General features: G+C 39.0%; 5 protein-coding genes and 1 long non-coding RNA gene across 8 annotated transcripts in view; 4 read left to right on the top strand and 2 right to left on the bottom strand.

Annotated features, from left to right (window-relative positions):
• Positions 1-6,348: 6,348 nt before the first annotated feature.
• LOC137298246 (uncharacterized) lies at positions 6,349-33,519 on the top strand. The gene is made up of 5 exons (XR_010957730.1): positions 6,349-6,410; positions 18,487-18,683; positions 31,011-31,150; positions 31,670-31,713; positions 32,375-33,519. It is a non-coding gene; the product is annotated as an uncharacterized lncRNA (long non-coding RNA).
• A 3,152-nt stretch (positions 33,520-36,671) lies between these two features.
• LOC137299045 (metallophosphoesterase MPPED2-like) lies at positions 36,672-46,352 on the bottom strand. The gene is made up of 6 exons (XM_067831521.1): positions 46,024-46,352; positions 43,235-43,543; positions 42,524-42,764; positions 42,101-42,216; positions 40,163-40,273; positions 36,672-39,269 (listed from the first exon to the last, which is right to left on the bottom strand). The coding sequence occupies exons 1-6, from the start codon at positions 46,031-46,033 to the stop codon at positions 39,103-39,105; spliced, it is 954 nt and encodes a 317-aa protein (XP_067687622.1). The 5' UTR covers positions 46,034-46,352; the 3' UTR covers positions 36,672-39,102.
• Positions 46,353-54,604: 8,252 nt separating this feature from the next.
• LOC137298416 (metallophosphoesterase MPPED2-like) lies at positions 54,605-59,685 on the top strand. Its single transcript, XM_067830678.1, has 6 exons — positions 54,605-55,007; positions 56,344-56,652; positions 57,117-57,357; positions 57,990-58,105; positions 58,511-58,621; positions 59,165-59,685. The coding sequence occupies exons 1-6, from the start codon at positions 54,998-55,000 to the stop codon at positions 59,329-59,331; spliced, it is 954 nt and encodes a 317-aa protein (XP_067686779.1). The 5' UTR covers positions 54,605-54,997; the 3' UTR covers positions 59,332-59,685.
• A 3,130-nt stretch (positions 59,686-62,815) lies between these two features.
• Positions 62,816-98,941, bottom strand: LOC137298825 (protein lifeguard 1-like). Of its 2 annotated transcripts, XM_067831107.1 has the most exons (11): positions 98,826-98,941; positions 97,044-97,132; positions 92,309-92,387; positions 91,090-91,143; positions 87,174-87,264; positions 85,446-85,483; positions 84,732-84,777; positions 73,620-73,661; positions 73,245-73,334; positions 72,371-72,418; positions 62,816-68,289 (listed from the first exon to the last, which is right to left on the bottom strand). In XM_067831107.1, the coding sequence occupies exons 2-11, from the start codon at positions 97,123-97,125 to the stop codon at positions 68,134-68,136; spliced, it is 726 nt and encodes a 241-aa protein (XP_067687208.1). In that variant the 5' UTR covers positions 97,126-97,132; positions 98,826-98,941; the 3' UTR covers positions 62,816-68,133. The 2 variants fall into 2 exon arrangements, with proteins under 2 accessions (XP_067687208.1, XP_067687209.1); XM_067831108.1 differs by lacking the exon at positions 98,826-98,941 and having other exon boundaries at positions 97,044-97,135.
• A 229-nt stretch (positions 98,942-99,170) lies between these two features.
• Positions 99,171-109,812, top strand: LOC137298310 (ubiquitin carboxyl-terminal hydrolase 1-like). 2 transcript variants are annotated; one of them, XM_067830509.1, is made up of 9 exons: positions 99,171-99,388; positions 101,347-101,534; positions 102,607-102,734; positions 103,223-103,413; positions 104,194-104,297; positions 104,682-106,237; positions 107,110-107,293; positions 108,020-108,124; positions 108,220-109,812. In XM_067830509.1, exons 2-9 carry the CDS (start codon positions 101,383-101,385, stop codon positions 108,539-108,541), a joined length of 2,742 nt encoding a protein of 913 aa, XP_067686610.1. In that variant the 5' UTR covers positions 99,171-99,388; positions 101,347-101,382; the 3' UTR covers positions 108,542-109,812. The 2 variants fall into 2 exon arrangements, with proteins under 2 accessions (XP_067686610.1, XP_067686611.1); XM_067830510.1 differs by having other exon boundaries at positions 99,328-99,388; positions 101,354-101,534.
• An 11,896-nt stretch (positions 109,813-121,708) lies between these two features.
• Positions 121,709-124,833, top strand: part of LOC137298273 (coiled-coil domain-containing protein 13-like) — a 17,608-nt gene continuing 14,483 nt past the window's right edge. Inside the window, exons 1-4 of the mRNA XM_067830454.1 lie at positions 121,709-121,747; positions 123,189-123,358; positions 124,238-124,309; positions 124,562-124,667. Of these exons, the coding sequence (XP_067686555.1) occupies positions 123,197-123,358; positions 124,238-124,309; positions 124,562-124,667 (340 nt within the window). The 5' untranslated portion in view covers positions 121,709-121,747; positions 123,189-123,196. The remainder of the gene's footprint in view (positions 121,748-123,188; positions 123,359-124,237; positions 124,310-124,561; positions 124,668-124,833) is intronic.

Here is a 124,833-nt window from a genome sequence, read left to right as displayed (position 1 = left end):
AGGGATCCCATTTCGGATGCATAGATGTATCATCAGGGAAAAGTTACTGATTATTTTTAAAAATTACATTTTGTGAACGTTCTTTCTTGACTGAGTATATTATACCCCTAAACTCCTCTAAGATTCCACTCCATGTTTAACAGTATGCACATATGAGCTCTGGATAGTTAATGGAGACTTGTTATTGTCAGACGTCGTCATTCTGTATTGCCGAGACTGGTAGCAATATGTCCGTTTCTGCACGTTCTAACCAGGAATCTACAGAACTCGCATGTCGGTCTTTTGAGAGAATATACTTTGCAGAATCCTCACAACCTTAATATTATAAAAATAAACAAGATCTATTGTTTGCCACCTACTTTTCCGCAGGGTGACTGAAGAGAATAAAAATGTAAAGGGGTCATGGAACCACGCACCCTAAGTCCACAATAATCGGTAGGTCCACACTGCCTCAACTCTGAGGTCTGTCCATATGTGCAGAGTTCACAGGCTAGAGTCCGGCTTGTGTTCTTCTCGTTCTGTCCCGTGCACGGGTTTTACCGATTGTTTACCCTTCTCTTCCTCTTCCTCTCTAATTTGTGGATGTCAGCTGTGAGAGTTTTAGGAAGTGACAATATGTTATGAAGTCAAAGTCAAATCAGAATGCAGGACAACCAGAGGCGACATCTATGTTATAGTCTGTAGTACAACGTTATCTGTCTGCGTCTCAGTGAACAGAAAAGGTGTTTACCAAATGGAAATGAAATATCTCCAGATCTGGAATCATCTCATGTTTATATAAAGAACATGAAAACAACATTCCTGTTTGTGCCACAGTGGGGAAGAGTGAGTGAGTTTTACGCCGCTTTAGCATTATTCCGTGCAGCAACATCACGGCATGGGGATACCAGGCATAGGCTACTCCACTGACCCCGGAGGAAAAACAGGTACAATGGTTTGTTTTGTTTGATATTTGACAGCGCTCCAAGCGGTAAGTAATTAAGCCTGGACCAGACAACCCAATGACTAACACCACAACCATTGATCTTTCAAGGTGTTTACTGGACAGTGGCAGATAAGAAAGAGTGGCAGGCAGTAAAGAAAACAGGGCTATATGAGGTTAACACCGTTTACGTTTTGTACACATATTATTCATAAAGCTTCACGGACGCGTGATATTTTTCCAGTGGTTATTGATGAAAGAGTAATATATACTGAACATCATTGAAAACGCACCACCCCTAAAATTGTGGATTTCTAAGAGCAGAAGTGAGCAATCTATGTAAATTTTACATATTTGTGTAGACCAATGTTTGATAAAGAAAAGAAGCAAAAAACAATCAAGCAAAACAGTGAAGATTTAATGCAGCTGACAATGAAATAAAGATGGGGTCAAAATGGAAAGTCAGTAGCGTGTATGACCCCCGTTAGCAGCAACACAAGCTGTGCAACGTCTCCTCATTGAACGGATAAGTCTCTGAATAAAGTCCTGAGGCACTGCATTCCACTCTTGCTGCAAGGCATTGTCGAGTTCCCCAAGGTTGTTGATCTGCGGACGACGTGCGAGGCGTTGGCCGATGTAATCCCACAAGTGTTCGATGGGTGACAAATCTGGTGACAATGCAGGCCAATGAAGTAGAGGAATGTTGTTGTTAGCCAGATACTGTATCGAAACACGTGCAGTGTGGGCTCGTGCATTGTCATGTTGAAATGTGTGCAGATCTTGATGCTGGTGAAAGAAGGGAACGACGTTGTTCTGAAGAATGTTGTCACGGTAGTAAACGGCATTCACTCTGCCACGACAAACAATCAGAGCGGTTCTGTGGTGATAACTTATCCCTCCCCACACCATAATGCTGTCTCCACCCCACCGATCGGTTTGCACAACACAATCCTGATGATAACGTTCACCCCGTCGACGCCATACCCGTAGACGCCCGTCAGCATTTCGCAAGTGAAAACGCGACTCGTCGGAGAACACCACACCATGCCAACGTCGTAACAACCACACACGATGCTGTTCAGCCCATTGTCGGCGTTCACGGCGATGCCTGTCAGTCAGGAGGGGTCCAACGTAAGGGCGTCGACAACGTAACCCTGCCGCACGGAGACGGCGTCGGACGGTGGAAGCGCTGATCAAACCACGTCGACCCTGGACAGCGTTGGCGGTTCTGGCAGCGGGCAAGGTTCGATCCCGAATATGGCGCCGTACAATGTCTCGATCTTGACGAGGGGTGGTAACACGTGCCTGACCTGGGCGTTGCCGGTCCCTGCTGGTTCCTGTTTGTTGGTATCTGTTAGCAAGCCTCAGAATGGTCGAATGATGACACCCAAATCGTCGTGCAATGTTTCTGCTTGAAGCGCCGACCTGCAACATACCCAAGGCCTGTTCTCGTTCCTCTGGTGACAATCTTGGCATGGCGAAAAAACTTTACTTACGAAAGTACTGCGAAAATGAGAACGGTTTTGTGCCGAAGGTCATTTATACCCCTGAACAGCATGCTTTCTGCATGCAATTTGTGCCCTTCGTGTGTGATGTGCATGAATTTTGTTGTTTTCATGTGATGTGTTCGATGATGTGTTCGAACGATCCGTTTTTTACTGTTATTTACGATCTAGTGTGTTAGTATCGAAATTCCCACCATTAATTTTCCATTTCCAAAAGATTCTATTGCCTTATTTCAAAATTTACAGGTGGTGCGTTTTCAATGATGTTCAGTATAGTAATATGTAACAAAACTCGAAATTATATACTGACATATAGTAGCTTTTTGATGGACAGACCAAATAACATAAATCGAAGCCAATCAGACATTGCATCTGGCCACTCATTGTTTCTGTTGATGCAGTTTTTGTAAACTCTATAGTCGCATTTATAGTGAGCGAGAGATTTTAGTTTTACGCCGCGCTCAGCAATATTCCAGCTATATGGCGGCGGTCTATAGGTAATGGAGTCTGGACCAGACAATCCAGTCATCAACGGCATCGATCGGCGCAATTGGGAACCGATGACATGTGTCAACCATGTTATCATGCCTTAACACCTGATTCGGTTAGTGGTGTTTTTGAGTAACTTTATAAGCCACTGTAATTGTGATACATGGTTATTGCAATGTATTTTTTCAAATAACATCTCGTTCACGTTTTGTGCACATTTTATCCAAAAGGTTCGCGAACGCTTCATATTTTTTTTCATATATCTGTGGTTATTGATGACTTAGTAGCATGAAAGACCCTTATTATCTTTTGGGTAATGTTCTTTATGCGATTTTCAGGTGTGGAAATTGTTCCGGACAGAGTTCCTTTCGTTCCCCGATATTCTCTTATATTCTCTTATCATTGTTGTTTTCGGTTGGGGGCTCGGCACTATACATAATTCATTTCTTTATCGATTGAGTGAGATTTGTTTTACGCCTCATTTACCAGCATTCCAACAATATCACGTTTGGGGACACGACACCAGAAATGGGCTTTACTTATTGTATTCATGCGGGGAATCGAACCCAGGTCTTCGGCGTTTAATATGCAAACGCTTTAAGCACAAGGTTAACCCACCGATTCATTTTTGAGTAACTGTTTAACAACTTCTAAAACATGAAGTGAGAAAGATATGTAGCGTAGCACTGCCACTGTATAGCAGCATTTACATATATGTATTGTGTGAGTGAGTTAAGTTTTACGCAGCTTTTGCCAACATTCAGTCAATATCACAGCAGTCCAGCGTTCTTGGGTACATGAAGCCTGTTTATATGAAAAGACATAAGTACTATTTCGTGTCAACGAAATATGTGATTACGCTTTTTATTATCCATACAGTGAAACATAACCGAGTACTTACAAATCATGTTGCACACGTGTAATAAACCCTAACACGAATTTCATTGGTCAGTTATCCGACCATGACCTCGATGACCCCATTGGAATGTGGAACTACTTTTTTCATTCAAAACTTTTTACTACGAACGTTCAGTCTCGGTACTACGAGAACAGACCAATGAAAAGTTATCAAATACAAAACTTTATAAACAAACAATTTTTCACACACCGTGTTTATTGATATGAGATTTCAAGAAATGGTAAAAATAATCTGGGCTCGATGAAGACAAGTGGAGCACACGTCACACGTCACTGGCGACAAACGTCTAACTAATCACAGTGCCGCAAATTTGATTCAGAAGTTGCAAGACAATAACGTCGATTCAACGCAAATCATGCAAGTGTCTGGACATAAAAATGTACAGAGTTGGAACAATTATTCACGCCTTTCTGATGCACAACACTCGGGAAGTAGGAAATCTGTTGTCTTCGACCGGAAATCAGCCTGTCTGTTTCCATGCTCGCGTCGCGCCTCTTCAATCGTTGCGTCATCGGCAGTCTGTCCGAAATAAATCGAACATCCCAAAGCATGTCGTACACAAACACAAGCAAAGCTTTGTCTAGTGATGTTGTTCACACTATCTTCAGAGGTCCAATATACGGGGGAACATTCCACATCAAAACTGACAAGTCTTTTATGGCTGTGAGACCCTGCCGTTAGAAACCGTCGCCGTGTTGCTGGCTCTCCTCTCAGTGACTCCTCTGACGACGAAAAATTTTCCCATTAACAATCTTTCCAGTTACACAATTCTTACACTTACTTACGTTGATAAAGATTAAATTTCAATCCAAAATGTGTCTGTATTTTTTGTCTTCGTGCAGGAGTAGCTGTCAATATGTCGCGCTCTTTTCTTAGTAGCATTACACGGGAGTTTACGTCCATTGTACTGATCACTGTATTCTTACGCGACCTTGACCTGCAGCTGATTTCATTTTACGTGGGGTTGTTTTAAAAAAAAAGTTAGATACAAATGGATAATAAAGAAATTAACACACACGCGAGTGTGTCATATTGTTTTTACGAAACTCGTGTCGGGAAATATGTATTTTTTTCTAACACTCGCTCGTGTATTAATCTCTATGCCTGCACTAATTAGTATAACTTAAAAACAGGTGTCGGTTCTCTCCTAACAATGCAATATGGCAGTTCAAATTCCATCTATGCATTTGAGAACGCACAGTGCTAAAAAGTTTTGCTTCAGTTAAACTATGCTCAAATCTCTCGAAGAAGGCACGAATCCCCGCCTGGTGTTCAACCTCCTGCGCGAGCTCGATCGGAGCTTGCTGCACGTGCTAGCACGTTTTCTACCCAGGTTGTGTTCGGGCGACCATTTTTTGTTCTTCATAATTATTTGTGAGTGGGTGAGTTGGGTTTTACGCCACATTTACCAATATTCCATCAATATCACGGCGATGGACACCGGAAATGGGCTTCACATATTGTACCTATGTGGGTCTTCGAATTCGACGTGACTAGCATACGCTTTAAACACTCACTGTCGCTCTTGGTGAGTGAGCTACGTTTTGCGCCTTTTTTCAATATTCCAGCAGTATATCACCGCTGGTTCATAATCTTAAGGCGAACACGTACTGGTCTATTAAATCGCTCATTGCCTTCACAGATTACGGATGCGACTCCGTGATCGAACCTGATCATGGCCCATCTAGACGGCCTGCGGTTGAAGGCATGAATACCATCTGAAGGTCACGCTGACACAAACTGATCCAGGGCACACGGTAAAACCGCCCGATCCTTATTTTAGACAACCCATATACCAGAAGCATGGCCTGTTTTCGTAATCCTGTGGATGACACACCAGCTAGGTGTGGTCAGAATACAGGGAGGAAAAATCCTATACCGACTTATAGTCCTTATGATCGACAGACCAAATAACATTACTCGAGGCTGATCAGACATGGCACCTGTGGCACTCATAATTTCAGATGATGCAGGTTTTGTGAACCCCAGTAGTGTTTATAGTGAGTGAGTTTAGTTTTACGCCGCACTAAGCAATTGTCCAGCTATATCGTGGTGTGTAAATAATCGATTCTGGACCAGACAGTCCAGTGATCAACAGCAGGAGCATCGATCAGCGCAATTGGGAACCGATGACGTGTCAACCACTTAGCGATTCCATTACTCAGTCATGTTTTAAGTAAGCTGTCACGTACTTACCACCAGAGACCATATAATATGTTCTGTGATACTTCACGAACATGAATACATGGTGATTGCAATGTATTTTCGCTAAACAAGATCTCGTTTTGTTAATTCCTCCATTTTTTATCTATTTATTTTTTTATATTTTTATTTTGCGCATTTAAGAGGCTGTGTAACACGTGTAATAAGATGTTCGCCTATCAGTGACTGAATGTTGGCGTTTTCGGGACTGTTTCTAAAAAATGTCTTGCTCGAACGCACCACAAGCAAAGCAGAACTGGCATCCGGCTGTCACTCGCTTATATAAAGTCGGCGGTCGCCGACTAGAGGACCATACAAGCCTCGAAGAACCCAACGGTTTTTACATCTCGAGTCCACGCAGCTGGAATTCAAGGTTAGATAATTATGCCTTTACATCATGTCGTCATATTGTCATGTCTATTATTAAGGATGTTAGTTCTCAAGCACACAATGATTGTTCTCTTTCAGTTGATAGACACGATAATGTTTGTACGTATGTCTTAAGTGTAATTAAGTCAAAATGGCAACCTGTAGATGTAGTATATGTACTGGGTTGTCGCCTACAACCTTTACAGTCAGCTTTTTAGTGGAGCGTCCAGTAGATATGCGATGGCTGTTGCCTTCGCCTGGAAGGTTAAAAAAACAAACAATTTCGATAAGCACAGATAAAGAGCAATCAGATCATTTACGGTTTAATTAGTTAATAAGGCACTTCTGGATTGAAATCTGAAACAAATGCTGATTAGCAATTAATGAGTGAATTAAAGGGTTAGTTGTTTGAGGTTTTTTTCCATTTGCATCTACTACCCTCATCCTCCTGAAGTTAGGCAATAGTTAGTAAAGGTGCGTGGTCCTTGATTACAGTTGTTGTGATAAAGTAAATGTACATTGCTTGTCAACTTGTGGGCAAGCAATGATATTATGATTACGTTTCTTATAAGTGGCTACCCAGAATGTGCTGCTCAGATTGATTTTGATATCTGGTTCAAAATAAATTTGAAAAATATTAAATAACAACCTCGAGGTATCATTTGAGAAATGTGTAGTCCCTTCGCCAAGTGAGTTGCAGGCAGCTGCTGTTGTATGCACCACAAACAATTTTCGATTAGGTTCGTGCAAGCACTGGAGAGATCTGAAATTAGTACAAAAAATATTAATTTCCACATACCAATTAAAATATGTAAATATCAGCACCAACAATATCAGATCACTTTGAAATTTTCAGAATGTTTGTCACTGATATGAACATAACCCAGTCCAAAAGGTCTGTCATATCCCGTCCAACAGTCTGTAATGACTATCCCTACCTAGTAGTTATTCCTTTAAGCATTTGTCAAACACATTTGTCCACTTGCATAAAAAAACTTCCCTACTCTCAATAACCCACCCTATAACACACTGGCCCTCCACTACTCTGCCCAGTGATACTGAAGTTTTACTAAACTGTCATTTTCTACCATCGTGCCAGGACCCAATGTCGTGTTCAAACTGGCTCTTGCCACGACTGAAGAGCATACCTCCCTACATTACATGAAACGGTCCGATACAGTTTCCCTATATGTTTCAAGACATCTCATCCTTGTCACAATCAATAGCAGGAAACATTTATTAGTGAGACAAACCAAGCTGGAAACGGAACTTGCAGAAGATGACTGGCCATCGATCCTTTAGTCATGTCAGGACTAAACTGGGGGCGGGGGGGAACATGTGCAAATGATCATCATCATGCTTGATCATCTATGTCTATCATTTTGAGTTCAAAAATGAACACCAATGAAACATAAATAAGCATCCTGAATGTGGGTTGGAATCCTGAATGGAACTCAACCCCCCCCCCCAAACCACCAGAACTCTACAGGTTGTAATCCCAAATGTGAAATGTTACCTTGAACTTCTTTGAACATTACATAATCATAATAAAAACAAGTGTCACAATTTATACTTTCTTGGAATCATAACTACATTACCTCTCATATGTTGATTCAGTCATCTTTCTTGTAGGAAAAAAAAAAAAAAAACACTATCAGAAAAGTGAGCTTTTCAAGAGCTATCAAAGTGTCATGCTTAAACTCAAACTGACTTGTGAGAAAGTTAGATGTAATGGTATCTTAAAGAAACACAACTTTGCAATTAAGGACTGAACTTAGTGCATGATATGTCCTTTCAATGTGATAGTCATCAAACAAATGTCACATGGCATACATCAATTTGATTGGTGTTACACAAGAGGAAAGTTTTGCAAGGACTCTTGCTACATTGATTTTCAGTCTTGAAATGACAAACATTGTAGGGTTTGGGTTTTTCATATTTTTTTTTTTATTTATTTATTTTTTTATACAACTTGTGCGTTTGAAATTTGGTACCCTCTGAGTATTAGGTGGAGCAATTGTTGCTATTTTGTGCTATAGTGGCTTATGTGCTGTCTTGTTACAGCAATCATTTATCCATCTCCCAGTTTTAGGTAGATCTCGTCTGTTGGCATTATTCTTAAAGGTCACATGCAACCAAAAAATCAAACATAATTAAAACACAATATCTCTTATTCATGCAATCTAATATACATTGCTGCTTGTTAAAAAAACAAACAAAATTACAATTGCAATTCAAACGTGCAATATTTTGTATTTGGGCTTACTTCCCTCAAAATGAAGCCCTCGGGAGACCGAACCCAGTCATAGCAGGTGGCTGTGCACTCAAGGGTAACGACTTCCGATTGGCTGATACGCTGAGGGCTCATTGTGTATAGACAAAGATGATCTGTTTCATGGGCCTTTTAGAAGTATGGCTAGTCACAAGAAGGTAAGATTATTTATGGATAACAACTTTCATTGTACTTGATGCATCGTTTCAGTATGGATTCATATACCGTTGTCAAACAAAATCATTTACACTAGAAGTTATCCCTAGAGAATGTATAGAGATGTTAAGTTTTGTAAATACACATTCACTGAATTTGAGTTCACTCAAATCAAAAATCATCTCGGCAGAGATGGTGAACTACTGCGTAACTGGAAAGCGTCATTCGTCCAAGTACAAAGCAGGAGTTTGCACCTGTTTCCGTCAAATCCAGTCATCCGAAAAAAGGGATGTAGTTTGTTTGCAACCCAGACGTAAAAACTTGTCATGTGTACAAGTATCACACCTGCCTGATTACATAATGTGGCAGAGACTGGACTCAGGTGCACGAGTCATAAATCAATTTATTTTGTTTATGGCGTATGGCCTGATAGGTGTTAAGTTCAAATTGCATGTGGTCAATGATTGAAGCTGTGTATTGTATATTGTCTTTAGCTAGCAGGCAGACATACAGGTGTCAATAAACCAAACATTGAGGTTTCTCTGACTGCTTACTTAGTAACAATCAACAAGCTTGATTTGTTTAGGTAAGTGCATACCTAAAGGCATCAGACTCTGCAAAGTTGTGTTTTACATTGCATGTGACCTTTAATCAAGTTTGAATAATCCAGTCTGTCTTGAAACCATCCCATTAGGACTTGTCAGTGCTGCTTGGTTTCCTAAAAGGAAACTGCAGATGTTTCAGTTCTCGATTTCTTTGTATGGCTTTGCCAAAAGATGCCAGAACAAAGATCTTGCTCTCTACTAGTGCCTTCCGATCTGAAAATTTAACTACATGATCAAATTTTGGTTGGTATACACATTTGACAGTATCTAGGAATAGCAAGTACTTGTCAGGAACCCCAGGTAAACCAACTTTCCTCCTGAATCGATACCTACTGCCCACTTGTCTTCCCTCAGCATCTCCAAACTACTGCTGCTGTAACTAGAATCCTGTTTTGTTAACTGGCCACAGCCACAATGGGAAAGGCCTCATGCAAAATTATTTCAATTTGTTGGTCTTGGAAGACATCGCTGATCCCATGGCTTCCTGCTAACAAATAAATGCTTGGTGGGTTAGGTGACTGTGCTGGCAGTTACATACCCGACTTGGGGCGTGGGTCCAAATCCTAATGTGACTTGACCCAACAGAAGTAGTAGGCTGTACTCTATGGAGGTATTGTGATCACAAATGTTATTTTATTGCCATTGAATTTTGTTCCACCATTTTCTCGTTTTGGGGTTATGTTTGATTATTATTTAATTCAATCAGATCTGAATTGTGTATTGGCACAGATTACATTATGGCACTATTAAATTTTATGTACAGTGCAGTGGGCATGGCCATTGTTTTTATTTGTAGTGATTAGTTTGTCAATACTGAAATGATCTGCCCATGCATGTCGTAGGAAGCAACTGACAGAATTGGGGTATCAAGCTTGCCTACTTGCCCTAAAAGGAATGTGACAGTTAATAACCAGGTTGCTTACAATATCATTTTGGTCACGCGTCCTGGGAAGGGAGCTGTTTAGAGGAAATATTTAACAATTTCAGTCTTTCAAATTCATATCAAACACTGAGTTTGCCACGCGATTACTTGACATCCATTTTCTTCAGTATATGTCGAGTTGTCATAGCAAATAAACACATCCATGCCTTTTACCTTTCATCAGTGTTGCATCCACATACTTTCCTTGGTGATGTAAACTTCTGCCAAAATATAAGAAACAGAGCTACATATCTCAAAATGATGATTGTGAAAAGTCAATGTGGGAATTGATAAAAATGCAAAATGTTAAGCCGTCACGTTGAAATAAGTTGTAACATTTTTTTTTGTGTGGAAAAATACTGACCAGCAAAAGAAATGCACCTTGGGCTTCGTCATGTTTTTTTAAATAAGACATAAACATGAATGCTTAGTCGTATGAGATTTCGTTTTTAAAAATTGCATTTCTTTTGCTGTTCAGTATGGATTGAACTAACTTTGTAATCAAAGTGTATGTTGTCAAATGCTATGTTTAGGTTTTAATTTGAATTGTCATTTGTGGACATATCTGTAATTGCTTTGAGGGGCAAGGCAAATTATTCATGGCATAATTTTTTTTTTATACACTTTTTTACTGACGTTTGTCGTACAGTTCAGGAAAGTAGCTGTTGGTTTCTTGTGATACCAGTTGAAGTGATCACCTGATCTTAAAGTAACAGATCACACTTCTTGTGGCATAAGTGATGCAATGAAAGTGTACACAAAGCTTGTGTGGAAACTGGTCCAGGAGAAATATTTAGCCACAAGTTCATTAATTTGGATGGACAATAGCAATTGTGCCAAAGACTGAACTAGTTATATGGCATGATTTGTGTCATGTGCTGCAATACAGGAACACACACTGCCTTTTGTCACTAGTGGTCTTCTAAGTTGTCATATGGATCAGCAGAGGAATGGAGTATTCGCTGAAGTTATTGAACAGTGGAAGATAGTGTGAGCAAACATGAATGTTTTCTTTGTCAAAGTGGAAACAGCTGTAGAAAAGCCTGTATGGCAAGACAGTGACAAAAACATGAACAGTCAAACCCACTTTCTTTGAAAGATTTGATGTCACTTTATTGAAGCAAGTTTTGGTAAAATGGATCACTTGCAACAAAGTCATTGACTTTGGCTCAGATAACCTGTCATAATGGACCAAAACAAATAATTGCCACCAGGATGAAAGAACTCTATCCACATTGTTCCAGTTCATTATACAGGGCTGGCAGATAAAACCTGTATCAACAAAGGCAAGTGGACTTGCCTTTCAAAAGATGTGGACAGACTTGTCTTGATGAAAATCAACAGCAGTGACAGAAGAAACAAGACATTCTTGATCTGCCACAAGTCAAAGTGAAATGCATGAAATAGGACATCAGTTCATTGTATACCTGGACTCTGCAAACCTAGGAATATCTGAAGTACTTCACTGGCCACAAAAACAGCATTGGAACATCACTGTTTACTGAACTCCTTCACTGCCCCTTCGTCTCTGCCATGTACCTGATGATGGGTGTAATCTTTGCCACAGTTGGCAATGCTGAACATGATTCTCCAGAAACAGAACTGATCTCTCACCACTAAGTCCAGCTATTTATACCTATTTAGCCAAAACATGAAAGAGAATAACCGTGTAATGACATGGAGGCCAAGGTGACTATGCAAAGTGTTCAAGCGAGTCCAACAGCTAGGTCATGGCAGTGGTGCTCAACTGTTTGCCAAGACCTGAAATCAGTTATCTGAAAGAATAAATAGAAACAGGATTTCCATCAGTTGTGCAACTCCATTTAAAGTGTTTGAAATGATTTAGGATGTCAAGACTTGCTAAGGTATGGCATTCATTATGTCTTATAACCCATTTTAGACCTCAACACTGTACCTAGCGTATCAGCAAGACCATAGTTGATCATGATACAATGAACAAATACTCACTAAGAACAAAGTCAACTTTCCCAACCTACTGAAGCTAACCAAATTGTCTTTGCATGTATCACTTCATAGTTTATTGTGAGCAGTTTTACATGTCAGAATAGTATTCACACTAGAAACATGCAATTGAATCAGCTGGTTAATATGCAATTCCTCATCCAGGAACTTATCACAAGATAAAGCAGTTATAGAGTAGAGACTTCATTTGAGTATAAAGAATACTCCTGGTTTAAAACTGGTTTAGTTTGTGGATGTAACACTGCAGCCAGGTCGTTGTTACTGGTCAGTTAATCTCTACGTGATTTTCCTTGAAGAAAAAAAAAAAATGCTGAACTTATTTTTGGTTTGCCTACAACTTTTCAGTCTGACAAATGCTTTATTTTAATGTCAGGTGTTTTTTCCCCAACAGGCTGGGCATCAATGTCTAGGGCATATTGATGATGAGCTGTTTTGATACTGAGGATTGGGATTATTGCATTTATTTGCATGATGGAGTTTTAATCTTTTTGACTTTGTTGCCATGCCTTTAAAGAACATACGAGTCTGAAATGAGTTTCATTTTAAAGGTCACATGCAACATAAACAACTTTGCACATTCTGATAACTTTTGGTATGCACTTCCTGAAACAAATCAAAAATGCCAATTCAACCTATAAAGTTAGGAAAAAACCCACAATGAAAAAAGGCCTGTTTGAAATGAAACGATTCACTAATTTCCCCCCAGCGCTGGGTGAGGGAAAGAAGTGGTTTCAGCAGCTAGGCTGCACTGCGCTCATAACGCATATGCAGTGAGTAGGCTCATGGAGCTTGAAACTGTATGCATGCCTACAGTATGAGGTCATGAGCAGTAGTCTATTTACTTGTTTGTGTATACAACCAACATAATCTACTTTTTATATTGAAAAAACCCAAACATGTTACTCATAAGCAGACTGTCGGAAGAAACTCAATGACTGGTTTATAGATGCCTATGTGTGCCTGCCTGTTTGCTTATGACAATATGCAATGCACAACTTGAATCATTTACCACATGCAATTTGAAATTAACACATATCAGGCTTTTAAGCCATAAGCAAAGAGCTGTCTAAGTGTCTGCAAATGAACCAGTGGCCAATAGTAAGGCGTCATTACACTTGATTGCACTCACCAGCTCTGGGTTGGGCATCATGGAGGTAAACCCCAAGTACAAAATACTGCACTTTTGATTGCAATTGTACGCTTATAATTTTGTTTCTTAATCACCGGTGCATTTTATATATCATAAACCACTGATAAGTATTTTAATTGGGGTGCTTTTTTTTGTGTGTGTTGGGGGTGGGGGGGTGGGGGTGTTGCATGTGGTCCAAAGGCTTTTGGGGCTTGCTGAAGTGTTCAGGAACACTTGCAAGAATTCAAAGAAACGTCAAGAAACTGACAGTGAAATTTCAGTACTGGCAGTAAATTTCAAATTGTGAATTTCTGGTTAATGACGTTGCATGCAAGGTACCATAATCTGTTCATACTTTTAGGCAAACATCGGGCAACTTAAAATGGCTGAGTTGTCAAGATTTAAAATAATAGGAATGAGATGTGATCAGCTTCTTGCCTCCTTTAGATATTGTATTAACTTGAAAGAAATTATGTTCAGTGAAATAATCTCGTGAAGCTTGATTCTTAAGCCTTAGCCAACCCAGATATGTCAAGTAGTTTCATGCTGACAGATTAAGTTTACAGGGAGATGAAGGCAGTACCTCACAATGTAGACCTTCCTCACCATGGTATGAGTTCCGACAAATCTCCACTCTACTCTGGATACGTCTGTGGGTCAGCTTGATTAGTTACCTCCCTTTCCTGGCATTACATTCTCACAGTAGCCAATCAACTAAGACCCCCATTACAACCGACCTTGTCAGTGTCAACAAAGGTTATTTGCAGGGACTCAAATTTTGGGGTGAAATAATACAAAATGACAGTTGTGAAAGTTCACAAAAATAAGTACAAGAACTATGTCTTTCAGAGTACCTCTGCATCATTTATATTGCAAAGTTAAATCAGTTAAGTAATCATAGAAGCAAAGGTTATGATTGGTATGCTCAACTTCAGTGTAGAAGCCTGATTTGGAAAAAGCCAGCCAAGTGAAATAAAATCGATAGACGCATCCAGGATATAAAGATTTATTGGGAATATGCCCTGTAGGTATTGAAGATGGTAGACCTTGTCATTTTGATATTACACAATAACTTCATGGGACTGTCAGTGAATGGGCAGTCTTGTACCAGAGCCTGATAGTTATGAATCATGTAGAAACATGAAGTACAGGAATAACATTCCGAACAGGCAACTCTTTAACAGGTAACGGCAATAGGTTAGCCAGGTGCAGTGTATGTCAAGTTTGACCAGTTGAAGCCTGTCAGCAACATTTTTTTACACATGTAAAATGACTGTCCATTTAGCACAAAGAAAGTAAAGCCTTTTGCATCTCATAAGAGGGCCGATACAGGCAAGTTTTTCTATGTAATAATTCCCCCAGACAAGGGAACTTCTGATCTAAATAGTTGATCACAAGTGAATTGTAATGGCCTTGCTGAAATTTTGGCAATGATAGGTTTGTTCTGTTTGCCATGCTGCATTTGAAAACTTGAAGCCTCTCAATTTATTTCTGTCCCAGTAAGACTGAATGTAATCAACCTCAACTAAATGGTAACATTGCAGTACAATTGCAACCTTTTTCAGCTAATTACACTGCCATTTAACATTGCCTCCAAACGCTGGTTTTAAAACCATGAATTGACAAAGTTCATCCAGAAAAATCTTTGATCAAAAACTTTATTGAAAATCTTTGTAGTAGTTTCCAGTACATTAAACTGTAGCTACATGTTTTAGACTCTAAACAAAACCACAATGACCTTGAAGTTTTGGGGGACACGATCAGTGACTGATTTCACTCTGACGCCTGTATATTTAGACAGGTGCCCATTGTTTAGGAACAAATCCTGACTTTACTTGAATACTTAACTTAAGACTACTCACATGGAGTGGATGAACTTGTCAAATTTCACATACTGACATGTGCTTGGTGACCTATTGCCTGTTTCACACCAGATTTGGAAAGTGAAAATTAAAAAACCTCAAGGGTTGGATTCATTTCTGGACTAAAAACATGATAAATGTTGCATTAGTAAGTTTAGCTGGCAGTGTTTTGGTTGGTAGATTATGGCTTTATAGCAGGTTAGTGAATGCAACAAAACTATAGAAGCAATGGGTGTAAGCTATTGCCCAGATGAGCATTTAATGAATAATTCACCCAGAAACATTTATAGAAATGATAGACTAATAGTACATACAGTATGGTCAAAGCTGCAATAGTCTTGTTGCAACCAGCTATACTTTTTGGCCTTAACCACACTCCTACATGTGGCAAGAGTCAAATGTAAGGGAAATGACAGACAATGCAATTGTCGCCTGCAACCAGTGATGCCATGCACCATTCCCACAAGCAGGTTTGGACAGCAAGCCCTTTTGCTACTGCTAAAGAAACACAATGGGGCAAAAACAAGTTTTAATTTCACAACTCAGTTATCTACTGGAAAGGGCATTTATGCTTCACATAACATTGCACATAGTTTTAACAAAGTAATGGGGACCTCCCTGTAGGTAGGTCACCCAATGACAGTAAGGTTCCTGTAAGTGTCAACGTTTGATTAACGATCTATTGTAGGCTTAGCATTGTGTATATTTAGTGGATGTCAGCTTACCTTTTCATGAGCCCTATTTAAGGTCCGTGGTAATTATCATGGCTAAAGCTTCTAACAAAATAACAGTTCAATTTCACCAAATAAAGAATTCATTGTCAAAAAAAACAAAAACAACTGACCCAAACATAGCAGAATAAATATAAACCTCACTCATTCAGGACTATTTTTTTGTTAAATACATGCTAATTAATTGCCACAAAATGCAGCCTACTGTAATCTTATTTCACCTACTCTGCTAATAATTCTTCTATTCCACATTAACAAAACCATGGGAAGGCCTCTGAACTTAAATACGGTCAGGGTATTCTGATTAACCCAACTTCTGAGTGTTACTGGCCCTTATGTTTTGTGCACTAACCTTTAACCCTGTAGCTGCCTTAAAACCCATTGGCTCGCTAAGAGTCAGTCAAATCATTGCATCTCTACCATATGCACTTGGAATGCACAACAGCGAAAAAAACCTTGTGCTACAGCAGACTGATCACAGCATGGCAGCGCATACTGCGACAATAAACTAACAGGTAAAAGGATAATTCAAACAATTTTAGTGCCAAAACGGCACTAACAAGTAAAAGTTTATAGACTACAATCAACCTCTTTAAGAAATTCATATTTCCAGTAATTGACACAAAATTTCCCATGAAATTGAAGTTATGAACCCAATAGCATGAAATAGAACACTGTCCTACAGTAGTATATCAAAGAATATTTAGTTTAACAAAATTAGAATTTCACCACTTATGTGACATAACACTATTTTACTTATTAAGCCCGAGAACCACTTCACTGCTCAACACCTGGAACCCTGTGCTGATTGGCTGGCTGTGGCGAGACTAATTAGGGCTATTCACACCCACTATCCCTGGCAAGTTTCGGAGATTACGGGAAACTCTCTCGTCATACAAACAAGTCCTGATTGTTTAATTGTTGTAAAAATATGTTGAAAGAAAGCAGGTGTAAATACATATGTCATATATGTAAGGTTTTACGTAATTTTATTCTACTCTTGGAGACTTTTGGTGGCATGTACATATGTATTTTTCTTAACATGTATTTGTATGCAAGACAAATTTAAACAAATTGTCCCCCTCATATCATTGTGAGGTTAAATTGTTCAAAACATGTGTCAATGGCAGTAAAGAATTTATTAATTTATTAGTTTAATAATCTCTGAAAGAAGCATTTTTGCTCGCACATTCCTAGTGTATACTGAATATTTTGAAGAAAGTACAAATAAGCTAGTCTGTGACTTACATGGAGCAGATTCAGTTTGTCAGTTCGGTTCATCAAGATTTAGCGCAGAAAATATAAATGTATATATATTGTATAATAATATTCCTTGCACATATATAAGACAAGGGTCATGGGATGGGCTGTTAAAGTTCCCAAATAGGAAGTTTTGTATCTAAACTGTTCAATAGTCACTGATTTGTTATGACCAATTGTATCATGAGATACCTGTCACATAGGAAATGACAGGTGATTGAGTGTGGGCTAAATTTCTGAAGAGCTCATTTGCTCACTAGACAGCTTGGATACAGATTGGTCAACGATCTAGCCAATAATCAATCAATATGCTGGATTTCGGCTTTATGAGGGTATGAGTCATTTTTGTAGGACATTATTTCAGGGGAGGAGCCTAAATTGTCACGACTTCTATTTTGTTGGTTGTCCGGTGAGTGGTGCACGATTCTGGGCCCCACTGTTGACTTGAGAGGTTCTCTCTGTATATTGAGAGTGGCTCAATCAGAAGTTGTACAAGAAACCAAGTTCTTCCAGGACATTGTAAACTAATGTTGTGTTTAGACCAGAGTCTAGGAATTATTTGAGAACCTTCGTTTGTGAAAAACTATTCCAAAAATAAAAGGACTTGAACGCCAAACTGGACTTATCCTTGAGTATACCGTCTAGCTACATCATCCCCAGACAGAGTGGAGAAAATAGAGATTGCCAAGGGAGAAAGGTATATCACCCTGACACCCTCAGGTAACGGTACTTTTCTGGCAAAGGACTCTGACGAGAAACTAGCAACCCATTGTGTCCCTGTTGTATAGGAAGCATTTGCCCATATTTCATCCAAATATACAGGCTCGTAACCCTCTGTACATTTCTTTAAAATTGTGCATAAGTAATAATTTCTTACTCGAACAATATTGGACCTCTCACACAGTGCACGTCTATTTTCTGAGCCTTTTTTGTAACAAAAACCAAATTTGTGAAGCAACTTCCATAACTGATATTTTGAAATGACTAAAGAATGATTTGTTTCCATATGCTTTTTCAGAATAAACATGTTTGCATAGCCATGGCATATTCTTTCATATTCTGTCTATACTCGCAAGTTTTGTACTTGGCAGTTCTGTGGGATGGACAGTTCCAGTGTTGGGCATCTTTGGCATATTTCTCAGTGCTATATCTTTTGACAGCTTCCTTGTAGACTGCATCTCGGGCCTACTTCTCTCTACTGTAGGACTTCAAAGTTTATCTGTGGTTTGGATTTTTCATGTCTTGTCTTCACAACCTCCTGTGTTACATCTTTGTGTTTGAGACTATGATCCAGGGTAAAGTCAGGATCTCTGGACAATGCCACAAGGAGGGATCAAGAAAATGATTATATATGAAGGTGAGTTTTGGTGTACCTGAACAAAAGCTTTCAGTGAAAACATGCATGCTCTTCGACACAATCACATTTAACAGCATTGACTAACATAAAAATATAAAGTAACAATATTTTAATATCGGACATGAAATCAATTAACGGTACACAACTATAACAAGTACATATGCCAAATTAGAGACACTTTTTCTGACACCAGTAAGCAAGCACTTAACCATAGCTAAGTTTGTTTCATTAATAACAAGATAATTTAATTTATGATTATGCCAGTTTATAATTAATAAATTTAACAAACATGTGTTTATAGTTAATAAGTTTTACAAACCTCTGCCTAAAATGTTAATAACATATTGAAAAGGTTGTCTCGCCTGAACAAAGATGTCTGTGTAAGAACACAGGTACAGACTGAGACAATGTTCAGGTGGACAAAACAACTATGGAGAACCAATAGAGCCAATCACAGCCAAGAAAGGAATTGTTTGGCACAAGCCAATCAGTGACAGGTAAGTGATACAGGAGATCTGTATACTGATAACAAAAGAGCCAAAATGAATGGTGAGAATTCCTAATTCAGAAAAAGGTGAGATTTAGAAGAATTAATATGGTGGCCAGTGTTAGTAAACAAACAGGACCAGACAGTGACTCACATGTGTGCTAGTACGGAAGCAAATTGTCACTAAGGCAATTTTTAATCTTTATTTAAAACTTGCATTGTTATTAGTTTTTCTATATATACTCATGGAAAAATTTAAGGGAACGCATGAAATAGCCGTGACTTTTAATCTTTGAAACAGTAAGAGAAAAGTTCATACAGATAAAAAGGCTTATGTCAAGTGATGAAAATCAATATCGAGTGTGTCCCCCATGTCTCTGGAGAACTGCTTGGCATCGTCGTGGCATGCTGCGAATGAGTGTACGGATGGTACCATTCGGAATTCTACGCCATTCTTCCTGGAGAGCCACGAAAAGTTCATCCAAATTGTTGGGTTGAACAGGTCTGTCCCGAACATTGCGGCCAAGAACATCCCAAAGATATTCGATGGGGTTAAGATCAGGACTTTTACCCGGCCATTGCAACACCCGGACACCTGCAGCCCTCAGTCTGTCCCGACAAACATGAGCGATGTGAGGGCGGGCATTGTCGTGCTGGAACTTGAACATTCGACCTGCTGTACGCGCAAAAGGGATCACAGTCAGGTTCAAGATCTCATCACGATATCGTACACCTGTTATCCTGCCATCAAGACGCACAAGATCTGTTTTGTGGTTCTAGGGAAACCCGCCCCACACCATAACAGAGCCCCTCCAAAATGATCATGCTGTTTAATGGTGCAGGCACTGTGACGTTCCCCAACGCGTCTCCAAACTCAAATTCGACCATCATTATGGTCAAGTGTGTACCTGCTCTCATTACTAAACATGGTGTTTCTCCATTGACGTACGGTTCTTCCTCCACGGTTCCGTGCCCACTGCAGTCTCAAGCGCTTGTGTTGCTCAGTCATGTTGATTCTAGCCAATGGACTGCGGCTTTTTAGATCAGCCGATTTAAGACGATTACGCACTGTACGTGAACAAATTCTGACGTTTGTTCTTCGCCTGAATTCCGTATTGATTTTGGAGGAGGATTTGAACCTGTCTCGCAGAGCAATAAGGAGTAGGGTCCTGTCATCCCGTGGGGTGGTTTTCTTTTTCCGTCCCCGACCACGCTTCATTTTGACGTCACCAGTCGCTCTATAGAGATTCCAAAGTCTGGATATCACGCTAACAGACTTGTGAAAAGTTGTTGCAACCTGTCCTAATGAGCTTCCACCATTAACCATGCCAGCTGCCTCCCATTTCTGTGCCAAAGTTAAGTATTGTCTCACCATGTTAACAATGTTTTTAACCGTTGTTTGACAGTGCACATACACGTCACATGTAAATCTAAGTGCATGTAACTTTAGGAGCATGTAGTGCACATGCATGGAAAGCATTATGGTGAGTTTGAGGGAACTACTCTTCACGAAAACGATAATACACGACGCTGAAGTTAGTAAACAGAAATATTGAATTGCCCAAAGAAACATGCGTTCCCTTAAATTTTTCCATGAGTATATAATATGTATGAACTAAGATGCCAAACATGTATACCACTTTTTCTCGGTATTATGACGGCTACCACATGGCTACATATTGTTTGTAACTTGCATTTGGCCTATATCAGGGGACAAGACATGTTGGGTGCCATCATTTAACGGCCACATGAGCGCTGAATACGTCCAGTCCATTCACATGTTGCACATCGACATAAAGCTGGTTTCCAGCTAGGGCTGTCTGGTGGTGTTATCAGAAATGACCCCTCAACAGCTTCGATGTCAGGATGCTTTCAAGTCAGGTTTAAATAGATTTCCGGCCTTTCATGCTGCGGGTACTTGTCATAATTCATACATCGACACACACCCCCCCCCGTCATGTGCAACATGTGCAGCGGTCGTCATGTTTCCCACCCTTAAAACCACCCAAAGCCAAGCCCAGTGCACGTGGCAGGGTCCAAAACAGCTCAGATTTGATATCACAAGGAGTAAGTTTAAACATGCCTACACATACACTTACGAATTGAAAGCCAGAATTGCCCATTGGCTTTTGATGTCAAGTGGGCGCCATCCTTTGCTAGCTGTGGTCCCATCCAAATAGCATTGTAACATCTTCAAGCTCCAGTTGGCCTCATCCACCTTCCACTTGTAGACAGAGGCCGTCACGTGCCTTGGTTTTACCCTCGGAAGCTGACTCACTATCACTGCCCTGGAGCCTAGCAATTTCCACTGAGGATAATCCAGATGATCCAGCAAGTCATCAACCAGGCTGCTATCAGATGACAGACACATCCTTCTTTCTTGAAAGAAAACTATGCCCTAAAAAGCTGCATCAAGGGCATCCACCTCTGCTTTTATCCGAGCGACAGTCGCCCCTCCAATCCCACGCACAGAAGTGAGGAAACCATGTGGAGGGGGACAGACTTGAGAAACTCCCAGCTGGCAGCTATGCCCCAGCATGGCAAAGTGGTCTGGCTTTGAAATAGGAGCTTCCAAAAGTGCGCAGGCCATGACTTCAGTGAAGTAAGTCTTCAAGAATGATTTCTAACAATGAGTTCTGTCAGAGAGCATGGTCCAGGGTGTGGAGTCAGGTCACTGAACGACGCCATAAAAATGGACAAGTCTGACGAACAATTCAAATTGTTCAAATTGTTTATTTCAATGGTGATGAAGTGTGGGGGACCTGTATAAAGAGAAGGTCTCTCAGTAATGGAGCAGACACCCACTCATGAGAAAAATATTACATTTAAAAAACGGAAAGACAATATGGCCAAAATATATATATATACCTGGAAATTAATCAAGCAACACCCCAATTTTTTCTATTGGAGCAACTTTGAAGTGTTCTGACAATCAAAATATGCCGGGTTGATATAGTTTGACACTTTTTTATTCAACAGACGATCTCTGACAAACAACTTAAAGGGAAAAAGTATCAAGACTTTGCTTTATTGCAACGAAATCCAAATTCTTAAAACTGTCTTAAATTCATGAAAAAATGGACACAATTTACTATTCATCCAGACGTTGTTGTCAGGTGTATTAACACAAATGTCACATGGAAAGAAAGAACAGTCATCTGAGTCTGCACACCGACTTTCATCAATATCTAGTGTGTCCTCCCTGCGCACGCACCACCGATTCCAGACGCCTCCTCATTCCTTGGATGAGTCTCCGGATCTGATTCTGGGGGATCCTGTTCCACTCCTCATGCAGGGCAGCCGTCAATTCGTTGAGATTATGGACTGGTGGGTCTCTCTGCCTCACACGACGGCCAATAAAGTCCCACAAATGTTCAATGGGGTTGAGGTCAGGGCTCATGGCAGGCCATGGAATTCTGTCAATTGCATTTTGCCGCAAAAAATCATTTACAGCATGCGCCCTGTGAGGTCTAGCATTGTCGTCCATAAATATGGGTCTCGTTGCCAGAGGATGGTTCTCAAAATGAGGTACCACAGCCCTGTCAAGAACCTCCTGTTGGTAACGAACACCGTTAAGGTTGCCACGGATGGTAATGATATCCAACTTGCAGTTCATGGAAATGCACCCCCATACCATAACGGAACCTCCCCCAAAGGCCAGTCTCCTGGATGTTCCGTGGAGCCATTGCTGTGTTCCTCTGCCTCCAGACCCGAGTACGACCGTCCACCATGTGCAGCAAGAACCGGCTCTCATCTGAGAAATGGACCTTCCTCCAAGAGGCAATGTTCCAGTGCAAACGGTCATTACACCAGGCCAGTCGGGCTGCCTTATGGGCTGGAGACAGTCTGGGTCGCTTGATTGGCCTCCTTGCCCGGTATCCTGCAGCTTTCAGACGATTCCGAACAGTCCTGTTCGAGATGGGTCTCCCTGGAAGCCACTCCTGTCTCAACCGAGAGCTCGAGTCGAAGGACCTGCGCCGTACAAGTCTCAGTAAAGCTCTGTCCTCCCGGACTGTGGTCTTCCTGGGTCTTCCTGGTCTAGGCAGGTCTTTCACTTCATTAGTGACCCGGTATTTTTTCAAAAGTTTTGAAATTATGGAATGATGTCGTCCGATTTGAGTCCCGATTTGTCTTAGAGACATACCAGCATTCCTCATGCCGATTATTTGCCAACGAGTGGCCTCTGATAATTTCCTACGTGCCATGACATTGAAATGAATGAAAAACCGAATGCAATCGACAACCTGCGCTTGTAAACACCCCAGGGAAAAAGTGCATTTTTCGAAAGTTGAGGTTAAAGCAATGCACGTGCGCTGTGCAAGCTTCACGCGCGTCATATCAACCCATGAAAAGCTCATGCTGTATGTCAATACATCAAAATTGAATAATCAATCATCAAAATTACTTCGTTAAACTTTGTTAAGTTTTTATGTGTCTTTGAATTTGGTGTTGCTTAATTAATTTCCATATGTATAATATAATCTCATGATTAAATATCGCATGACATTATATCAATATCACAGACATTTAATTCATTAACAGTCACTGTACTAAGTAATGGGATAACTGTCATGGCCGACACCAAAATAAGCACATGGCCATGGTCAGATTCAAAATTTATACAGCCTGTATTTAGAATAACCAGATAGTTGTATTAAGTTAATGTTTTTATATGTTGTAATCAATAGTTAATAAATTTGAATGTTTAATGTTTACTCTATAATGCTATTTAATTTAACCCATGCCTAACCTAATTTATGATGAATTATTGAAGATTGACTCACCTGTATAAAGAGAAGGTCTCAGTAAAGGAGCAGGCACCCACTGACAGGCAACACACAAGTGAGCAAATATAAAGGACCACCAGGGCCAATGAAAAAATTTGGCATAAGAAGCCAATCAAAGACGGTTAAATACTAAAAAGGAAGTAAGGATATGGATGGAAAAGAATGGAAGTGACTTGGGATGATTTCCAATTCAGAAACTGGGTTTTTTAGAAAATTCAAGATGGTGACCAGTGTTAGTAAACATGAAAATTAAATGGATGACGTGGGTGTTATTACAGCACCCAATTGACACTTAAGGTAATTTTAACTTTCTTTTTGTTTTTAAATATATAAAATATGTATGACCAAACATGCCAACTTTATGCCAAATTTATTTACAAAATATGCCACACTGCTACATGTCGAATAACTTTAGCACAAGTGCCGTGGTGCTCATATCTGAATAATTATATATAGCCTGGGTCATTGACATGTGTTTGTACTAAGCTCTGCATTGAACTCGCAGGATCATTCATGGATTAAGACATGTTGGTAGCTTAAGCCTGACACGACTCGCTCATCTCGTTAAGTTATGGGATAAAACAACCAATCAATGATTGGTGCTTTCAGTTGTAATTGCCGCCACTTTGGTTGGTTTCCATGTCTCACTCAGCAATGCCTACTCCGTGAGTTTCTATCAAAACATCAAAGCCAAGCTTGTGTGTCCACCCCAACAAGTGCCTCTCCAAACACCAATCATGGCACAATTCCAGACAATGTAGTAAGAAGCTATTTTAGGTATGTGATTGTGTTTGTCTTGTATGAGGATAAGAATCACAAAGGCAGTGTCTTTGCTTTCTCTCCAACTGGAATTCAAGACGATACCAAGGCTAAACGCAGCAATAAAACGTTTTATTTCATCCTTCCATACAACATCAACGAAGTACACATCACACAAGCTGGAATTAAAGCCAATTTTTCCGGGCCAGTTTGTAGGCATTGAAAATGTCACCTTCACCTGGTGACATAGTGTCAATGCCTCGGCCGACTGACTTTGTACACCTTGATGCAAGTATTTCACTTGTGTCAAGGGTTACATCACCTACCCAATTTGCAGCTATTTTCTTTATTTTACGCTTTTAGTTTTTATTAGTAGTGTTAGGTGTTTTTGTTTTGAGTTGGTACTGTTTGAGTTTCGTAGTCACCTTCTCTGTTGGTATATTTTTCACGTTAATTTGATGTTTTTGGTTTGGGGTTAGTGTTTTAGGCGAGTTACTTTTGTCCATTTAGTTTGCCATTTATCTCCAGCTTTACGTTCTGTTAGTTTGTTTAATTCAGTTATATGCACCACGCTATTCATGGTTTTTAGCTTTTAAATTCGTCATTTAGGTTTGGGTATGCGGTTTAGTTTTAACATTCTCAGTATTGATGCTTTTAGCTTTAAGGTTATGTCATTTAGGTTATTTTGGTTTGGGTTAGTGATTTAGTGTAGAGAGGACGTAGACTTCTCATTTCAATTTTATGTTATTTTGATTGGAGGTTAATGGTTTAGATTAGAGGGAAACGGTGTTAGCTTTTAATTTCACATTCACCATGATAACCATAGCTCATAAATTCAATATCCAAACAATTGCCATACAGATAACGGACAGATAACTCAAATATGTACTACAAATCATGAAACCTGGAAGGATACAACTTTCATGCCAAAGTCTGATTGTTGTGAAGGCACACTGGAGACAACCTACAGTTTGGGCTTTATCTACTTTCCGCTCTACTTTCCCCCCCCATTGCCCCCTACTTTCCATGATATACTTGTTTCTTACCTTTTGGACTTTGTGAGCTTGCCTTTACCTTTGCTTTTCCCTTTTCCCTTCCCTTCTCCCCCACCACCCCCTACCTTCAGGATGTTGGGGCTGGGGCTGAGGCTGCAGCTTGGGCTGGGTGGAAGAATCTGTTGCAACTGACGCCGATGCACATTCCTCAGCATTTGCTGTACCTGCTGCTTGTTGGATAACACCATGCACAAAAGCTCTCACTAGCAGCCTGTAAGGGAGTCTTCTTAGCGTAGTACCTATTGACAGTCTTTTGGCCATGTGCAACATAGTCACTGGCCATCTTAGGTTTTGCAGCATCACTGGGATGCTGCCTTGAAACTTCAGTCTCCAAAACTTTCCGAACATCCATGGCCATAAATGTCCTACGTTCCTTTTCCAAATTGGTTTTAAGGAAACCTCTTGTCTGATAGCAGGCAAACTCAAGACACATGTTTTCCACTTCAGTGCTGTTCACTCTCCTGAAGAAAGGCAATTTGTCCGGTAGAGCATCTTCAGGCATGTCACCACGTACATATTGGCGGTAATCCCTGAACATGTAGTAATCCTCTTTGGACAAGCTTAGGATGACCAGGAAGCTCGTTGACGTCTTGTGGTCCATGAAAGAAAGTTGGTACCTCCCGGCAACACACCGTGCCTTATTGAAATCTGCCAACTTCATACACGACGCCACTGAAGGTCTTTGGGCATGTCCAAGTTGAATTATCCCACAAGACAAGTACAGCATCACCAGGCGCTGATCGTCCTCAGATGGAAGTTGATCTGCCTTGGCTCGGTCCAGGATGTCCCTCACCTTTTGTCTGGTTGCAGGATCCGTGTACCACTTGAACAACAGAAATGAGTGGCGGTTGTTTGGTTTCATCTCTGAATTCTGTAACAGATTTACGGACCTCTTCGCGTTTATACTGGCTACAGACACCTGTATATGAACAATGCGTAGCACTTGTAAACCTACGCAAATTATCGAAAACCCTTGGGGACATTTGAACATAAGTTTGACAGTAACTGAGAAAGTATTTGACAGCTGACATGTAATATTTAATGCTGTCTGCAGAAACCCCATTTTGTGAAAGGACCGTGTTAAAAATAATGAATTTCATCTATGTGCTCAAATATATCAAAGTTGATACAAGCCATATTACTATTTGGGAAAACATGTTTTTGGATATAATAGAAAAACTAAATATTGGCTCACTTTCAGGGAACCTATCGTATAAGCCAGTGTTTGTAAGATTAGCCCTGACTGTTTTGTTGGTAATTATACAATTACCACTTTTGGTAGACCCAGTTAAACCAGCACTGGTACTCTGCATTGGATTACTAGTTGAAGGAGAGGCTGCAAATGCGTCCTCTCCTTGAATTGTGTTTAAGTACCCTGATGTAATCAGGGATTTGATTTTTGTTGACACTGTATGTGCCACAAAATGTTAATAGAGCCGACATTGTCACAAGCTGTGTAGCAGTATATGACATGCTACGGCGGCGATTTTGGGCGTGTATGGCATGTAGACCAGGAGTAGAACTACCAGGATAACATTGCTTTAAATGCGCGAGGCCTTTGTAATATGTTTTACACTTTTGACAAACGACCGAAATGTTTGTGGAAGGCATACTTTATTATATTGCTGGGACACTTACTTTCTGGGAATGATTGGGCACTACAGAAGGGGGTCTGAATGTCACGCTTGGACAAATTAAGAAATAAACTGCTTATACAATATGTCTATTTAGGGAATAAACCTAGTAATGTTGAGTATCAGTTTGATAAAGTGAGCAACGTAAATGACTGAAAAATGCAGAAATTAAGAACAAACGAGAAGAAATAAAAGTAAAGTTCACTTGCCAATGGTGATTGCCAACGCTGACTGGTAGTGATCCACTAAGAGACTTAGTCTGTGATGATGAAATTGCAATGAAATGCATTCCCTTATATTACCACGTCGTGGTCAGACAACCAGTGGAATGGTTTAGATGAAATTCACGTGGCCAAGCCAGATATTTCTACGGGGGGAGGAAACTGGAAATTGTCCATCTCCATTCCATGCGTGATGTCCATTTGGAGGGCATGAGCATGCCAAAAGGTGTGAATTGCCCATGCCAAAGAAATTTTATACACAAAGTTGAAGTCAGTGGGGCGACAAGGTTTAAAATCACAAAGTAGCGGCATGTCAAAAGGAAGTGACACAAGCTGAGTGATTTATAACAATAAGAGAGCAAGGCAGGTGACGAAATTACATTTGCTGACAAGTAGCATCTCCACAGTACGGAAATGTGAACAGACGAATCATATGCAGCTAATCGGGTAATAATAAGTTTACAGGAAGGTAGAGAAGTACACATATATATGATCAGTCCATGCGGACAGATCTGAAAATAATAAGGGGTGCGGCCACAACAGAGTAATTAAGTGGCCAGCGGCCTTTGTGATAAGTTACAGTTGTCAGAGCATGGCGCCAGCTTGTCTATTTGATGCGCATCATTCTATAATGGAATGTTTATTCGAATGCACAGTATACCTTGGCACATCCACATTTTCAAGGTATTACCGACCCCTTTTACACCTTAGATTTCTGATGGCGGATATTGAAGTAACAGCTGAGGTAAGATGCACACCAGATCCCCCATTTCTATCAGACACATGCACAAGAACAGTTACATAATAATGCGCATTGCCTGATTATATCGCATTCCTCGAATGTCCAGTATAATTTGACAGAGCTGCACATTCAAGGGCTTTCAGATGCGTGTTAAACATTAAATTTTGGATGGTGGATCGTGAAATTATAGCTGCCGCAACACTGACGGGAGACACGTGCCAGATCCCCAACTACTTTACCCGCCATTAGCGCAAATGCATTTGCATAATGGCGCGCATTGCTTGACTCTCAGACGCGACTCGAATGCACATTACACCTTGGCAGAACAGCACTTTCAAGGGCTTTCCACCACAGTAAAAGTTTATATATTAAGACTGCAGGCATTGCTTTTATGGCTTTATTCCAATTCCTTGTAACTTTAGCTCTGTCATGTATATTGATTGCTGTGTCGCACAAATGTCTAATGTTGCACACCAGCATGTTACATATTTCCAGAATCCCACATGAATTACCTTGCAAATGCTACATAGTTGTAAATATTAACAACGCCGGTATAGCCGGTGAACAGATTCATCTAAATTCCGCCAATCTATATCACCTGCAGTATTTGTTGCATTTCGCACATTAATACCCATATAGTTCCACCACTAAATGCGCAACGTGTGCGTTTTATACACTCTCTGACACGCGCTTTAAATAGCTTTCAAACGCAGTATAGAAATGCATTTTCTGAGGTGAATCATAACAGTGGTTGCCATGACATCATGACCGGACTATGGTGGCATGATGACTGCTGTGATATAGAAGAATTAAAGTTCAGCAAAATTACACAAACCATCATGTCGGAGATTCAATCTGGACTGGTTACCAGGGGCAGCATTAGAATCATGGTTTGCAGTTTTGGAGAGAGCGTTGGATCGGGTTTCCAACCATGTATAACATGCATAGATATCACAAAGTAAAAGGCTTCCAAAATACAATGGCACGAGCAACTTCCACCTGAGGCTGGGTGGAAGAAAAGTCTTCCACTGAGACTTCAATGGAAGAAATTCAGACCGCCTAAAATCGCAGAAACCTTGATTGCTCAGCTATAAATTTACGAAAAAAGAAACAGAAAAATTCTATGTGACACGCAAGGGTCCCGCTATCCAACAATGTGCAGGATGCGTGTGCAAGGGAGCCGTGCTGAAATAGGTCATACAATCTGGGTGGTTTCTTTCTGAATTCAGGTACTGTTTTCTTTTTGGCCAGTTTTTTCTGTTGCAGACCCGTGAAGGTCCCGGGGTAAAATAGGCCTTCAGCAGCCCATGCTTGCCATAAAAGGCAACTCGGCTTGTCGTAAGAGGCGACCAACAAGATCAGGTGGGTAGGCTCACTGACTTGGTTGAAACATGTCATCAGATCCCAATTGCGCAGATCGATGCTCATGTTGTTGGTCACTGGACTATCTGGTCCAGACTTGATTATTTACGGACCGCTGCCATATAGCTGGAATATTGCTGAGTGCAGCGTAAAACTAAACTCACTTTCTATTGCAGACTTTCAAATCTTTCTCCTTTTCTTTTTGCCTGAATGTTTTCTTAGCTAATGTCTTTGCATGCCTCCCTTAACATGGAATTTTTTTATTTTCTCATGTTCCTCTTTATCAGTATCATTGCAATGTGTCCTATCAGATTTGTGGGTTTGGGTGGTTGTTTTTAAGACTGATTTTCACCATATCTACAGCTTTTCTCTTCCTCTTGGTACTGGTATGAGCGCTGATATTCAAATCTCTCGCAATATTTATCTGTATATATTTTATCTGGGTATAACCTGTGTTCGCACAAGCAAATGTGATCCACATGATTTGGGGTGTATGAATTTGTGATTGCATGAGTATCTCGGCCATCTGTGAATGTGCAAATATCAGTGTCAGTTAGATTTGCAGCTGCACGTAGTTTAAGTTCCATGGCCTATGTTCCAAAGTACCACTTGATTGCAGGATGTGTTCAGTGGATTTATAAAATGGTCTTAAGAGCTCATGGGAACTTTCAGCATGTTATTATGACCACACAATTTCACAAATCCTAGAAAGATTAAAGCTACTTAGACTTAGAATAGGATAAAAAGATTAAGTACTCTCCCTGTCTGGTCATTGAAGTTTCTCTGGTAGGACACTCCCCATTTTGTTTCTCCTGCATTTCATTGGCTATTGTAGGTTACACCCATTTTTGTCTCAGTCACCAAATGATAATCTTTGTATTGTTTTAGTTAATCTCCAATTCCATTTGTCCATCACTAGGATTTAGACTCCCAACTCACGTTGGCTCTAGCCCTCAGCCCAGAGGGTTATACTGACTGTAGCCACCCCAGTTATTCTTTTTCTTTTCAGGAAAATTGTAATTGGCTTCTTGAGACTTTGGACTCTTTGCTGAGTTAATTCCCCCGAGCACACCAGTTAGATAAGGGATTTCACCACAACCCTAACTTAGACCAACGCCCTTACAACAGTGCACTGCCCCTTGAAATTTGCACTCGAAAACTAAAACATAAAATACTCTATGCAACGGTAATCAAATATCAGACCAACTTTGAGCTTATTTCATAGTTTAGAAAGTTGTGTAACAATCATTAAAAATATTGACACGATTAACTGTTATGAGGGAGAGGTGCAAAGGAAGGAACAGCCAGGTGTTTCTTCCCCAAGTTGTGCCAGTCCTGGATCCTGATATTGAAGGAAGATCCTACTGGAGCTTTACTGGAGGAACGAACTTGCTACAGCTGGAAACCTGGAGTAGCACAGGTCAGGCCTGAGCTTGAGCCATCAGTTGGTTCTTTTAAATGAAATTCTTGAGGTACACATGCATCAATGCTGAAAAACAACAACATGGTAAGAAGTTAGCGCCTAGTTTTTGGGCGGAAGAGTCAATTCTGGGTTACATAGTGGTCAAACAAGACAAGTGTTTTGTTTTTTGTAAATATTTTATTAAATCCCTGACACTTTTAACTATTTTGAATATGTACATTTAAGGCTAAACTGTACCTCAAGGATGTCTCACCAAATACAAAGAACGATGAGCCTCCAAAGGTTTATTCAAACTGATGACAAACAAATTTTAACACTGTTAAAACTCATTTACAGTCGGATGGGTTTGTGTAAAGGATAAGGTATTTTGAAAGATGTCAAATCTTTATTGTGACCACTTGCAAGTCATGCACATTTTTAAATTTCATTTAAGTTTTCTTTCAGTGTCCTTGGTCCCAAATTCACCTTTCCATATGTTTTCCATAATGCAAGTCTTACTCCAAATCATACTTGCAGTGCCTCTAGACACATGAAGACGGCAGATGGTGAAGACAGCAATGGTAAGAATAATCCCTTATCTCCTCTCAAAAAGGGTGTGGTGAAGTAGCTTTGTACTTGAAAAATTGGATTATCACTAAAGATCCCAATTCCCCACTTGGGTTACAATGTGTGAAAACCATATCTGATGTCAGTTGTATTGGATTTTTTTACACTTTGAGCAGTCTGTCATTTTATATTTTCCATGTTACATTAGAAAATATCTACATATCCAGAGGTTCAAAACCCCAATGCCTGGCACAAGTCAGTTTTCATTTTGGGCAATCAAATAATGGTATCTTGCTTTTCCATGAGCTACTGGATAATTTCTGCTTACTTTCAAAATGCATATAAATTTTCATTTCATATCTGCTCAAAATATAGCTATTTAATTTCACAATAATAAAGTTGGGTTATCTTTCTTTGCTATTTCTTTATTTTCAATAAAACGTCAAACATTCATAGCAAGTACCATGTTGATTTATTCTTAATTACATGATAATCATTGTTATAAAAAAACAATTGGGACAATTAAAAAATTTGAACACCTGCATATTGTCTACAACATTCTAGTAGATTATTTGGAAAGCTTATTTCCTACTAAAAATAAATTTGAATTGCTAATTCCGTCACCTGCAAAGTTTGTCAATCAACCCTAAAAGTTTTGCCCCATTTATCTTCTAGATTATCAAAGCCAAGGACATGAAGAAAGCTGTGATCGCATGATGTCTCCCCTACTACTGGATCCATCAGTTTTACAGCCTTCTGGACTTTGCCTGCTTGAAGCTCAACCCATTCCTTGTTTTTTCTTTTCTTTTTTTTTTCCTTCTTGAAGGTAGACAAAGGTGCATGTCAAATTACAAATCACTTTCTTGAAGTTCAAGGGCCAAGAATCTAAACACCCTCGCTTTGAAAGATCAACGTGACATTTTGGGGAAACTACTTGAAATTCGTCAGTGAAGACATTCAAGTGTTCAGTGCCTCTTGTCAAAGTACAGTTGTGCCCCATTTATCAGAACACTTGTTTTTATTGAAATTGTCTGGATAAGCAAATTTTCAGATATTTGAACCACGGGCCATATGTACAAAGAAACATTCAAAGAAACGAACATAGCAGACGTCACACAATCTTTCTTGATTACACATAAATAAATATCAGTGCATACAATGTCTCATACCTGTTCATGCAGTTCTGCTCACTTGCAGAAATCAATCATAGCCTTTTGCACTGGCTGTGTAGAAAAGCAAGAGGACTTTCACCAGTCAGTTTGTCACTGTCAGCATTCACAAGATCACCAGTCATTTGCAACTTGTGCATAGGATCATAATGCATCAGAGTTCCAACAACGTAATCATTTGATTGGACAAAATCCAATCAATTGTCTCTTCACTCACAGCTGTCCAGGCTTGCTTGATCATCCAGATTGATTATAATAACCCACAAATTGACATGCCTCAAAATTAACTTGATGTCACCTTGCTACAAAGAGGTAGGTAATCTTGGTAATTGCGTGTGTAAACACAGGTGCTCAACCATCCGGATATACGAGACAAAAAATGCACATAATTTAGTGTCTTGGTATGTGAAAATGACCATACAATTACGAAAAGCGGATTTCCAGATAGGTCAGTAATTTTACGTGAATTCATTTTCAGGAATTTTCATTCAGAAGGCAAATTTTCACGGATATCTAAGGTTCGCATAAATGGGCATGACTGTATTGATATACCTACTCCCTGTTACTGTGATACAGGCGTTAAGCTTATATGCTTGTGTATCATCTTTTTGTACTGTTAGATACAATTAAAGCTGATGGTAAAAACAAAAATTTAGCCATGTTTTCAGATACTTTTTGTTTAATGAGACCCTGGTCTCGAGGGCATTTTCATGTTTGGCCATGTAATGGCCATAATGAGTTCATTCCAAACTTTGACAGCTGGACAAACAGTATAGTTGATTAAATAGAAGGGAAGTTACCAAAGCAGTTTTGACCAAAACTCAGAATTCATCGCGTTTCCATAGACGTTTTCATGTATTTTCATTAATACATGAAAATGGATTACAGAACATTTGGCTGTGCGGGACTGAGGCAACTGCATACTCGGCGACATACTTAGTATAGACTGTATTGGTTTGCCACATTAGACGGAACAGACTCAGATCATTATCATTAAATGATAATTCGTACCAAAATTCGTTATTAATTGTAACCAGTACAAGCAATACATTAGCATTCAAATATTAGTAAAATATAAATATGGAATAGTTCATGTATCAGTAATAACTTCGACAAAGACCCGTGTCAAAAAGTAGTAAAACTTCTCAGACCTATTGAGAAAAGGTACAACTTATGAGTAAAAATCCTAGCCCGAGTTAATCAGAACTCCACTGTAAGACAAACCATCCACTGAGAAGAGGGTTGTCTTGTCAGGTTAATTAACTACTTTGATGAGGTAAACATGCCATCACCTACATTAAAATAACATTATGCAATCACCAATTAAGGGTCGTTAAAGATTGGCATGAAATTCATATGGACCCATTTTTAGTAAATAACTCTTCATCCAAGTGATTCCATCGATCTCAAAATTTGCAGCAACACATGCCTGCCATAAAGAAGCGGCTATGCTTGTGGTAAGAGGCAACTAACGGGATCGGGTGGTCAGGCTTGCTGACTAGGTTAACACATGTCGGTTCCCAGTTGATCTGGGCCCACTTGCACAAAGCGATCTTAGCGCTACAATGATTGTAATTCCCATTCTCCAACATAGGCTTAAGATAGTCGTAGCGCTAAGATCACTTTGTGCAAGTGGGCCCAGATCAATACTCATGTTGTTGATCACTGGCTTGTCTGGTCCAGACTTGATTATTTACATACCTCCACCATATAGTTGGAATATTGCTGAGTTCAGTATAAAACTAAACTCGCTCACTGAAACTTTGCAAGTGGATGTTTTGTCAGACAACCTAATCACATTGTAAATCACTTTTTTTCCTTTTTTCTTTTTTTTAATGCATTTGTATGAAAGAATCTGGGTAACTGTGTCAACAAAATAAACAGAAACAGAAACCACCCTGCCTGCAGAGGGATGCAGCCAATGTCCTGTACCAGCAGCAGTGTTCTGTCAAAGGTCAACATTTGTCAGTGTAGGTCAGCACTGCACTGACAGGGATGGAGAGGTCACAGGTCATGACCAAGTGGCCTGTCTCAGACAACTAAGTTTGACAGTACTTGATAACATTGTAGACCACTCCAAGAGTCTCAGAATGTATTATGTGACAATGCTTACCTAACTTTGACGTGTTAAAATTTAAAAACATAAATCTTTATCTTTGACTATCTTTACTGATTGCTATACCAACCACATCAGTCACATGACCAAGGCATGTCCACCTACGCATGGCATAAATTTCATAATGCAGTACACATGCACTGCTCTCCCTTTCACAAACCAGATGGGTATGCACATAGCTGTGCACCACCAACTTCTAATCAACATGTTCTGTGCCAGTCCAACTTAGCCTTGTTGTCCACTAGGTAGGACACCTGGTGTTTTGTCGACATGGTCCTGTTTGTGAAGACCCAATCTAAATACTTTACAAACAAACCTTTCATTGTTTACAAAATTCCCAAACTCGGTGTGTACTTTCTTTTGTATGTCAGTTATTTAGCAGTAAACATACACTGAAGTTTCCATCCAAGAAATTTTCTGATCAGTCATTACATCTGTGTGCAGAATAAACTAATACAAGAATTAATCTCCAGCAGCTGTTGAAAGATGCAAGTCTCGTTAAAAATCAAAACTTTAGACTCAAAGCAGCGTCTGTTATAAGTATATGGTTACATTGAAGCTAACTTTATCCACTAACTTGGGGAACCAACTGCATTATCTAATGCAGATAAACTGCATTTTATACCATGCATGAAATTGCTGAGCATCCTTGATACCTCCAGGGTGCAAGTGTAAGTTCCGATAAGTCTCCACGAAACCCTGAACGTTTCTACAGGTCAACCAGATAATTTTATTACCTCCCTTTGCTGGCTCCACATTCTCACATTAGCCAATCAGCTAAGTCTCCGTTATAAGCTTACCGGTGTCAACAAAGGTAGCTGTCGCAACTGCAAAGGTTTGCTTGCAGTACAACTCGTATTTTGGGGAAATCCTAGATGCATCCAGGGTATAGTAGACTTATCGGAACGTTTACCCTGGAGATATCGAGGATTGCTGAGAAGCATATGCAAATATAACATTGAGTGAGAAATGTCGATAGCAATATTGGTGCGTTGCATGGCCCATTTGATCCTGTATTCCCAGGCTACATTCCGATGAGTCCATTTGGGTTCAAATGAAAAATGAATGATTAAATAACTTAAAATGGGGATAAATGCACACATGCCACATGGTCTTGAAACCTGCACCCACCAGGAGCTGAAATCAATTGCTTTATGATCAATAACAGAAAAAAAATTGTTTCTTAAACTCATACCATTGTTCTATTTTCATGTGTCGCACCGTTGGGTGACAAACAGCTGGAACAGCACCCCCTGAGTTTCCTAACTGTTGCACATGCTGGCGCTTTTCCATCAGCTCTTTGTCTAAAAGGATCGGGTGCTCAGGTTCAGTGAATTGGTTGACACATGCGTAAACTGATGTTAATGATGATCTTTGAATTGACTGGTCCAGACCGGATTATTTACAGACTCCTGCCACATACCGGGAAGATTGCTAAGTGTGGTATTAAAGGTTGGTATGTTATTACATTCTGTAGCTTATCCCAACAGACTATTTGACAACTGACTTCGGAGTGACGTTTATCACAGAGATGGTGCTCCAGTTATTTCTTGCTACGTCAGCTTGATGAAAGGCAGAAGTCAGGCTAATCTCAAATATTTACCATGGAGATCATAGCAGCCGTGGGTGATCTTGGATTAAAACCAGTTACATGTTCCTTGAACACTCCATACAATATACTCATGACTTGAATAAAAATAAACTTTATTCAAACAAATCAGAGACAAACACTGGGTAATGACTCATGTTTGTCTGCATGTAGAAATGAGATTCAAATGGCATGTATGTATAATGGAGGATAAGGTTGTAATGTACAAAACATTAAGGGTAGATCTTGGCAAATACTAGTATATATTTAATATTACAGAATATAATTAGTAAATTTGGCCATGCCAATACGCAGTCAATTTGTCTGGACACAGCTAAATAGCAATACATCTGATAAATTGCTGATTCAACAAAAATGCTATCAATTTAATGAGGTACACAGTGGTTATGAAATGTCTGCAGTACAACTGCTCGACAGAATGTCTGTGGAAAGACCAAGGCTGGGTTGATAATGCATTTAGAGCCATTTAACTTATGAGTAAACTGTCATGCATTAAACCTTGATAACCATGGTTAACTAACTTCAGACAGTAAAGCCTAATGTCCAGTGACCGATCGTTGACATTTGCCACTTTCTTACCATATTAGCATTTTTCTACAACCAAATTCCCAAATGAGATTTCGCATCGCCATCCTGACCGCTGTTGCACACAATTCTGTAAAGCAACACTTCTGCGGATACATGCATGTTGTCGACAAAACCAGGACCATGTAATGGCAGCCAATGACCCCAATATGGATGACAAATAACTGCCTCCATGGTGTAGTGGTTCCAGCGCCCATCCAGAGAGTGAAAGGTCATGGGTTTGAGCCCTGTCCACATCGTGCCAAAGGACGCTAAAATATGGTACTTATTGGTCCCTGTCTGGCACTAGGCATTAATGGGTAAATCAAGGATTGATTGGTTCTGAGTCAGGCTTCAATATTCAAGATACATACTAACTGCAGCATGGCATCTCGGTAAAACTAGCTGAGTCTGGGCTAGAGGCAGCCACATATACATGCATGCAGATAATCTTTTGAGGTATTAATCTTAAGGACATTTTAAAACACCTTCAATGTAAAGGTCATATGTACTTGTTATCATCTAGTATGGTTTTTATGTTAAAGGTTGTAGAGGTCAAGGCATATGAAACATTTGGTCTTCAAACTTCCAATGGGGTAGGGTAAATTTCAAGCTACCACCAAATATTCAACTAGAGATAAACTTCATATCAGCTTGCGAAAGGTCGTCATTCAACAAAGCTACCACAATACAGTATGTGCCTTCCCTCAAAGTTTTGTGTTGCATATGCAGCAAATGAGGTATTCACTGACAAGCATAACATCTTCAAACTATCACAATGACCTTGAAACAGATCACCAAAACTGACTGGGCCCTGTGGCTTCCCTACAGAAAACGTTATCAACTGTTCACAGAATTTTCTTCATATTTAAGATATCTCACTGACAAGGGTACAAGTTAGGTGGGACCTGGGAGCTCAGCTGGGGCTTTTATTATACCATGATGAACCAAGGTACCAAAATTAATAAGAAAAGTATCTAGTTAACAGTTTTTAAGATATTCCACATGAATGGACAAAAATAAGTAAAAGATAGATTCTTGAAAACAGAAGCCAAACGGGCAAGCCTGAGTTCAGTATTTTTTCAATAAATACATGGAATGTGCATGGAACTGTAAAATATTACACTGAAAAATCTGTACAAAACATCCAATGACCCTGTATAGAAAGTTCAGGTCTGAAACTGTGGCACGCATCTGAAAGGTCACATGCAACCTAAATATCAAACTCCATTAAAACAGTTATTACATATTCAAGATATGTAAAATGCACTGCTGATTAAGAAAGACCATACACAATTATAAGCATATAATGGCAAATCAAAAGTACATAAAGCAGCTGTGATTCTGAAGCCAGTCAGAGCTGGTGGGTGTGCACTTGAGAGTAACAAAGCCTTTTTCATTGGCCACAGAATCATCTGCTGATACGCTTAGCCGACTCTTTGTTTATGGCACATAAGCCTGATAGGTGTTCATTTCAAATTGCATTTGGTCATTGATAGAAGTTGTGCATTGTATATTATCAGCAGACAGGTAGGCAGACTTATAGGTGTCAATAAACAGCTGTTGAAACCACTTTCCCCCAGCGCTGGGGAAAGTTAGTGAATCATATGAACTCATATTTTGCAGGCTTTATTCATCACGTTTTTGGGGGTTTTTTTTGTTTTTTTCCCAACATTATAGGTTTTTAGGCACTTAAATATGATTTGTTTCAGTAAGCGCTTACCAAAAGGTATCAGAATCTACAAAGTTGTGTTTTACATTGCATGTGACCCTTACCAAGTACAACACGCTGCCACTGATACAAGTACGCACTTCACAGGTATTTGTAATATACTCTTCTTTGGATTCATCTACGCAACTTGATTACAAATGGAGGTAGGTCAGTGCATGTCAGACCATGATCTGCAGAGAAAATGTCAGCAATCATTGGTTTACATGGTTAACATCATGGCACATGTGAGGTCGGAGCGAACACTGCAGACAGCTCCTCCTTTGTGTGGCCCTCAGGAAGAGGAAAGTCAATGACGACAGCAGGGTTCTTAGGCTTGTAACGCAGTGTACACATTGAAGCGTTGATGAACGTTGTTGTCCCGTCGGTACTCATGCCATAACCTGGGGACAGATGGTAATACTGGAAAGATGTCTGATTATTTATATTGCAAGTATGAAACTTTTTTCAACCAAAATAATAAAGGTGTGTGCGCTTCGTATTTCACAAGGTGCACTTTTCATATAAACTTTTCAACCTAGTCACATTGTAATTACTAACTGGAATTGCTTTTCCCCAAAGAAAACACAACAAATGTTTATACATTGCAAGAAAGGGAGACATTGCAGACACAGTGAAAGCATTCTAGCCAAGGGCTGATCAAACTGCTTTTCTAGAGTGAGTGAGTTTACTTTTACGCCGCACTCAGCAATATTCCAGCTATATGGCGGCGGTCTGTAAATAATCGAGTCTGGACCAGACAATCCAGTGATCAACAACATGAGCATCGATCTGTGCAATTGGGAACCGATGACATGTGTTAACCAAGTCAGCGAGTCTGACCACCCGATCCCGTTAGTCGCCTCTTACGACAAGCATAGTCGCCTTTTGTGGCAAGCATGGGTTGCTGAAGGCCTATTCTACCCCGGGACCTTCACGGGTCGCTTTTCTTGAGCCTGCAGCTGAAACACCAAAAATGGTGGTAGGCAGGATAAACAAGAATCAAGTTTTCCATCTGTATACATGTTGATACGTTATTTTCATGTTTTTATTTTTGCAGGACAAATTCACAGGGGCTTGTATTGCTGAAAATAATGTCCTGGGTCCAACTATATATGTGTATGGGTTTCAGTGTAGGCTTGTTGGACCCAGGACATATTACTTTCAGCAATACAAGCCCTTGTGGACAAATTTCTTTTGTGTAAAAGGTGTGAAGGGTCCTTCAGCCAAATCAGTCTTGGTCTGTGCCCCTGACAAAAACCACGATGAGTACAATTCTCAAACAAACAGTTTGTACCTTCATGAATGTGGCCATAGAGATGATACTTGGGCTTCACTCGCTGTTGGATGGTGTTCAACAACTCCAAGCATCCCGCTCTCTGCTGGGTGAAACAAAGGTCACCACGACCTACAGAAAATAGAATAAGTACTTAGTAATCACGTTAACGATACATAAGTAATGGTTCATTCAAAGATAGGTAATTTGGTTGGTTGGTTTATTAGCATCACACTCAGCAATATTCCAGCTATATGGATGCATTCTGTAATTAATCAAGTCTGAATCAGGTGATCAGCAGTATGAACACTGACCAACACAACTGGGATACAATCACAGGAATCCATTAGTAGCCTCTTATGACAAGCACTGGTTGAACAATTCAAAGCTGAATCTTTATGGGTTAGGCTCATGAGTAACCATGGTACATTCAGAGAGGGGCATATGGGTAATCAGGCTATATCTCAAGCACACACAAGTTATCGTGATACATACTTTGATGGGTACAAGAAAAATTATGTGTGGGACAAAGCAGTTGGTTAACAGTTATTGTTGGGAAAGTAAGTCCTCCACCATTGGTCTTGCTTCTTTCTCCCCAACACTCGAGAGCTTCCTTTCCCAACCATAACCAAGGAAGAGTGCTATATTATACATATAAACAATCAATGATGGATCATGTAATGAATCTATATAACAGCAACTTGATGACAGTAGACCAAACTACAAATAGATAATTCAAGCCTGACATCTGTGTTGGCCTGGTGGCGGAGAGTTACTTGATAGATGCAGTTCTGTTCCTGCTAGGGAATACATTTACACTTAAAGGTTGATCTTTGACAATATTTTTCAACTCTCATATCATCTAAATTTGAATGTTGATGTTAATATACTCTTCAAAAAAGTAGGGGATAATGAACTTTCAATTTGGATAGGAAGTGTAAACATGAACGTTTCAAGGATAGACACCTCATGAATGCACCACCATTTCCCACTGTTACAACCCCTAAAAACAACACATGATATGCACAAGCACAACGCAGAATTCCCATACACGTGCATGGGGTCCCATTCATGATTTTGACTGTTTTCAAGAAGGTCAAGAAATCACTTAGAACATTAACTTTGACTCTCATCATGCATAACACATTTGTTCGTGTTTCTAGTTTGTTTTCAAATGAAAATCGTACACTTGCAAACTACATGCCATAAACCAATCATCTTTCAAACGAAACCACATTCCAAACATCTATGGTTGTAATTAAGTGCAAATGGTGATGCACTCTCAAAACATTCAATATTATCGTATCAACACTGATTGACTCCGACAAATCTCCTACATATTTTTAATTGTAAATAAAAAGATAAAAAGTTCCCTACTTTTTTAAAGAGTATATAAGGATAAAAAACGTAAAACCTGGGAAGAGGTCCCGTTTACAAAAAGTAAACCGGGAAATTGGTAATACTTACACAAAGTAAAACCTCAAAGGTGGTTACTCCGGGAAAAGTAGCCACTTGTTATATGACCAGATGGTGGCCACATGAATATGTGCAAACACCTAGTTGCCAGTACAACAACTTGCAATAACCTTAGACAAAATACTATGTGTCCCAGTCCAACCACAATAAAACTCGGTGCACCTCGTGGCAGAGTTGTATACTCTGAGCTGAGATTGATAATATGATGTGACATGAGACTGACATTCAAAGATTGAGGGTAATAAATACCAGTGCCTTGCGCAAGCACTAGTTGCATGGATATGTGCACTACATAAATATCCTATGATAAATGTCTAATATAGGGAGAAGCACACTTCAGATTTATATGACACATTCAAAGAGAGCTACATGAGCAATCAGGCTACATCTCAAGTATACATGAGTTATGATACATACATTGAGTGGTACAAGAGTAACTATGGCACATTAAAAGAATGGTACATGAGGAATCAAGGCACATACCTAGAGGCGGGCCATGTGTGATGAGAATGTCTGTGTCCGAGGGAATCAAGTTCCACTTGTCAAGGATTGGCTGCCCCCGAGGGATGTTAAATCCCATGAAGCAAAACTCAGGTACCCTGTGAACATCGCAAACATTTCTAATGATACATTATTGAATCATATATTGTATTTTTCTTGTATTTGCATACCTCCTGTAAATGGTAGACCTTATATAAAGATGTCTACAGACATCAAGAGTGCAAGCAGGTCTAGTTCTTTCATTCACATCCATATGTATGGAAAGTTCACAAGCAGACAGCATTAAAGTGCTGATGTTTTGTTGAGAAGCTTTGAGATAGAGTTTGTAAGTTTTATGAGACAGACAAAAGCCTCATGACATTTTCTCACACTGACAATGTGAAGGTGAACTGATATTTCACCTACCATGGAGCTCCGTATATCTTGATGCCACAGATGTCTACGCTGCTGTCTTCTAGGTAGATGCAATTTGTCAGCAGCTCCTTGCAAGAACTCACATTGTGGTCCTCCATATATTTCTCAAATTTTAAGCAGGTAATGTTGAACTTTTCAAGGAGATCTTCCCTTCTATTCTGGACTGAGATTTCATCTAGGGTCATGTCATGGTTTCCTGCTATGACCACTTTCACCTTATGTGGCAATGTTCCTGCAACCATGGCTATCATGATTGAAAACTTTGATATCAACTTTTTCTCTTAAGTAAAGATGGGATCCAAAAAGAAATTGCTTCTTAAACAAATGAAATTCAAACCTGACTAAGGACATTAATTAGCTCATGTTTATATACCTAGAGCATAGATTTGATTCTTGTGACCATTTTGCTGAAACACAACAAAAGAAGGATCCACAAAGTTTTCACAAATATTTCCCTGAATTTTGGTTGTGAAACTAAATGTAGTTGTCAAACTCAGCGACCTGGTTGAATCCCTGTGTTAACAGCCAAACAATGTGGCTCAGTGCTCGTTATATCCATCACTGGATAGTCTAAATCAGACACATGTTCTAACAGGTCACTGTCACAAAGCTAGAATATTGTTGAGTGTAGAAGAAAACAATGAACACAACACAAGCCTAAAGCAAGATCTCTATTTGTCATATTAGGTACAATGTGCCTACCCAGGAAGTGATTGAACTTGTCAATCTCAGCGGGTGTCCCTATCTTTGTGAAGTCCCCTGCGTGCAGCAGGACATCTCCCTGTGGTATTATATCTGGGATGTTCTCCACTGTGTTGTGGGTGTCCGAGATGCACACAAATCTGACACAGTCTGTTGGCACTGGGGTGGTGGGGTCGAGGGGTGGCACTTTCTCCACTTTCTGCTTTACACTCAGTCTCTTCCAGGCCAAAATAGGGTTGTGGGACAACTTTGGCTGCACTATAATGTGGCGGCCATCGTCTGCTGCCAAATGACAGGATCCCATTTCATCTGTAGTGATGATCACATAGAAGACAAGGTGACAAATCAGGAGCAGTAGTGAAAATTGAGGTCTTAATTTCCAGGTGGTTTCTTAAAATGGATTTTAAGAGTCTCACCAAACGTTGATTTTTTAACATTCACGTTAAGATAAGGTTTAAGATAAAATTTCATTTCCGATTTGAATTCAACTATTGTGCACATAATTCAACACATCTACTGATTGTTCTGAATATGACATACCAATGGCTGACACAGTCTGTTTGTACTGTAAATTAGATAATATGAACTGTATTGAAGATGAAACACATGTCCTTTTTGATTGTAAATTATATAATGATGCTAGAAATATGTTTATTACTCCATTTTTGTATGGTAATGATAGCAAACAAATTTAGTACACATACTTAAGGACAAAAATACTATCAGAAATGTTTGTAAATTTTTGAAATATATACTTGAAACTAGAGCTGCAATTCAGAAACCAAATCATGTCACTTTTAAGTGTACTTCAACTAATTTACTTTGTATTAAGGGCCTTTATACTGAGTAAAATGTCTGTCTGTCTCTCTGTTCTGAATAGATTCTTAGAAAAGCAGGGTAAGAATATAATTCCATTTCCAATTCGAGTTAAACTTTTATGCAAGTTTAAGGAAATGCTCTATTTTTTTAAACTTTGAATCTACTCATGTTGTGATATGTCAAGAATATGATCAAAGTGTGGAAGACATGTTTGTATGTTATGAAGTGTTTTATGAATTCATACTTGTAGGAATAAATACTTCCTGCTCAAGAAATGATCTGACAAAAAGTGTATGTGCTTGTGTATTGTGTATGTATATTTACATGCTATCACAACAACTTGGAGTAACAGACTGTACAGTCCCGTAATTAACAATGGTACATTTCATAAAGGCTTAGCAGTATATAATATTTTCGTCTTTCACACAAGGAAGTGAATGGCTTGTTCCATGAACAGCACAACATATTGTTCTTAGATCATCTAGATGTAGTTTGCCGACCTGTACAGTTATCCCAGATATGAAAGCAGTAGTTGCCCAGTTGGATATTTTTTTCAAGATTGTCAGTTTAGCAGTTAGCTGCTACAAATGGATCGTCTACATTAACATAAATCTGATGTTTCTGTTAATCCCATCAACTGTGTCACTTATGTACTATGATAAAATGTAGTGATGCTAAAGACAAACCTTTTGAACACCTACCATTATGGGTCATAATTTGCAACTGAAAACGTTAATAACAACCTTTATTTTGGAAATAACTTTGGGCACGTTTCTTCACTTCCATTTGCCAAAAGCTTTCGGGAATTCCCTTGTGCCACACTTTGTCAAATGCCTAACTAATGTCGCACAATATACGCATAAATATACTCTTCTAATGAAATGATGAAATGATATGACCAGAGTATTGAAGAAATGTTTTTTACATGTGACAGATATCCACTAGTTTCCAACATCATTTCCTCATGCAAGTGTATAAGTAGCCCGAGACAGAGGCTGATGTACAGGGACGGAGTATGTTTAATAAAGCTCTTGGCAACAATCCATCCACACAATAGTGTGGTTATCAGGTGAGTTTCACACATTGCTCCTGCACAGAAAATCAATCTGTGGTATGATGTGTGAATGTTTACCTGACAGCCTCCATACTGACCAGACAGAGAAAACGTCTGAATCAAATATTTAGAAGAGGAAACAACTAGTTTAGTTTCAGTTATATTCATTAGACTCAAACTGCAAATGGATTGTTATATTTAAGCTTTTAAAACTCTATTATGTAACTTGACACAGGAAGGTAGCTGACCTCTGCACAAAAAAAAAATGTATATTGACAATAACTTCAAACTGCAAGAACACATATAATGATTATCTGTATGTTTATGGGCATATTTCATTATTCATTGTTACTTTTCCAATGTATTTCCTAGTCTTACATTCATTCAGGGGGGAGAGTAACATGAGAGAATATTCAGTTCATTTCCTTGTGGCACATAACAGGCTCCATAATGTCAGTCTGTTTCTGAGTGAGGGATCATTTATGACATTAAAGCTTAACGAAACCAAACGTCTGGGTATATTTTTTGACCTAAACCCTCAGAAGACAGAAAATAGTTCAACGTCTGTCAGAGTAAAAGCACTCGAGATACTCTATAATAACACTGTGACAATGCTGCATTATTTGTTACTATTGTAGGAGTCATTATATGATGTAAGGTCAGCAACATTACATCTTCAGAAAGAAATTTACCATGGTGTCATGTGGTCAATTTCAATACAACGATGAATGAATATTTCATCCACAATGGACCATTGTGACTACAAGGCTCCAGTTATTGCATGTATACTATATAACAATATATGACGCAGGATCATTGTTCCATAATATTACTTATGGTAATAAATAACCTACAATCGGTGTCAATACTCAACAAATTTCATATGAATACGTAATTGAAAGGTGTCATTCATTACCAGTAGACATGAAGTCACCCTATGTCTTTGTTATTCCAGGTGTCTTGTCAGCGTAAAATGTTCCAAGGGCTGTGTCGACTTGATGCTGTTTCGTTGGTCTGAATACACGTACATTGTGTCCATGTTGTCACATGATATATATATCCCATACGCGTTACTAAATATAGCCTTATACGAATGAGGAACTACGTTTGATTGTCAACTGCAAGTCGTCACACCTTCTGGCATTGTAGAATCGGATACAAAGCTACTTGTAAACGTCCACTCGAGCCCCATTCCTGACGAACGTTTGATGGTTTGTTATTGAAATTTTTTACAGGGGAGATAACTCAGTAACCGCGATTTTACAAGCGCTCTCCGATATACTATACTTTATTGCGTACACCGCACACGGACAAGAACTTAACGAAGGATTGAAAGAATTGGTGGAAGGAGCACACGGGCGAAGAGTAGGATGCCTAGTGTATGGTTTCTAGCGTGCAAGAGAAAGACAATTTAAAGTTATCATGAAGTGTGAGATGAATAAATAATAGTCAGGCACATGAGCCACTTGTACTTGCCTCCTCGTCAGGGGCAACGAACAGGGCCCGGACCAGTGTATGGCGTCTAACAAATGGGAAAAAAAGAAACTCAGTCTAAATTTTAAAGTTCACATGCAACCAAAAAGTCGAACATAATTTAAACACAGTTATCACTTATTCATGGTATATAAAATGCAAATTGCCTCTTGAAGAAAAACAATTAAATTATTTTACAAGCGTACATGTATGATCGATCGCAAATCAAAAGTGCAATATTTTGTCCTTGGGTCTCCCTCTCTCGAAACATATCTTTTGTTTTATGCAACGAGTATGTTATTTACTTGTTTATGTACACAACCCAGATTAGACTGCTGCTCACATCCTCATGCTCCGGGCAGGCAAACTGTTTCAAGCTCCGCGAACAGAGCAGCGCAGCACAGCTACTGAAATCACTTTTTTCCACATGTCTGGGGAAAAATTAATGAATCGTTTAATTTTTTTCAGTCCGTTTTTTGTTCAACTTTATTGGTTGAACTGGCATTTTTGAGGATTTGTTCCAGTAAGTGCATACTGAAAGGTATCAGAATCTGCAAAATTGTGTTTTACGTTGCACGTGACCTTCCCAGGGATACCAATGAAAGTTTTAGGAAACAGTTGTGGTCTATACCCGGCGACTGTAACCTGGAGCCACCGTGGGTCAGTGATTAAGAGCATGCAATGCATTAGAAAATTAACAGGTCGTTTGTCTGTAACATCTCACCAAATTGCCTGAAAAGTGTCCTAAAATAGTATAAATCTAATACAGTCCCAGGGCCTGATGACATTCGAAACCGGTATTGGAAACTTCCCTTGTGTCCAAACACCACTTCACTGATTCGATACTCTCGTGGACACAGGTAATGTTCCTCCGTGGTTCTGGAAAGGTCGCACAATACGTACGTCTCCTCAGGAAAGGAGACTTGACTGATGCCAACGCCTCCGTCTTATCACATGTTTGAATACACAATACAAAATATTTATAGGGTGTTTGACAAACCTCGTGTCATCTCACTGCTCTTCCAATGACATAATTCGCATAGGGCAGTATGGGGCGAGAAAGGGATGCAGGGATCAACTTCTTGTACAGAAAATTATTCTGGAAAGGGCTAAACCGTACCACCACAAACTCTCCATCTGCTGGATTGACTACAAAAAGGCATACGACTCTGTCCCTCACGAATGGATTCTGGAGTCTCTTCAGTGTATTGACCTCCCTGAGCGACTACTTCATTTACTCAAGTCTTTAATGAGTTGCTGGTCGACTCAACTTGAGATGTACTCGCAAGGAGAGGTGCAGACTTCGGAATCTATTCCAATCAGAAGGGGAATATTTCAGGGGGACTCCTTCAGTCTTTTGCTTTTTTGTCTGTCTTTAAATCCTTTGATTTTTCTGCTAGAAGGTTACCATCGCGGACCTCCTCAGCACAGATCCCCAACACCTCTTACTGATCTCTTCTACATGGATGACATCAAGCTCCTTGCCAAAGGAGATGTCAGGTTCTTCTTATCGAGTCTAATGATATTGTCATGACATTTGGACTCAACAAATGTAATACTCCTCACATGAAACGTAAATTCCGTTTTGTACGATGCGGGTTCATTGAGAGGTCATTGATCTCTGACGTTAGTTTATCATATTTGTTATCTTGTTTTTGACATGATCCATGTAGTCGACTGGGAATTTGGCATAGATTTCTTGTAGATGTGTAAAAATACAAATTTGGACTTAGATGACACGTGGGAAACATGGCGTCACTGGAGGGAGCACCCGTTTCGATGAGTTTTGTTTATAGTTTCTACTGTTTTCATTTTCACAGTTATCCACCTTTGATCACCCGTGTTGAACGCGTTTAGGTATGAGCTGTTGTCGGAGCTATAAATTATTTTTTTAGGAAATGATCGTCATTGCAAAAGAGTGTTATAAGTCATGCCCACGGATGTTGTTTACGTCCGAACATCAGAACCATCCGTGTCACCAAATTATTTAATTAGGAATGTATTGTTTCCCATTGAATAACTCCAGGTATAGAAGATGTTTTGTCTCTAATCGCCTACATCTCCATTCTCCTACGCCTCTAATCGCCAACAGATACAAAGCTGACTAATTAGGGTGAAACAATACACCCCTACTCCTATAATGAAACCGCCTGACCAACGCTATTGTGATCTTGACTGACTGTTGCTATAAGAATATTTAGTGGCGCAGGTAATATTACGTGTAACTATCAAATGCAGATTATGTATCTAGTTATGAATCAAATGAACTAAATGGTAAGACAGAAGCAGTCAAGTTTATGCCGTACTCAATCCGATGTGAATACAGCCACATTTATCCCAAACCGTAGTTAAATGCAAGTAAGATTCATACACGAGAGATGCCGTAGGCCAAAATGTAAATGCAATTTCACCAGTTAGATTCATACCGTATTTAACCTAATGCAATTAACTTTTCATTATTACCTCAAATACGCCCGTTATTTTACTGATTTGGCTTCACACCGTATTCAACCTAATGTAAGTAACGTTATTTTTATCGCTATTGTACAATAGGTGATTAAATTAGGTTCGGAATTACTCTAGTAATTCATCTGTATGGGGGAACTAAATGATTTGATAAGATGGAAAACCATATTTTCACAATAGAAACAATCCACTAAAGACACGAAAGTCTTAGATCTTCAGTGTAAGTTTATGCACAGAGCCATTCACACTAAACGAGAACTACTAAAAGTGAAACAGATAGATAAATACCTATGCACATTTTGTGGCTCAGTACGTAAGGATGTTTACTGTGTATATCTTGATTGTGAGATCATCAAAATGTTCTGGAGAGATTTTAACCATTTCGTAACTCAAGTCCTTGGTAAAACGTACGAAACATCAAACCATAATGTTCTATTTCGTTGAAGTGGGAACCATTTACTCAACCACATGGCCACATTTGCGTTATGAATATAAAAGGACACAAACCTAGCTTCCCAATCTACAGAACTTTACTGAAAGACGTATATGAGATTGAGGAATTTATCTAAAGAAACGACAGCATGAAACATTTTTACAGAAAATGGAAAGACCTAGATGCAATCATGTATAATAAAATTAGTCTTTCACATTCTTTATATGACCTATGTAGCACTTCAGTTGGTTAGTCTGATATAAAACATATATTACACTGTACTCTCTGCTTTTTCATTGTGCAATTTGTAACTTAATTTTCTACCCGTGTATCCTGTGAAATGTAACCAAATATATAAAAACAATATTTAAAAAAATAACAAATACTTTTAAAAAGTCCTTTTCATTGTACTTTACTTATTTTTTCTGCGACAGTTATTCTGTGTAATGATAAGAGACTTGTATACAGTCTGCATGTGCAGTTAGGCCAGGCGAGCCGGACCGGTCCCCTACCCGGATGTGCCTGCCTCGCACGTGCTGCTCGCGAACCGTGTCACATGTATACACGTCGCATTCAGATCTTCAATAAAACTTGTAGTGAACAGTCATCTGTCGTTGGTCTTCATGTCACACTGTTACATGGTGTCAGAAGTGGTTTCGTCAGAGAATGGACAAACTACGACCACCCTCACCTTTGCTTTTGACTGGTAATCTTGCTGAGAACTGGCGTAAGTTCAAGCAACGGTTTGAGCTGTTTTTGACTGCTTCTGACAAGGACGGGAAAGGTGACAAGGTAAAGTCGTCTATTTTTTTGTCTACAATTGGAGAAGATGCACTTGAACTTTATAACACATTTCATTTTGAGAGTGAAACGGATGCCATGAGACTTAAGTCAATTTTGGATAAATTTGAAGCTTACTGCATTCCCAAACGTAACATTACCTTCGAGAGGCACAGATTCTTTACATGTAGCCAGAGGGAAGGGGAGAAAATAGACCAGTATGTTACAGAGTTAAAGAGCAGAGCAAAAACATGCGAGTTTGGAGATTTGCATGACTCACTCATACGAGATAGGATAATTTGTGGCATTGCAAGTGATGCATTAAGGGAAAGACTCTTGCGTGAAGATGATTTGACTTTAGACAAGACTATTACTATGTGCAGAGCTGCTGAAGCTAGTAAAGTTCAAGTTAAGGAACTTCATCCACTAGACCCTCAGCCAGTACATTCAGTTGAACAACAATCAAAATCTGGTCGTCGAAAATCTAACAGGAAAAAGTCACAGAGTTCTGGTTCACGTTCGATTGAGCAGTCTGATACGTGTGGCTATTGTGGATTTACACACGCTCCTAGAAAATGTCCTGCATCTGGAAAATCATGTGATAAATGTGGGAAACAGAATCACTTTGCTAGAGTTTGTAGGTCCAAAAATCAGTCATCGAAAAGTAAAGTTCACTTTGTAGAGAAAACCCAAGATGAACTCTTTGTGGATTCAGTTGATGCAGATGTCGTTTCTGGCAAAGATTGGATAGTCTCTTTACAAGTCAATAACACGTTCTTGCCACTTAAACTTGACACAGGTGCTCAAGCTAATATCCTTTCTGAGAAAGATTTCAACAGACTATTAGACAAGCCCAAACTGCGCCTCTCAAAGACTAAACTCACTGGTTACTCTCATGTTGATATTCCTGTAATGGGTCAGTTTACAGCTAAAGTTTGTCACAAGAACATACAACTTGATCTCATATTTGTTGTAACTCCAGAAGATGTTCAGTCTATTCTAGGGCTGAAAGCATGTGACCAGTTGAATTTGGTTCGCCGTGTTCTCTCTGTTGATGCTGAGTTACCTTTGAATGGAGGTGTAGTATTTCAGAAATATGCAGACGTGTTCAAGGGTCTAGGTAATCTGCCAGGTGTTCATCACATCAAGCTCGACAATGATGTTCCACCTGTCGTAAACGCATGTCGTCGAGTGCCCTTTGCTTTACATGACAGACTGAAGGAGGAACTCAATCGCATGGAGAAGCTTGACGTCATAACCAAGGTGAATGAACCAACGGATTGGGTGAGTCCTCTTGTAATTGTTGAAAAGCCAAACAAACAATTGAGAGTCTGCATTGACCCTAAGGACTTGAATAAGGCCATTAAACGTGAACATTTTAAGCTTCCCACACGAGATGAAATCACTGCAAAGTTCTCGAATGCACGTTATTTCAGTAAACTGGATGCGTCAGCTGGATTTTGGCAACTGAGGTTGGATGAGGAGAGTTCGAAGGTCTGTACGTTTATAACACCTTTTGGAAGATATAGATTCTTACGGCTCCCCTTTGGCATATCTTCTGCTCCAGAAGTGTATCATAAGACAATCCACACTTTGTTTGATTCAGTGGAAGGTGTAGATACCTCCATGGATGATATTATTGTGTCAGGTTCGACACCTGAAGATCATGATAACCATCTTTCTCAGGTCCTTGATATCGCACGTCGGAATAACTTGAAGTTCAACCCAGACAAATGTGTATTTGGAGTCACCGAGTTAACATTTCTTGGCGATGTGATTAGCAGCGATGGTGTGAAGCCAGATGCCCGGAAGGTTGAAGCAATACAGTCTATGCAGAGACCTACCTGTAAGAAAGATATCCAAAGGTTTTTGGGTATGATAAATTACTTAGGTAAATTCATCCCTCGCTTGTCAGAGAAGACGCAACCACTTAGACAATTGTTGGATAAAGATGTTGATTTTCTGTGGCTACCTCAGCAGGAACAATCATGGTTGTCTCTGAAGCAAGCTGTGTCACAGGAGCCAGTCCTGAAGTTCTTTGATCCTGGGAGGAAAATCAAGATTTCGTCTGACGCTTCCCAGAATGGGTTGGGTGCTGTCCTGCTGCAGAAGTATGATTCTGATTGGTTGCCTGTAGCGTATGCTTCCAGAGCTCTTACCTGTGCTGAAACAAGGTACGCTCAAATCGAAAAGGAAATGTTGTCAATAACTTTTGCATGTGAACATTTCCATCAGTACTTATATGGGCAGTCCATACTTGTAGAAACGGATCACAAACCACTTGTTTCAATTTTCAACAAATCTCTGAATGACTGCCCTCTCAGAATACAGAGATTCATGTTAAGAATGCAACAGTATGATGTTCAAGTCTCACATACCTCGGGAAAGTTCATGTTTACAGCTGATACATTGTCCCGCTCATGTCCTTCATCAAAGCCCGGATCTGTTTCGTCATCTGAAGAATGTGTTCAAGCCTACGTTGACATGATCGTCTCGTCTCTCCCTGTGTCCACGACACGCTATGCTGAGATACGTCAGGAGACAAGCCGGGATCCAGTGCTAGTCGCTTTGATGGAAATTGTTCAGTCAGGTTGGCCAGAGCATAGAAGTTCATGTCCCGTGAATCTTCGTGAGTATTGGAACTACAGGCATGATTTGACTGTTGTAGATGGTGTCATCTTCAAGGGTGTTAGGGTTGTAATACCTACCTCGCTCAGAAACTGCATGCTAAACAAAATTCATGCTGGTCATCTTGGTATGGAGAAATGTAAACGTAGATCCAGAGAAACTCTTTTTTGGCCACGACTCAATCATGATATTGACAATATTGTGTCTAACTGTTCTATGTGTCAAACATACAGGAACAGACAGCAGCCTGAACCTCTGCAACCTCATCCGACGGTTTCTCGCCCTTGGCAGAAAGTTGCCGCAGATCTCTTTTACTGTGGTGGGAAAGATTATCTGGTGATTGTAGATTATCTCTCCAACTATCCGGAGGTATGCTCCTTGACAGATACGTCGTCTCGTCGTGTCATCGCCTCCATGAAAACGGCGTTTGCTCGCCATGGTATCCCCGACGAGGTATTTACAGACAATGGTCCCCAGTTTCGTAGTCACGAATTTAGACAGTTTACACGTGACTGGCAATTCAAGCATAACACGTCTAGTCCAAACTACCCACAGTCAAATGGTTTGGCAGAAAAAGCTGTTCAGATTGTGAAAAACATTTTGCGTAAGGAAAGTCGGGATCCTTATATGGGGTTACTTGCTTACAGGAGCTCTCCTCTTGATAATGGGCGATCCCCAGCCGAGATTCTTATGGGCAGACGTATTCGCTCTAATCTCCCTATTCAGGAGAAACTTTTGCAAGTTCCCAGATCTCGTAAAGTTGTTAAATATAAGGAGAATCAGAAAGTAAAACAGAAGCGCTATTACGACAGGTCTACTAAGAGTTTGAGTAGGCTTCAGTGTGGTGACAAAGTTGCAGTGCGTGATCATCAGCGGCGTGATTGGTCACAACGAGGTACGGTCATTCAGGACGTTGGCCCAAGGTCTTACTTTGTTCAGACAGATCGTGGTAGTCTACTTCGGAGGAATCGTCGTGATATTCTGTTGTCGTCACGCACGTTTGTGCCAGTGAAGAGTGCTGGAACCGCCGATGTTACATCTTCGTCGTCTACGACGTCCCCAGTGTCTGGGATGTCTCCGTCGCCGACTGTGACTAGATTTGGCCGTGTGTCCAAGCCACCCATGAGATTGGGAGTGGATTGTTAACTGTTGTATGTTTAACCATGTTCGATGTTTCAGATGGTTCCCTGCCGTCTGGAGAAGTTTCGTGCTAGAGAGGGGAGATGTAATGATAAGAGACTTGTATACAGTCTGCATGTGCAGTTAGGCCAGGCGAGCCGGACCGGTCCCCTACCCGGATGTGCCTGCCTCGCACGTGCTGCTCGCGAACCGTGTCACATGTATACACGTCGCATTCAGATCTTCAATAAAACTTGTAGTGAACAGTCATCTGTCGTTGGTCTTCATGTCACACTGTTACATTCTGTAAAATATGTTCATTTCAGAGACTCTTTGTTAGCCTACAGCCCGGTGTACAACATAAGCGATGCCCTGCCAAGCCGAACACTTGCTCCAATACATTCCGCAAAGCATGCATAGTGATTCTTCTGCACCAAACACAAGTGTGACCATAAGTTATGAACTAAAGAAATCTCTGGGAATATAAACGGAAGGCTGATCTACCATTGAATTAAAGCGAAATACGTTTTACATCGGAAAGCGCTCGTAAAATCTCCAAACGACACCCATTCCACCTTAGTGTCGAGAAAACTGTGTTACCTCCCCTGTTAACAATTTCTTTAATAACAAAGTGAAACATGTTAAATGTTTGCCTGACAGTCGTGTTTGCATGACTTAGTCATGTTCGCCAGGAATGACAGACGTGTGGACCATTCCAAAAAGTTGTTTTGTGTCTGATGCAATGTCAGCTGGAATGACGACTTGCAGTTGACAATCAAGCGTAGTTCCCCACTCGTACATGGCTATATTTAGTATCGCTTATATGGGATATATATCGTATGTACTGACAGCATGAGCAGAACTTACATTTATCGAGAACAACAAAATAGCATCAGGTCGACACAACTCTGCAAAAGATTTCGGATTTCTATCCACACCACTGACACAACACTTGGCCATAACTCCCTGTGACAAGACATAAGAAGACACCATGGCAACTGGTAATACCATTATTGGTCCTCAATTATGTACTTAAGTGAAATGTTTTGACTGACAACGATTGCTTGTTATTATTACAGACAATGGTAGAATGGTCCTATGTAACAAAATGTTATACTGTTCATGTGCATTGTAGAGAATCACAGTGCTGATGTTTACATCAGAAACCTTGAGGTCACATATTATTCTTCATTGTGGATGAAATTACAGTTATGACATCATATCTTTAATTCTGAGAGATATTGAACTAATTTCTGTTTTCCGATGGTTTAGATGAAAATGTATATCAGATGTTTTGTTTCTCTTTTGTTTAAAGTCAAGTCACAAGTTCATATACAACTGATTCCTCACTCAGAAACAGGTTGACAATTTAACAAGCCTATTATGTTCCCCAAAGAAATGAGAGTGTGAACATTTTCTCATGTTACTCTCTCCCCTGTAAGACTATGAAATATACTGGAAAACTAACTCTCAATTATGCAATATGTCCATCAATATGATCACCATGTCCTTGTACCTAAGTGAGGTTATTGTCTGAAATGTAAACATATACATGATACATCATTCTTTGTTAGTTTCCTTCAAGTCATAAGTTAAACAATAGTGTTTTAAAAGCTGAAACATAACTATCTATTTTGTAGATTGAGTCTTTGACAGGTATGCACCTGAAACTAAACCAGCTGCTTCCACTACTAAATACTTGACCCATAAGCTTTTTTCTCTGTCTGGTCAGTGTGGAGGCCATGAGTTAAACATTCACACATCATACTTTAGATTGATTTTCCATACAGATGGAATATGTGAAACTCACTACACAGTCTAGACTACCAGTTGTCTGACTTCCATTTTGGTGGAAGTTGCTGTGGCTGAGCGGGTTAGGCAGCAGACTTTGCGTGCTGGCGATTAGGTGCCTGACTCTGAGGGTGTTGGTTCGATTCCCGAATGGGACTCATCCAAAAAAGTACTAGAATTTGTACTTTACTAAGAAAGTGTAATCCCAAATATGACATATGTTACATCTGACCACTTTCTAAATGGCATTGTGTAATCACATTATAATATATAGTTGAAGTATTGCTGAGAGCATCATTAAACATATTCAGTCCCTCATCAGTCCCTGTCTCAGGATACTTACATACTTGAAAGCAAAGAGTACAAATGAATATTGGAAACTATAAATGACATCCATTTCTGAAACCTTGTCTTAACCAGTGAATGTTAAAATATCACCTTTTGGTAAGTCCCTACAGCTATTACTACAAACCACCTGGAAATTAAGACAATTTTCCTTATTGCAACTGATTTGTCAGCTTGTCTTCTATGTGATCATCTCTACAGATGAAATGGGATCCTGTCATCTGGCAGCAGACGATGGCCGATATATTACAGTGCAGCCAAAGTTGTCTGACAACCCTATTTTGGCCTGGGAAAAGCTGCGAGTGAAGCAGAAGGTGGAGAAAGTGCCACCCCTCGACCCCACCACCCCAGTGCCAACAGACTGTGTCAGATTTGTGTGCATCTCGGACACCCACAACACAGTGGAGAACATCCCAGATAAAATACCACAGGGAGATGTCCTGCTGCACGCAGGGGACTTCACAAAGATAGGGACACCCGCTGAGATTGACAAGTTCAATCACTTCCTGGGTAGGCACATTGTACCTAATATGACAAATAGAGATCTTGCTTTAGGCTTGTGTTGTGTTCATTGTTTTCTTCTACACCCAACAATATTCTAGCTTTGTGACATTGACCAGTCAAAACTTGTGTCTGATGTAGACAATCCAGTGATGGATGTCACAAGCACTGAGCCACATTGTTGGGCTGTAAATAACACAGGGATTCAGCCAGGTCGCTGAGTTTGACAACTACATTTAGTTTCACGACCAACATTCAGGGAAATATTTGTGAAAACTTTGTGTATCCTTCTTTTGTTGTGTTTCAGTAAAATGGTCACAAGAATCAAATCTATGCTCTAGGTATATAAGCATGAGATAATTAATGTCCTTAGTCAGGTTTGAATTTCATTTGTTTAGAAGCACTTTCGTTTTTGGATCCCATCTTTACTTTATGAGAAAAAGTTGATATTATAATGATAACCATGGTTGCAGGAACACTGCCACATAAGGTGAAAGTGGTCATAGCAGGAAACCATGACATGACCCTAGATGAAATCTCAGTCCAGAATAGAAGGGAAGAACTCTGTGAATGGTTCAACATTACCAATAAAAAATTTGAGAAATATATGGAGGACCACAATGTGAGTTCTTGCAAGGAGCTGCTGACAAATTGCATCTACCTAGAAGACAGCAGCGTAGACATCTGTGGTATCAAGATATACGGAGCTCCATGGTAGGTGAAAAATCAGCTCACCTTCACATTGTCAGTGTGAGCAAATGTCATGAGTCTTTGTCTCATAAAACTTACAAACTCTATCTCAAAGCCTCTCAACACAACATCATCAATTTCATGCTTATATTTACTGAACTTTCCATATGGACAGATGTGTGTTGGGGCTTTGAATGAGAGAAAGACTAGACAAGATTTCATTAGGTCAAAGACCAAAATAGCTCCTGTCACCGACAATATTGTAATCTTCAGCACATGGCAGGGTTATATTATGATGCAATGATAATGACATTGTCCCAAGAGCAAGGGTATTGATAGTATACACTTGTATAAATGAGAGAAATAGACATACGTGACCTCTTGATGTCATCCTCTCCAGGGTATACATAACGATAAATCTCCACTATACCTTGGATGCATTTATGGCTTGGCCTGATGATTTCAGTACCTCCCTTGTCTGGCTTTTTATCCAGTCAGGTGTTTACAGCGGGCAGCTAAGCGTACCAATCACAACTCAACTCAACAATTTGTAGATTATTTAACCAGTTAAACTTCACCTGGCTACACAAATGATGCTGAGGTCCTCTGAAAGAGCAACAATAATGTATCATTAGAAATGTTTGCAATGCTCACAGGGTACCTGAGTTTTGCTTCATGGGGTTTAACATCGCTCGGGGGCAGCCAATCCTTGACAAGTGGAACTTGATTCCTTCGGACACAGACATTCTCATCACACATGGCCCACCTCTAGGTATGTACCTTGATTACTCATGTACCTGTCTTAGAATGTGACATAATTATTCTTGTACCCATCAAAGTATGTATAATGATAACTCATGTATGCATGTACACTCATGTGCCCTTTACTCATGAACACGATCTGTGGAGATTCAGCTTAGAATTGTTCAACTCATGCTTGCCATAAGAGGCTATGAAGGGGATCCGGCGGTCAGAATAGTTCACTTGGTGCTAATGCTGTTGATCACCTGATTGTCTGATCCAAACTTGATTAATTACAGAATGCCTCCATATGGCTGGAATATTGCTGAGTGTGATGTTAAACTATCAACCAACCAACCAAATTACCTATCTTTGAGTGAACCATTACTTATGTATCGTTAACGTGATTGCTAAGTACTTTTTCTATCTTCTGTAGGTCGGGGTGACCTTTGTTTTACCAGGCAGAGAGCGGGATGCTTGGAGCTGTTAAACACCATCCAACAGCGAGTGAAGCCCAAGTATCATCTCTATGGCCACATTCATGAAGGTACAAACTGTTTGTTTGAGAATTGTACTCATCGTGGTTTTTGTCAGGGGCACAGACCAAGGCTGACTTGGCTGAAGGACCCTTCACACCTGTTACACAAAAGAAATTTGTCATGCAAACAGAAATCACGAAAATAACTTATCAACCTGTATACAGATGGAAAACTTGATTCCTGTATTTGTTGATCCTGTCTACCACCATTTTTGGTGTTTTGGCTGCAGGCTCAAGAAAAGCAGTTTGATCAGCCCTTGGCAGAGTTTGCCATTGGCTAGAATGCTTTCATTTTGTCTGCAATGATGCAGAGTGAAAAGTAGTCTCCCTTTCTTGCAATGTATAAACATTTGTAATGTTTTCTTTAGGGAAAAGCAATTCCAGTTAGTAATTACAATGTGACGAGGTTGAAAAGTTTATATGAAAAGTGCACCTTGTGAAATACGAAGCACACACACTCTCTTATTACTTTGGTTGAAAAAAGTTGGAAAAAGTTTCATACTTGCAATATAAATAATCAGACGTCGTTCCAGTATTACCCTCTGTCCCCAGGTTATGGAATGAGTACTGATGGGACAACAACGTTCATCAACGCCTCGATGTGTACACTGCGTTACATGCCTGACAACCCTGCTGTTGTCATTGACTTTCCTCTTCCTGAGGGCCACTCAAAGGAGGAGTTGTCTGCAGTGTTCACTCCGACCTCACATGTGCCATGATGGTAACCATATGCTTGTTGACATTTTCTCTACATATGACAATGAGCTGATGTGCAGCTTCCTACCTCCATTCACTCAAATAACATTTATCAAAATGAAATCAATTTTTTTTAAAATCAAATTGTGTAGATGAAAGCATGTATATTACAAATACCTGTGAAGTTAGCATTTGTATCTGTGCCAATGCTTAGTACTCATTAAGATTGTTATTGTCTCAGGCTTCTATTCAAGGTCAGTGAATGTGTTGTACAGTTCCTGATTTCAAGTGCACCATGTGCGAAAGTGTAAATAGTTACTCAGTTCTATTCCACATTCCATGTATTTATAGAAAAGATACCTTTATAAGATTCCTCACATATGTCCTTTTCTTTCTTGCTGACACAACGGGCTGATTCATGTCTATGCTAATCTGAATCCGGTTGGTGTGTTGTCTCTCCTGTGTATGTCAACTGTCTGGCTTTTTCAACATTATTTTTTCCATGGAAGTTAAAATGGCACTCCCTGGGTAATTCTTTGTGCTATCTGACATTTATCTTGTTTTTCTCCACATTTTGATACACTGAGTACAGACAAGTTAGGACTTCACAGTGAGGGCAATCTGCAATATGTCATACTATATAAGTGCTACAAATTGACAAAATATTGTATCATTTATATTTTAGGTGCTGTATAAATTGAAACAATTTTTGTCTTTCACAAACTTATGTCAGTTTCAACATTATTTATTACTTTCATTGGTTTGGCGTGAAATTGTGTCTAACAAAAGAACTGACAATCAGTTTTCTAGCATGTATATTTTTATTGAAGTTTTTACCTGTGTGTGTAGTGTCACATATTGTAATTTGTGTTACTGTACATGTAGTTTTGTTGCACCAATGACAAGCTGCAGCAACATATGAAGTTTAGGCCTTTAGTGGAATATATGGTGTTTGCATCTACCCTACACCGTTTTAAGTCTGAAAACGAAAAGTCCTCTTATACATCAGACCTCGACAACCTTAGACAACAACAAACCACACTAAATGATCATAGCAAGTCTATATACTGACATTAGGAATTCTTGGTGACTCCCATCTCTTATTTCTTCAAGTGAAGTTCCTTCTTTGAGGCTCGTTGGTGATTTGTTGGGGTTATCAGGTGTTTTGACTGCTGTGGTGTCATGACTCTGGCTTTGTCCACATCATGTCCGTATTTGTTACTTACACAGAAGTGTTGTTTTACAAAACTGTGTGCCTTTGTTGCCAGGATATGGTAGTGTGAGAATCTCATTTCTTAATTTAATTGGTACCGTACCTGCAGTTTTCAACATCAATGACTGGAGTCAAATGCTGACAGAGGTCCACTATGCTTTACATTAGATCATTGTAACTCAGATCACATGGAGAGAAGTGGCTGTGGATATGGACAGTATATTTTCGTTACGATTTGTTCAAAGTGAACCAAACTATTCCAATACAAAGTTTCTCAGTGTGAAAGGATAACGTTTGGTAGTTTCACAAATGATGCCAATGTACTACATCAGAAAGCAGGTAATAGCAAACATACAGCAAATACCGCTCTGAATCTTGATTTTGTATAGAGAGAAAAATGGCAACATTTACGATGAATCCTATTTTGAAAGGTAATTTTAAGCACTTTAGCTTGGTCTGAGATAGTAGTGGATGGTATCGAGAAACAGGGAATTTTCCCACAGAATTCAAACCTGTGAAGTATATATATGTGCGTGGTATATTTAGAATTTTATTGGACTTCAAAGTGAGGGTTGAAAAGGAAGGACATATATGTCACTGTGGCATCCAGGGGGTTAATTATGCTTTTTACAACATTGCAACCTCATGAAATTGTCCATTATGTATACATGACAGTGTTGATCTCATTTCTAAAAGCATCACACAAATATTAGCTATATTATGCTGTATGTTTTCTCTGATAATATGTTTGAATAGAGTTTATTTTTATGTGAGTCCTGTGTGTTTGTATTGTCTGGAGTAGGTGTGGCAAATGTCCTGGTGGGAGGCATGTGTGGAACAGAGTTGTATCCTTTTTGTGTACCAGGAACATATACTAGGTGCCATTAATGAAGGGTCAAATAATATTTATGAACTGACAGTGATGTCACTATTGTTTCGGGGGGAGGGGGAGCACTTTATTTTCATAATATCTCTCAAATCTGAAAGAATCTCTCTTGGTCAGACAATTATCTAAATAATGTCCTTCTGCCCCTGCATTATATTAATAATGTCCCTCTGCTCCAGAGCTTTGAATTATTCCTTGTTTTAAAGATTGATAAGACTTTGTCTTGACATCACTGAATATGATTGTAAAATATGACATTCTTGACAGTTTTCAGCATGCAATGCCAACACCTGGTTTTGAACCCCTAACTCTTTGCTTACTGGCTTGATGGTTTTATACACTAGGCTATGAGGAATGAGATTGTTTGTCAGTATGAACCATGTGTTTTTCACAAGACAGTTAGTGTGGGCAACCCACGTGCATTACGCCTGCAGGGCACAGTTAGCATGTCAGCTGCCAGTCTCATCCAAGTTGATTTCATCTGTGAATACCACATATTGAATTCAGATCTAAAGTATATATCGTCGGTTTGTTTATAATCTGGCATTGTTGAAAAATACACCCAAGTGCTGAAGGCCCACGGGCATTTCCTGTGGGAAGCAGGAAGCAGGAGTTTCCCACAGGAAGCAGGCTTAAGTTTCAATAATGCCCACTGGGTCAGGTTATATTCTACACTTAGCACACCTGTGAGGAGTGACAGTGTAAGTTTAGTTTTACGCTGCACTCAGAAATATTTAAGCTATATATATATATATCAGTCTGTAAATATTCAAGCCTGAACCAGACAATTCAGTGATCAACATCATGAGCACAATTATAAACCGATGATGTGTCAACCAAGTCAGCAAGCCTGACTACCCGATCCTATGAGTCACCTGACATGCATGGGTTACTGAAGGCCAATTCTTACCTAGACCTTCAGGTACATGTGAAGAAAAGTTCCTCAGAAACAATACAATTAAAAGTGTCATCATATTGTGTAATGTGTTGACAAGTGTTACGCAGTGTGACATACAAAGTGTTTGAACAGCACTAGCAAACATCAGTTGTATACACCAACCCCTGCATCTGCTCTACACCCTGCTGCCTAAGGAATTTTGTGAAAATCCTGTCCTGATGAGGCTTAGCGGTGTCGCCTTGTGCAGTAAATAGGTTCAACCATAAAAGTCATGCAGAGACTGATCTTCAGCAACCCATGCTTGTCATAAGAGGTGACTAACTGGATTGGGTGGTCAGACTCACTTACTCGTTTGACACGTCATCTTTTCCCAACTACACAGATTGATGCTCATGCTGTTGACCACTGGACTGACTGGTCCAGACATGATTACTTACAAACAACATATTGTTGGAATGAGTAAGCAACAAACCAACCAATCATTCTAGCTATGAATCACAAACTTAATTCTTTGATACATATAACTTTTATTAAGTTTCAAAACAAGTGTATAGATTTACATAATAAAGACATGATCATCCACAGTAACAACAGATAGAATATGTAACTCCTACATCACCAAAGCACCAACAAGGATACCAAACACAGCCTGAGTGTTGGAAGATTCTCATTCACATCAGATCTTAATCTTGTTTTCTGACATCAATCACATAAACAATCACCTGTGAGGAGGCAACAAGAAATGATTTCACTACTTTAATACTTATACACCTCACGGGTCACTTGAGTGGCCTCATCACTACAAGAAATGATTTCACTACTTTTATACTTATACACCTTATGGGTCACTTGAGTGGCCTCATCACAAGAAGAAATGATTTCATTACTTTAATACTTATCCACCTCAAGGGTCACTTGAGTGGCCTCACCACTACAAGAAGCTTCGTCTCAATCTCTGTTAACGCCCATAAAGAGATTCACATTTGTTGAAGTACTAGTTGTCCTAATTTCTAAAACATAATTTAAACTCCATTTCTTTGAAGCCATTGAGAAGTCATGTCCATATTTCAACTCAAAGCTCACAAATTAACTTGTCTGAGCACTTTAGTAACTTTGGTCTATACTGGCCTCCAATGCCAGGTTTTCTGTTGTTGTTTTTAAAGAAAAGAAGTCATCAACAGATGTTGATCTCAACAGCATTCTAACAGATCATAAAAATCAACAAATCTTGGATAAAACTTGATACATTTAAGGACAAAATCCAAATATTAATACTGAATTATACCGTGTCAGCAATTACCACGACGGACATTGCACAATGTAACGGACATCATTCTAAACAATACCAATCATCAACGATTTCACTTTGAGGTGTCCTGTGTCCCATAGAATGACTGTTGTATGTCTTCTTGACATGAAGGGCTCAAGGGGGTATTGAGGTTCAGTTTTCAAGGTACCTTACGCAAGCGATAGTTTCCCTATGACACAAAAATGTGATTTCAGGGCTTCCTGACAGTTTCTCTGATGACTGACAAAACTGTTAAAAACAGTTGTATTGCTTTTAAAATAGTGCCCATGCATTCAAGACAAAGGCTCATTCAGAGCTATCCTGTGTTTGGTGTGGATGGTTTCGGTTTAGTGATGCTTTTAACAGGATTCAGTAATAGGTCAATGTGTCAGCTGATGTGGAAAAGAAGCGTAGGCCTGAAGTGAAGTCATCAGGCACTAACAACACAGACTGGTGACAAGAAAATTTGAAGTTTGAACCCCAAACCATTGATCCTGGCACTGCAAAAGGATGGAATTCTGTAGAGAATTGCAGTACCTGGTCTACAGAGCCATCACCTAGCCAGTGTCAGTGTTGTGAGCACACTTAACACACCAATAGTCAGGACATTATTATCAAGATCACAAACTGACACTAAATCCTTAAAGACCAAGGGAATATTTTCAACTACCACTAACCAATGTGATCTACATACTGATAAATCTCGCATTCATGATAAGAGTGATATATTGTACAATGATAAAAGGGTATTCAGTTAAAAATTCACTATTCAAAATAAAAAACATTTTCCGGTCACAAAAAGTTGTTAGAAGTCTGTTAAATGGCTGATACCTATGCAAAGCAATACCCTTGACAACACAGGCAAGATAAGGCTACAATGACTAGCTAACAAACAAGAAAACACTATGCTGCAACCTTAACATAAACTAAGAAAGAAAACCATTGCCCCATGCAATATACACATAATGAACGTGACGCTTTTATATCCGGTCACACTTATATATATTAACAATTATAGCCTAAATTAATTATATTTTTCAACAAGCAAAATACAACTCAAAAGCACAGTAACAGATAATACGTACAAGATTCCACTGATGCAATGGCTTTGAAGGTGGTAAGTGAGCTAGAATTTCTCTTATTACCAGGACAAACAAACACTGAAGCCATATCACACCAGGGCACTGATGCTTGGGAATCAGACTCAAGCATAACGAAACACATCCTCCATATCTCCAGGGTATATTTTCTGATAAGTCTCCACTATAACCTGGATGCCTCTTCCCTGTAATCTTATTACCTCCCTTTGCTGGCTCCGCATTATCACAGTAGCCACTCAGATAAGCCACCGTTACCACCCACCTTACTAGTGTCAACAAAGATAGCGGTCGCAGCTGCAAAGGTTTGTTCGCAGTGCGACTCAGATTTGGGAGAAATCATACAGACACATTGATAGGTATGACAATTTTGCAAAATATATGCAAGAACTTTTTCTGCCTCTTTCAGAGAACCTGTGCATGTTTTTTGTTACCAAGTTTAATCGGTTTAGATAAATTAAAAAGCAAAAATGGGTTGTGATTGGTTTGCTCAACTTCCCAGCGTATACACCTGACTGGATAAAAAGCCAGCCAAAGGAGGTAATAAATTTGTTGGGTTTAGATGTAGAATGCCCTGGAGATATCAAGGATGAACGAAACAAAGAAAAGCTGACATACAATTCATCAAAGATAAGCTTTCCATACATTTTGAAATGATGTAAAAATTACTACTACATCATCCAATAAAGATTTTGCCCATATTAACTTCCCTCTCATATCTGCACTTCAAACACATTCACCATACATAATGCAGCTTGGTCAATCTAAGTTTCAGTGAAGTCGTCCCTTATCGAAACAAACAATAGTTAGAGCTAATAGTTAATAATTTACAAATAATATTAGACATGCCTCACTGATTCATAAGGCAGGGTTGAGTCTAGATTAATAACGGTGACTTACTAAGATTAATAAATCTGTCCTTGACTTGATATCCCAAGGCATTCAAGCACTAGGTATGGTGGTCATGTGTATGAGAACTGCAGTGACATAGTCACGATAGTGACTTACTTGATGCCCATTTGAGCAGTCTTCCAGCATAAGGTGGGAGGAGAGATGGAAGTCATGGAAGTCTTAGGCATTTACAACTTTGAAAAAAAGCACAAACACAGGTATTATGCTAAAACCACATAGAAACATTAGGACGATGAACCAGCATTTGAGCACTCAACCATAGGTGACAGCAGAGATGCCAACCCAAATTTAGCTCAGTTAGTATTTTGACCCAAAACTGGTGCAAACAATTGTATTTTTAGGGGAAAATTAGTATTAAATTGTCCAAAGAATTTTCTTATTTAATAAAATACACAGATATTCAAAGAACTTCTTATTAACAATGTTCATTCCTACATCAATAGTAAAGCATACACATACAGTAAGTGTGCTCTTTGATAATCTAACTTGATGAATATGAAAAAAACACATACATTTTCACTGCTATTGCAGTCGCATACTGTGCATTGTTTTATTGTTTTCACAACAAATAAAATAAGACTATATGGGTTGGTATCTCTGGTGACAGGTATGTCCAGGGGACACAACTCTGCACATCCACCTCAAGTGATCTGAGCCACCCGTCTGTCCCTTCAACATTCCCTCCCTTCGAGTTCATGATTACACATACTGAAGCAAACATGGAATGCAGCAGTGCAAGGTAACACCTTGTAGGTCTATATCCACTCATGATGAAATATATTTGTAAATTTCTCTGTCTACACAATAGTTACATAAACTGAAACAAGGGAATTGAAACAAAAAGCAAGTTCCAAATCAGCATCAAAGACATTAGACAACCCTCCTGAGAAATTCACATACATCCTCCAAGTGCTTTGAAAACAAAAAGTGGGATAGTAAACAACAAATAAGCACTTAATTGGTACACAATGCCTTGGAAATCTGCTTTGAGTTTTCTTTTGGTGATAATGACTGAAATATACTTCACTTTAACAGAATCTTGTGAGGATATCCCATGAACCCCTGGTAACAATGTTCCTGATATGTACTAAACAGAGGGTCATGCCTCATCAATGACACAGTGGGAGTCACAACACATAGATGACTATAGGCTATGACACACTTTCATCAGCTTTCAAGATGGCCTAAGGCCATGCAACAGAGTGTTTCCTTTCTGGAAGTGATCTACTGTGCACTGTGCCGGTCAGTTTTTACTGGAGGTGTGCCTACAAGGGACAGTAATATGAACGACATGATCCATCTGTGAACATGTACTGGCATAATGTAATATCATCATATGATGCACATGTTCACATGTCATCATACCAAAATGCATGATTTAAATGAATAAACAATGACATGATTTAATCATGCACCTTTGATTGAGAGTTTTCACAGTATTTCACATGTATCATGTCTGTCAGGTTGATTCTCATTAGGATGGCACGTCATCAGCATCAAAAACTCCTACCTGCTGGTAATAACTAACATGGTGGTGATATCTAACATGTTGGCGACATCCAACAATGGGCTGATATCCTACATGCAGGTGATGTCCTACATGCTGATAATATCTAAAATGCTTGTGAGATCCTATAATGGGCTGATGTCCTACATATTGGTGATATCCTACATTAGGGTGTCTAAGAATCTTTAAGCCCAGATGCATCAGATCTTCGTAACCATGGACAACACTATACACATCAGTTTGTGCCACACAAACCACGACCTGGGCCTCCTATGCCACCTCACTGACCATGCAGGATAACAGTAGTCGTAACCAGATACTACAAAACTGAAGGTAACTTGACGTTACTCAGAAACAAAGCAAACCTTGGTACATAACTATCGTATAGCTCTTGTTCTTCAGCAACACAAATTTGTGAATGAGTGACCATGTAAGTTGGTCTTAACTCATTAAAACAGCATTCAGATATATCACGGCATGTTCCACACTGTTACCACTTTGGAAAAAGTCAAGACCACAGCTGTGGTGCTGATGAACAGAACAAGATTCAGTTTCAAAATCAAAGAATTGCCTTAGATAACGGAGTCACCTATGGCCACAGTAGAGCCTCTGATGATCAAATTAACTCAAAAGTGTCAATAACGAACAAACAAAATCATACACAACATATCAAACAAAACAATTATAAATGTGCGCAAGAGTCCATAACTGTAATTGCCTTATGAACATTTTTAAAATAAATATAATCATGATCATTTTAGCACTATTTTCTAGTCATTGATAAAATCAAATGCAAAAAACAAGAGAGTATACTGATAAATTCAGAGTAAAAGAAAAAGTAAAAGTAAACCCAACTAAAATGATTATCAAGCGAACATATTTTGACAGGTACTCAACTTAAGGTTGTCTTTAGCAATCAACAGAGATGATGCATCTCCCATCTACAGGGCATGGCATGGTCAGGTTGCCATAGCAACTCAAGGCCAATGTTGCCAACCCAGGTTTCTTCATGCTGACATTCTTCCTATTTGTCTTTGATGAGGCCAACGATGGTAAGGATGGAGAGGAACATGTTGATGATGTCCAGGTAGAGGTTGAGGGAGGCAAAGATGTATTCCTCCGGTGATAATGAGTACTGGTGTTTTCCCCCTAGCATCAGCTGAGTGTCGAACACCAGGTACTGGAATAGTAACACAAGGACATTCAGGTGTAGGAATAGTAACACATGGGTAGTCAGGTATTAAAATAGTAACACATAGGTAGTCGGGTACTGGACTGGTAACATATGGGTAGTCACGTTCTGTAACAGTAACACATGGGTAGTCAGGTACTGGGATAGTAACACATCAGTAGTCAGGTTCTGTTATAGTAACACATGGGTAGTCAGGTACTGGGATAGTAACACATGGGTAGTCAGGTACTGGAATAGTAACACATGGGTAGTCCGGTACTGGGATAGTAACACATCGGTAGTCATGTTCTGTTATAGTAACACATGGGTAGTCAGGTATTGAAATAGTAACGTGGGTAGTCAGGTACTGGAATATTAACACATGGGTAGTCAGGTACTGGAATAGTAACATGGGTAGTCAGTTACTGGGATAGTAACACATGGGTAGTCAGGTACTGGAATAGTAACACATGGGTAGTCAGGTACTGGGATAGTAACACATGGGTAGTAAGGTATAGGAATAGTAACATACGGGTCGTCAGGTACTGGAATAGTAACACATGGGTAGTCGGGTAATGGAATAGTAACAAATGGGTAGTCAGGTACTGTGATAGTAACACATGGGTAGTGGGATATTGAAATAGTAACACATAGGTAGTCGGGTACTGGACTGGTAACATATGGGTAGTCAGGTTCTGTTATAATAACACATGGGTAGTCAGGTACTGGAATAGTAACACATGGGTAGTCAGGAACTGGGATAGTAACACATGGGTAGTCAGGTACTGGAATAGTAACACATGGGTAGTCAGGTACTGGAATAGTTACACATGGGTAGTCAGGTACTGGGATAGTAACATATGGGTCGTCAGGTACTGGAATAGTAACACATGGGTAGTCAGGTACTGGGATAGTAACACATGGGTAGTCAGGTACTGGAATAGTAACACATGGGTAGTCAGGTACTGGAATAGTTACACATGGGTAGTCAGGTATAGGAATAGTAACATATGGGTAGTCAGGTACTGGAATAGTTACACATGGGTAGTCAGGTACTGGGATAGTAACACATCAGTAGTCAGGTACTGGGATAGTAACACATCGGTAGTCAGGTACTGGAATAGTAACACATGGGTAGTCAGGTACTGGAATAGTAACGCATGGGTAGTCAGGTACTGGAATAGTAACACATGGGTAGTCAGGTACTTGGATAGTAACACCTGGGTAGTCAGGTACTGGTACAGTAACACATGGGTAGGTCAGGAATAAAGTAGTCAGGAAGTGGTATACAAAGCGTAGCAGCATTAATGCAGGTGGTGGAATAATTTATGTTGTCCAGCTCATCCAGAGATTGATACAAGTAAAAATCAGTGTCACTGACACATAATTAGCCTGGTCACATCAATGTTACCAAATTTCTATGTTAGTGAATGAATTACTACTCTTTCACACGGCAGTCAACAACAATCCACCTAAATCACTCTGTAATAATACAGTGCGGTACAAGGAAGCCCTGCGACAAATCAGCTGACAGGAAAGCAAAGCTTCCAAAAAATTTTCAAGCAATTGGGGATTTATCCCCATGCCTGTCTATGCATGAGTAATTGCATGTTTGAGTAACTAGCATCTCTTGTACTCGCACTAGTTTAAAGAATTGTGTATTTTCACCCACAGTTTCTTATCCTTATTGGATAATTAACACCGATAAACATACAAATACAAGCGTTCTGCTCCGGAAAAGGAACACACCTCTCACTTTTGAGAGTAAGTCCGAAACGTTTCCATGGAAACCGATAAAATAATAAATCACAAAAACCTGTAAGTAGCACAAGAGTGATCAGAAGATAACATATCCCCCCGGCCCCCACATATTTGAAAGGACAAATCATCCAACAATTACTTATTGTGTTTTTAGACCAAGTCTGAATTGTTTCCATGGAATTCTTGAAAAATATAAATGCCACATATCTGTAATCAGAAAAAGTCACCACTTCAAGATCTGTCTCGTATATCTGCCAAGATCTTTTGAAAGATATGAAATGGTTTTCAAGTTGTGCTACGGAAATGAAGTCAGCAACATGTTCATGGAATCGAGAAAATAATACATCATAAAAACCTGTAAATAGCAAAAAGCACCACTTTGGGGTCTTCCACACATATCTACCAAGTTTCACTGACAGATATTAAGAAGTTTTTGAGTTCTGCTCCAGAAACGGAACACACCTCTTACTTTTGAGAGTAAATCCGAAACATTTCCATGGAAACCGATAAAATAATAAATCACAAAAACCTGTAAGTAGCACAAGAGTCATGAGAAGATAACACATCCCCCCGGCCCCCACATGTTTGAAAGGACAAATCATTTCACAGTTACTCATTGTTTTTTTAGACTAAGTTTGAATTGTTTCCATGGAATTCATGAAAATTATAGATGGCATATATCTGTAATCAGCAAAGTCACAACTTCAATATCTGCCTCATATATCTGCCAAGATCTTTTGAAAGATATGAAATGGCTTTCGCGTTGTGCTCTGGGAACGAAGCCCATCCCTCCATTTTGAGACTAAGTCCGAAACGTTTCCATGGAAACAGAGAAAACAATACATCAAAAAAAGCTGGAAATAGCAAAAGGCACCATTCTGGGGTCTGCCACACATATCTACCAAGTCTTACTGACAGATATTAAGAAGTTTTTGTGTTTTGCTCTGGAAACGAAACACCTCTCGCTTTTCAGACTAGGTCCAAAACGTTTTCATGGAAACTGAGAAAATAATAAATCACTAAAACCTGGAAATAGCAAAAAAGGCACCACTATACCTTCCGACTGACATATCTACCAAGTTTTGCAAAACAATATTGAAAGGTTTTTGAGTTCTGCTCCGGAAACAAAACACACCTCTCACTTTTGAGACAAAGTCCGAAACTTTTCCATGGAAACCGAGAAAATAATAAGTCACAAAAACCTCTACATAGCAAAAGGCACCACTTTAGGTTCTGACTGATATATCTACCAAGTTTTGCACAAAATTATTGAACGGTTTTGGAGTTCTGCTCCGGAAACAAAGCCCATCCCACCATAAGACTAACACCAAAACGTTCCATGGAAAAACAAAAAAAATATAAATGCCAAAAATCTGTAGATAGCAAAAGGCACAACCATAGGCTGAGATTACTATATCTATCAAGTTTGGTCTAAAAATATTGAACGATTTCTGAGTTATGCTCCAGAAACAAAATGATTATGGATGGACGAGGTGTTGACTATATCCCCCCGCATTACATGCCGGGGGATAAAAAATCCTTCTAAATAGACATAAGTTTTGAGTTATTTATATATTGCCAGTCATATATAAACACTCTACATGGCAGCCACATGACTACTACAGTAAACTTGGACAGTGGCTACGGCAGTAATAGTATATGTATATATAAGCATCGCTTATAACACTGTTGTAGAGTTTGGGCGCCACAATGAATTCACTAGTCAAGTTAGTTAGCTGAGTTAATACGCAAGCTATTATAGACCTATTTAGTCAGCTCAGTAAATAAGCGAGGTATTATAGACCTATTGGGATTTATGTGATTCTCATGCATTTTTGTAGATTTGTAACTGAGTAAATCTGACTTTTATTGTGTGAAATACACACCTTATCTAAAGCTCTGGGAAGGTGGTAACAATTACAGTGCCCCAGTATGAGTGAGTGCTGGAGTGAGGGGGGAAATATGAAGAATGGAGTTTGTCATAGGCAGTGCTTCAGCCAATATTGTGATACTTGAAAGTTATGCATAACAAACATTGTATTTTGTTAAAAACCTGCCTTCCAAGGACAGCAAAATAACTAGACTTATCACAGATTTATGCATAAAACTATTACCTTACCACGGCGGGATACTGCTCTACATAGCAAGACATTACATAACGCTACAGACCACCAGTAACCGAAATCAGGCCACCATGATGACTTACTACACCTTTGCTGCCTGTATGGTGTCCCTAACAGTATTTACACTATCCCTTTAGCAAATTGACTGCAAGTCTAGGCAACACGTATTCTTCAGCATGACAATGATTAAACACTACATGACTTACAGCACAAAACACCAGAGCTCCTAGGCAGGCATACACCAGGTTGAGATACTGGAATAAAACAGGTACATTTCTTAATACAGACACAGGGCAATGGATATTTGGCTTTTTCTTAACCAAACATGAAATGTGGTAAACTTTAGATGCATATCAAAAACAAAGTTAAGGATTGCTACAATATTCAACATTAAGTATTATATGGATCATTATGTGAACTGTTAAATACTGACATACTGAAAATGGGGGTTGTCTTTTACGTTTTTAGTTGAGTGTATTTTGACATCGGCATCAGTATTGAGGAATGATGACTGAAAGATGTACAGGTTCATGTCAACATCAGTAAATATTACCCATGTAGCACCTGGACAGATATCATACATTCATATTTCCTGACATTGTTTCCTGTTTCACAATCATAAACGCATCAATACTGACGTCCACTTCTCTTTTCTCAGTGATACTGCAGGAACATTTCTAAGCGACGTAAAAACCATATTCACTCACTCAAACAGTATCCTCGAATTTGTCAGACAGGGTAAAACATCTAACTATCTGGTTGTGCACAGCCTATCCCCTGCTTGTTGCCTCTTAATGAAATAATCCTCCCATTTGTCAGACACTGTAAAACATCCAACCATCTGGTTGTGCACAGCTAATCCCCTGCCCATTGCGTCCTAATGAAATAGGGATGGCCCATAAAATACATAACAGAACAGAACTTTATTCCGCTCAGGCCAATATCCTCGGCATATGAGGTGCACTTACAAACCAGAAGTTATGGTTTCTGTCTCACACACTGGATGCAACTCTGCACCGCTTATCATATGAACATGATGCAATGCTTTATCTAGTTAGTTGTAATTGTATGTGAAAATACCTTGTTTCTGATGATGGCACACAGAAGACCTAAACAGAGCAGCACGATCATGAACACGAACAACAGGCCACTCATCATTGTGAAATCCCACTGAAAAACACAAGCAATGATTAAATAGTAACAATAACACTGAGGAGACATTTGCAATGCAGACAAAGTTTGGATATTATGAGTTTGGAAATTATCATTGTAAAGTTTGTATGAGACAAGGATTTCTTGGCACATCAACAAGCTATCATTATACAGTGTTGTACAAAGAAAATGAAATCTCAGTTATATCTAACAGAACTGAGATAACTTTTTGTGATCAAAGCTATAAAGATAGACAAATACATTTCCAGTGAAAGACAGTAACCTATGAAGCACATCACTAACCTTAGTCTGGAAAGCGAATAGGGTCAGGGACACCGTCACAACCTGCCAGCAAAACAAAACATTTTCAGAAAATACTGTAATAAGGTCAGAAAAGTAAACAAAAATCCTTGACGATGATCCTGCGTTAACAGTTTTCTTACAAATCTGATATTTTCTGTTTTAGAGCACTTGATGATGGAGACTTCATTGACTACATTTCGAAGAATACATATGTGTGGATATGTCAGCACTGAGGACTAAGGAACTATATAGTTCATATGTATTGCCTGCCTTAGACATTTATCATGTTCAAGTGTTCAGGTTGGGTGACACTGTTAGTAAAACAGTCATCTTGTTTTCCAAATGTATACAAGCACTTCAGTCTAAGTAAACTTATCCTCAGTACTTTTCGTTGCAGTCCACTACTGAGTCTAACAAATGGGACTGCATGAACTTAAGTTGTATTTTCAGGTAACTGCAGATAAATACTGAACAGCAGAGGATGTGGAACTTTGTCAAGTTTTTAAATAGAAGACATACACATGTACGCTTACTATTGTGAGATTTCATTCTTTCAAAACTTGCATTTCGTTTGCTGTTCAGTACATTATACATCTGTCTACATACCGCCCCACTTTTCAACATTTTGGACAGATAGAAATGAAGTCTTTTAAGAAATGCAATCATAGAATTTCTTCAAAGCTTTAGGAACAATCCTTGTTCAATGTTCAGAAGGGACTGAGTTGGATGATTTGGTAATCTGATTATTCATGTGATAACATGGTTGGTGAAAGTAGAGATCCTCTTGTCATACCCTTTTGACAATCAAAAGCTACTTTTGTAAACCAGTTTGTTCAAATCCTCATGCATATCCTTAAATGTCATATTACAAATGGTTTTTGTAGTGGTGTATAGCAATGGTGTGGTCTTGTGCACAGAGGCTGGGTCTCAAAGCAGTTAAGTTAAGCAATGTTGGTCATGGAAAGTCCTTGGATAGGTGATCGTGTTTGAAGCTTGACTCCTGAGAGTTTCTAGGACGTCAGTCCTGCTCCACAACATGTAGTCATGCCTTGGGTAAGCGAGTTTGAAAACAAGAGTCATCAGAAGATGACATATTCCCCCGGCCCCCACATGTTTGAAAGGACAAATCATTTCACAGTTACTCATTGTTTTTTTAGACTAAGTTTGAATTGCTTCCATGGAATTCATGTAAAATATATATGCCATATATCTGTAATCAGCAAAGTCACAACTTCAATACCTGCCTCATATATCTGCCAGGATCTTTAGAAAGATATGAAATGGTTTTCGCGTTGTGCTCTTGGAACGAAGCCCATCCCTCCATTTTGAGATTAAGTCCGAAACGTTTCCATGGAAACCAACAAAATAATACATCACAAAAAACTTTTAAAACCAAAAGGCACCACTTTGGGGTCTGCCACACATATCTGAGAAAGTTTTACTGCCAGATATTAAGAAGTTTTTGAGTACTGCTCTGGAAATGAAACACACCTCTCACTTTTCAGACTAGGTCCAAAACATTTCCATGGAAATCAAGAAAATAATAAATCACAAGATCCTGTAAATACCAAAAGGCACCACTATAGGTTCACATTGATATATCTACCAAGTTTTGCAGAAAAATATTGTATGGTTTTTGAGTACTGCTCCAGAAACGAAGCCCATCCCTCCATTTTGAGACTATGTCCGAAACGTTTCCATGGAAACCGAGAAAATAATAAATCACAAAAACCTGTACATAGCAAAAGGCACCACTTCAGCTTCTGACTGATATATCTACCAAGTTTTGCAGAAAAATATTGAACGGTTTTTGAGTTCTGCTCCGGAAAGAAAAACACAACTCTCACTTTTGAGACTAAGTCCGAAACATTTCCATGGAAACCGAGAAAATAATAAATCACAAAAACCTCTACATAGCAAAAGGCACCACTTTTGGTTCTGACTGATATATCTACCAAGTTTTGCACAAAAATATTGAACGGGTTTTGAGTTCTGCTCCGGAAACGAAGCCCACAGCAACATAAAACTAACACCATAATGTTTCCATGAAAAAACAAAAAAAATATAAATGCCAAAACTGTGTAAATAGCAAAAGGCACAATTATAGGTTGAGATTATTATACTTATCAAGTTTGGTCTAAAAATATTGAACGGTTTCTGAGTTATGCTCCGGAAACAAAATGATTACGGACGGACGGACAGGGCGTCGACTGTATTGCCCCCGCATTACATGCCGGGGGGATAACAAAACTTTGGCATCTATTCACCAAACTGTAAATGGGTACCCAGTGGGATAAGATTTTATATGATATATGACTGTTAACTTTCCAGTACCAGGCAGCTTGGGACAGCTCACTGTCTGTACTTTGCGTTTAATTTGACCTTAGAATCAATGGGTATGTTTGAGGTAGATATTAGGAGCTCTTCAATGTATATGTTATGTATACAGTGTCACAATGGCGGATGCCTGACAGACTATTGTTTGCTAACCACAACTCTTTTCTCTTGTCATAAATCATTACAAACTCACAGCAGAGCAGATGCTCACCTTCCTCTGTTCATCTCATTACCATCACAATCTTTTGTTTGTTGCGTATGCCACACATAGTAATATTCCAACTGTATGACCGCCGCATGTAAATCATCAAGTCTGGACCAGACAATCCAGTGATCAACAGCATAAGCATTGATCTATGCAACTGGGAACCGATGACATGTGCCAACCAAACAGGTGAACCTGGCCACCTGTTCCCATTACAAGAAACACAGATTGCTGAAGACCAATTCTAGACCAGGTCCATCACTATCTTTTCCAAAAGTACTTTCTAATCTAGAAAGCTATGCATCAGACAAGAGCCGACACAAGGAGTTCAGTAATAGATTTCACTCTGACAATTGTAAATAACAACTAGTCTGCATCAAAGACATGATAATCTTGCCTTTGACAACAATATCATGTCGGAATGCACCATTCGGAATAAAACCTTGGATACTTCACATCTGATCACGGTAAAGAATACTGACACCTTCTTCATCACAGAAATATGGTTATACTCGACTGGTGACGAGGATATCATTGAAGAAATGATCCCACCAGTTTATTCTTTAATGCATTTACCAAGACAGCACAGAAAGGGTGGTAGAATAGGCGCCATATATAGATCCAACTTAAATGTGAAAGTGTGTTCTGACCCCCTTTTCACATGTCAATCCTTTGAACCAATGAACCTGTTGTTCACCGTCAATAGCATATGCTTCAGATGTATCAGCATGTATTGGCCAGCACCGTCGAAGAAAAACGGACTGACCTATAACTTGTTTATTTCTGAACCGTCAACACTTCTCATCAATTTGAAAAGGAAGCATGTGTTGGAGGTTTTGATGTACACTTTGAGAATCTTAAAGATGCAGCAGTCAAGAAGTGTGTCAAACGCTCTAACGCTGATGACTCTGAGCCCAGTCTATCTGTCCAAGACACACCAGTGACTAGCCTCACCTGCAGAAATGTCAAGAGCATTGATAAACAGGACCTTCAAGATTCCCAGTTAATAAATGGGACCTTTACAGATGTGGACTCATTGTGCACAGCTTATGATAAGACCCTGTCCAATCTTATTGATAAACATGCACCATGCATAGTCAAGATCATTCCAGTGAGGTCATTTGTCCCATGGTATTCTCGGGATGTTGCTCAAGCCTATTGTCAGTTGATGGAAAGAAAATGGTGGAAATCACAGCTGGAAATTGACAGACCGTTGTACAAATCTGCAGAATGCTACTTCTGTGACCAAATCTGAGCACTGCATTGCTCAAATCAAGAACATGACCTCAGTTAAATCCATGTATGATTCATGTCTTCTAGTCTTCCAGATACCACAGATATATCATCTCTTGTAGCAGATTTTAGCAATTACCTTGTAGAGAAGATAGCAAGGATCCATTCAGATCTTGATAGGTGCGAACTGTCCGAGTCTCTACAAGGTGACATTGCAACCTCAGATATGCATCTTGCATCCTATTCAGTGAGGAAGAGGTAAAGAAATTGATAGTAGCATCAAGATCAACCCTCTGTGTGATGGATACATCAGAATGCCTGAAGCAAGCTACTGTGAAGCCTTTATTGAAGAAACCAAGACTTGACACTGATGATTTGGCAAATTACAGACCTGTCTCAAATCTATCCTTTGTGTCCACAGTGCTGGAAAAGGCACTAAAAACCCACCTTAATGCTCATTTGAAAACAACAGTCTATACGATGAATTCCAGTCAGCTTATCGGAGTAATCACAGCACGGAGACAACTTTACTTCATGTTCCATGCGGTACCATGTTTTCAGGGTATATCTTTTCCCCGTAATTTCTTGCGTACAGTGAGATGACAGCGCCAACTGTAAAAACCATCTCGAGTGCAGAAGTTTCCATCACAATCAGAACACAAAATGTTTGAAATGTCCAGCTTTCACAGAAGTTGTGGCCTAATTTCTGTCATAGTACTAAAATTCTACCATAGAACGTAATGCACTCAGAGAACCTTTGTAAATGTGATCATAACTTTTGAAATAATGCTCACAACTTGTCAAGTGGTCCATCATCTGCTCGAGAGAAAAGCCAAACATAAATATCACGTGACTGGAATGGAATGTTGCCGACGTAATAAAAAAAACCACTGAATACCGAATTGGTCTTCTCTTGCATATATTTTTTTTCGTGCAGCAGAATTCTTACCAGCCATGTGACCTCTGGGTTTATTTAAAATACTTCTGCAATGATACTATACTGTGCAGACATGACACGTTTCCTTGTCCCTGCTATGGTGGGTCATGCAGACAAGAACAATGAATGTGCAAATTATTTTTAACAAATTTTACAACAAAAAAAACAAAATGAAGGAAAAAAACAACAGTTTGCATGGCTTTTAATTAAAATCATACGTTGTATTTGTTGATTTCTGTGCAGAAGAATGCATCATATGCACTACCATACAGGGGCGTGACCCCTCGCAATAACGAGTAACCCGAAAACATGGTACATCACTTCTAGCGCTCGTGCTTGCTGACAAGACACGAAACATATGTTGCATTGGAAACCAGCGGATGCATTGCATTGGAAATACAGACATTTTCATGTGTTGTTCACCTGTCAGAGCTAAACTGAGTGTGAATTCAGTTAACATTGTGAATCTCAGAACCTGGGTGAATCTGGGTGTCCTCACATATTCTACACTTTCTATCACTTACTTATGTACAATCTGTTGTCATCACATAAGGAATATCCCCAGCATACACCAGCTATTAACAACTGACGCAACAAACCATCTTGTAAGATGTATGGTGTTGTCCAGTTGGACTACTGTAACAGTTTGTTTGGGAACACGAACAAAGACCTACTCTCCAGGCTGCAAAAAGTCCAAAATGAAGCTGCCAGATTATCTGTAGAATCACCGAGTCACACCTCTCAAATCCTCATGCATGTGCACTGGTTACCACTCTCAGCTAGGATAGAATACAAGATCCTTAGCAGGACTTACAAATCTCTTGACAATGGAGCCATGTCATATCTCTAGTCTTGTGAGGGAGTATGCTCCAACATGGACTCTGAGACCTGACAATCAGTCACTGTTTATCGTCCCAAACACGAGTCTTAAGACATATGGACACCAACGTTTTTCCTGTTTGTCAGCTATCCTCTGGAACAATCTGCAAGTGTCTCTCAAAGAATCCCCCTCAATAGCCAGCTTCCAGTCTAACTTGAAAACCTACCTATGCAAGAAGTACTATGACCTCTAAATGAACTCCTGTTGTAAATATGTATATATGTCTGCACCATGAGCAACCACTTGGTGACTGGATACAGAATGCTATAGAAATGGAGTTATTATTATCACAGTTTTATGTTAGGAGCAGGGCAGAGATACCATACTGGTACAAAGCATGATGCCTAATGTTGCTATGGTAAGCTGGAGGCCAAGCAAGCACTCAGACTATTGTAAAAGCACAGCTTCTTTAATGTAAACAGCTTCAGCAAAAGGTATGTCAATCATAAGAATAAGATCATTTAAGACTATGTTTCCTTCATTTAAGACAGAGAGTCCTCCATCTTAGATAAAGATAACAGTAAATTCATTTGGAAGCAAACAGAATACATGAGCAGTAACAGTCCTTGTTAAATAGGGATATAAGGTACAAATATTTAGGGATATTTCAAGTTCAAACCTTAAACAAACATCACTTCATACCCACAGTGGATGCTAATGATGTGGTCAGTCAAGCAGAACTACTGGAGTCAACCACTACAAAGATAGTGAAAGACATACTATCATTAAAGGATGGTGAACATTATGTTTAGATAAGCTATTTTAAGAAATACTCCAGCAGACAAGGGCAGAGCCACTGTGGTGCTAGATCAGCCCCACTTCCACTCAATGCTTCAGGACACATCTACCTACAAGAAGCTCCACAAGGACCCCACCGCAAAACTCAACCGCCAACATAAGGCCCTCAAGACCCTATGTGACAATTATGAACTTTCAATAGGCTTGCACCATAAATTGTCAGTGTCTTATCACCAGGCCCCTTATGCCGGGGCAATGGTCAAGATCCATAAGAGTCCTGTCAAAAACCCCCATCCTTGTGTGTTCTCGAGATACATTTTTTACAGTACTACTCAGCACCCTAGTCATGTTCTATCACCCTTAGGTAAGACAGCCAAATCCTTCATCACAGACTCTACTGATTTTTGCCCTAAGTTACGTGAACTATCCAATCCTGGTCCCATGGTCAGCTATGATGCTGATTGGTTTACTAACATTCCACATGAAGAAGCCCTTACAGCCCTGCGGGAACGACTCAACCAACTTGACACCAGCCTCTCCACAGACTCTATCATAGACCTCGCCTCAGCCTGCATCAACTCAACATACTTCACATATATATGAACAGATACATGGACTGCCGATGGGCTCACCACTCACTGTCACCTATCCTTACGGAGATACATATGAAAGAGAGAGAAGAGAAAGCGATCCTCACATCACCTTTCCAACCTATGTGCTGGTATCAGAATGTGGACAACACTTTTGTTGTCCTGAAACCTGACAACGACCCTCTAGAGCTGCTAAACCACCTCAACAAGCAACATCCAAGAGTCAAGTTCACCATGGAGGCAGAAACCAACAACCTGATCACATTCCTAGACATCCTGGTATCCCGCACCCATTCCAACCAGTTTCAGACAACAGTATACCTGAAACACACCCACACTAACCAGTATGTCCACTATCAGCCCAACCACCCTCCAAGAGTGAAGTCAGGTATAATCTTCACGCTTACTAGAAGAGCTAAGAACGTATGTTCTATAAAGCTGCAAGAGGAAATCAACCACCTGAGAGATGTCTTTGTCAACCATAATGATTACCCACCCCAGTTAGTGAACAGGACAATTGCAGCAACTCTATCGTTACCTACTACCAAACCTCCACGACCTGAATCAGCTCCTATTAAAATTTCCATCCCATACATAGGCCAACCTTCCCACCAGATCAGCAGGTTCCTTTAGCAACAAGCAGGCACAGACACCACCTTTACAACCTCTGTCACCATCATTATCCTCCTCCGGGCCAAAATCCCCACAAGCCATAAAATCCAACCCCAAGGGTTTAATCTACAAAACTGACAACATTTGTGGGCACTCATATGTAGGAAAAACACTCAGGCATGTCTACACCAGAATCAAGGAACATCAGACATCAACCATCAAATTGGACCAGAAATCAGCCATTTCAGATCATAAAGTGGCCCTTCCCAATCACCAAATCAACTGGACTGACTACACCTTACTCTGAAAGAACCAATCAGACTTTACCAAATGAAAAATAACTGAAGCTATCAACATAAAACGATACCGACCCTGATTAACAGAGACCAAGGCTACCTATCCCCGCGGCTTTTGATGAGCTCATCAAACCACTCTAGCCACCTGTACAAACAGTCCACTATGTGTACCTCACTGGCTTACTTAGTTATCATCATACTGTTATCTTGTATTCATACTATGCTCTGTGTACCACTAGCTTCTATGTTTATCCTTGTATCCATTGTTACCCCACTTTTTGTTATCATCACTTGTTAATTAGTTTTCCACTGTATATATATATCACCTGTTCTCTCCCTGTATCATTCACACTTGTAAAAGAAAGAAGAACCTGTATCTAAATGTCATGTTCTAGTATTGAGAAGTTGTCATCCATATATACTTATTCTATATGTGGGCGACAACATGAACTGAATATTCCAGACGCCTCCTGGCAAAATGTCACTCAGTCATATAACACTACAATACATTTTAGTCATAAAGGTAGAATTCTTAAACAACATGACAAATGGTATTAGTGCAAAGAAATTGTTAAAGTTATTCAACAATGTAAGTACCTTAGAACATTGATGAATCCATCCTACATATAACAAGAGTAGTGTCACATTTGGTTGAAATAATGAGAATACTTTGCAAATGTCTGTTCTGTAGTCTATTGGACATAATAAACTTGGGAACAATTTTCTAAATAATTGATTACAAAATCAAACCCATTCTTTTTGGGTGGATGAGGAACAACAGGACATCACAGATTAGAGGTGGCAGGATCAGCATTATTTTGGTACAGGCATTAACATCAAAGAATTGAGGTGGTAGGGTCAACATTATCTTGGTACAGGCATTAACATCAAAGATTAGAGGTGGTAGGGTCAACATTATCTTGGTACAGGCAGTAACATCAACAATAAGAGGTGGTAGGGTCAGCATTTTTTTGGTTCAGGCAGTAACATCAACAATAAGAGGTGGTAGGGTCAACATTATCTTGGTTCAGGCAGTAACATCAAAGATTTGAGGTGGTAGGGTCAACATTATCCCGGTACAGGCAGTAACATCAACAATAAGAGGTGGTAGGGTCAACATTATCTTGGTACAGGCAGTAACATCAACAATAAGAGGTGGTAAGGTCAACATTATCTTGGTTCAGGCAGTAACATCAAAGATTTGAGGTGGTAGGGTCAACATTATCTTGGTACAGGCAGTAACATCAAAGATTTGAGGTGGTAGGGTCAACATTATCTTGGTACAGGCAGTAACATCAACAATAAGAGGTGGTAAGGTCAACATTATCTTGGTTCAGGCAGTAACATCAAAGATTTGAGGTGGTAGGGTCAACATTATCTTGGTACAGGCAGTAACATCAAAGATTTGAGGTGGTAGGGTCAACATTATCTCGGTACAGGCAGTAACATCAACGATAAGAGGTGGTAGGGTCAACATTATCTTGGTTCAGGCAGTAACATCAAAGATTTGAGGTGGTAGGGTCAACATTATCTCGGTACAGGCATTAACATCAACAATAAGAGGTGGTAGGGTCAACATTATCTTGGTACAGGCAGTAACATCAAAGATTAGAGGTGGTAGGGTCAACATTATCTTGGTTCAGGCAGTAACATCAAAGATTAGAGGTGGTAGGGTCAACATTATCTTGGTACAGGCAGTAACATCAAGGATAAGAGGTGGTAGGGTCAGCATTTTTTTGGTACAGGCATTAACATCAAAGATTAGAGGTGGTAGGGTCAACATTATCTCGGTACAGGCAGTAACATCAACAATAAGAGGTGGTAGGGTCAACATTATCTTGGTTCAGGCAGTAACATCAAAGATTTGAGGTGGTAGGGTCAACATTATCTTGGTACAGGCAGTAACATCAAAGATTTGAGGTGGTAGGGTCAACATTATCTCGGTACAGGCAGTAACATCAACGATAAGAGGTGGTAGGGTCAACATTATCTTGGTTCAGGCAGTAACATCAAAGATTTGTGGTGATAGGGTCAACATTATCTTGGGTACAGACATTAACATCAAAGATTTGAGGTGGTAGGGTCAACATTATCTTGGTACAGGCAGTAACATCAAAGATTTGTGGTGATAGGGTCAACATTACTTGGGTACAGACATTAACATCAAAGATTTGAGGTGGTAGGGTCAACATTATCTTGGTACAGGCAGTAACATCAAAGATTTGTGGTGATAGGGTCAACATTACTTGGGTACAGACATTAACATCAAAGATTTGAGGTGGTAGGGTCAACATTATCTTGGTTCAGGCAGTAACATCAAAGATTTGAGGTGGTAGGGTCAACATTATCTTGGTACAGGCAGTAACATCAAAGATTTGAGGTGGTAGGGTCAACATTATCTCGGTACAGGCAGTAACATCAACGATAAGAGGTGGTAGGGTCAACATTATCTTGGTTCAGGCAGTAACATCAAAGATTTGTGGTGATAGGGTCAACATTACTTGGGTACAGACATTAACATCAAAGATTTGAGGTGGTAGAGTCAACATTATCCTGGTACAGGATGGCACCTGTAAGAAATGCAGTATAATACTGATCAAAAAACAATTTCATATGCTATCTAATTGGCTTCAGTGTAAGGCTAAATGTTATTCAATACTGTTTCAATCTAAAGACATATGTATGCAGAGATGCAGCATCAGGCATGGACAAGCACATAAGCATCTTATCCTACATATCTATGTGATTCAAGTGTCAAGATATGCCTTGAAGCAGAGAAATATTCCATAGATTAGATTTTATTACCAGTTTCATTCAAGCCCACTGTTAGTTCTACAGTGATATCAGGAGACAAATCTGAAGGAGCATGTACATACATTATGCATTAATAATGTAACAAAATCTAAAATGTGCACCATTTCAATTTCCTTTGTCCATCCACAAACACATTTGAAAACATTACACACAAAATAAATATTTAATGTGACCTTCAGTATAACTATTTATTCCCCAAAAGGCATCCACAAATTAGCAAAATCTAAAATGTGATGCCTGGTTTAGAAGAACAGATATATGGTCAATATTTAAACGGATCTGTATACAATTTATACAATTCCTGCATATGGGAATGGCCTATCTAAGAATAATAACATTTGATTTGAAGACAAAAATGTCTAACATGTGTAAAAACTTCATAATGTGAACAATCTAAGTTGATACATTACAACATCTGAGGCAGATCTCAGGTAAATATTAATGAAGTGTGAAGAAGCCAATATACTTACGGCAGTGACTCCAACAGCTATAAGGACAGCATCTTTGTCATAGTGGCTGCAATACATCAACAGCAAATTGTGAGTGAGTGAGTGAGTGAGTGAGTGAGTGAGTGAGTGAGTGAGTGAGTGAGTGAGTGAGTGAGTGAGTGAGTGAGTGAGTGAGTGAGTGAGTGAGTGAGTGAGTGAGTGATGGCCCAAGTTGACTTTGGCAAGACAAGTGACACATCTCTCTTAAAGTAGATAGTTGCTGCACTTAATACACTATGCACCTAACCACATCTCTGTTTCAGAAAATATGGTCTGCAGAAATCACTAATGTAATGGAGGTCAACATGCTTCAGAATAATGTTGAATTTCAGAATCAAGAGCAAAGATGCAAGATAAACATGAAAGTCAAAGTCCTTAAGATTTTCTCCTGATCAAACACCAGAAGGAAAATCCTGATATGTTCTACGTTTTGTGAGGAACAGAAGCCTGAAGAAAAATGTCCCTCTCCAGAAGAGTACTAAGAAGAAATATTCTGATGTTTGACAGAATACTTTTTCTCCTTCCAGAACTAAAAGTTCAAAATATTGTTAAGTGTTCCCATACACCTATTCCATGTAAAATAGTGTAGCACTAATCAAGAAATGAACAGTGATTCACATGTGTGATTACTACGCATAACTGTTGATGGAAGTACCTGTCACAGAGCTACCATATAGACACAGTACCAAGACTCACCTTGCTACAGTCCCAAGCAGGAATCCTTCACAAATAGTCTGCAAATAAATAGAAAACATTCAGGCCTTCGTGTATCGTCGCAGGATTGTAAAGGTGCAGTCAGCTTTTTGTCATGAGTGTTATGATTTACACCATTGATAGCAATATACCAACAATATCAAGGTGGGAAACACCAGAAATGACTCTCATACATGTGGGAATCAAACACAGGACTTTAACATGACTAGCAAATGCTTTACTAGGCTACCCAGTTGCCATTGTTTGTTAAGAGCAAAGGCGCAGTGGGGTAGTCCAGTTGTTAAACAACCACTTGTCATGCAAAGGGCCCAGGTTCGATTCCCCACATGTACAATGTGTGACGCCAATTCCTGGTGTCCCCTGACATAATATCGCTGGAATAATGTTAAAAGTGTCCTAACATCATACTCACTCACTTGTTACGACTGAGTCTGAAACATTTAAACATTATTACTATTAACACGTCCAATGCTCCTGCAGTCCTAGTAACCTGTGTCCCTTCAAATATTAATCTTCATTAACTGATTCTAAAATACTACCACTTGCTGGTTTCGAGTCACTATGTAAAAACTCAGGAGAATGGAATGTTGATAAGAAGGTGAGACAACCTGATGTTTCAGCAGAGAATAAGTGGAAAATACTGATGATTTTGTACTTCACACATGAGAGACCATTGGTTGGTCTCGGGAACAGAACACCAGCAACCTTCATGGTAGACTAGAAGTTCAGAAAATACCCTCATCCATTCCAGCTTTTGAGGAGCTTTCAGTCAGTTAACGATAAACTGTGTTTGCTTCATAGGTGGCTACAGTGACAACCATATCAGAAATTTTCATTTCCAGTGGCTATTCCTCTTTACACAATTCAGAACCTATTACTGCGAAAAAGTGAGTGAGGAAATGTTTAATAACATTGTTAATATACATAGAACTGAGAGTGTAAACAAAGTGTGGGAGACCAGTTGTGACGAACCCAGGCCTAACATGTTAAACAGTTCTGTAAAAACACATACATGGTGCCTAACAACTACTGACAATCAGTAAGTTCAAATCTGGGTTTTTAATTGCTGGGATCATAAGTTAAAACAAGCTGCTCAACTGAAATATTTAGAGGAATGATCTGCAGCGATGAAGAAAAGTAGTATGATAAAAAGACTGAAGCATAAAATTATAATGTGTCAGCTGCACTTGGGTGAAAGCATCAAGGGGCTGAGTTGAGCTGAACTGACAATTTTAGCAAGAAATGGAACATGTTCCCAACCAGGTTTCACATGTCTATAAAGGACATACACTTTTAATAGAGTTTTCCTGACCTAAATTTAGTGATATGCATTGTCAAGTACAAAATGAGATACATTTCCAAAGGATTCGTCTACCAAACAGGAATCTAGTTCATGGTGGTGAAAATCTCTTAAGCTGAACATGCTGAAGTCAACTGCTTGATGCCTTCATATCTTAAAATATAAAGTAACTTAAATAGCACTGATAAAGACAAATATTCAGCTGTGATATATCTTAATCCATTATATCACTTTAACTTCAATTTCTGATAGCAATTTTACTACTGAAATATGCCTTGATCTTTACATGAATGTGCACCACAACTTTAAAACACTACAACCAGAATGAGCCTTACCACTCACAAACGCTGCAAAATGAATGTACCTAATCAGTCACAAACACTCTAACCAGAATGTATTATACAACTTACAAACACTCCAAGAAGAATGATGTTGGTTGGAAACTGACGCCGGACATTTTCACAGCAGGCCAAGGCGATAAGAGCAACTATGGTGAGGGCCCTATAAGAAACCAGAACACAAACTGAATGCTGTTAGATTGACAGCATCTTCAGTTTATGATAATAGTTCTATACTGCTGGAAATTAAGAAAGCTGTTACTATAGGGCTCGACTTAGTGCTTTGTTACTTGCACAGGTGCAACCCAATATTACAAAGTGTAACCTAACCAGTTTTTTAGAAATATATCAACAATAAAGCTAACATTAGCATAAGTATGTCATTTTTCTTCTATACGTTGAATAGCTGTGGCACCGAAATATTGCTATTTATAGATATGCTACGGTTATGACAGCTCTTGTATACAGATGCATCTCTGTGTTGTTATGGTGTCCTGGGTACTACATCACAGAAATATGTCTATGTTCATCAACACCTCTGACGGTTTAACACACTGTGTTGTGGAATCTGGCTAGAGCAACTAGATCTTTGTCTTCTGTTGCACCTGGTGGAAGTAGGTTAACATCTCTTAAATCGAGACCTGTACTGCCAACCTGTAGTCTGTCAGTCGTGATAAATCAAGCTTTGAAACACATTTCAGAAACATTTCAATAATACTCCCCTTGCTGCAGATCAGGTAGACCAATTATGATTGTTATCATAACACTGAGCAACTGAAACAGGCACTCATTATTACCACGACCAAGAAAATCAAGCACACGTCTTGTTGAGACACGCATGCAAAAATATTCAACACGTCATATTTGGGATTTCGCTTTCTTGGTAAAGTACAAATTCTAGTACATTTTTGGTTGAGTCCCATCTGGGATTCGAACCTGCACCCTCAGAGTCAGGCACCTAGTCGCCTGCACACAAAGTCAGCTGTCTAGCCCGCTCAGCTACCACGACTTCCACTGAGCCGGATAGGTGGATGACTTTGTGTGCTGGCGATTAGGTGCCTGACTCTGAAGGTGCAGGTTCGAATCCCAAGTGGGACTCGACCAAACAAGAGTCATCAGAAGATGACATATCCCCCCGGCCCCCACATGTTTGAAAGGACAAATCATCTGACAGTTACTTATTGTCTTTTCAGACTAAGTTTGAATTGTTTACATGGAAATCATGAAAAATATAAATGCCATATATCTGTAATCAGCAAAGTCACCATTTCAATATCTGTCTCATATCTGCCAAGATCATTTGAAAGATATGAAATGGTTCTAGAGTTGTGCTCCTGGAACGAAGCCCAGCCAGCCATTTTGAGACAAAGTCCAAAACATTTCCAAGGAAACCAAGAAAATAAGAAGTCACAAAAACTTGTAAATACCAAAAGGCACTACTATAGGTTCAGATGGATATATCTACCAAGTTTTGCACAAAAATATTGAACAGTCTGTCAGTTCTGCTCCAGAAACTAAGACCACCCCATCATTAGACAACACAAAAAATGAAGCCCACCCCACAATTAGACTAACACCAAAATGTTCCATGGAAAAACAAAAAAAGATAAATGACAATGCCAAAAATCTGTAAATAGCAAAAGGCACAACCATAGGCTGAGATCATTATATCTATCACATTTGGTCTAAAATATTGAACGTTTCAGAGTTATGCTCCGGAAACGGACAGACAGACAGATGAGGCGTCGACCATACCACCCCCCCTCAACCCCCGCATTACAAAAAGTACTAGAATTTTTACTGTACTAAGAAAATGAAATCCCACATATGATATATGTTGCATCTGACCACTTTCTAACTGGCATCGTGTAATCATGCAAGAATACTGTCTACATTCAGAGATGAAACTGAATCAATTAATTAATGAATTAATTTTGTTTGATATAACAAACAAAACTATCTAAAGTTTAATTTGATGTTTTACTTTTTTAAATATTGATCTGTTTCCTGAGTTGCAGGGGTTGCATCAGCAAGCTAACATGTGACTGTGACAGCAGCTATGTAGGAGAGACATCCTGCCCCATTCTCATTAGACTCAAAGAGCACAAAACTTTGGTTGAGAAATCAGATCTAAAATCAGTCTTTTATGAACACACTGTGACCAATTCATCACACTCCATTAACTGGCAAGCAACAACCATCATAGCATCCGAAATCCATGATTGACAACAACGCAAGATTTTAGATTCTATCAGCATCAAATGATTAGCACCACAGATGAACAGAGGTCACGGGGGGTTTCAGAAGTGAAGTGAGGATCACAATGTTTTCGTTGGAGTGGATGAGAAAGTTTTGGTCTGTAGTCATCTTCTGGAAGGCATCTGGAAGATCGATGGTGGCACAAGATGTTGGCAATGGGGGTAGATCTTCGCTATCCTCTGTTCTCCACTGTCATGTCTCATAATCCTCCTTAAATAAATAACTTGCCCGACTGGCAAAAGAGGAACCCCTGGTTTTCCTGCCTAATGCATGGAAATTAATTAGAGTTAAGACTTCACCTATCACCTATTATTCCACAGCTTCCTACCTTGTATATCTTATCCTAGCCTTTGTATAATGTAGATTATCAGCCCTCTTATTCTACGCTCATTGGCTTCTATTGTTTACCCGCTTAATCCTCTGTAACAACACCATACCAGCTTTTGTATGTTTAATGATTTAACTCTTCTTCCATCTTATAATCTGCAGTTTGTTGTGTATTCATGCATGAAATCAGTATTCTGGCTTCATGAACAATACATGTATGCATATCCTGCATAACTGTCACTTGGTATCCACCAGACAAAGGGGCAAGGAATAGTGCAGAAACGTTGTGTAAACAATAAAGAAGAACTTGACATCTATAACATTCTGCCTTATTCCTGTTTCCTGAGGTCCTTGATAATTGCTGATACAAGTGAGATTCATCCACTGATAGAGTGTTCTACAATGGATATAGCACTAACAGAACATCCACTTTTTGAAGCAACTGTGGAGAGCATGAGTACACACGTTACTGACAGACAAGGAATACCAATAAAGATTCAAACTCGGGGACAGCACAAACTGACAGCCAAAATATGGATTACAAATATCTGTGTTGTTTTAGATTACATTAAACAGCACTTTAACTATTTCAACATCCTGCTAAGTAATCAAGAGTAGGAAACACAAACTAGAGGTTGATATCATGAGTTCAAAGTCTGACTAACTCTAAAAAATAGGTACAACAGTGAATTTGTACAATAAATAACAGAGTGCCGGGTCCCATACATTGGACAGATCTGAACAACACAGTCATCTCAAGTTGGTCAAAGTGTGGGAGTCACATCTTGGCAGAACAATTACTTCTTGAAACATGGGCCTATTCATTCCAGCACACGTTCACGAACACAAATACTACGAACCAAGGAGGCATTCTGCATATGTTTTCAATTGTTTGCTTGTTTAATGTCACTTTCAGCAATATTCCAGCCATACAATGGCAGACAATGCATAATCAAATCTGAACATGAACTCTGCATTCTGCAATATTTCTGTTACATGACAGTGGTATGTAAATTATCCATTCTGGATAACAAAATCCAGTGATTGATATCATGAGCAATCATCAACAAAATGGAATATGATATCACACGTCAAACACGTCAGTAAGTCTGTGCAACCAATCCTGTAGAGGGCCTCATACAAAGTTTATGAAAACCAGTTCTAACATGGATCTTTTCAGGGATGGTGTTTTCCTGGCATGAAATCACGATAGGTAGAGTAACTGACATTACAACTCCATCAGTATCAGTTTGAGAACACTCATGCTGTGAAACATTACAAATATAGAGTCACTAGTTGTGAAGGCAGAGTTGCAAAATAAATCCCCCATATATTTGTGACATAAACTAAAAGATTGTTGACAAAACATATTGTCAGAACTTGTTCAGCTTGCATCACTTACAGTGCCAGGTACCACATCCACGCATGATGCCTGGAGTATTCATGGACCGCAGGACTGTAAAGAAACAAAGGTTTTCATTGTCATTTAGCTCACCAATATTCTGAGAGATTGGGATTGGTGACAGTTCCAGTCAACTTGTCAGGACGAGGACCAGAAACAAATACACTTCTCTGGTTGGTGCTTTTAAAGTGGGCAACTGACCTCCATCACTGGTCTTATGCAAGGTATGTCCAAACAAAGTTTGGTTAGTTTCATGGAACCCAGATTACTCACTGGGTGTGTACCTAATTAGTACCGTCATGTACAAATGAACTAACACAGAATTCCTTAATCACACAACAATCTTTATACAGGCAACATAAAGAGAAGTAGTTCAAGATGAACTTAATAAAACATATATTCATGCAATAAACAGACAGTATGTTAAGTAGTGGTTATTTCATTCTAATAAAGTTGGACCAAATACACCACTGTTAAGATCACTAGTGACTGCTCAACGAAGTTGAAGTGCAAGTAGCACAAGGTCAGACACCAGGATGTGACGTAGTTAGACCAAGCTAGAGAAATTGGAGGATGCAACTGCTTTGTACCACTCCCATATTCTGCATTTAAAAATTTGAAATTTGCGCAGGATATTTAAATTTAAAACCATTCTGTTTGAGTCTGCTGCCATGTCTATTCACAAGTGGGACAATACTAAAGACATTGCTCAAATAGTTAATGAAACTGAACTTGCTAACTTCTGGAATGATACAATCAATGACATCTCTCTCACATACTGCCAATGTCATGGAAACCTGTACCCAGCCCCAAATGCAGTCCCCTTGATCTAAGCCATGATGTATTGTATATTAATGTTTGTTAAATGTAGGCATGGCTAAAACTGCAAAGAGCCAGTCACAGAGTTGCTGTCGAAGGCAGCAAGGTGCCTGGTGACTCCTACAATACCCCAGGTCTGAGATCAAAGGGATTCACTGCAGTCTGAGCATGATACAAGTGAATTTCATAACATAAAGACACACATGTGTGAGTTTAGTTTTACGCTGCTTCTAGCAATATTCCACATATCACAGTGGTGGACACCAAAAATGGGCTTCACACATTGCACCCATGTGGGCAATAGAACCAGGTCTTTGGCATGACATGTGTACACTTTAACTACTAGGCTACCCCACTGCATCAGAGAGACACATGAAAAAACAGGAAGTGCAATACTTACATGTAAAGGAACAGTGACATAATGCCGATGGTGACTACTATCTGACAGGTGAGAATCCCATACACCTTGCGGATGAATCCTGCAACATGGAATGCTTGAATTTTGCATCCAGTGGTCATAGTGATTACACTGTTCTGAAAGCACGCCACAGTCAACAAAACATTCAGACCTGCTCAAACAAATAGTGCCTGACCTGACTAGACAAACTGTAAGAAATTTGCTAATTCAACGGTCTATAGTTTCATGTGTGTATTACATGTTTTTTCACAGAAAACAGCAGCAAAATAGAGGATGCTATTGTCCTATAACTCTCATCAAACTTTTAATAATTTGGCATGCATGATCACTGAAAATATATTTAAGTTGCATGTGAAATGTTTGCAAACACTGCCTCAGAATGTTCATGTACTAGCCTGATGAAGTAAGGAGATAGCTCTATGCATGAACCTCGTACCTAAATTTTTATGCTGAATGAATGCAGACAGAATGAGGGATGGTAGGCAGCCCTTCCCCCAAAAGGACTCTTTCAAAGAATCAGAAACTTCTACAGGTTTGTTCGATTCTTTTTCAAAAGAGATGCTCCCTGGTGTAGTCATAATCAGAAGACGGACTCCCAAAGCCGGGAGTAATATTGTGTCTGGTATGCAATACCCTTGGCGAAGCAGAATTTCCTAATCGACGAAGAGAGTGAAAACACACTTACCCTGTCACCTGACCACCGCTGCAAATCAGACAGGGGTGTGGTTAGGGTGAGGGACAATAGCTGCCATGCTTAATAGTCTGATAGGCTGAGAACATATCAGAAAAAGCCCACCCCCAACCAATGAATTTGTGGGTTGTAACTGATACGCTACCTACCCCCACTACAAACCCAGTAAGCTATACATACTGATGGTTAGTAGAAAGGGACCGTTGTAAGGCTTCACCAAAGGTGACAGGGGGTAAATTTTTTTTTAAAAAAGCCACTTGCCACTGAGCAAGAGACTTGAAGAAAGCAAGTTGTCCTGACAAATTTTCCACTTGCCCTGATTTCATTACATAATCAAGAGTGATAAATAGCAAAGTGAGATAACTCTACTTTCATTTCTGCAAAATTTATTAGCTACATTTTGAGCAGACATGAAATGAAATCCAAGTTTATTTACAGTTTAAAATCTTAAGTGGAAAGTATTTAGTAGCCCACGGACAAGTGAGATATCATTACTTGATAGCTCGAAATAGAAACTGACTTGTCCCAGACGCCAGGCAATGGGATTTTTGAACTCCTGGGTGAGTAGGGTAAAAACCAAACCATCACCAGGGGGATAAGACTATAAAAGATTTTGCCAAGCATAAGAATGCAATAGGAGGCTCGAAAGCTCAGTCAGCCAGGGAGACACAATTCTGCCCACAGGTGCAAACCACATGACCAACTGAGGACACTCTCTAGACATATGTAGTATCTAATGAACATGCTCTGGCGACTTCAAATAGCCACCAAGCAGATCTCAATATGCAGAGCCACCGCATAGGCTTTAGATATCGCCACTGCCCTGAGTGAGTCTTCAAACCTTCTGGCAGAGTTAAACCTTTACATACAATCGTCCTATCAGCAAAACAGCTGATTATCCTTACAGATAGATGCTGTTTGTTTGATTGAAGCCTTAAGGGTCTTACAGACATCTAAGACGCGAGTACAACAATGGAGGCAGTAGGAAAGCTGAAGGCTCTAAAAGTGCCCTTATGTCAAAGGAACCTGCAATTTTAGGATGGTAACAGTTTGGCAAGTGATTACTAACTTTGTTTTATGAAAGACAGTGAGTTCAGGATCCAGTGACATTGCGTGAATGTCGCCGACCTTCCTGCCAGACATTACTGCCAGATGAAAAGCTGCCTTCAAACTTAACCGCTGGAGTGAAAGAAATGACAGATTGTAAAAGAGAGGCCCTGACATTCAGTCAAGAAGGACTTAGAAATCCACGGGGGGGGGGGGACAAATCCGCTGATCAGTCGGACAGACGTTGTTCACCCTGGGAGATACACAGGATCTCTTAAATACTGAACTGATCGCAACTTCGCAGAACTGCTTCTGATGAAGATCACCACCTTGCTTCAGGATACACATATATCGCCGTTTGACTGTCCTTTCCCAAATGAACCACATGGCTGCGTGTGAACATGATCAACAAAGTGTTCACACACCATCCAGATCACACTCAACTCTTAACACATTTATGTGGAGGTTCGCTTCGTTCTCTGACCAAAGGCCTACTGCGAGGTTGGCTAAGAACCCCCGCCAACCCCAACCCATCCCTATTGCCGCCTATTCCTATGCTTCTTTATCACTCATAGTCAGTGTTTCAAGTAGGAAGAATCACTGAACCCATGCACACGTCCCGACACAAATACAACAGCATGATAAGTGATGTCCGAGGTTCATGACAAGAGCCCAGTATGAGTGTTCTCAGCAGACAAATACAAGTTCTTTGTTTTGTAAATATCTTATTGAAAAATATAGGTACAACTGTTGTAGGAATTAAAAATGGAAATTCTAATGTACTGAGAGGAGGACCTCCTTTGAAAAGAATGATAAATAGTAGACTCATCACAATGAGAAGGTAGATTGTGTTTCAAATTCATTGTGCATCAGTGCATTGGTAATTGTCAGTTTGAATCCAGAAAATGCTACATACTGATACAAATACACATGCTTATTAATACAGTTGTTAATCTGAGACAAAACACAGACAAGATCACTTTATTTGCTCACACTCACTAATAAAATATAGAGTGACATGTGAAAGAGTTTTGGAATGGTGACCATGGCAGGTTTGAGCTAACTAATTGCCAATTACACCGAAGTCCTTGTGTGCTCTAATTGCAGCAAGCACATCATGAAACTGCTGCAACAGCTGGTGGAACAAATCAACCGAGAAGCTGTTGCTGGTGTAAAAAAATCATTGATTAACTTGGTACACATAGGCAGGTTGTGTCACCATCGAATTACTTCATTAACCACAAACTGGCATTGGTTTTGTAATGGAAGTTTTTGATGTATTGTAAGAATAATAGGATCACCTTCATGAAGCTGTCTATAATTTATATGCTTTAACCCATCTAGTTTGTTTCAAACAGTGACACTTACTCTTTGACATTACCATTATTGACTGATACATGGTTTTGTTCAATAAACGTGTGTTCATGTAAATGCATTGTTAATGCAAAGTTCAAAAGGAACTAACAAACATCAAAATGGACAAAATTAATTTCAAGCCATAGTCATTGCATAATCTTCATAATTCAAAAGTGTATCAGTGAGTAGGTCATCTTCTGTTTTTCATAATGGTATTGACCTCATACCACACACATTTTGGAAATAGATTTTATAAAGAAACTAACAAAAAGACAACTATATAATATTTTCAAAACTTCAATGCACTAATACTGTGGAAGGTTGTAATATTTCTTTAGATCATTCCATTTACTGTATGTTAAGTGTTAATTTATTCAAAATTGTCTGGACACATATAACAAATTAATGCTAGTCCCAAAGTCTGAGACTACCAAATTGTGTCAAGGACAAGTAAAATCAAATGCCCATAATCCTCACTGACTAACAGCATTTGAGGCTCATAATGCTCAACCAGGTGACATTGTTTCAGTTTTGCAACAAAATGGAACTGAATAATATCTTATGGAAAAAATAAACATGATGAACATGTTTGTCTTGTTCTAGCAGGACTAGCTACAGACTCTGAAGACCATCCTCAATACCTTCAGGGTATATGTTCTGATAACTCTTCACTATACCCTGGATGCATCTACGTCCAATGAATTTACTACCTCTCTTAGCTGCTATTTTATCCAATCAGGTATCTACGCTGGGATGTTCAGAGAACCAATCTGAACTCACTCTCGCTTTTTAAAATATCTGACCCATTAAACTTGGCAAAACAAATGATGCAGAGGTACCATCAATGAGGTATAAAGGAGCTCTTGCATATCTTAAAATTTCGGACCTGTCAATTTGTGTGTATGATTTCAACAAAATCTGAGTCTCACTGCGAACAAACCTGTGTAAAGACGATTTAGCTGACTGGCTACTGTGAGAATGAGGATCCAGCAAAGGGAGGTAATAAAACTATCAGGCTGATAATGATTGGATAAAATAGCAGCCAAGAGAGGTAGTAAATTCATCTACCAGATGTAGATGCATCCTGGGTATAGTGGAGAGTTATCAGAACGCATACCCTGGAGATATCGAGGATGAATGGAGACATCAGCTCTACACATGTCTTGAATAAGAATCCCAGACTTTCTACGGCAGTATGAAGGGAACGTGCGTACATTTCACTTTTTCACACACATACAATGTTTGCAACACAAAAGTAAGTCATTCTTCAGAGATGGTTACTCACGGTAAAGAAAGCACCGTATGCACTATATAACATATGAGATGTTGTGATCACATTTGTATTAATCCCCATGATAAAAGATCCTGCATACTTATATGGTCAAACACAGATATGCTCCAGTTAAAGAGACATACAAAAATAAATAAGTTATCCAAGGCTATTTGATTAAAAAAAGATGCTGAAAAGAAAAGGAGTGCACGGGGAAGAAACATTTACTTCAAGTCTGCATGTTTGACATGGCAGTGTTTGACAGTAACATTGTTATACAATACATTGGCAATGGATGATGATGCCAACATTTCCAAGAAAATGACATCACATTTTCAGCGTGTTATACACACCCAGTCGGACACTTTTCTCACTGAAGCTGTTGTATTCCTGGAAACCATTGTCCACAACAGGGTCAGCTTCACCATCATACATTGTGATTCTGAAACAACAACACAGTTCTAGATGACTGAAAATATATTTACACTGACATCCCTGAGCACAATACTGTATCTCATAGAAATGTAACAGTTGCAGCTGCATCCATAATGATTACTACACTAACTGTTCAGGACATATATAAAAATATTCATGGTTCTCATTACCAACCTAAACTTTTGACCCAACCCAAACATTTTTTTAAATTATTCCCACCAGAGAAAATGCAACTATGATATTCAAAATGTCCATGATGTTTTTAAACTTCCAAGTTCTGATGTTCTATTAGAGCAAAGGTGTAAATTTTCACAGAAATCAAGTGGCTTGGGGCATGAAATAAAATGCAAATATAAAATCTGCCCATCTGACCCATATCTTCTGGAAAAAAGTGATGAGCAAGAATATTTCTATGGCCTAACCTTTATCATGCACTAGTGCAGCAGCCATTTTTTCAACAGATGACAGAATTTACTGTTTCCTCAAACACCTGAACCACTGTAAAGGTGAATCAAAGCCTAAAGAGTGTAGAAGGGGGAAGGGAAATGGTGGCATGTTTGCTCTAAGATGGAGACAGCTTTACACATGAATAATGCATTACCTCTCAAATACCTATCCCAGAGGTATGTAGCATATGGTGAAGACGTGTGATTCAGCTGTCATCTTATGTCAAGACTGATATCTCACACATCTTAAACGCAAAACTGACATAAGCTGTAACAATGTACGATAACGTCACTATGGTCGAAATAGATGAGACCAGACACATACATTCAACATAGTCAGACAAGTAGTCTGAGTTCTTAAACATGATATCAGTTTTTGCAACTCCTTAATTTGCCAGTTGGCCATCAGGGTTTGCTGCCACCTGAAGGCTTCAAAATCTGCAGGTCCTGAATGAAGTTTCCTGACCAATTTTGTTGAAGTCAAACCAACAGAAACAAAATAGACTACACTGGTCACAGAGTTTCACACTTTTTTTTACAAAATCAGGTAGCAAACACTATAGAGAAGAGACTTTTTTTATTTGTTAAAGTCTGTTGTTTACAATTCCTTACACTATGCGCTAAAGTACCAGGAAAAACTGTAAGCTAACATAACATGATGGATCATGGATGATTCTTGAGCGCTAATAAACGGGAAAAGCAAGGGAAAGATTCCAGTGGTTGAAAAAGACAGCCAATTTACTGAAGGCCACAAATGCCTGAAGATATAACTGCCGGCCCGATGCAATAACATGAGCACTGGGCCGGCGATTCGATTATTTATTTCAAATGCTGCATGATATACAATTATGACTCACATGAGCTCAGGTTTCTGTATTTCTTCCAGTTCTGGCCTACATTAATAAACAGCAACCTAACTATAAGTCACACGTGTCTATGAATAAGTCATACGCTTGAAAAGAAAATAGCTACTGAACACTTCGTTTGATTCTAATGTTCGTCCAATCAATTGTCACAAGTGACAATGAAATTTAAATGAAAATTATATTAACAATATTTCATTTTACATAACAGATGGTACGTAAAGTCTCTTGTAATGACTATTATGTGTGCCTGTGTCAGGCTGTGCCTATGAATAGATGAATAACACTGTGGTGCTTTTCCCTTCCCGATTTGATCTTTTTCATTTCGCGGTTAAGCTTGAATACGTTACTACCCATAATCCACATAAATACTTTCGAAGAAATTTCTTACCTAAAAAATCGAAATTCAGCCTGCAATCAATTTTGGTCGTAACTTGACAGTTCGCTAGCAGACAGCACGCAAGGAGGACATTCGCGTATTCGTTACCGGAAGTTATGTTTTCGTCACGGCTTATAATGGTACAACTTATAACACTTTTTGACTACTAATTTAAAATATCTACACTAAACATTGCCAACATTTGTACTATCTTTACCAAATAACATGTAACATTAAAACAAAACAAATTAATAATTGTGTAAATACCAGCAGTTAAGTTTTTTTTATATCATCACTCACACTACAAGCACTTACAACAACAGTGCGTTTACAAATACTACAAATTATCACGGCTACGAAAATAACTGAATTACAATTGACAACTTTGAAATATCCATATCAATCAACATTGATATTCAGTGTGATTTATTTTTAATCGATTGATGCATGTGACGTTTTTGAAAAAGGATATAGAGGCATATACGAAACTTTGTCTAGTCAAATAATTACATTTAGCGCGGCAGGTTCTTTTTGCACAAAATGTTGACAACTTTCATGACTTATTGAAACCGGTGGTAAGTAAGAACTGTTTCAACAATGGTATATGATAATGTTATACAGTATAGACGGTACTTCACAACTAAAATACGATATTATTTATGATGGGAACTTAGAGAGAAAACAGTGGCTACAAATTATGTGGAATCTTTTATTGGAAACACACGAAGGACAATTTCCGTCATTGGGTAACACGGCTTTAGTATTTTGATGGATCCCACACGTTGAAAGATAAAAGGACTGCCAGACTGTTGAATTCACATATTCCGTTTTAATCACCTATTGAAAAGACAGAGTAGTTGAGCAGATGATGAAAACCATACACGTCTTCAGGTTTACAAAGATGGCAAACAGCCAATACCGTTCTCTTCCATTAATTTTGTTGTTTTCAGCTAATATTAAATAGCATAGGCCTAATACCACCATGCTTTGTCATAAGAATGAGGAAAGAGTTTCGCCCGTATGCCACCTAAGTTTTAACATTCAGGAAAACGTTCTTAGAGTGTCGTTTTCATAAGTTAGATATGTATTTTAAGCATCCCAGTGTTATGGGTTTTCGACGATGTAAGACAGAAACGGGGAGTAGGGCGTAATTTTTTCCGATTTTTTTCGGATGGATATACTCGCAAAAAGGTAAGCCAACCCTAACCTTTACACACTAACCCTAAGGATCTAGAAGGGGGGTGCTCAAGGGCTAAGGATCTAGAAGAGAGGTGTCCAAGGACTAAGGATACAGCAACGTGTTCGTTAGCAAGCGCTCAGTAGTCCCCAGGTATTGCGCCCAAGTATACTGCACTCTAGCACAAAAATGTAATTTTTATTATTAATATCATGTAAAGTTTTGATTTTGCTAACCTTGAGTGATAAAGATATATGCAACTGTTACACACAAAAATATCACACGTTTCTTACAAAAATTGTGTTGATGACACTGTATCAGCAAAACTGCAGCCACTTGCCACATCCTGGTATTTTGTATGTGTTTTCGACGATGAGCCATACTTTTACCTCCACACTGCCAGAGAGTGTTTTGATCATGTGGCTTCCTGTTTTATGCATACGGCTAGTAGACGACTGATATTGCTGAATTTCGCTCGCTACTTTTTGTTATATAGGCAACCGATTTTGCATCTGAAGTGGTATTAACGATCTCGGGTAAATAATATTGATGTTTGTTTGCTCTTAACATAACTTAACTTCCGGGTTTCAATTGTCAATAAAACGTCCCATGAAAGGAACTGGACATCAGCCCTACCGATGGAACTGTTTGTGAACACAGATCGCGCACATACTTCCCCAAAATAGCACCAGCAGTGCAATCCTCAAAATCCTAAGAATGTCAAATTCAGCTTGCTTTGGGATATATTAGATAAAATGAAGGAATCATGTTAAAAACTCATTATTATCAGATGAGGAATATATATTCAGGTCTTATGATTTTACTGAATGAAATTTAAGGGGGGAAGGGAGGTGATACAGGCAGAACTCTTACCATATATATTTACAGTTCTTCAGGTACTGAAAGACAATAACAAGCCGTGAATTCATCAGTGTTATTAGGGATATGTGTTAAGGGCACCATTTATCAGTAATACAACATTTGTTAAGGATTATGTCATAGGGTAGAGTCAGGTGACTGTGAGTTTTGAGGTTCTGTCATTACTTTAACAATTTGACAGAATGGCTGGCTCAGGTAACCCAGTTGATATGCAGAGTTGCAGCCCTTTGATAAGCCAGATGACTATCATCTCAAGCTGACATAGATGTGATATCTGGAAAACTGCAGTGGCGTCTCATTCAGTTTAGTCACTAACTGATAAATGAAGGCTTGGAAATTAATAACTGTCGAGCCTTAAATTTAGGTTAATGCTTTTACATTTGACAGCAGTAGTGGTTGGTACCATTGCAAAAATTAATTACTTATATTATTAACATTTATGAAATATGTTTTCACAAAAGCTTCTGTTTGGTCCAGTTGCCAGATCCAAGTCTCTAGGTGGTGCCAGTAGGTATGGTTGTTGCTGATGATGACAATCATGGGCAGGTCAGAAAGAGGCCTCGTCTGTCATTGAAAGGAAAGGGGAAGAATGCAAGTTCTGCTACAGCTGCTGTTGATGACTCACATGGATTCCAGGGAACCACCCCACAAGATATATGTGAAAGGTAGCTTCAGTAACGCAGTCAAAACATTTATGCTGCAAAGTCCCCCAAACTGATTTATTTTTCTATTCTTGAGTAAGATACCTTATTTTCTGAGATAGCAATTAATTTGAATGTATGATATCAAGTCATTAATACATGTTAGAGCACTGACCATGTAGAATTAATTTGAGACTAGTTAGTGAAAACCATTTCAATCAACTCTCTTATTTTCATCTAATCTCAGCTATTTCCTATCCTCATATTTTATTCAGATCTGGAAGTAAATGTCTCAGGAAGATTATTCTTTTGTAATTTACATTTTATTTCTGAATCCCTCTTACAATAAAAACTAAGGGGACTGCACTGTCCGAGGATACATAGTAGTCTATAGGGATACAGGTGTAACTTTTTATGAAACAAGATGTCTCAAGAAGATGATAAATATGTTTGTTTTGGTTGGGCAGTTAGGAAGATTGTAATTGATCCATTTCCTTTTCATGCTTTGGACCCAGGGTTGACATTTTTAAAGGCATGTATGCATATGCTTTAACAACAGTAGAGACAAAGATTCAGTTTTGGCTGTTTTCTTTGAGCATCAGCAATTTTTTCAACTTCGGTATTCTCATTTAAGTTTAATTCATTCATTCTCCTTTTTTCTAAAATTAACGTAAAACACCATCTTTTGTCCCAACTGAAGTTTTAGTCGAAAAATTGGTGGAATATACATATCTCAGTCAGAGGTTATCATAAAGATTTAAACTTTTCACAGTTTGTTTCAAACACCAGCAGAATAAAATTGCCAACAAATGACTCAAAATTTTGCTGTTCTGAAGTTCTAAATGTGTAAAAACTTTGATATTGATTGTTCAGTATGAACAAAGAATGAATCATATGACTGATTTGATTTGAAAGTGTTTGGGGCAGTGAAGTCGCGATCTGGTTAAAGTGTCCACTCGTCACGCTGAAGACACAGAGTTGGTTCCCCAGATAGATACAGTGTGTGAACCCATTTTCTGATGTCCCTTGCCATGATATTGCTGGAATAATGCTAACAGTAGCTCAAATCCATGCTCACTCACGCCATCTGTCATAGATCGGAGGAAGCTGAGCCAGTTCAGACCCATGATGGCAACACCACTGAGGACCTAGTAAACCAGTCCGAAAGTTTTGCACCAGATGAAGGGTCAACTGTACCACCTGTAGCATCCCTTGAGAACTTGGGTAGGTACAATAAACAAGATAGTGCACCTAAACAATGGTGCTTATTACCAATAGGCAAGAAAGTTAACTGTCTGTAGAGGTCCATTTCAACCCTTGCCAGAGTAGGTTGGAATTTCACAATGTCACCAGTAACCGTTTTGTGTTGTTTTTTAGCTCTATGTTAATTTCGTTATGTGATTTTGATTGGACTGAGAGACCAGTTAGTTCAGTCAAAATAAAACTTCAAGCTTCAAGTTTATTTTGCAAAGGGTAGAAACAGTTTGTTTAGTCCATTAACTCCCAAGAGTCAGTCTTCTGTTTGTGAGCAATAAATCCACCTTAAACTGCCACATGGTATCTCGATGCGCATTAGTGCCTATTAATACAAGCCGCGCCACGGATGCATGTCCATGTAGAACTGCAATGATCATTGAACTAATCATTAACCCCATTTCCACTCATACACCGATGTAATGACCACTCCCTGATCGTAGTATCCCATGTTGTAGGCAACACCTGCTTCCTGAACAGTGTGCTCCAGATTCTGCGATACACCCCAGGATTCCTGGATGGTCTTGGAGAGTTGTATCGGGAGATCATTGTGGTTGAGAAGACGATGAAACGTCATAAAGAGGCCACAGAAACAGAGGAGGAGAAAGAACCACCTCTCGCACTTGAGTTGGTCAAGCAACTGTTCAAGGTTGAGAGTTTACTCATAAAACATGAAAATAGAAATGAAAATGGTGTCAGAATGAGTCTGGGGCTCTTATGTAGTACTGCCTTCATTAATCCATCCTATATCAGAGTATTCCAAGTCTTCTTGACATTGTCGTGGAATAGCCCTGATGTTTTAAGAGGTGACTGATATGGGCTGGTTGGATGCTGACCAAGTGGTGCTCAAGGGTAAGGAACCACTGGTGCTTGGCTTAGTCACATGCTCCCACAGTGCTGCTAGATTCTTTTCATATTTGTTGTCTAGGTTTATCACAGTAAAAGAAAGGTCTCAGTCAGGTTTGGTGAGCTTGACCTTCATCTCAAGGTCACAAGGGGACTTTAGCATTTTACCGTGTCAGCAAGATATCTCAAGAACCGTTCACTGGGTTCTCTTCATATTCAACACCAAGCTCTATCAAGGGAAGGTGCAGGGCCCAGTCAATTTTGGTGACTTTCATTTAATTTTCAAGGTCACAGTGACTGTTTTTTAGGTGTTTCATACACTGGTCAAGGTCTAAGTGACTTATCAAAATAATGTGTTTGAACAACTACAGCACAAGAGAGAGTTTGAGAATAATGTTTTTGTTGACATTTTACTTCAGCTTAGACTACGACCTTCATTTTCATTTCTTTTTAAGTTTAATTTGATGACATGTCACCTTAGTGACAATGATTGTTGTAGATATAACAAGGTCACCTGGAGTTTTATCAAGCTCCTGTTCATGTATGTAAGTGCTCCAACCCCACTGTGACTGATTGTTTTCAGCTGTACAAAAACATGGAGAAGAGAGAGGAGAGATATTGTGAGATAGCCAGTGCAGATGTTACGAGTATGGCTGTCAAACCAGACAAAGTGCTGGATATTATACGGTCAGTTCATAAGAAAGTATGTCTCTTGGATGCCATTGTCATTGTGTTGCTCGTGAGTTTCACCGAAGCAGTGAACTTAACTATACCTTATGTGCATGCTCTTCAAACAGAATAGAATGTTATGTCTGTACTTCTGAACATTCCATTTTAACATACTAAGTGTTAAGCTAGCTCACTACATTATCCATCTAAATCTTACCATTTACACTTAAGGAAGGAATTATTACTTAAAGAAAAAGCAGTGAACTTTCACAATATCTTTCACATTCCTCCCATGTAAAGTCTGTTGCTTAAACTGATATACGTTTTGAAAAGCATTCAACTCTTCACGCTTGCCCCTAAGTATTTCCAAATTTTTCAACCTTCAAAATATTTGTTCTGCAGAGAGTTTAATCCAATGTTCGAGGGCAACCTGCAGCATGATGCCCAGGAGCTGCTAAGATGCCTGCTGTGTTATCTAGAAGATGCTGAGAAGGAACTCCATCAGACTCAGCTGGACCTTATAGCCTCAATACCCATCAGTCTAATGCCAGCTCAACTTGCTCCAATCAATCCCATCATGCAACGCTTCCTGGCAGCTGGGAAGAAATGTGAGAAGCCATCATCCACTGTTAGTAAGCCTCCTGTTAATGGAAGTGGTGATAGTCTATCAAAGGAAACTGTCAAGACCCAGCTGTTCAATGGGGAAATGACTGATGAAGTGGATGGTATGGTGATGACCAATGGAGGACATGAAATATGTGGCTCAAAAGTGTGTGAACTCTCAGCAGAAGGAAGTGTAACAGTATCATGCAACAAGAATCGGAAACGTAGCCGCTCTCGTTCAAAATCTCTACCAAGAGTGGAGGATCCGGCCAAAGGTGTTTCTACATTTGACAATGATGTCAACGAACATCCAGAAAAGTCCAGTTCCAAGGCTTTGTCAGAAATGAAAACTTCTGAACCTGTTAAGAAAGGAAGAAAGAGACGATCAAAAGGAAGGGATGACTCAGGAGCATCCAAGGATGATTTTGAAAATGAAAGCAAAGAAAAATGTGATGATGTTGCAGATACTGGAGATCACAAGAAATGTAGACGAAGGAAGAACATTCAGCTTGTTACATCCAGTGAAGATGGCCCTAAGAAGACCTGTTCTGAAGCTCCTCATTGTGGGGGTGATAAATCTCAGCGAAGTATATTGTCCATGTTAACTAAGTCAGGGCGGAGGCTTGGTATGAGAGGAAGAGTTGTTAAGAAAGAACCTGAAGCAGTGGGCACTGACACTGTCAGTGTCAAACAAGAACCTCAAACTGTGGAGGATGAATCTGATGACATGATGGATGAAGATGAAGTTTCTTTTCCAAAGCTAAATGCTTCTCCTAGGAAATCTGAAATGTGTGTAAAGTCACCATCCAAATTAAGTCAGGACTTTTCCCAAATGACCTGTAAGTCACCATCAAAGTCTGATGACAGGAACGGATCAGTGGATGTGAAGCAGCCTATGTTAAAGTTACAGAAGTGTGATCATGTGTGTAACAGTCCTCTGAAAAGTGTGAAGGCCACAATAGCCATGAATATTCTCAGCCCAGCAAAACGGCAAGTTAACTTTGATATAGATGAGGATGATTCAAATAACCTAGATGATAGTGATGATGACTCTTTAGGACATCTTAAATCAGTTCCAGTGAAACCCTTGTCTGTGAAAGTTGAAAAGTGTGACCGGGTGTGTGATAGCCCCCAGAAGTCAGTCAGTGCTCAGTTGGCCATGAAGTACCTATCTGGCCACAAGTTACCAAAAATGGACTTTGTAGAAAAGCTTTTTCAGGGAACGATGATGTTGAGAACCAGGTGCCTGGAGTGTGAGTTTTTTCGTGAGAGGAAGGAGGAGTTTCAGGATGTCAGTGTTCCCTTGAGGCGAGAGCAGAAGTCAGATGATGAGGAGGAACATGATGAGGATTCCGGTAATTACTGTTCAGAGAATGGTGACACCTCTGCATTACACACAAACTTATTGGAAGTGAATTTCACCATTGATGATGTTGTTTGCTTGAAAAATCAAGTCGTCATGTAATTGTTGTGGGTTAGTTTTGTGCCCCTTTTTGCAATATTTCAGCAATATCGCCACGGCGGACACCAGAAATGGGCCTCACACGTATTCACAAGGGAAATCAAACCAGGGTCTTTGGTGGGACAAGCAAACACTTTAACCACTAGGTTACCGCACCGCCCTGTGTTTGTCAATATCATTAATAAATCAACATGTTTGATATGTATTCATAGTCATCAACTGAAGAATAGTTTGCTGTTGCATCTACACTGATAATGAGTTTCTAATGTGACCTAGCAGGTTTTTGAGTAAAGGTATATGCATATGTGTTGGTGTGCAAACTAAGGCACACAAAAAAATCTGATTACACCTCTTTAAAATTAAGGGTAGGTAGGATTATTTTCTCTCTTTTTTTAGCTTTAATTTTAAGTAAACTAGGAACTAATAAGATTTATCAATGTGTACCTGTTTATTCAGTTAAGCTTGCGACCATTATGCCAACTTCCTCTGTCTCTTTTACTCTCTCATGTCTGTCTGTGCCAGGAAAAAAACAATGGTATCAAAGAGCTCATCAAGTAAGGTTGGCAGAATACAAGGGTAGGTAATCGGAAAGACAGCATTTTTTTTTTTTTTTTATGCCAGACAGACAAAAGTACTATGTGACTGATATTCATATGAAAAGTTCACATTGAAAATATGTGTGGTTTTTCGTCAAGGAAATATTTGGTATGCAATTGAATATCAGTGATTCAGCAAACATTACAAAGTAAATCCTTTATGTCTCAGATGACGATGACTCCTGCCTGTCCAAGCTGATGTCAGCATTTACTGAGGTTGAGCGTCTGCGTGATGACAACAAATACTATTGTGACATGTGTAGATGCTATGTGGAGGCTGAGCGGTCTCTCCACTATGACCAGCTACCTGAGATCCTAACACTTCATCTCAAAAGATTTTCAGCATCATCAGGGTAAACTTGTTACTTATGAGCATACTGTTTGAACATCTTGTGCTCTCTTTATCTTGTGGGTCAAAAAAGTACCAGTATAACGCTACATTATGCAACTCAGGCATTTTACTGTCTTCTGAAAATGATGCTCAGAGCCAAGTTCAGTGTATCTCCAAAAGTTTGACTTATATTGTGCTTCATTATCATCAACAACAGACATTAAACATTTGAGTGAACAGCATGTTGTAGCACTGACCATGTTAGGTGATTTTCGTGGGAAACCTCTGAATTGTTGATTTTGTTGTGTTTCAGTTTGTTTGGATGAGTGTCCAAGATCAATGACCATGTTAGGTGATTTTCGTGGGAAACCTCTGAATTGTTGATTTTGTTGTGTTTCGGTATGTTTGGATGCAAGTCCAAGATCAATGACCATGTTAGGTGAATTTCGTGGGAAACCCCTGAATTGTTGATTATGTTGTGTTTCAGTATGTTTGGATGCGTGTTCAAGATCAATGACCATGTTAGGTGATTTTCGTGGGAAACCTCTGAATTGTTGATTTTGTTGTGTTTCAGTATGTTTGGATGCAAGTCCAAGATCAATGACCATGTTAGGTGATTTTCGTGGGAAACCTCTGAATTGTTGATTATGTTGTGTTTCAGTATGTTTGGATGCGTGTCCAAGATCAATGACCATGTTAGGTGATTTTCGTGGGAAACCCCTGAATTGTTGATTATGTTGTGTTTCAGTATGTTTGGATGCGTGTCCAAGATCAATGACCATGTGACAATCCCCCTGTCGCTGCCATGCCTTAGATACAAGTGCCCCAAGCCGTGCTGTCGACCTGATCATAGGTAGTAACCTTCTCTCTGCTCACACATATCCCGAGAAGTAGAAACTATGGGTGCCAAATGCAAACTCATCCAAAACACTTGCCTCTGTATTGCAGGTACAACCTCTACGGTATAGTGACACATGCTGGGGTGACGATATCATCTGGCCACTACCTGTCTTATGTCCGTGTCGACTCAGGACCTGTCTCATCTCAGCAACCTCTTGCCAGTTTCATCAAGACAGAATGGTCACCGGTGAAGGAAGATAAGCAAGATGACAAAGAGGTGGATAGTGATCCCTCCACTGTGCAATGGTTTGAGTGTGATGATGAATCTATACGCATTCACTCGGACAAGAATTTCCGGGACTGTCTGACCTCAGAAAACAGTTCACTTCTCGGGACACCATATGTCTTGTTCTATCAGCGTGTCAACTAGATAGATGTAGTGATTACACCAGTTGTACATGCCAGTTTGTGATCAGGAAACCATCTCTACTTGAGTAATACCAATACTGACTAGCAGTCTTTGAAATATGACATTGGACCAACTCTTGGGATTATATTTTCATAATGAAGTTTTATTTCAAATATGGTGTCACACAAGTAGCCTCGTCTTCTGAAGTGCCGGAATTCACTATGCAGAGTTGCACACCTAGGCATGCAATAAACAGAGGGTTGAAGGCTGAAATCCCAGTTCACCCCAATTATGTTTAAGGTGTGTCTGGACCATACCTGTACTCATAGGTTTTAATATGTGGTGAATGTCTGAAACCTCTGTCTTTTGGAAGTCCTCTCTTGTTATGCTGACATGCAGTGATATAACTGAAATGCTATTTATAGCAGCATTATACCAAACTCTTCATTTTAAATGTGAGAAATCGACCAGTCCTTTTGTTGACTACAAGTTTTAATATGGTTTGAAATATTTATTATCAGAATGTACATATTTCAACAGCAGGTTAGGTGATGTGTTTTATTGTTTTATTGTATACATCTAAATGGAGGTGATGGAGACACATCACCAGAAGTCTGAGTACATGCATTCACCTTGGCCTTTTCCATATCGTGATCTGAATTCTCTTTTGCACTAGTCAGTTCTATGATCACTTTGTGCAAGTAGGCCCTGATGGAAGCGTGACCGTAGTGACTGTTTTTTAATACTGCATCACCAACATACACCTTGCTTTCAGTCAGCCGCCAGCTGGAATATTGCTGAGTGCGACGTTAAACAATAACCTATGACAAACCAGCAATGCTTTCAGTCATCCATAACGTAAGAGAAATGTTCCTTGTCCTTTACAGGTATTGTTTGGGAAATATAAAGCTGACTTATTTGACAGACAGACAGACAGGTAGATCAGTGACCTTGTGAAAGTGCGATGACAGCTGAATTTTGCCCCCATGTTTTATATTTTTATTGTCATCAAAACAACTCATGTACAATGCTATGTCATACAGAAACAACTAATGATTTAGTCTCAATCCAGGAGCTGCATGTGTTTTTGTGTACATGCTTTCCTGGAACTTGCCATTTTATTGCTTCCACACTGCTTGGCCAGTCAGCCACGTCATATAAATAAAATAGATAATGTTTTGATCATATAACGTCAGCATGATCAAGATGCTAAACTTGTATCAACCTTGTACTAGAGGATCTTGCACATCTAAGAATCAATAAAAAGAACAGGTGACAAAAGGAAATGGAAACTTGTGTTTCTTATTTGTACAATAACATTTTATTGAAGAATGTGATGATCAAGTTATCAGTATTCCTACACTAAGCCAAACTTTATGATGCATTATTTCCTTATTATGTCCAGATGTGTTGTTGTACTTATGACTTATTGCATGATATTTAAGAATTTTTCATCTATTATGGAACTATTGTCTGTATATATACTAACATACATACATGATTGAATATGTTGGGTGAAGATAATGCCAATCAGCATTCTGCCAGCATCTGGACTGTTGAAAGAACAGCTGGGCTTGGAACAGTTTGCAGTTCTGACTAGTCTAAATTCAAAATGTTTCCTTCTTCTGACTCATGCTTATATTCTTGCCTTCTCCAGTCTGAATGATATTGGAGGGGAGATTGACAAACAAGACTGTTTTGGCCGGAAAGTTTGCAAAGGAGGAAACTCTTGGTTGGATGTACTTTTACATCCTCTTCAAGGGATTTATAAGGGATTCCAAGTGTTCCACTATCATTCGCATAGAGGGAGGAGGCAAGCATATAAGCATGAGTCAGGGTAAGTATAAAATATCAGTTTTACTCAGTTAATATTTTTCAAAACCCATATGTTCACCCAAATTCAAAGCCATGTAGATCAGTTATTAGTGAGTTAAGCAGTTTATGGATGTTCAAACGTCACTCAATACAGCATCTATGACCTTGACATATTTCAGTGCCTTAGTTTCTGTTGGGATGTTTTTGTGTTCAGTTCAGAATTTCGCTGACATGATTCAAAGAATGTTCTTAGACGTTAACTGTAACCCATGGGAGTACAATGTTTGCTTTATGAATCTCAAAACCAGGTAGTTACCAGTCACATGAAACAGGACTAAGGTCTTATTGGAATTTGTTTATAAGGCATGCTTACCCTCTACAGATTTTTGTCAAGGCATATTACCATGTGATTCACACTAATTTGCTTGAAATCCTGCTTTTCAGTAGAAAATCTGGTCATTTCACAGTGTCTTTTTTAGTTGCTATGTTTTATCTTGGCTATGACACTGTATCACTATTTGGATATCAGTCCATGATATGAAACGTTATCTTTCTTTTGAATATGGTGCATGCATCATTTCACTACAATGTATATGTTTCATGCAGAACCCTTAAATTCCATTGGCACGTGTAATGTGAAGGTGAAAGGTCAAGGTCATAAGGCCTATGCTTCATTTAGGATGGGGTCCTACTTTAAGAAAGGTTTGGTAAAAATAAGAGGGCAAAGTCAGCATTCAGTGTCTTTTGAAACAAGGTTATAGCATTGTCACTGACAGTCACCCTCATACTTTGTCAAGTGTAACTGGTGGGTATCAGGAAATTGTCATTAAGAAGTTCAAGGTCTGGAGTATTAAGACAGGAATATGTTCAGATATTTTCAGGAAATGGTAGTGAGGCAGCTTTCATATTTGCAAATACTTGCTAATACCTCCAAATAAATTATGCATCACCCAGGTTCTTTACAAATATGGTTACAGGCCTGGAGAGCCACATTTCTGAAACAAACAGCGCCAATTGATGTGGCCCCTCTGGCATATTACGTAAGGGAATAACTTATGATAATAAATCTTCATGTGTAAAACATAATAAACAAATATTCATTCCGAGTTTGTTCAAGTAACCAACACAGTCCCGAGTAATGGCGAAGGTGAGTTGAACTCTACTACTATTGACTCTAACCATCAAACACCATATCAAAATCTCATTGAGTACATACGATTGCAAAAACTGCAAGTACCCAAGGGTTACCTTCGTGAGAAGCTTGGTTGTTAAGGCAAATGAGAACCCAAACATCTTGGATGAACTCAAGACTTTCTCTGTTGAACTCGTGTTAAATATCAGATTCATTCCCACATCCTACCAATCCTGCTATACTGTACGAAAGTGTGAAAGCTCAATCAGATTGGAAAGAACGCACCCAAAGTTTGGTAAATATGTTCTTAAAGTAAAACAATCTACCCCAAATGTTACGGTTTACAGTGAATTGGGCAGATATTCTATTGATGTTCACAGAAAAGTACGGTCTAAGTAAACTTCGTCTCAGTGTACTATGGATAAGTTTACTGAGACTGCAGAAAAGTAACAATCATCAGCTGCTGGTGTAAAGCTATAACTGAAACTTTCCCAACATTCTTTATAACGTTATGAAATTTAGATCAACTCTCCAGAGTGCTGATTTCAACCAACTAAAAGCAGTAAAAGTATTCTTCAAAATGTCAGACTTCCCAGTTAATCTAGAAAACAGAACATGTACAAATTGTAAACATAGTCTTATTTGTGACGCTTATGTTATTTATCTTGCTTGAAATCAGATTATAGCCCAATGCTATTGAAACTATCATGTTTTTCTAAAACTGCTGCAAGTCATTTCTATAATTGAATGATAAAGGACTATGTTCTCTGCATCATTCTGTATGATTTATGAGAATAAACTCCTGTTTCGTTCTGTTTTAAACACTGCGCTGTGTGTAGGAGAGATTATTCATTTCTTGTGAAAACAATATTATACATTTTTGTAACCTGTTGGAAATGTGGCTTTACCAGCTACAGCCATGTAATTGAAACATGGCCTTCTCAGCAGTAGTCATTTTCAAAATGTGGCAGTCCTGGCCTGTCACCAATAATATATGTATATGTTTATTTCCATGACCCAACCGCTAAAATTACAGGTGTACATGTTTATTTGCAAGACCCAAACCCTGTAAAGATACAGGTGTATATGTTTATTTGCATGACCCAACCTCTAAAAGTACAGATGTACTTGATTATTTGCATGACCCAAACCCTGTAAAGATACAGGTGTACATGTTTATTTGCATGAACCAAGCTCTTAAAAGATACAGGTGTACATGTTTATTTGCATGACCCAAACTCTTTAAAGATACAGGTGTACACATTTATTTGCATAACCCAAGTTCCATAAAGATGCAGGTGTACATGTTTATTTGCAAGACCAAAGCTCTGTAAAGATACAGGTGTTAATCGGCATAGCCCAAGTTCTGTTAGCATCCAGTTGTACATACTTATTTGCAAGACCAAAGCTCTGTAGGGGTGCAGAGAGTGTCTGGCATATTTATTGGTGTTAGTGGATAAAGTTATGAGAACCTGATGAGATGTTTGTTACTGCCACTGTTTCCCTTTACCTCTCGCAGATAACTTTTTATTTTAATTGTTGTTGTATATACAGTGGAAGCTGTCTAAACCGGCATTCACTGGGACTGAAGAAATAATCCAGTTTAGACAATGTGCCGGATTATGGAGCTGATGATATATGTACAAGCCACGGGTGGAATGAGATTATAAGCTGGTGCTGACAACTTGCCAGATTGGACAGATGCCAGTTTTGGAAGCTTCCACTGTAGTTAGTATATACTCAGTCATTGTGTAAGGCTATAAAACCTGTTACAGAACAACTTGCTTTCAAAAGGCAAATGTCCACATTGTCATTGTTCATGAATGAACATTTTAGTGTGTATTTACAAAATAATATTCTGCCAGTACTTATTTGCATAGTATAAGTGTGAATTAAATTATGAAAGATCAAATTTCTCTGATTGTTTTTGCGTTTCAGTGTATTTGACTTCTTTTCAATCTCATGCTTGAATTAGAGTGTTTAATGTCCATATTTTGAAGTCCCTGGATGTAACAATTTGAATATTGTGATTTCAGTTGATTTCTGTTGTCTTGTAGTCTGTTGTCAGACAGTGTATATGAGTGGCCTTCATTAAGTGCTGACAGTGACAAGAATATTGATAATGGATTTATTCTATGTCTGGGAAAAGGATCTAGCTTCCCTTGATGTTCTCCATAACTACTTATTCCCATAGTTGAAACTATTCATGACGGAAAGACCTGTTGCTGGGTAATCATGATAATTCTCCATTGTCAGCACAACATGACCTGTAAAATCTTGCTTACCAGATTTCTGTCATATAAAGAAGTCTGTAGTTTGGGGCTGTGGTTTTTAAAAGTTGTCAGGGTGCATTTAAGCAGTTTCCTTTCTCCCATTAGATCATAACTACCTGGTGCCATTAGTGTTTAACACAAAGACTTGCAGTCCACAAACAAACAAACTCAACATCATGGATATTGCACATGCTTTAGAAACATGATTTTGTTCATTTCCAGTGAGAGTAGCAGCTGTTTTACTTCTGGGTATCTTATTCTTTTTTTTTCATTTCCATTGAGAATAGTCATTATTGTTCTGTTGCTGGATAACTCAGTTTTAAGTATATCAGCAATGCAGACATTCAGCAAGTGATTTTTCCTTTTTTTTCCAGTTGTACCACAACCAGATGTGTTTTGTTAACATCTTCCAATCAGGCAATCTAATTATATTCTGTTTCAATATGTCAAGTAAATGTACTACATATTCTCATATCAGTTTGAAAACATGGAATTTAAGAAAAGTGGCATCATTTTTAGCAGTGGCATGTTGTGAAAAAACAAGGACTTCATTGCTTAAGGTGAAATTAAGAGCATCTGCAAGGCATGATGAGAGGCCTATATGTAATTTCTAGTAATCAAAATTTGAACGTTCCAGAGGAAGTTTTGTACTGTATACTTTGAAGCTCTTGCTGTTGTGAGGTGTGCCAGGAAAGGAAGACTGAGGTCACTGAATGTGCTCAACTATCACTTATGGTTTTGTGATAATCCCAAATTTTATTATAATAAACATACATCAAACATCACTTTGCTGTTACTCATTTAAACACTTGAACATTTTGACATTAAGTCTCATGTCATGCCCCGTGAAGAACTGGGATAGAATAGGTCCTCAGCAACCCATGCTGCCACAAAAAGCGACTTTGCTTAAAGATGCTTCTGCTCTTGATCACTGGATTGTCTGGTTCTGACTCAATTATTTGCATGTGTGATGATAATGCTACCCGAGATAACATGCAGCTATTTTAAAGGTCACATGCAACCAAAAAATCAAACATAATTAAAACACAATTATCACTTATTCATGCCATCTAATGTACATTGCTGCTTGTAAAAAGCAAACAAAATTATAAGCGTACAATTGCGATTCAAAAGTACAATATTTTGTACTTCGGCTTACTTCCCTCGAAACGAAGCCCTCGGGAGACCAAACCCAGTCATGGTGGGTGTGCACTCATGTGTAATGCCGGCATCCGATTGGCTGGTTCATTTGCTGATACACTGAGGGCTTATTGTGTGTATAGAAAGATGATCTGTTAGATGGACATTTTAGACATCACATGAAAGTAAGGTTCTTCATAGATATCAACTTCTTTTGTTGTACTTGATGTGTCGTTTCAGTGTGGGTTCATATACAGTTGTCAAACAAAATCATACAAGCAGGCAGTCATATAGGTGTCAATAAACCAGACATTGACCTTTATCTGTGACAGAGGTTGCTTATCACAATCAACAAGATTTCTTTTATGTAACGAGTGGAATATTTACTGGTTTGTGTACACAACCAAGATTAGACTACTGGTCACGACCCCATACTCCGGGCCAGCATACTGTTTCAAGCTCCGCAAACCTTCTCAATGCGCATGTGTTATGGACACAGCACAGCACAGCACAGCTGTTGAAACCTTTTTTCCCCCAGCGCTGGGGGAAATAAAAAGAATCGTTTGAACTCCAATTTCAAGGGCTTTTTTCATCATGTTTGTTCTTCAACTTTATTGGTTGAATTGACATTTTTAATGACTTGCTTCAGTATGTGCATACCAAAAGGTATCAGAATCTGCAAAGTTGTGTGACCTTTAACAAGAATATCCCTCTTAAGTGTATTGACTATATCCTGTTTCATCCACATGACGCAGAGTGCCAGACAGGGTAATAAATAGTATCTTTATGGTCTTCTTGTATGCACCATTCAGGCGACTGAAACGTTCAGAATTTGTTTCATCTGAACTGTCAACTAAAAGGTCTATGTGACCTTCAGGACATGAACCTTTCAAGTCTGGTCTGTTTCATCAAGCATTTCCTGCTGGAGAGTTACACAAGAACACATTGTATGAAACATTACAAGACAACATAGTAAATAAAATTATTTATTTCTCACTCCAGTCAGTCTATACATTCACTCAAGTGCCATAGACACTTAACAGTGGTCAACGCTAACACACAATGTTTTCAAGAGTTTTGAGATGACATCATCAAATAGATCCAATAATATGATGTGTCACATTGAGATGATCCAAATTTCCAGTAGCCCTTCCTTCACATTCACACAGTCTCTCATTCTTCTAGGTGGAGCAGATGAGTTGTCTAGGAACCACTGAAAAACAAAAAAAGATTCTCAAATACATAATCCTCAACTCAAATAACACAAAGTACGCAAAACATTCTCATAATCCACATCATATTCACTTGTCTGGTGATCTCTTCTCATAACATTTGAAAATGCTCAAACATTATTTGACTGCATGACTGATCAGATTTATCCTTTAAAACCATAACTGGCTACTAATATGTTTGAATGACAAAATATAGAGATAAAACTAGTTATGTTACATTAGCAAAAAATTGTAGGATCCAGATATAAACCAATGTCAATAGGAACATGACATGACCCATCTGCACAGCACATAAAAAATGATCGACTGTGACCCTAATTTGGTATTATAAAAAAAGTAGTGAAAAGCCTCCGAACAAGACCATTATCTGTAGTAATGTACTGGGTTGGCTGGTCTTCAATGCCACAATATTCCAGCAATATGGCAGCAGTCTGTAAATAATCATGTCTGGACCAGTCAATCCAGTTGATCTACATCATGAACACTGATCTATGCAACTGAGTGAGTGAATTTAATTTTACGCTGCATTTAGCAATATTCCAGCAATATCACAGCTGGGGACACCAGAAAATGAGCTTCAAACATTGTACCCATGTGGGGAATCGAACCCGGTCTTCGGCGAACACATGAACCACTAGGCTACCCCATCGCCCTCTAATGCAACTGGGATACAAAGACGTTTCATTCAAGCCATCAAGTCTGACCCTCCAATCCCGATAGTCACCTCTTACAAGTATGAGCTGCTTAAGATCAAATCTAACCTTGATCTTCACGAGTCAGTAATGTGGCTGTACTTACACAATGATGTTGTTGATGGGGATGTGGATTAACTTTACGAAGAATCCAATGAAACCCATGATGCAAAATCCTATTGCTGTGGCAATTGCAATCTTTTGGAATTCTGAAAACAGGTTCAAAGAATATTTGTGCATGTACTTTTAATATATTGTTCATATATATATTCAAATCAGAAATTATTTCATGTCTGCTTACATAAGTTCCTAACAATAGCAAAAAAAATAACCTGGCTTCAGAAAGAAGGGAAATGTAAAGCAGCATGTCAATGATACCTCTAAACGAGGTTTGAAAACTAAAACAAAATTATGACTTGGTAATAAGGTCTATTCAGATTACCTCTTGCATGTTTTCACTATCATGATTAGAAAAACAGCTGGAAACATATCTGCCACATACCTTTTCTGTCAGGCTTTGTACATCTCTTCACAAGCCTGAGAGAATCCTTGGCAAATTGTTTGCCAGGTTCAACCCACTGCATAACTTGATCCATGGTTCCTGAAATTAAAATTGAAGATTCTGTTAGACAAGACTGACATTGGGATAACAATTAGGTACAGTCATGGATTATCCAGTAGTATTACTATTATATTATCTGTATTAAATAGGGAAAACTAGCCCAACTCTTAATTATTGAATGAAGACGTCATCATACTGGAAACAGTGACTTTGTGTTTATTGAGATATAAGACAAAGCAATATATGTTACAATTTCTCACTTGCCATATATAATCTAAATCCAAATTACTGCAATTGTAAGGACCACTCTCCTATTAGGCCTGTAACTGTTACATATTGGCCTGAGTATTTAACAGTAAGTAGATTTCATCAGGGTGCTTGCACATTGAAGCTCCAGTGAACCTTTATGATAACTGCATCGCATATTAACAGTATGGCTAAGCGAAATACTTAAAAAATGCATCGTGAATCACAACAGACGGACAAGGAGTATGAGATGCGAAAGGAAGATGCAGAACCCGCTGAGAACTGTACCAGTGTTTGTGACACGTCACACAAGCTGGCACGCTTAAACAAGTTACACACAAACAGCTAATCTACCTATTGAATTCTAACGTAAACACGATGAACATGAACTTTAAAGGCTATTGTAACGAAAATAATTTAACAAATCAGTCTCCGACTCACCTTGTAAATATTTCAAGAAGTTCTACCAGCTGTGTTAAATTTTCTGGCTGATATAGCTACCGGAAGTGACGAAAAGAGAGGGTGATGACTTGACACATACGATCTGATTGGCCACGCATAAATGTGCCCGATTTTATTGGTCAGAGCATGTGCGTGGCAGTTCATTTCAGCCCGTATACAGTCACCTCCCTTTGTATGTTCGACAACGCTTCCTGTTAGTGTTCACAAGAAAGGTCAAGCTTACAACTTTACCCACCACCTTAGTGCGTTATTCAGTTTTTCACTGCGATTAAATGTAGTTGCAGATGGACCAATAAAATATTTTGAAGCCTCAGAAAATAGATGACCAATAATGATCGATTCGAAAATCGAAATGCATTTATGAAACGTTCCTTTCTCGTGACACGTAGCCCGAAGTGTCCATTATTCATTATTCTCACAATGAGATCTCATAAACGTGACCGTCACTTTGCTTGAGGTTATAGACAGTATATACATCCGAATAGCCAGAGGCGACACCACTTGATTGTCTGTATTGCATAACGGTCAATAATATATGGGGCAGACTCACCACTAATCCGAATATACCACAGTCGAAATTCACAGCTTCTCTTCCTTGTGATGTCACCGAATGTCAACCCTTATAGTTGAGATTGAATATGCAAAATACTTAAATAAAATGAATCAACTGACAGGTGCTCGTGTTTAAGATCTCTCTGAAAAGTGAAATATTCGGTTAATTTTTAACAAATTGTGTGTGGGTGACCCCCGCCCCCAGCCAGCCGTTACTAATTCAGTGGAGGGTAAATCGTGAAGCTTTTTTTCAAACTGTTATATTGCTGTAGGTCTTCCTTGAATAAGTAGATCACGTTTACACGTGTGACTACAACATGTTTGTCAACATCAAATTATCCGCGAGTTCACGAAACCATACTGTTGAATAAAGTATTGCCTCGTTCATAGGAATAATATTTATTAAATTGCAGGCTACCATGGATACTCAGCTTTATTGCAGTTGCAGTGATATTACGGTGTAGAAAAAACACGATTTCAGTCGATATTACATATATGTTATATATCTAAACGTCACAACTGGTCGAATATTGCAGATACATCGAAAGTGAACACCATCACCATCTTGTCATTAGTCACATATGTAGTGTATATTCGTCATGGAATAAGGAACAGTTTCCTGCTATCAATGATTGTCTGTACTTGGTTATTGTAGTGATCTGATGAAGTCAGTCATTAACATGTATAACTATAACTATATTGGTCTGGACCATTTGTCTTGTATGCATATGGTCACCTTCAGCATTGCGAGAAAACCCTGTCCGCCACTATTTGACAGTGATTATTATACACACATGCTTAGGCTTTGGCCGGAATCGTTTTGTTTTCAGCAGCGCTTTCTTAAGCAATTTTCCAAAGTCCATACCTGTTGACTTTCTTGATTACCCAACGATTGTCAACTGCACTTAATAACATGACGTGAGGGTAATTAGTTGCTTGAACCTGAAAAGCCCCTGAAGATGGGATACCAAACAAGTGACTTTAGGTGCAAACTGACTGACGTAACACCGGACCCTTCTCCGTCAGTGAGCAGAAGGTTGAATCTGTCACAACAGCTCTTAAAACGATTAGTCACATGGCAATATAGATTTACTTTCGTTCTTGTAACATGAAGCCAATGCATGAATGCTTGCTTGCCTATTTGCGTGTGCGTGTGCGTGTGCGTGTGCGTGTGCGTGAGTGCTATCATCAGTTACATCCTTCACTATAGTGAATATCTTGTATCTACATTGATAAACTCCACTAGACTAAAAGGACTTAATTTTCTTAGTATGAAATAATGTTCAACGGAAAGGTACATGTGAGTGTGTGAGTTAGGTGTTTTAACACCGCTTTGAACGGAAGGCCCAGGTAAATAGCGTGTCAGCTTAGGGTGTAAGGAAAGTCCTATCATGACAGCTTTGGTGGAACCCACATGCTTACACAGAACGAAACATGAAAGGGACAAACCAAGATTCGTACTCGCAATCATTGGTTTCTGGTATGTCCAAGGGATAGATTTCTTGACGAGGCCATTCATATGTAAAGTAGCTCAACTACTATGAAGGCTTCTTGGACAACTGAAGTTTCAAGTATCGGGATTTATATTGTGTGACGAAGAAAAGGGTCAGGGTTTCTATAGTCTGTGTCAGTCGGCAAGGAGAGCAGCGTCAATTTTGTTTTGTTTTTCTTAAGCATTTTGTTCACTTTACTTGGTAACAATTGAACAAGATACATGGGTAGAATAAAATGTTACAGGTTGTTCAAGAAAACGCAGACAGCATAGGGTATATCGTATTGGGAATACAGATTGACCAACTGAAATGCTACGCAGTAATATAAAGAATGTGAACGACTAAATTTTACATTTCATGACTGCATCTAGGACATTCCATTTTCTTTGAAAATATTCTATAATGTCGTTTTCCTATCCATAAATTTCTCAATCTCAGAAAGATCATTTAGGTTTAGAAGTTAGGTTTTTGTCCTTTTCATATTCAGTACGAACATGTGGCGTTTTGCCAGTACTAATATTAGTTAGGCTGTTACCTCTGCAACAAAATAGAACATCGTGGTTTGACATTTCAAATACGTTTTACCAAGGATTTGAGTTACAAAATTGTTAAAATCTGCCCAGAACATTTCGATGATTGAACAATCAAGATATACATGGTAAACATCCTCACTTACTGAACCGCATAATGTACATACATGTAGGTGATTGTCTATCAGTTTCATTATTATTAGTTCTCGTTTACTGTAAATGGCTCTGTGCAAAATCTTACATTGAAAATCTAAGAGGTTCGTGTCTTTAGTTCCCCTTTGCATCTGAGACATAATAGTGAGATTATAATCAGATATGAAATTATCATAACATATTCTTGAGCATGTACTAGGTTTTCTCAAACCATTCCAAGCAGAACACTTAGATAACGTCGGTGTATTAAAATTGTTTGTTGTTCGTATAACTTCTTTCGACTGTTTTGGAATATTAAGGAGAAGACGGTTAAAGTCGGGTACAGTAGGGGAAAGCAGCGATTTGGTCAATAAAAATGACCAAAGTATATATGCAACCAGAGACCATATACTTGTAATCTGTTATATGGTCTCTGATGCAACCCGTCTTTTGTAAGGACATAATTATATGGCTCGTAGGGAAGCCTATTGTACGTACTTGTACACTGGCTCTGTCGTGGTGGACAGATGTGGTCCAGTTATTAAAAACAACAAGTCGATTTGACCATCACGACGTTTTGTTGAGATTTACGTATATACTAGTCCAGCATATAACTAGACGACTTCGCACTAAACCAAGGTGTGCTCGATAACTCGATGTAGGCCTTGGCTGGAGCACGAGTTTATTCATATGAACTACGTATATGTACATGTATTATATGAATCCTTTAGATGGGTATTTATTTATTTACGTGACGAAAAGGCATTACATATAGATAAAAATTTGAAAATAATATTTTTGAGGAAAATCAGTTTTTTGAAAATTAACGAATCAAATTCAGGTGACAAGGTACCCCATTTGCAGGTGTTAAATTCCAGACTCTTTATTGACCAATCACAATGCGAAGAGCCAGTCAGTTTGTACCTATGAATTCTCAGCGGAAGTTGACGGTAGTTGCTACGAAAGGTAAATACCTAGACGTGACACTTCTGTTATAATTAATTTAAGCTTCCAGTTTTGTTAAAACGTACTTTCATGAATGATCATATAGTACTGGCTATAATTCTGATGTTATTCCTATGATTTGATTAGAACTGAAGCAATCGGATCTATCAAATTATTCTGTTTCAAGCATAAGCAAACACCACGCATCCACTGGGATGCATGAGACTAGAGTCAACCATGAGAGTGGAAAGTTGAAGTGATTGGATGGAGATATTTCTAGAAATGTAAATCTGTTTTTCATAACCCTATATTATTTGCATGTCAGAAATGTTTTATTAGTCAGGTGACTCATGAGAAGTACTTGCGATAGCTGGATGTGATTAGCAATAATACGGTAATGACATTTCTGACAGTTTTGTTCTTGTCTTTATCAACAAATCATAGTGGTTAATGACCATATCATATCCACACAGTCTCATGTGGTCATCGTTACGCATGTGGGATTTCATGATGCTCTAGGTCTTCTGTCCTGGTCGTAAATATGCTATGTATTACATCTAATGAATGAATCGAACGGGTTGTTTGATTATGTGCCATGTAATTCTCAAACATAAAGTCATGTTTCTCAAATTGCGAGTCTGTGGTCAGACTACATCTTGGTACATGTATCTGATCAAGATTTAGTCAGTTTGCCTTCATTCAGCAATAATAATTTATGCATTATACAATACTCATCAGTTTATTAGTTACATCTAACTTTTGTATTTGTCCTAATAGTGGCACTCAAAACCCTTATGAATGATACTGGTAAATGTCTATGCTGACTGTTATATGTTAATGAAATGTAAATAATGATTAGACGTGATGATAAAGATAAAATGATTTATCTGGACCTGCTTACAAGCTGATGTTCATCCTTAAGTCCGTAGCAAATTTTCAATCTCTCCATATTCATGTCATGAAAGAAAGAGAGAACCAATGAAGTTCAACACTAAATGTTAAACTCTTGTATTACGTTTCAAGTTAAAATGACTTTTACATTTAGAAAATATTACATTTATACAAAATTATTCATATTTCACAATTCGCTTGCTTTGGGAACTTTGTTTGCAAATGTGTGTGCCTTTTGCAGGCAAATGATGAATTTTAAATTATTTAAATAATTATTTATGTATTTACTGGTAACAATTTTTTAATTTCCTAATTTCAAGGGCACTTTAATAAGGTATATAAGCTATTATTTTCAAAGGAATTATGTTTAAGGAAAAAGTGCTAACTGTAACGCCTGTTTATTGTTCCTGTAAACAGTGGTGGTCACAAATACCAAGATATCTCTTCAGTTAGAAGATATTTTGCTGATATTGGTCAGGCTTGAATTTAAATGTAAGCATTTGTGAATATCCAAGATAAAATAATGATTGTCCACAATAGTTTTGGGTTTCAGATCAGTTTGTGTTTTCAGTGTAAACAATGATAGAGATGGAGGATGCCTCATTGAAGGAACAGTTTGAAAGGCTCCAAGAACAGCAGAGACAGAAGTTGATGCGAAGGAAACAGAAGAAAGAGGCAGAGAAGGAGAAACCAGAAACTGCCAGAAGTGCTTTTGGTGTTACTGATGAACTGAATCTGAAAGTAAGTACTCTCTGTACCTTTTGTTCAGGCTTACTGAAAAGGCACTAGTTCTGTATAGATTGCCACATGTACAGTGTATGAAATAGTGTCTGCCTGGCGGCCTGCTGCTTGCTGGTACATGGAAGGGCTTAGAACTTTATTTCATAGCCATCGCCATTACATTTTCCAAGGGTATATATTTGACCATGTCATTGACTGCGGTAAATATTTCGAAAAAAATTTACAATTGTGGTAACTAGATGGTGTCTGTATAGTTCATGATCAATCAAACTGTAACTTCCACAGATCAACCTACCCATTTATCTAACACTGAATGTGACTGGTCTAGAGAATGTTCTCAGCCAATGAATAATGTCATTCTTTTCTGACGGCAGTGACAATGCATGAATTAACAGTGATCACCAAGTCATGGTTTCATTAAATTTGCTTTTGCACATGTTTAACTTTACCTCACTACAAGTAATTCAGTAATTGCTTTCTTTTAACACCATGTCTCAATTTCCTATATTTAATACAGGGCTGGTCACATGTTAGCAGGGCTGGCAACATTTTTTAGTTATCAGCCCTGTGGGCTTTCTGTCTTTTTGTAGGATTTTCATACACTGGCATGTACTGCAGGGATATTCTTACAAGTTAATTAAAGGCAACAGTTAGTGCTTTATACAGTTAGTGCTTACTACTACTACACAAAGATCTTATGCATCCTGATACAGGTCATGTTTCCCACATTATTCTAGTATGATGCAGACTGGGATGTCCTCAGGTCTGTGTATTGCCATAGTGACAACTAAGATCTAACCATTATGAGATTGGTATTCAATATGACTTATACAAGTCAGTCTGCTATTGGTCAGTTGATATTTATACACGTTTCTCCAGCTTGCTGACCCTCCTGCAGCAAGTAGTTTTCTGTCTGAAGAGCTGGTGGATCACCTTAATGACCAGTTAAGGGTAAGCATATATGTAATAATTAATGAGTTGTGTGAGACATCATCTAACATAGTTTATATGATCATCATTTCGGTTGTTGTATGTGTAAGCATTGTTCTTTCCATCATGAAGAAGATGACTGGATTTATTTGTGGGTTCAAGTTCTTTATTCCTTTGTTATTAATGTCATACTGAGACTGTTTAAACGCTTACTTAAATGGAACATATTTGTTAGACATGAAATTTTTTTCTTAACTATGTTTTGTTTTTCAGGAACTGAAAGATGAAAATGGACGCCTTTACAAGCTGCTGAGTGAGAGAGATTTTGAAATCAGGAATCTCAAAAAAAAGAAAATAGAAGAAAACTCAGCAGTGACAGGTTGGTGTTGAAACTGATATGTAAATAATGCTCTAAGTCAGTTACTCTCTTACTAAAGAGAAATTCTTAGTGTGTATTTTATTGTCAGCAGTGTTGTTTTGTGTACTCAGCTTCTTTATTTGACATTCTTGAGAAAAGAGAGTTAATAGTATTTCATGCAGACTGG

The sequence above is a fragment of the Haliotis asinina genome, chromosome 10 (assembly GCF_037392515.1).
Source record: "Haliotis asinina isolate JCU_RB_2024 chromosome 10, JCU_Hal_asi_v2, whole genome shotgun sequence".
Lineage (NCBI taxonomy): Eukaryota > Metazoa > Mollusca > Gastropoda > Lepetellida > Haliotidae > Haliotis > Haliotis asinina.
Note: the sequence above shows the minus strand (reverse complement) of the source record. Positions and strands in the feature narration are given on the sequence as shown.

Excerpts from the sequence above, each read along its gene's own strand:
- LOC137299045 (XM_067831521.1), bottom strand. Across the intron at positions 42,765-43,234 it reads CAAGTTCAATCACTTCCTGG|GAACATTGCCACATAAGGTG; the intron begins GTAGGCACATTG and ends CCATGGTTGCAG. Across the intron at positions 40,274-42,100 it reads CACACATGGCCCGCCTCTAG|GTCGTGGTGACCTTTGTTTC; the intron begins GTATGTGCCTTG and ends TATTTTCTGTAG.
- LOC137298416 (XM_067830678.1), top strand. Across the intron at positions 57,358-57,989 it reads AAGATATACGGAGCTCCATG|GGTACCTGAGTTTTGCTTCA; the intron begins GTAGGTGAAAAA and ends CAATGCTCACAG. Across the intron at positions 58,106-58,510 it reads CACACATGGCCCACCTCTAG|GTCGGGGTGACCTTTGTTTT; the intron begins GTATGTACCTTG and ends TATCTTCTGTAG.
- LOC137298825 (XM_067831107.1), bottom strand. The coding sequence starts at position 97,125 with ATGTATGATGGTGAAGCTGACCCTGTTGTGGACAATGGTTTCCAGGAA. Across the intron at positions 73,662-84,731 it reads TAGCTGTTGGAGTCACTGCC|GTTGTGACGGTGTCCCTGAC; the intron begins GTAAGTATATTG and ends TTTTGCTGGCAG. Across the intron at positions 72,419-73,244 it reads GTGCCATCATCAGAAACAAG|TATCTCAACCTGGTGTATGC; the intron begins GTATTTTCACAT and ends GTTTTATTCCAG.
- LOC137298310 (XM_067830509.1), top strand. The coding sequence starts at position 101,383 with ATGGTTGTTGCTGATGATGACAATCATGGGCAGGTCAGAAAGAGGCCT. Across the intron at positions 102,735-103,222 it reads AGCATCCCTTGAGAACTTGG|GCAACACCTGCTTCCTGAAC; the intron begins GTAGGTACAATA and ends CCCATGTTGTAG. Across the intron at positions 107,294-108,019 it reads AGATTTTCAGCATCATCAGG|TATGTTTGGATGCGTGTCCA; the intron begins GTAAACTTGTTA and ends GTTGTGTTTCAG.